Source organism: Myiozetetes cayanensis, unplaced genomic scaffold, assembly GCF_022539395.1.
Source record: "Myiozetetes cayanensis isolate MyiCay16 unplaced genomic scaffold, myiCay2020 scf2-11, whole genome shotgun sequence".
Lineage (NCBI taxonomy): Eukaryota > Metazoa > Chordata > Aves > Passeriformes > Tyrannidae > Myiozetetes > Myiozetetes cayanensis.
The window spans coordinates 61,320,258-61,442,153 of NW_026087411.1; the positions used below are offsets into that span (position 1 = coordinate 61,320,258).

At 40.7% G+C, this 121,896-nt stretch overlaps 3 protein-coding genes and 1 non-coding gene across 12 annotated transcripts; 3 read left to right on the top strand and 1 right to left on the bottom strand.

The window, feature by feature from the left end:
• Positions 1-905: 905 nt before the first annotated feature.
• On the top strand, positions 906-8,725 carry KIAA0408 (KIAA0408 ortholog). The gene is made up of 4 exons (XM_050315979.1): positions 906-1,054; positions 1,255-1,334; positions 2,583-3,954; positions 5,866-8,725. The coding sequence occupies exons 3-4, from the start codon at positions 2,584-2,586 to the stop codon at positions 6,037-6,039; spliced, it is 1,545 nt and encodes a 514-aa protein (XP_050171936.1). The 5' UTR covers positions 906-1,054; positions 1,255-1,334; position 2,583; the 3' UTR covers positions 6,040-8,725.
• Positions 8,726-14,100: 5,375 nt separating this feature from the next.
• Positions 14,101-14,173, top strand: TRNAG-ACC (transfer RNA glycine (anticodon ACC)). Its single transcript has one exon. It is a non-coding gene; the product is annotated as a tRNA-Gly (tRNA).
• A 42,207-nt stretch (positions 14,174-56,380) lies between these two features.
• Positions 56,381-100,819, top strand: ECHDC1 (ethylmalonyl-CoA decarboxylase 1). Of its 4 annotated transcripts, XM_050315987.1 has the most exons (7): positions 56,431-56,462; positions 59,819-59,958; positions 64,406-64,627; positions 70,127-70,269; positions 74,754-74,806; positions 76,755-76,835; positions 95,605-100,819. In XM_050315987.1, the coding sequence occupies exons 2-7, from the start codon at positions 59,940-59,942 to the stop codon at positions 96,008-96,010; spliced, it is 924 nt and encodes a 307-aa protein (XP_050171944.1). In that variant the 5' UTR covers positions 56,431-56,462; positions 59,819-59,939; the 3' UTR covers positions 96,011-100,819. The 4 variants fall into 4 exon arrangements, with proteins under 4 accessions (XP_050171945.1, XP_050171944.1, XP_050171947.1 ...); XM_050315988.1 differs by lacking the exon at positions 59,819-59,958 and having other exon boundaries at positions 56,381-56,462; XM_050315990.1 differs by lacking the exons at positions 56,431-56,462; positions 59,819-59,958 and adding an exon at positions 57,027-57,116.
• Positions 100,820-100,878: 59 nt separating this feature from the next.
• On the bottom strand, positions 100,879-112,012 carry RNF146 (ring finger protein 146). Of its 6 annotated transcripts, none has more exons than XM_050315981.1 (3): positions 111,857-112,012; positions 106,295-106,451; positions 100,879-102,641 (listed from the first exon to the last, which is right to left on the bottom strand). In XM_050315981.1, exon 3 carries the CDS (start codon positions 102,638-102,640, stop codon positions 101,582-101,584), a length of 1,059 nt encoding a protein of 352 aa, XP_050171938.1. In that variant the 5' UTR covers position 102,641; positions 106,295-106,451; positions 111,857-112,012; the 3' UTR covers positions 100,879-101,581. The 6 variants fall into 6 exon arrangements, with proteins under 6 accessions (XP_050171938.1, XP_050171939.1, XP_050171940.1 ...); XM_050315982.1 differs by lacking the exon at positions 111,857-112,012 and adding an exon at positions 110,967-111,340; XM_050315983.1 differs by lacking the exon at positions 111,857-112,012 and adding an exon at positions 110,835-111,340.
• Between the last annotated feature and the right edge of the window lie 9,884 nt (positions 112,013-121,896).

A 121,896-nucleotide genomic window follows, 5' to 3' on the forward strand; every position in this document is an offset into this window, starting at 1 on the left:
AGAAGAGCGTGACAGTGCGTTGCCAAATAACACTACTCTGCAGTACTGATTTATCACTCCAGTCAGAGGGAAGAATTCCATTTGCTTGAAAACCAGAAAAGTCTGCTCTAGTGCAGATGGCATTGTATTTGATGTGAATTCACTTCCCCTCCTTCAACTAATATACTTTAATAGGCTGTAACATAGCCAGAACCCTCTCCTTCCCTTACATTTCCCTACATTCCCTATCTGTCAGATCAGGGCTGTGTCCACCACGTAGTGCACTAAGATTACTTGGAAGACAATCATACAGCTTCCAGCTCAAGGCAGGGCCTTTGATCTCATGAGATCTCTTCCAATTCCAACCACAGTTAAAACCATGGCAAAGACTTTGTGAATGGTAACAGCAACCTTTCCTTATCCTGTGACAATAATGGTGTGAGAGTTGTCACACTAGGGGACTCAGCACTTTTCTACAAACACATATAAAAACTTTCCAATCACTGCTACTGAGTGAACAAAAGAAGATAAATATGTATTTTACCATAAAGTTCATTAGAATACCATGATTTAATAGAAGGTTCTATTGTTTTTTCAGCTCTACCAGGAGGTAAGACTTAGAAGGGAGAGCAATATGAATGTCCGTGATAACAATGCCATTCAGAGCAAGATGCTGCAGCTGTCCATGCATTCCCCTACTTTGCAAGAGAGTGACACAGTGGAGCTGAACTTTCAACACAATATGGAAAATGACAGAATGGAAAAAGGGAGTCTCCTCAGTAAAACAGGACACGAATATAAAGAAACCAGAGCCAAGAGCAGAAACAATACTCTGTTAATGGACAATCTGGCCTTTGAGAACTGTGAGGAACTTGAAGACAGCCACAGCATCAAACCTTCCAAGAAAAATACCAAGAATTATATTGGCGATCTCAATGTAGTGAGTATGAGCATGTTTCAGTTAAAAGGGTGAGGAGAATACTGAGGACTTTGGCCTGCCAGGTTAACCTGAAGAACTGATATCCCTGGTTTTAGCTTTCCAGCAAGTCACTACTTCCTCCTCAATTTGCTGTCAGTGAGTGTGCCCTCACTATTTAAATGTGTTAACAGCATGCTCTTTACCTCTCTTCCTAATGTGGGGGTGTTTTTGTATTTTTTCTTGTGCCACTTTCCTCTGCTGTGAGTCTTAAATGCAAATGACCACAAGTTTCAAAATAATTCTGGAGATACCATTTAAAACACTTATATTAAAGGACTGTTTTTATATTTATAAAGGCTCTTAAAGAACTTGCCAGAGTCAGTGAAGAATTATGCAGCTATCAAGAAGAAATTCGGAAGAGGTCCAACCACAGAAGGTAAAAACATGTTTGGAATTTTTATATTAGAGGAATAAAATTAATAATAAGACTGTACTCCTTTAGCTGTTCACTGTGAAGGAGGGTTTGCTGTTGGATTTATTAGGAGTTGGGCAGGTCCTACCATCCTAGTGTTTCAGTGCTCAGCATAAAACATTCAAATTAAATTTACTGAAATATGACACAAGAGCATGTTTTAATAGCAAAATGGAGTTTTTCTACAGAACCCAAAGTGAACAGATAGTTCTATCTGTCCTGGTCCCATTTTCATGCAGTTCTATACAACCCTGTATGTGTTTGTCAGGCTGGGAAGTTTCTTACTTAAAGCCCAGATGTAGCCATAAGCATGGGGGATATGTCAGCAACTGACAACCCGAGTGCAAAGAAGGCAAGAGAAGGAAGAACCACCATACATTTGTACTAATGGAAAGGTAGCAAGTCAGGCCCTGAAAGGTATGGCAAATGAACATTCCACCATCAGTTAAAAATTCAATATTTGTGGTTTTCTTTAGCAAGCTAAATACCAGTCTTCCCCTCAAGTTGTGCAGAAATTCTCAGGTAAGACTGAACTGCTGGTGTGATGGGGTGCTCATGAAAAAGATTGAGAAAGGCTGTCTCAGCTATAATGAGACCCCATGGAAGTGTGCATCATGGCAAGCTCTTCTTAGATGCTCACAAAGAGAAGAGGGACTTCTTATACTCCCTCATGCCGTCACTTGGCTGTCTGTCACTAATTTATTATTGTAGCTGGGCTAGTGTTTGTATCTTTAAAGCAAATAGATTCATAGCTGATGCACAGTTTCTGAAGGTGATTTTTTAACAGATCTCAAAAGACATTTTTACTGTCATATGTAAGGTTAGGAGACCTACACAGAGGGAGGCACTGTGTCCTGAAGCTTCCTTCAGTCACTTTATAGTCAGGTAGACTCATGGGATTTATTAGAACTCGCAAGATCCCTCTGTCCTTATGGTAGGATAAGTAAGAAAACGAAAAATCACCTAAAAAACTCAGGAAAAGAAGTTTAGTGGCAAAGGGAAGGAATACAAATTACTTTTTTTGATATTTCTTCAAATTCTTCATGTATGTTTCAATTATACTGGGTGTATCAGCTGCAGCAAAACTGCTCCCAAATCTCTTTAGGCAGACAGTGTTAAAATGTCTGCTCACGGGGAGAAGGAATCCATGCTGAGGTCCCCTGGAGGGATCCTTATTGCTCATCTCTAAAACACCTCTCCTGTTATTTCCAGAATGAAGTCACTTCCTTTCCTGGGGGAATTTGAGGAAACCCAAAACACAGTTATTCTGCCTGAGATGAACCACGTGTCCAGCAATGAATCACAGACTTCAGTTGCTTTTGAAACAGAGGAACATAATAATAAGAAGAATCTGATGAGCTCCACCAAGGCTTTGCAGGACATGTCTTATGGTGGTCTTACTGGTGACATAGGAACAGACTTCCGACCCTGGCAAAAGAAAGAAGCTCCACCAGTTCCTCCACGGAGCACTTCTCGGCACCTAACAAACTCACTTTCTACAGTTGTACAGCTTTCTGAAGCACCAGTAAGAGACCCAGGCATCAAAAGCAATTGCAAGGTTCAGGACTGTTGGAGTGGAGGGAAACTGAGGAATTCTTCACCTGTAAAGAATGAATCTGCAGCAGCCTGTGCAAATGAAGGGCAGGCTGTGAAAGTTCCTGTGATGGTAACTGCTGCAATACCTGTAACCAAAAATGAGTGCAATGTTCCAGCAAGTTTCTGCCACAACACGTGGGCATATGATGTGGTCAAACTTGGGAAAGACAGTAGAAGTGAGCCTTTCCAACTGTCAGCCCAAAAGAGTTGTTCAGACGGAAATATGGCCCAAAGCAACAAGATGCATCAGAAACAAAACCCCAAGTCTCACAGCAGCCCTTTCTACAGTAATGACTTTTATGCCCCTGCTACCCTGCACAATGACATTCTGGAAGACACCAGACATACTTTGGGAAAGACCCAAAGAAATGAAACATTAGCAGCAAAGATCGATGAGTTTAATCGGACTGTATTTCACACAGATAAACATAACAATGCTCTGCAACAAAACCAGGTGCCTCAAACAGCATCAGAAGATCACAAACCCTGTGGCCCACTGTGTGACTCTGCTACTAGCAGGACAGAAACTGTAAATACATCTTGTGTTTCAAATCCCAAACTCTCTGCAGCCAAGGAGCAAGAAGCTAGCAACTCCAGCAAAGCTGTTAGGACAGCAGGGCAACAAAAACAAATGAATGGACATCCAAATACTAGTGGTTATAGGCACATGCTTCAGGAGCATGACTGGAGACCAAGTAATTTATCCGGTCGCCCGCGCTCAGCTGACTCAAGGTCGAACTATGGCGTTGTTGAGAAGCTTTTGAAAACCTATGAAAAATCAACAGTGACTTCTCCGTGTAATGCAAAAGGCTGCAAAGATAAGTGGACACAGGCAAATTCTGAATTCACTGATGGGGGTTGTGAGAAACTGAGTCAGTATTTAGAAATGCTCCAGATTGAGCAAGAAAAGCAAGAATTTCCGAGGAATTCAGCCAAGCATATTGGTCAGCAACTCAAGCAAGGAAAAGAGAGACAGAAGTTACCAGAGGTAAGGTTCATAAGAATGGCAAGACCAGAAAAATTCAGTTTCATACCAAACCTCAGATTCTAAAATGAGGCAGATTAACATTATATTGTAAATAATTATGTAAAAATAGACATTTTAAAACCAGGAACTGGATGAATCAGGAGCATTTCCTCTGCAGATTATAGAGCTGTAGGAGGGCAGAAGCATATAAGTAAGAACGAGATTGGAGATGTGTGCCAGATTCTGATCCCTGCTGTTATTCTGTAAAGCTAGATTTTAACTGCAATGCAGTTATGCAAGGATTGAACTAGTGAGAACTGCAATCGGGTTTTAACCCCATCTTTCCTTCCTTTCGGTATTTCATAAGCCTTCTCAAAGGGCTTAAGCATGCTTGGCCACGTCCAAAACTCTAGAGGACTTAGATAGCATTCTTCAGTATCCAGGGTGCTGCTTGGTTCATGATTTCCTTGGAACTGCCTATGATAAGGGGTATTGTAACTCCATAAATTTTCCAGTAATGAAGTGACCTCCTCTTACTCATGTCTCAGTACCAGCTTCTCCTATATATTCAAACATAGGCTCACAGAAACAGAAGAGCATGGCATGACTAATTAATTTGTATTTGGCTGAATTTTATTTGCAGAAGTTTAGAAATACTTCCTTTGCCAACATTCTTTCTTAATGAAGAGAGAAACAGATGGTTTGGAAAATATACTATAAATTGCAGGTTCTGTAAAAGTCCACAAAGAAAGAAAATTTTTTTTTCGTGAAGTGCTCCTTGGCCAACAAACACAAATAGATATGCCCTTTAGAATCTCAAAAAAGAGAAGGCAGGTGTGTTTTGAGCTGAGAAACTTAAATGGGTTCAGACTGTCAGCTGGCATGCTTTAAAACTGTCACAAATTCACAGACTTCAGTGGAGCTATGTGGATTTAAGCAGCTGAGAATCTGACCATGCAGATTTTCTTCTGCATGTCTTTCTGACAGCCTTGCAGTGAAGCAACATCTCTTGCTTAGTAGACACATTTTTGCTACAGCAAAGAAGGAAAAACTCATGAAGCTTACAATTTCTTTTTCATCCAATAAACTTCTGACAGGAAAACAATTTTTCATCAATGGAGGAAAGAAATAATGACTAAATAATGACTGAGTTTATACTGATGTAAGCCCAAAATAACTTTTATTAAGCCGATTAGATTTTAATTCTCCATAGGTTCACACTTTATATTGTCATTTCTATCTGTACAAAGTGTAGAATACTGCTTGTTTAGGAGTTAGCATTTTAGGTCCAGCAGCATTCATGTCACAGAGCTGTAAAGACCTATACATGGCATGAGGCATTTGGTTTATGTTCATTATTTCCATTTCACATCACTGTAGCTATGATCAAAATCAGTTGGGTTTCCTAAGGCTCTGCAGGTAGACATAACACTGTGTTTACATGTAAGCATTCTGTATTAGTTACCAAGTGTAAACAGCTTCACACTGAACAAATGGAAAGAGTTCTTAACAGACTATGTGACTGCTGAAATAGGATCTATCAAAAATACCTGACAAATATGTAGATCATTCTTCAGTAATATAAGATGGTATTCTGAATTCTATATTTAAAATAGTTTGCAGTGTTCATTGACAAAAAAAAACCTTCCAAAAATTAAAAGAAATAAGAGGTGAATGTCAGTTTTGCCTTGAACTAACATTTTATACCTTTCCTTGTGCCTGACACTTGTCTCCATGTATTTTAAACCACAACTGATGTGAGAATGCCCGTACGTAGAAATAGCTGTTCTTTTGCATTCTGTACATGACTGCACTCCTTTTAATAGCTTCCGACCACCTGTTCTGAGGTCACCGCAAATGTCTTCCTGCATTCCCACTGCATTCCGCAAAAGCCGTAACTTGTTAAACCAAGGAATTGCCTTTGTGTTCCAGATCTGTGTGCCAGCTAAATGTTCAAGTGAAAAGGGTTTTTCCCGTCCTGCTCGGCCAGCAAATCGACGCTTACCTTCCAGATGGGCATCTAGATCCCCGTCAGCACCGCCTGCTGTGAGAAGAACAGTGTACAACTACTCTGTCTCCTTTCGGTCAGAGACCTCAGTAGTCTGAACCCAGAGCTGGGTTGGATGGTGTTGTGAAAGCTCTATGCCTCATTATAACTGTGTTTGGTATGTGTCATAGCAACCAGTTCTACACTGTTGTATTTTGTCCAAGAGTGACCCTCGCCACATGGTGGACAAAGCATTCTGAATCTTAGGTCGTCATCACCATGGTCTTCAGTGTTTTTATTGAGATGAAATAACCATACCCCTGGTTTTCTCTGGGTTTTTTTTTTTTGGTAGTAGTTCACAAGTAATTAATTTTGAACGGCATCTTCCTTAATTTGCCAATCAATTTTGAGTTGAAACAATGTATAGTGCTGTATATTCTGACTCTTCTGCAAACAGCAGAACGTAAAGCTGTATGCATGATCATGTGTTTGTAGGTGCATGTGTTGGACTAGGAAGTATACAGGCCTGTATTTAGAAGAGACAAACTGTGCTAGTGTTGACATTGAAATTGCAACCTATATGCCTACATATATATATATACTTCATGTTTATTTTAAAAAGTTTGAAATATACAGTCCTGATGACATTTATATTTTGTATATCTTTTACATAGGTTCACAGGCGTAGTATTTAATGTAAAAAATACTTAAATATTCATTTTTTGTGACTGATTGCAGCGATAATGCCTTGCACAATATGTATCTGAAGCAGACTAGCTCGACTGATTTGTCAGTCATGCTTCATGGCATCCTCGTTCGGTTTCCTAACCCTTATGCTAGGTCAAAATACCCAAACATATTTTTTTCTGAATTAAAATATTATATGATTTGTAATACATTAGCCTTTTTCAGCACCAGAGACATTTCTGAAATGCTCCAATCCTTTTAAAAAGCTTAAATGTGCCATTTTATATATAGCATACTGTAAACACTTCAGTAATTTCAACTACTGTAATATACAATTTATGAAGGGAAGAAAAGGGTTGTATATGCTCAAATCTGTAAAACTTATTTTTCCTTCTAGCATTATACTTTGAGGTTTGGCAAAGTCAAATAACAATGGGCTTGTTTACTTTCACTCAAGGCAGGAGAACAAACGCCACTGTTCCCAGTGCTGCAGCCACACTCCTTTTTTTACTCTCCTCCTAGACTAGAGTGCCTGAGCCACTTGCTCATTTACTGCTCCCCGACTGACTCTGGCAACAAGCTGCATCTAGTATGGAAATATTGCATCGAGGTATGATCACAACTGTGCCCAAAATCATAGACACGTGGCATTGCAAGTATGTTTTTGCCATCACTTGACTTGGTATTATGGGCCATCTGAATGACATATACAGAGCCTGGCTTGTTCCTTCCCACAGCGTGAACGAAACATGGATGCTTCCCAGACTCTGAACTTTCAGAAAGACAGTGTCTGTCATCCTGGAATTTTTGCACCCTTTGTTAGGCTGCTGCTGGATGCATAGTGCAGTAATGATGATAAATGTTACCTTTAAGGAGCATGTCTAGGTTAAAAGGAGTAAAGAGGCACTTCTTCAACATCAGCCTGATCTTGTCTTACAACTTTTCTTCTCCTAGAGAAACACAGGATGTTCAAAGGAATTTAAAAAATCATCCCGGGATCCATTAATGTGCACATCTTCTTCTGTGAATGTAAAAAGGATTTAAGAGAGAGTGTAGGCTTTTGTCCTAGTGAATTGTATATGTGGCAATATAGGGAAAATTAATTGTGCTTAATTTGGTAGTGGTCTGTTGTCCTATTCCAGTCATGTTGAGAATTCATGCCTTTTTCCTTCCTTTTAGGACCTTATTGTTCTTTCCTCTACACAGCTTTGATTTTGAAGAGAGAGAAAAGAGGAGGCCATGTGTTCTGAGCAATATAGCCTTTATGGTAGCATTGTTAACTGTTTGGGCTTGTCAATATCGGAACAAGCAGGCATTAGAACCATAAATCCCACCTTGTCATGCCATTGGGGCTGTCTGCTTGGCACAACTATGCCCAGAGTAGTTTGTCCTATCTAGACTTTTGGTCCTTTCTAAGTCTGTCCCACTACAATATATGAAAACTTCAAGCTAATCAACAATTAATCAAAATTTACTCAGACATTGCAAAGTTATTGTTGGAAAAGATAAAAGGACAGAAAATCTTGAGGAAAAATTATACAGTTTGTATAGAGACAAAAATCTATGGGCTTAAATGAAAAATCAAGAGTTCTATAAATTTGCCTGCTTGCCCTAATTTAGAGATTGCACTGCATTAACTTCCTTAGCACTAGAAAATTAGAGATGATTCACAGTAAATTTGGAACATGGCTTAATATTCTATCTAACTGTGGAAATTAGCAAACCAAAATGCCCTGCAAATGGACCTTTTAATGCCTAAGTAGCTGACCAACTTTAAATGCCTAGGGCCGAGGAAAGAGTAATATGAAAGAATTGTAAAAAAATATGGTTCTTTATTTCAGTCAGAGATGACTGAAATAACACTTTAAATTACCTTTAAGGTAAAGTTAAGTAGTTTTGTTTTGAAAAATGGTGGTGCACTTTTGTTAACTATGAAAGCATTTCCCTTGATTAGTCAGTGAAGGTGTTTCTTTAGTTCTCTTCAGTTTCTTTGGTTGCCTTTGACATAGAACACACTGTTGAATAACAGAGAAAGGATCAAATATCGACAACATTCCCTGATGTATGTAAGTTTAATGAACAGAAGGTTTTTGAAATAAACTAATAGGTCAAGGACAAGTTCATTTTGTCAAGATTTTCTGTGTCCGCCTAATTACAGACATTGATTCTGATGCCCAAAAGTATCAAAACTGGTGATTTTGTTTTGCAGGTGGCTAGTTGGACTTACTAATTTTAGAAAATTGCCACTGTCAATGTTTAAATATTTTCTTCAGCTGCACCCATAACAGGGCCAGAGGACTGTGGGGATTTTTCTAGTTCCCATAACTGTGATTACTGAACCATAGTAATGACTTTATTCACTTATTTACTATAGGGGGAAGAGCTCTGTTGGGTTTCATTCCCCTGTATTGTTTCTGACAAGGAAATCTACACATACACACACACTCAGGCAAGAAACATAAATGATCTAAGTATAACTTGACCTTCCTATTAATCCTAGTGTCACCTATGGAAGTGGTGAGTTTTGTAAGCCTGTTTTTAAAATTGGTTTTTAATATTATTCCTCCATATGCTGTCTGAAGTCTTAATGCAGATACATGTTTTTCTTATTTGCACTCTGAATGAATCTAAAATTCTTTATTGCATGCCTATGGGCGTGCAGACACAGTCAGCTGCCCATTGAAATGGGGATACCAGCTGGCTGGTACTTAGTTGACAGAAAGCATCATTCTCCTTCATACTGGGAGATGGAGCCATAATTGTTCCTTGAGACCCTTTTAGTGAGGAACATGGCAGGGTAGAAGCACACAGAGTAGAATCATTTAGACCTTATTTGCACATGCTACAGAGCAGGCCACCTGGAGGCTTTAAAAGTGGCCTGACTCAGCCTCTGCTAGAGGCAGGAGTAGAGAAAAAGAAATTTCCTGTAAAACCCCTTGGTATCATTACTCAAACTCAGAGTACATTTCCACTAAGTGTTTTGTCTTTACAGAGTTAGTGATAGACTTCTTATGTATCTTTAAAATGTTGCTGAAGGGATGAACTCTGCTTGTTCTCTACCAACAACACAATTATCTTTCACTATTACACACACTGTAAGGGAGTTGGCTGTTACATATAGGGAAGAATTGCCAATCAGTGTAATATAATTTTACAGAACATTCAGAACACTAATCTATTTCTCCAGTTGTCTATTTAAAATTTTTTTTTCTGTAAATAGGGATTTTGTATCCAAATGGCTTCAGCAGCATTTTAGCAAAAATCTACAGCAACACAGAATGCAGGACATTTCCCTTACAGGTTTGTTATTTCTGGACCAACCCTAAATTTTCTAGCATGCAAGAACTTATGCAATTCTCATAGTGCTGCTATGCAAAGAATTTCTTTGGCTTTGAGAATGTAACATACAACTCTAGCCATTATACTGCTGATATTCTCTATTGGACTCATCTGTAATTGTGTCTTTGGTTGTGTACGTGCTCTTTAAACTGGAAGGTGGAATGCACTTGCTCTAAAAGCACTAAATCAAAGCCCATTGTAGCCTCTCTGGTCTTTCCACCCCTTCTCAGTTTCCAGTTGATGTGTATTTTTATGTGGTTTACTGCCATTGGTCTGTATGTATATGTCATACCATAGGACTTTCTATCTGTACTACAGCCAAAATATTTTTTGGACAGCCTGTTCTGAAAGGTTCTGATATTACTACTGCCATTCACAAATATATTAGATCTTGATCTATTGTTTTGCATCACTGAAAACGCACTTTCTTCATCAACTGTTAGTGGCATATATTACACAAAACTTTGTTTTTTGAAGTTATGATTAATCTGCTTTTGAGAATTGATTCTACCCCTCTCCCTTGCATCTTTTCTGTTTGCAAAGTACTTGCATCAATAGAGACATCTTTCTGATGTGTACAGTTGATGCAGTTGCTGTGTGGCTTTGGGAGCTCATGCCTAAGGGAGCCTTGCTAACTCTGTTACTCTAAAAAGTATTGTATGAGAATTTCCATGGGGTAAGACAGACTGAATCTTCAACACAATCAAAGTGGAAGTGTGATTTATGCCTTTTCTCTAGTACCTGCAGTCTGCAATGTTTCCGTGGGTGCAGAGTTCATTTCCTCCTAGTGGTACATGTTTGTGTGTGTATGGTCAAGATGCATTAAAAAATGACACTGTAGGGGAGTCAATACGTCTTACACTTTTAAATCAGATTATTTAATGTGTAAGCCCAAAATATTCCACCCTATTGCATGATATAATGTTACCTTGTATTACAGAGTAGATTTGATCCCAATATGAATTGGGAGAAGAGAGCAGACACAGCACAAATAGGCCTAAGTTATGTAATACAAGTAAGCAAGCTGTGCCGGCTGATGTTAAGGGATGAGCTAAAATCCCTTGACTAGTCACCTCATTAAAGCCAGAGGTTCTTTAAAACTGAGTCTGAGTGGATGCATAGACTTCTACTAACCTGCTAATGTGTCACGGGGATTAGAAGCCTGATTTTGATTGCTCTTCCACCTGGAGGGATGCTACTGCCTGTGGCAGATGTGCCTACATAGTCTTTTGCCAGTGCCCCTCAAAATTCCCTAAGGTAGTTTACTGCAGCTAGAAGAATTTTTAAATCATATTCACAGTAGAAAAGGACTGTCATTAAAGAAAATTGCATTCATATGTGAACTCTGCAAACATGACCACTGCCAGCTGTCATGGTGACACAGAAAATCAGACCGAGTTTTACTGCTATATCAGGAGACATCTGCAGCAGATCAGCTGTTCTGGTACCATATGTGATGTAGAGCTGCTTAAGATATTGTTGTTGGAAGTTCACCACAGACAGATATGTGTGTACATATGGTCTGCTTATTTCTTTGCAGAATCTTTCTAGTTTCCACAAAGATATTCTGATCATTTTGGGATTTTGGAAATTTTTTTTCCCCAAAATTTACCTGAAAGCAATTGAGCTACCCAAGTTATTGCTGATAAGAAGTCTCACAGGTGTTCTTCTGAAACCAAAATACCTACTCCGAGAAGTAGCTGGCTACCAAATGAGGTAAGATGGTAAGATCTAAGTTGAACAGGCCAGTTCACAAACTGGCTCATATGCTGTTACATCTCTGTGTACACACACACACATATCTTAGGAACTTATCCTCCAGGAAATCCCACATGTCCAGTGCAGCTGTTTTTGCCATATGACACTATTTACTGCATATAGGAGTACCACAGTCACACACATAGTACATACAGAAAAATGATGTCTAATATTGTATGTAAACAGACTCCTCCCAAAGAATGGTGCTGAAATGCTTTACATTAAAAACAATATGTGACTTAATGAGATCCACTAGTTTCTAAAATCTCACTTTTATATAAGTAAATGCAATCAAATCTTTTAATGAAAGAAATGTGCTTATGCATGTCACTTTTTCCTTCCAAATATTCTAAGCCTACCTTACAGCTCTGATCCTAATTTTGCCTCATGTACTGCAGGTTAAAAAAAAAAAAAAAAAAAAAGAAGGAAAGTGGAAATAGAGATAGTTAGAAAAATCCTGTGCCTCTAGCTTAGGCACTGCAAAATGACTGGTACTGGTCTCACTGTACATGGATGAGACTTTTACAGCTTACTATTAAATAATATTGACCATGCAAAGAAGATGATCTTCCATTTCTCCTCTCTAGTTTTATTTCTTCCTTCCCTCCTTCCATCAGGGGGTGAGAATTCAGCCACCTAAAGAGAAGTAGGCCTGGTAAAAAAAGCTGTGTGGAAGCTTCTCTTCACTTTCCAGCTTCTCTTCTGCAGGCCTCCAGACCTGCAAAACACATCATGTTTGAGAAGATGTGAGAAGCCAGAGAAAGATGCCTTTTGGGGTCTTTCTGCAACAAGCACTGCATCAGCCCGTGTGGGGCTGAACAGTTTCATGGGGTTTTTTTCCTACTGTAGTGTAGAAAAAGCTGTTTCCTCTTCTATGCAGGAGTCTGTCTTTAAACCAGCTCTTGGATGTGTTTCTGCAATTTTAATTCATTTTACAGCAAAATTTCACAGCAGTTGGGACTGAAAGTGAAGAATTCGTCATTCTCTACTGGAAGTTGGCCAAAAGCTGAACTAGATGTACAAAGGGCCAAGACAAACTTAAAACTCTTTAAAAGTCTTCAGCCAAAGTGATCTGCAGTCAGCCCACCAAGGCTTTTAGAAGTCAACTGTCTCTTTAAGCTTGACTCTGGGAAATAAACCAACTTATTTCTGCTGTAGTGAGTGGAAAGTGGATGATGAAAGTAGTTTGCAACATTCAGAAATGAAGATAACAGTGCTCTGGTGATTTAAGTAGCATTATGCTGTTTGCACAGCCTCCTATGAGTAATTATGTGTTAGATACTCTGTTTTTCCTAGGATGCCATTTAGTGCCAGCCTGCATATGTTTTGGTCTAAACTGTCTCACAGGAGGTATACATTTATATATAAGTATCTGGAAGAACCAGGCTGATATAATGCTGAGGCCACCATCTCTGTGCTCATTTGAGAAACATTTGAGAAAATCAAAGCTCACTGATTCAGAGTGCCTGCTTTCCTTTTATGTCTGTACACACAGAGATATGTACACATCATACGGATATATATACTGATCAATTTTTTCTTATTCTTCCTTCTTGGTTTTGCACTGTATGGAAACTGGAGTGAGACCTGTACACAATTACAATCAGCTAAAATGGAAGAAACAAGGGATCCCTTGCTGGACTTGGGATCCCAATAAAAATCCCAGTGAAAGGAAGTGTTGAGACATTTTAGGGTAGGGAGTTGAACCAAGTCATTTATCACTCATTTCAGCTAAAGCAGTCCTAGTCCTTTCTTATACTATTTTGTTCAAACATTATAGGTTTGACTCTGTCTTTACAGGGCCAGTATGAGTATATTTATATTTTTCCCTACCTACATTTTCCTGTAATTTGGAGACAGACAGGCTGTAGAAAAAGGACTTTGATTAACAGTAAAGATTTCCCCAGTTCAGGAAGACTGGATTCACTTAATTCATTTGGTACACAGGGATCAAATGTAAACTGTGTCTGACAGGAATATATTGAAAGTTGGAGAGGAACTGAATCTTCAAATTCAGACTTCTGGTTTAGTCTAATTGCTGCTTGAACCTCCCTAAGATCCAAACTCAAATCTCATATTAATCTGCCAGTCCTGATACCTCCCACAGAGTTTGAGTTTAGAATGGCTGCAGAGGGAAACTTCAAATTTTACATGCACGTATAAGTATTATCAACGTGCAGACTAATGAATCTCAGAGCACTTCATGCAGCTTAAAATTTCCTGCTAATATTTCACACTGATGATCACCAGCCTGTAAGACCAACTGTGTAAAAGCCATGAAAGCATAGGATAAACAACAACAAAAATACCAAAAAAAAAACCACACAAAAAAAGTCCAAGCTCCAGCCACACCTGGGATATCTCTATTAAAAACAAGGAAGCAGATACCAGCAGGAGCCCCTGGTGGTCTAGTGGTAAAGGCGCCGCGCTACCACCGCGGAGACCCGGGTTCGATTCCCGGTCAGGGCCACTCCCGGGCAGGTGGGGCTCGTTAGCCTTTAAAGGCAACCCACCTACGTCCTAAGGACCTCGCTGCCACCGTCCAAGCTCGCTTGGCCCCGGCAGATGAACCTTAGGATTAAAGGGTGGGCTCAGTTCCGCGCACACTGTGTCTCACCTAAAAAAAAAAATCCAATGCGCAGGCTGGAAGGTGGAAAGACCTTCCCCGGATCTTCGCTCGCGAAGACTGGCCATTATTTTTATAGATACCAGCCTTGCTGCACAGGTTTCAACACTGATGACTTATTGCCATAGATGGATGTGGAAAGGGAATTGTCTCCTCCTCTTGTATAAAGGAGCATTAGATGTAATTCTCTGTGTTTATAGCTGGACTCCCAGGTTTGCACCAACTTCCCTGAAAGAGCAACTGGCAGAGCTGAATTGAAATCAGCTCTTGTGCCACAAGTGGATACTATTGCCATTATTTATCATCTTTGCTCCAGAACTGCTTGCTGTTACTATTGACCAAGAAAGTCACGAGAAAAGAACAGTCTTCTTAACACCCACAGCAAGTTTAGGGTTGTTGAAGGGTGACACAGCGTTTACTTTCTTAAACACAATAAAAACCCTAACATCCACACTTCTCTTTCTGGAACAGTGTGTGTATACACACCTAGTCACTGCTGACTGAACCGGTTTTCATGACAGTGGTTACTCACCACAGACTTTCTGTATTACAAAAAAGGCCAGTTGTAGGAGGTCAGGAGTAAGGAAATGCCACACTTGGCTTTCTTATTTCTTTGGCATAGATACAGGGAATTTGGTTTTCATTACGCACACAGCTATTTAAGTTGAATCAAGAGGAGGGGATATTTACCCCATCATTTCAGACAGGTCTTGATCTGCAAAATTCTTTAATGCTATCATGCAAGAAGAACTTCTGATCACTACACTTTGTTTGGAGGTAGAATAAATGACTGTGATCCAGCTAAGTAATAAACTTGGAGGTTGGGAAGACCAATCTTCTCTCCACAAGCAGCTTACAGTGTGAGAGTGTGCTAGATATGAGATTTTAAAGCACCACACTGATACATGTTTATCTTCTGGCTGTGTTTTTGATAGTCCTGTGGAGCAAGCATTAACAATCCCATTTTTGAAGTGCAGGAAAATGAAGCAGAAAAAGAAATAGCAGGGAATTTCTGACTTCCTGGGAGTAAGTGGGAGGAAGGAAGTGAAGCAGATCAGAGCAGACACAGCTGTAGCAGTGTAAGAAGTGCCATGCTCTTTTTCCCCTTAAAAGAGTGAAATCTGCATCACCTAACAAGCCAAACACTCAGACTGATGTCAACTTACCTAATGCTGGGGAAGGGAAAACCTGGATGATTTGGTATTGGGCAAGGGACTTCTGTGATTCATTCCAGCAGCATTTCCTGCGAATGTGGGTGCCTCCCACAGAGGCAAGGGAGGAAACTGGTGAGAGGGGACATCTGCTACTGTTCCAGAATCATTGTGCTTGCTGTGACAGCTCACTGCAGCCCACAACAGTGCTCCAGTCCAAAGATGTTACGGTACCATTAACATGCTTTTGTTGTGGCGCAGAAGACCTTCTGTCACCACTGTCCAACCAGAGTTGGTCAAATCTGATAATGTATTAGTCTGGCCTGAAACAGCATGTAAGGTGTTCCTGTACACGCACTGCAACAGATCTGGCAACAGGTTGATTTGTTATAGCCAAAGGCAGAACAGCCAAGTGAGGTCAGAAACCAGTCCCTAGTGATCTGTACCAAGGGTCAGTGGCAGGTCTGTGGCTAAGGTGCTGAGAAGACAAGAAGGCAAGCCTCTTCCAAGCTTTGCTTCCTGCTTCTCCATGTGGGACCTCAGGCTCTCTACACCTCTTTCTCCCTCCTCCCCAGGATGAAATACCAATCTATTAAGTAGTTCAGGGCTATATTGTATTAACAATAGATCTCATTGAAGACTGAGGAGGTACCAGTTCTGCCTGGACTGAGTTCACATTGAGTAACTCACTGGTTACTACAGCCTGTAGTAGGTTTCCTAGAATAGCAAGGGAAGAATTTTTTACAGATTTGGTCATTACCTCAAGTAATTTGATGCTTCTGTCAAGATTATTCTACCCATAAAACTGTAGCAATCGGGCAAGTAGTTCTGTTAATCTGTATTCACAATCTTAAGAGTCTTTTTTCAAAATGGATGTGTGATCTCCAGTGGCACATTCTTGTACATACATGTCTGGTCTAACAACTACACGCTTACTATTAGTTTTATGGCTTAATCCAAAGAACACAAAAAGTATCAAGATGGATCATGGGACTCTGATTTTGGGGACTTGTGGTCAGTTTTTTTTAGTTATCAGGACCTGCCTTAGCTGATCTTGCTCAAACCACTAGGTGAGATTCTGAAATAGGGACTTAGTGCTTCCTCATTTATTCAGGAGTGAGTGAGACACTTGCGTAGTTCTGCGAGCCTCAGATTGTGTTCCTCTTGTGCAAAAGAATGGTTATAATGGTTATAATAATGCTTTCTTTCACAGACTGGTCATTTAGATTGTGTTAGTCACTCTGCAGACCTAGAAGAGAGACAACAGGAACTCCTTTTTGGTGAAGAAGGAATAGTAACAGATCCAAAATCCACCAAAATCATTGGAAGCCATTTCCATGCTGGATCATGCCCCGTGTGTTTAAGATCAATTTTTAGATAGCATTTCCTTTTACTAAATTTGTGAGAGATGAGCCATGAAAGAAGAACCTGAACAGATGCAAAGAGAATTCTTTTCTTTGATTAACAAATATCTCCCAATTGCATTTTGGTAAAATTTACTGTTAGTCCTCGTGTTGGGAAAAGGTGAGTTTCGCAAAGGTCAGCTGTGACAGGTCTTGCACTGTCATCAAAAGAATTTACTGTCAAGGTAGTGGATAAAGTTATTAAAATATTGCTGAATTTAACATACAAGGCATATTGGATTCCAAGCCAGACTGTTTTGTGACTGTCAGTATGATTTAGCAGATTCCTTGCAGCAGGTTCCAAATCTGCAATACTTTATTCTCCTGCCCCTGATTAAGGTCTTGGATCCATACAACTCTCACATTTAATTGCACAGTCTCAGTCAAAACCACATCTTTAATCAAGTGCTGGGCAGCTCCAGTTAGCACAATCAGATGTTTTAATGAAAGAAAGGAATTGTAGGTGTTGCCAGCAGAGCTCACACAAAGCGTGCTAAAAAGGCAGGCAAACTGAGGGCTGGAAAAGTTTCTGTCTCTTTTCTTTAATCACCCCTCCTGTCTCCTGCTGACATTTTCTGACTCTGTAAAGCTGCCAAATCGCAGATGGTTGTGGGGCCTGCATGAATCAGAATAAAACAAGGAAGCTAGTATTTGCAAGAGAGATTGGAACAGCAACAAATAAGACTGACCTGATTATTCAAGCATGGTTGGACATAATGCCAAATCGTGTCTTCTGATATTTGCTGTGTGACTTATATATCAGTATATACAGCACTCTAAGTGTTGCATCCTCTTTTTTCTTCTCTGGTTTGAATCTAGCAGCTTTTTGGTGCTCTGAACCTCCTGCCTTCTGAATTTTGCTGTAACCAAATACCGCAAACACACTTTAGAGGGGGCAGCAATAGCAAATCAGATAGTGTCTGCTCACCTAGTCATAAGTGTAGGTATTTTGTTGCCAAGATATTTAACTGCTAGGCAACCAATGTTCCATTTTGATAAAGATGTGCTATTGCACACTGGGACTTGTAGTTTCAGCACTATATCACTGTATGGAAGTAAAGGACCAACACACTGAGAATGGTTGGTTCTTAGATTCACTCTGAGGTCACTTTTGCTACCCTGTCTGATGCTTTGTTATTGAAGGTCCATGTTGGAGGCAAAGCATGGGTTCTGTCACTGAAGTTTAAAGAACACAGGCAGAAGAGAGGAATGCTGATCCGCAGGCAAGATTCATCAAGTATTGCTTCTGCCCTCCTGACACTCTGGCATCTGACTAACCTCCTCCAGGAGTAGGGCTGCAGCTGTAGCACAAGCCCAGCTAAATCTTGGCACAGTCAGAGACATCATGTACTTTGGGGGAGGGAGAGAAAAAAACCAAACAAAACCAGAACAAAACCCAACACAACCAAAAATAACCCCAGAAGTAGCAACATGGGTTAATTTCTTCTGAAGATAATGTTTCTCCGGTTCTTGGTCACAGGAATATATATCTGTGCCCACTGATGGATTGTCTCTTTCATATGTTTTGGTTGGAGTGCAACGCTGTGGCTCCCACTTTGTAGCTGGAGAGCTGAGGCACAGAGAGCCAATGTTTGAAAGGCATTGAACTGTGGAATTCCAGAGAATTCTCATGGGGTTCTGGTCTCCAAACCAAGTTTCGGCATCTGCCTAGTATTGCCTTTCATCCCTCTCTAGCCAAACAGATTACAGGGTAGAGAAGGAAATTGAACCCACACGTCTCACATCCACCATTATAGCTACTTCCCCACCAACTAAGTTTGGGATTTGAGCCCTGCTTACTTGTTCTGTTACAACTCTTGACACTGCTTTAAGCTGTAAATACACATAACTTGCCTTTCTGCCTTAAGAGGAGTCTGCTTTAATGGCAACATAGGTTAGCTGTGCATATGGTGAAAATGTACATTTTTTAAACCTGCTTTTCTTTCATTTAGGAAAGAAAAACAGGTTGAAAACTTCCTTTCAGGAAGTTGCCTTCATTCTCTTCCTGATTAACTTTGCATCATTTTATATGCTTTTAGTCTTGTTTCTTTTTATTCAAACTTTTTTATTTAGATTAAGAAAATGTTCCCAACCTTTTCAAGCATTCTTTAAGGGGAAATTTGCTTTGCCTTTAACTATGCTTTGGAATTGTCTCCAATACCATTCTGTCCTCTTGAAATAGACAGGAGTAAACAATGCATTTTGCATAAGAAACTCACCTTGAATTATCAAATGACACAGAGTATATTTCATGCTGTTCTCCATCACCTTCTTTTTGTATTCTGACATAAATCAGCTCTTTTCACCACTGCTACAGACTGGGCAGAGTTTTTTTGGGGTTTCTTATGCCGACATCTGGGTAATTCCTATCATGAATTACAGGTGCCCTGGGGTACATCCACACAAAAAAGTGGAATTGGGGCACACACTGACCTGAGAGATGATCAGTCACCAAATGTCACTTTGCAGTTGTCTCTGAGTCACATCAACACAGCTTTTTCATGGAATTACCACCTGGATCTCATTTAGTGAGTCCTACAGGTTCACATTCTGCCTCTGAAAGATGATTTTCAAGAAGCTCCAGACATTCACTTGCAGACAGTGAAATCACCATGTCTATTTGTTACTTGTGGTTAGAAAACACACATGCAAAAGAATAAACTTTCCTTTTAGAAACTTGTCATTTTGTTTTGCATAGCAGTGGGCAGTAAATACTAATGTGAGACCAAACCACAGACTAAATGCCATGTCTCTTTCCGCAGACAAATTTAACTTGCATTGAAGTCCATGGGAGTTTTGCCCATGACTAGTGGAAATACTAGCAGTTTCTTAGGGTCAGACAAAAGTAGAGCTATATCAGCTGAAAGCTGCACTTGAAACATATATGTAAAAGTCCTGCTCATAAGAAGTTCCCTGGCTGGACTTGCACAGCTACTCAGGATCAGCCCCCATGCTAACCACGTGCCTTGCCGACAGCACTTGCCAGTGGAAGCTCTTTAGGACAGCTTCACGAAGAGACAGATGATGCTTCCCCATTTTGAGCCCTGTACTGTGGCAGCTTCTCTGGCTCATCTCCCCACCGTGCAAACCATCCCAGAGACCCATTCCCTCAGGTATTGGCAGACCACAGGTAAAAAGAAGTCAATACTGGATCCCACCCAGGAATAATCTCCCTACTTCTTCCTGGAAAAGCTACCTGATGTAGGGTGAGTGATATTTGAAAGGAGAATAAGGTCAAACCAAAAGCAGGGCTGCAAGTTCAGCCTGTACAGGTACAAGATAGGTTATGCTCTGCCTGAAACTCACTGTTATGAAATTAGTGTAATACAGTTTCATTAAAGTTGCTAGCTATCTTGGCTTAATAAAATATAACCCTCTCTCCATTTAAAGATGATAATTAAAGGAGGTAAATACAGTATAGAATCCTATTGCTTAGCCCTTGGTCCTGTTTAGTGTTCCTGATCTGTGGATTCATTAAAGAAGTATTTAAGTCAATAAATTTGTTTCAGGAAGTGAACTGTTCTTTTAGATTACCAGACAGCATTCATTATTCTGCCAAGGTAGGGTTCCAAAAAAGATGCCCTTTAAAATTGGATAAACACAATAAAGTAGGAGGGTAATCATATGCTGGGCAATTGTTTAAAAACATCAAAACACTAAGAGACATGCATTTTAACGTGAGAAATACAAACCTAGTGGAGTACTTTTTGGAGACACGGGGAAGATTTGGACTGCATCATATCAGACACATACAAACACATATTGATAGAATTTGTGGGCATGAAAAGCATTAAATAGATGAGATAGAGACCATCCATGAGAGTGGATGAGAAAATGTGCTGAAAGTTCCTAATGTAAGCAGAATCAGGTAGAAACTATTGACAGAAACTTTATAATCAAAATAAGTGTAACTACTGAATCTACAAATACTCTAGTGTAACTTATCACACCAAGAGGCATCCTACACTTGCATTTCTTGTAGCTGTGCAGAAATATATTAAAAAACTTTTTACTGCAAAATGAGATGAATTATGTGAACTCATGGGCTCACCAAGTTTAAGAGGTCAACAATGACTCATTTTTGCATGACTTGATCACAGCGGAGGTACTGACTAGGGTCTGGTATTGCAAGTATCAGGTCTAACCACCTTCTAAACTTCCATGTTTACATATTTATCCTGGTGATGCTATTCACAAAGCTGTGGTCATTCTGTCTCTATGGGCTTCAGCACTGCCTGTGAAACTGGGTAGTGTTGTCTGCAATGGAGGAGGAGGAGGATGTGACCAATTGACCATGATAGTTAAGTACATCTCATGTTATGTAGTATGTTAGATCCCCAAAGCATTCGGCAAGCAATGATTTGGTAAGGTGAATTCACATTTTGTGTTAGAATAACCACTGGGCAATCCTTGTACAAGTGTAACTTGGTACCTAGTGCTTGTTTGGCTATTCAAGCAATGCATACTTTACAGAGGGGAAAACCCCCAACTTTTGGCAAAACATACAACCCAATAATGCACAATTTCTCTGGAAATCAGGCTCCAGACATTAGCAACTCCCCAGGACATAGTCAGTCCATAATCTCAACAGTCAAGAGGCACAGACTAGAGCAAGCCAACCTCACCTTTCTCAAAGGCAAAGCTATTTTGGAATCCAGCCTACCAATAATGTCATCATCATCATCATCATCATGGCTAGGCTTTGCGAATGAAGATTCGAGAAGGGCTCTACCCACGCTTGCTACAAGCGCGCTGATGGCTAAAAAGGCCAATGCGAGATAGACAAGTCCGGTTGCAGAAGGCACAGCAGAAAGACTCCCCAGGTGATACAGACGAGACGCGATTCTTTCTGCGTTGTCTTTTCTCCTCGAGAGTGATCCTGCGTGTGTTCTCAAAAGCAGCAGCAGTGTTATAGATGGTGTGTCTCCAGGCCTCCCGATTGGAGGCCAGGGTAGACCAATGGTGATGATCAATATGGCCAAGGCTGAGGGATTGTTTCAGGCAGTCCTTGTATCTCCTCTTGGGGCTCCTCTCTTGCGGCAGCCAGTGGCAAGTTCCCCATAGAGCACGATCTTAGGGAGGCGGTAGTCCTGCATCCTGGAGACGTGCCCTGCCCAACGCAGCTGTGTTCTCAGCAGCAGCAATAATGTACTAATGGGTAATTCCACGTCCTGGCTTCTGCTGTCTGTAACTTACTGACAGCAGTGAGTTTCCTCTCACCAAAGGGTAACTGTGTCCAAGACATACGTAACTCTGATTTACCTCTGACCCTACCTTGTATTTCGGTCTTGACTGCTACCTGTTTCTCTCTCTGACTCTCAATCTCTTTCTTCATGTTTCTCTCCTTGCCCGGCAGTTTAAAAAAAGCAAGAAAACACAAGTGTCTTAAAATTTGTCATTTTAGGGAGACGAAAGGAAGCTTATACCATTAGTTGCTGTAGACAACCTCCACATAAATCTGAATGCTCTCCTGGAACACCAAAGTTGTTCTGCCTCCCTGCTTTCCACCTCTTGAAAAGTCATCCTCACTGGCTGTTTGAAAGCATTAAGTGCTCTGGAGAAATCAGGGATGTAAATTCTCCTGTGGAAAACAGATGTATGAAATGATAATAATTACAATTGTACTTACCATATTGCAGTATATAACTGAAGGGGATTTTTTTGTAAAGCATTATTAGCCAAACTTTTAAGTCTGTTAGGAAAGAGAGACAAAACATCTTTTCTCAGTGTTTCTCACTTCTAAAGAGGGAAAATGGCTGAAAGCTGAAACGATGTGTTTCTCCCAGGACCAGTTCTCATTAAATACACAGTATTTGGATTTTATTTACTCATGTTCAGAGTATCTGCAGGTTGATCTGTGAAGGTTTTTCTCAAGCTCATATGGACAAATGAGGTCTCTGCCACATGACTAAACTACTGGTTAATTGCCATGTACCACCCAAGACCTGGGTATCTCTAGTAATCTTCTGTGTACCAGTCTGCCATAGATACAGGTTAATGCAACACAGCTCAGACCATTGAGAAAACAAAACATGGTACCCAAGGTCTACAGTCAAACCTAACAATGCAAGGCTTAGGGAACTTGGGTTGTTTTCCTCTCTCTGCCACTCATCTGCTATGCAATTTTGGGCAAATCACTTTGACCTGTCATCTTTCTCTTTACTTAAAAGAATTTGAAGGATCATATGCACTTGGGATCTCTACACTTTCCCCATATAAGGAATTCATAAGCTTGCTGAGGTCTGCATCTAGCTAGGATATGAATCTGTTGCTTCTTATGGCCTTGGAGTGCTCTCTTGTGAAGAGCGCTTGCATGTAAGTGGTGCAAGTTCTGTAAAGGGATTAAATATTAACTGTAGCAAGAGCAGTCAATGGTGCAGTGCCTGAGTGCAGAATACAATAGCCATTAGCCTCAAATATTCCTAAGTGAATCTGACTCCTAACCAAAACCACTGCTGTGACTCACAGCTGTTACACCATGTAAATACTTTTCTGAGACAATAAAATATGATTGGAGCCAGCTTGTTGTTATTGATTAGAACATAATGCATTAGGGAGCATCCTTTTTCCATGCCCTCTATTTATAGACCCTGCATCATGGAACAGTCGTTACAGCTTTTCCATCCTCATTGCACAATCATGAACAAAGCATTAAACACGCATTCCTGTTAGCGTACTAACTGGGGCCTGTTAAAACTGACAGGGGCTAAAGTCAGTCAGAGAATACAATATTTAGCATTTCTGTAAGTATCTATGCAAGTGGAGTGAAATCCAGGGGGAAAATGGGTGTAATTTAGCAAGGGATGTTAGCTTTTTCTTTATGTGTATGTGGAAGACATGATGCATATGTTTACATTGCCAAAAAGTTTTACAGGGCAGATGGTACTGTGTGAGTCTTTTCTCCCTGCAAAAGTGGCTCTATGCCCAGCTCTGGGTATAGATCTTCACTCCCTCCAGGAACCTGCAGTCCCAGGACAGCCTTTCTTGAAGAAACGTGCAGTGGAAAGCAAGGCTTGTGCTCTGCCAAACACACTTTGCTTTAAACTGTAGTCAGCTGAACGAGGTACCTGCTAACAGGCACATAAGCACGAAAGTACCTTTAGGCTAATGCAGTGCAGCTGCACACAAAGCTAGAGAGAAACTAATGTGCTAGCAAAAAACTCTTCCTACCTCTTGCTTTGAATGTTATGGAGGGTTTGACTTTGTGACTGCTGTCTTCAGAGCTGTTGCTGCAGGATGTGAATAGTGCAGAAACACACAAAGCCTCTGATTTAAAGTCTGCTTTCTGCAGAGGACACAGAAAGTGACCAACTCAAGAATGAGGTGTATACTGGCCAAGACTGATACTCTGACAGCATGATGAGTTCCCAGGGAAAATAGCAACTGTAAAGCTCTTTAATAAGTCTGTTTAGTCTAAGGTTTGGAGGAACGTCCCAGAGTTCCAAGTGGTAAGGTTGGCAGGTACTTACTATCATACAGAGCCCTCCTTCCTGATATGAAGTAGGTATTTAATAACCAGAGTCCCAACCGAGCAAAGCACATGAGCACATGATTAACTGCTTGAAGTTAAATATGTACCCCAGTAGTTCTGAACTGGAGCCAAAGGATGGAAAAGGATCGCAAAGGAATATCCAACTAAAAAGCAAAAAGAAAAAGAACCATGTTACTGGAAACATGACAGTTCTTTCAAGTTCCTATGCTCCAATATAGTCTTTCTTTTGTCCCTGCTTGCACCCTAGCACAGCTATGTAGTGCTCAAGTGATTCACTCTGGAAGGGTCTCTATTTCAGCAGAAATTATTTCAGGAGTGCAATTTATTCTGATTGCTAGTAGTAATTGTGTAGTTTTCTGGCAGAGAAAGTAAGTAGTATTTAAAAGTGAGTAGCAAACAGCGGAGGAAGATAGCCTACAATAAATGCTGTTGTTTACTAGCTATAAGCAAATACAGTTTGCTCCAGATTGTGCATCCTCCTGCTACAGTAGACCCCGGATCTCAGAGCATCACAAAGCAATGTGCACCTGCTATAAATAGCAACCAAGGGCTGTTTCAGAGTCTTCTGAAGGTACTAAATGTTTTTTGCAAGACTAGATCATTCATTTGTCCTTCATGGTATGACAAAATAGGAAATTCTATTGCTATGATATGTTAACTTGGATATTTTAGGCCTATCTGTCATTTAGAACAAAATGGGCAATAAAAGTACCAATCAAGTCGAAACAGAATTTATGTCTACTTCAAGGTGTTTCACACTTCCTGCATTGGGTAAAATGTGCCAAAGGCAGACACATTTCTCACTGACGTGCTTGTCTGCCTCTCTGTTTGCTGCAGCCTCAGTAGCACCTCTAAGCAGGACCGTGGAGCAATGCAGCAGTGCTCCTGTCTCTTCTCTGCAAAATTTTCATCCCATGCCTTCAGTGACAGTGGTCCCTCATGAGCTGCTTGTTGTTAAGGTGTCTCCTAAGTGTAAGTAAGCAAATCATATATCCAGAGGAAATAATGTATGCTGTTTACAGGGTAAAGTGCAGGAGGGGGTGCAGGAGTGGGTGGAGTGTGCTGGTTCCTCTCACATCAGGCTCCTGTGGGTCCCAGGAGAACATGTGGGTCCCATTCCTCACTACCTGTGATTCAAGAAGTTATTTTGAGCAGTCAGAGGACCCATGTGAAAGTATCTGCTGTGTCTGCAGGGAATGGTTTGATCCTAGCAGTATCTTGTGGTTTGTGAAAAGGTAGGTACAGTCTTTTGGACCATGTGGTGTGGGATATGAATTTGATCTTAGACACTATATGGTGTCAAGGGGTGGCCTATAGCAGCATGAGATTGTGTTAGAGAGCACACCCAAATCACTGAACAGCAAGGGCAGGATCTGTACAAACCCACAGACTTTCACAGGGCCACTAGCCAATATCATCTCCAAGGGACGACAAGAGATCTCGTCGTTTTTTTGTGGGCTGGGTTGTCTGCATGACTGTTACCTCAGACAAATCAAAGCTGTCAAGCCCAGAAGCTCCTGCTGGCCCACTGCTTTACACAGAGAACACTGTCCAGCAAGGGCTGAATTGTTCACAAGGTGCTCCTCATGAACCTTCTTGTGCCTGTGTTCATGTGGAAAAGGAAAATAAAAATCCTTGAAGGATTTCTCTCTTGCTGCTGCTTCCCTGGCACATGACAGACTGACAGGCATCAGAGCATGCAGCAGTTGAACAAAAGAGGAGGTCATCACAAAAAGAAGTCAAAAGATCAGGCAAAACTGCTCCAGGCACAGCTGCTGATGTATAAAAGACAATCCAACTGGCATGCAAACAATTGCAGCTGCCAAACATATCCCATGAAAAGCTCAGGGTGGTCTTGAGGGCTGGACAACAGAAAGGAAAAAATGCACTAATAACAGCAATGTGCGGAAGCTTAGCCATGTCAGGACAAAAATCACATGTCTACCAATTTCCATTCTTGCAAGGACTGCTCTGCTATGTCTATGACTAGGGTCCTACCCATGGACCTTGTCACACATACACGTGCAGATGCTCAGCTCAGGCACACACATGCCAAGATGGCTCAGAGTCATGTTGCCCTGTGATGCCACCAGTATCAGATGGTGCCGCTGACTCAGACTGCAGCCTGTGCTGGGATCTGCTGCCAAAGGGGAGTTTACTTCTGGCTGCATGCTCCCAGGGCTAATGCCTGTGCCCCTGTCTGGCAGGCAGGATCTGGAGAGAGGTGCAGCTGAAAACCGACCCAGAGGAAAAATAATGACTCATGTTCAGGCTGAGCCATTCCCTGCCCTAGGTCCGTACTTCTGGTGACAGTGCAAGGGAAGCTTTGGACATGTGCAGCAGAGCCAGTCTTATTCCTTTTGATGACAGTGTGAAATCAGATCTGTGCACATGAAAACCTCAGACTGGTTCATGCAGGTCAGACTTAGAGTAGCATTCAAGGGTTTGTTTCAAGGAGGCTTGTTTTTCTGGACTGTTCTTTTAGACTAAAATAGAAATAAGCATTAGCCATGTGGCCTGCCATGCCAGCAAACTCTTTGCCTGATTTCTGTGCCTTCTGGGAAGACCCTTGATGCTTTCTCTTTGGTTTTTGCTGTCAACACACATTTGTCTTTAGCTCATATGCTCATCCAAGGCCCATGACTCAGCAAATTTCAGCACCACAACATGCTGTGTAGCATTCACAGGTTGCTCCTTTGTTTTCATGAGATTTTGCTAATGGCAGCTGGTGGCTGCTCCCGTCGAGTCAGGAGAAATGCACTCCACATCTCTGTTTTGCAGTCACTTCTCTCACATACCTCTTACCGTACAGAGGCAAAACTGTCAGGACTTGTGCGCTCTCAAAGGTAGATTTTTCAACAGGTTGATTTCCTGATGTCTAATCCCTGCATAGGCACCCTGTGGTGGGAGAGGCAGCAGCCTTGCACAGCCCTTTCTCCCTCTCATATAAAAGGCAGCAATTCATTCTAACGCAACAAACATGTTTGTGATCTACATGAGGCTCAGTCCTGCAAGTATCTCATGTCTGTTCTGGGCATCCCTTAGTACTTTTATTTGTACTTGTGTATTTTTTTCTGCTCTTGAAGCTTTTATGTTCTGGTTTTCTCTTCTATTTGTATATGCCTGGTCCAATAATTTTCTCTTTACACTACACTTTGTTCCTTTCCTTTGTAGTTTTGTCAACTAGAAAAGTGTAATTTCCCGTTACTCCTTTCACTGTTTCCATGTGCAGCCCTGCACACCCCTCTCCCCTCGTGCTCGTTCATTTGCTACTCCCTTGGCCCCTGACTGGTCACCTGACAGTTTCTAGGAGCTGTTTTGAACCGCAGTGAAACACTGACTACACACTTGGAATGTCAGTACTTGCACAGACTTGAGATTGACAATAATGGGCAGTCAGAGGCCAGAGAACTTCCTGGAAACTCAAACCAGCTTGAGCCAATAGTTTTTGATAATAAATTATGTCAATAAAGAAAATAATATTGAAAATCTAAATGTATATACATTTACTTTTCCAATATTTTCCATTTATTTTGAGGTTTTCCTACTTTCTTCTGGAAAGACATAGATCTATGAATTAATGATCAGTTCTGGTCCTGTAAAAACTAGGAATTAATTTCATGGGGTGCACTGGTTACATTATCTAGGAGGAGTACTCTGACTGTATGCACGTGTCTATTCATGAGATAGGTATGTGACAGGGTGGTTTCACCAAAGGTGGCAGATGCAAGCCTTGTATACCAGAGCAGATTTCCCCTAAAATGGTTCCGTTTTTGAACATGGAAATATCCTAAATACACACATTTGCATTTTCAGATTCTCTCAGTGTTCATGCTTCTAAAAATAATTTTTTAAAATAAGGAATCCCCAAATCTCTGAACCAAAAATACTATAAAAAAATGCATTTTAATTTTCTGAGTGCTCTGGTACCTGCCCATTATTCCACTTTCCTGGATTATCAAGCCTTATGCCAACCTGCTAGACTATCTTTCTTGTATCAAAATGGTGTGAGAATGAAGGTGGTGAGTGAGTAGCACTGGAAATACATAGTATGCCTGATCGGAATCCTTGTGTGTGAGAGAATAATGAAAATATATATCTGCACTCCGTGTTCTGGTAACTCATTAATTATTTGCATTGCACTCCAAAATTCTCTGACAGGAGGAAGGGCTCTGTGGTTACCCTTAGCAGCAGCAGGAGTGGCTGTAGCCATGCAAGTGGGACTGGTTTGGTAGCTGGATGAAACACCGTGCCTGCTGCCATTGTGCCAAAAACTCCAAAGTTCAAAGGTATTTCGTGGTTCATGTTACTTTGGCCACTTCTCCCCATTTAATATTGAAATCTCATGTGTTTTTTGGAAGAGGCAGCTTCCCTTAATCCATCAGGGTTGTTTCCATTACAAACAAGCCTCTCACACTAGATCTGGAGCCCATGCTGCCTTGTGCCTGTTGGCTCTAACAGTGATTCCCCGGGGCAGCATGGAGGTGGAAAGTGAGTGCCAACACTCCAGCTCAGCAGCAGCTCCCCAGCAAGCCATTCAGATCTCATGGCCCCAAGGGTCTGTGCCACCTTGGTGCCAGATCCACTGAAGCATGAGCTGATGTAGGGGGAGAGTGATGGAACCCTGCTGGATGGTAACCCCAGCACTGACAGCAGGCAAAGAAGACACGAGGGAGGGCTGAAGGTGGTGGATGGAGGCAACAGGGACTGAGAGGGGGAGCCCTACAAGAAAAGCCCTCAGGAAGACAAATGGTGATAGAGAAGGGTGATGGAGGTCAGCTGAGCAGAGAGATGGAGAGCTGGGGGACAGGGTAGGGAAGGGGTAAAAGATGGTGACATGCGAAACCATGGAAAGGAGGACAGAAGAAGGAAAATAAGGAGAGAGGACGATTTCAGACATCCATAAGGGAAATCAGGTTCTGGGAAAGGGAATGGACTGTCTGGGGTGACAGAAGGACAATGAGAAGCAGACCAGCACTGGAGACAGCATGAGGACTGATTGGAAAGCTGTGTGCAGAAGAGAAAAGATAATGGGAAGAAGGTGAAGGGAGGCTGGACTTGGCGTAAGAAGAATCAGAAGCAAAAAAAAGGAAAGAAAACATGCAGAAGATTAACGTAATAGAGATAAATAAAGAATGACAGTGAAGAAGCAAGGAAGTGCTTAGGACTTTTAGAAACTTCAGTTCGTTCAAACTTGTTCCACCCCAGCTTTTGAGAGTGACTCTCAGGATAGGCTCAGGAATCTGTGTTAAACAAACTCTACTTTTTGGAAACTTCCTTCCAATAGTAATAAGGCAGAATGCTTGAAAACTGGCACATTTCCTATAACACAGGGGAGATGGAAGGAAAGAAAAATAATAGATTTGTCCATAAAGACAGTAATTACAACCACATGCTCTTACAGCAGACCTATTTTTAAAGGGTCATTCTAGTATTTTTGTTCACTAACTGTCACTGGGGAGGAAAAGTGTAACGAGGAATTAACCAAGCTGTGTTTGCAGTACTGCCTGCAGATGGATGGAATAGTGCTTGGGTGCTGTAGATACATGCCTGTGCTGTACATCACGTGGGTAGCAGGTAGGGCTGCAGCAGGTAGCAACTGGGCTGCAGTTTCATCAGAGGGTATAGCCAGCCTGGTATTGCAGTGCTGATGCATGGGCTGCCCTCCCAGAGTGGGAGCTGAGGGGAGGAGGAGAGTCTCTCTTGCCAAGGGAGTGATGCCTCCCCACTCTGCCTGGGTGACCCCAGGTCCATGCCAGGCACTGGCCAGCTGGGAATGGGATGATTTCCAATCACTTCCTGCTGGCTTGGCTTCTCCCTCTTCAAAGGCTGAACAAAGGCAAAGGAATTCAGCCCCAAAAGCAGCCAACTCTCTGCGTCCTCTGATACTGCCAAATTCATGGAGCAGAGACTGTATTGCATGCAAGCAATGCCGTGAGAGCAAGTCTGCGACTAGGAGGAAGGTTTTCCATCAGGTGTGTTTCTGTCATAAGCTTCACTTCACCTGATAGGGTAATGCTGCTTTTAATCTCTCATGTGCTCCTTAACCCTGAGCGTCTGAATTTCAACTACACGGTTCACAGTTTGTTTGATTCCCTGCTCCCCGGGGAAGGAAAGGCTGCACACAAAAAAGAGATGCACGTGGCATTGCTGGATTTTTTTGGCTCATTCCTGCAGCTGCTGTCCCTGGAGGCTCTTGGCTGAAGCCCAGAGGGTAGAGGACACAGTCATGGTTGTGGTGCAGAGACAGGTCAGCCTGACAGGCTATAGGAGCTCTACCACTGGCACCAGCCAGTGCCACGTGTGCTCCCACCCCACACCCTACAACCTACCCCACCACTGGGAGCACGTCTACCCTGATACGTGTGCCAAGGACACAGGTCTAGTATGGCTGACCACAGGGTGGACAAACCCTTCCCTGGCTGGTACCACTGCCTGTATGGAAAGGAACCCTCCAGCTGTGACAGTGCCTTTCTGCTAGTGCCCATGGAGAGGCACATCCCTGACAAAAGCTGCTGTGTTTTAGCACCCCAGAGCAGAGGCTGCTGATGAACTCATTCAGCAGATGGCACAGGCTGACACCACACTCTGGAGCTCTCCTCCTAAGGAATTTCTCTGTGCTAAAGTGTGTTGAAAGCTTTAAAAAGCATTAGCAAATGTACTGGTTAAGTACTTCCCTGCATTTTAAAATATCTTGTTTACTGCATGTGACATTAAAGAACCATGTTTTATTGTCATGTTTAAGAAGGTATATGTGTCGGTGTGCACTGAGGGTGTGATAGCCCTGCAAACATACTGGAGGGGTGGTGAGAAGCCTGCCTGTGGTGCTGCATGGGGAGGCATTTGCCCATCACAGCACCTCCTTTAAAGACAGCAGGAAACTAAAATTCTGTAAAAATCGAATGGCCCAAGCAGCAAGCTCCTTTGGATATCCAGCAGGAAGGAGTGGCATTTGTTCTGTGAAAATGTAATGAAAATCACTTAACAACATAAAAACAGAGCATGCATTTGATGAGATCTACTGAATAAAAAAAACAACTAACCAGTATGAATACCTGGACTAAGAGTAAAAATTCTCAGCATATTTAGCTCTGCAAAATCTCTCCTTTCACATGTGAAAACAGATTTGATTACTTTATAACTGTCACGGTTATAATGACTTAAACCAAGCTTCTGAGATATTAATCTGGTTTTATAGTTCTTTCCCTACTGATGTAAGTGTTCTTGGGAAATCATCTGGGCTCTGGCATCTCATTAGAAATAGAGCAGTACTGACTGAAACAGACTGTAAATAACCCTGTGTATGAGCAGGCTGTATCTTGCCATGGCCCATGTCCTGATGCTTTGTTCACATATACACTTGTTAGGACCTTGTTTCTCAGAGATGCTGACACATGTAATTCCTGTTCATGTCAGGAATGTTTCTGAATGCAGAAAAAAAATCAGGTCAAATGTAGTTTTCTGTTTTGATGGTTCCACTTCAGCATCTCAAGAACATCATGTTGGTATGGTGTGGACAGCACGAACCTGCTCCCTGCTTTGCTGCTCTGTGTTAGCAGATTTCTACTTGTTACTATAGTTATATTGATTATTTTTAATACACTAGGGAATTGCCATGGAAACTAACAGTCCATTTCTTCTCCTTCTGCATCCTTGTATTTCCAGTTAGCTCAGAAATGTAGAACTGGCTGTCTCCCATGGCAGCATCTGTGGTCAACTGTGTGCATCATTCTTGAGGAGTTCATAGAAAGAAAAGCAAGCAAAGGAAAGTAAGAAAAAACGTCTCCTTCTCCTCTGGGAAATGCATGATGGTCTGAAACAAAATAAGTTGGAAAGCACTGGGTTAGTTCAGCTTCTCTTCAGCAAGGGCTGCCTGAGAGTTTACATGCTTGTGGTTTGCCAGAGTGTGCTAAAAAGTTGCCATTGTTTGTCTTATTAGCTTACTAGCTTATATCAGCTATATGGCCATATATAGGTGACATGGACCTTAGCTATATTTTCTGTGGACTTCTCAGCTTCTTGGTGGATGCATGACTACCTGCTAAGGCAGAAATTCCCAGGGAACTACAGGCATTTCTGCACATAAGCAAATTACACTAAAACTATTTGCACATGCAAAAGCCTGGGAAACTCCCAGATGATCTGAGGTTAACAAAAGAAAAGTTGTATTTGTATGACACAAGGCCTGAAACAGAGGACAGCCTCACTGGTCAGGTTAGTTTAGTTCCAGGAAAAGGTATTTGCATTTTGGAATAGCTCATAAAATGATAGGAAATAAAGATGGAAGAAGTCTGAAATATCCAGACAAGATCAGCCAGATTTGAACTGCTTCAGACAGCTCCTTTCCCATGTCTTGTTATCCCTAATCTTGGGAGAGTTTTCTCCAAAGGCTAAACAGGACATCTGACACTGGACTTGGTTTAAAACTCTTTCTTCTTGTTTTACCTGTTATTGACATGGAGAATTGGTTTTCCCTTTCTTCTCACAACATTTGCTTTTGTGTCTACCAGGCCTTTGCACTGAAGATCCTACTCCAGGGTGATCCCGTCCACGTTGCTTTGCCCTCTGCAGAAAATGGTTACCAGAAGGGTCCCTGCTGTAGAAAGCCTGAACATGGTCCTGCCTGAGCTTTAGACAAGACTTTTATTTAGACTTGTTTACTGCCGTAACACCACTGGTGGTGTGAGAGTAAGAACAGAGCCAGAGGGACATGAAAAACTGCCTGCTCAGGAGATTCTCTGTGCAAGCACACACACTCACACACTGCAAATCCTTTACCAAGGCAACCCACATTTTTGCTGGCTTTTGGCTTCTTTGCGTAAAAATTGCGAAGTGACTTTCAAGGTCAGAGAAATAGGGAGAGAGCACATAGACACAGGTAAAGTGGTGGTTTATCCTCTCAGGTTGCCACAAAAGGGTGCTTTTCAGTATTTTTACTGTGATAAATGCATCAGAACATCTGAAACAGATGGGAATAGCTAAAAAATTAACTCGGTTCCAGCCAGACCAGCTTGCAACATACATATTGTTTCCTGTAGTCAAAATGTGATTGGATGCTTTATTTTTTTTGTGGGAAAGGGCTGAATGGGCATCTTGAATGGATTAATTTCCCTTCTTACATAAACTTACAGAATTGCCCACAGGGCTAATCTATATGAAAATTTTCTCTTGGTAACAACTCTTTCCCCGAAATTCTATCAGTTTTTAATACTGAAAATCCATCTTTACAAAAAAATCACAGCTGTGTAGTTGTATAAATTTTGGTTTTCCTTTTAATTACAAATTGGTTTTCAGGATTTATAAAATGGCAGTGTGTATGCTCTCTCCTTCTGCTATGCTTGATTGACATATCAGTCCCATAGCTATCCTGCTGTCAGAGAAAACAAAATACTTCTTATGCACGGGAATAATAGGATTCCCAATTCCAGACTTTCCAAAGGGGAAAGGTGGGGGTGTTGAGAGTTTGACCTTTCCTCACACAGCTCTCCAGGTGAATGTAAGGACCGCACATAGCAGTCAAGGCAGTACTGCAGCTTGGCAGAGCATCATCAGCTCCAGGACACCTACCTGGCCAGCCTCACCCTGGGACAGTCACACACAGCCCAGCTGCAAGCCTGGAGCATATGAGGAGTCCTTGCAGTCATGCAGTGACCTGGGAGCTGACTAGCAAAAGCAGTGCCCCAGGGTTGGCAAAGACTTTTACACATATGCTCACTTCCATGAAGCAGTACAGCACTTGCTTTGACCCCTGTCATTGGATTCAAGGTCCTGATCTTTTTTATTTATTTCATAGTTATAAAGGGAGAAACTGCTAAATAAAAGTTCAGATGTTACACTGTCAATGAAAGCCTTTCCTCTCTCTCTGCCCTGCATTGTTTTCTTCACCACTGATTCTTGTCCCCACACCAGCCAGGTAGGGACGTGGGAAAGGGTGCAGCTCACCGCTGCTGAGGGACAAGGAGAGGAGCTGGAGGAGCTGGTACATTTACATGCATACGGCTGCAGTCTGGTAATACAAGAACTTGAAGACTAGGAAAGTTTGGGGTTCTAGTATTAGATCAAAACTTCTCCAGTCCCCTGAAACCAATCTGACAGCAATAAATACTCCATTTTACATTTCTTCAAAGAACATTGAAAGGTTCAGCTTTTATCAGCTGACTTTATGTCACTATTTTAACTTAATACCACATCAGGTACTGCCTGTTCTCCCAGAGCTCTTGTGAAAAAGGTTGCCAGAAACCGCTGCTATGGGCTTGGGTTTATTTGGCAGAAACATGATTGTTTGACCTCATTTGTCCTCTCTGGACAGGTAATACTCAGATCTGGTACTAATTATCATAAAACCATAGCCTTGAGAGAGGACACATGCAATGATTGGATAGTAAGAGCACAAGATAATTAAAAGAGAGAATGAGGTAATAAAAAAAGGGAAAGGGGAGGAATGATATACATCTTAAGGGAATAAGTAACGCAGAAGAACCACAAACTCCTGATAAAATTCTTTGGAGACAAGTAGCCAAAAAAGGAATGGTGAGTAGAAAGGATAAGGCCTGATGTTTGGATAAACCCTTAATCTAAAGCACTTCCTATTCATGGATGACTTAAAAAGAGGCATGAGGTGAGAAAACACTTCTCTGATTTTAGAGGTGAGGAGGTCAAGATTAGCATATGTGGGTTTGTCCAGCATCTTGCAAGAAACCTTGGCGAACTCAGGCAGCTCTCTTGAGCCCTAGCATCAGACTGTGCTCCCTCTCCAGCTGGGAGATGAGGAGCCATGTTAACCAGTGTCTGCTTACTGCAGGAGGGTGTTCAATTTGCTGGGGTGGCCAGAGGTGGCACAGATAAAGGTGAAGAGTCAGAGGAACCAAAGAATCTGTGTTTCTGTTTCCCTCGTGAACACAGCTTCTGACAAGTCTTTCCAGCTTTCAACTTCTGCTAGCAAAAAAACCCAAAACTCTGCCAGAGGGAAAACAGCCCCATGGGTAAAAGAACCGTGTATTTTCCAAGACGTGATAACCTCATCCAAAATGTGATCTGGCAGTGGGCTTTTGTCTTTCTTCACTTGTGTCTGCTCTTGAGGACCTCCTAAGGCAGAACCAGAAACAGGAGTGAAAACAACCTCTTCAATCTCAGATTTAAGTACATTGTTCCTTAAAGGACTTGGCCCCACAGCAACACTAGGCTTAAATGTACATGAAACTATTTTTCACTTTAGTGCTTCTCTATCTCAGTGCCTATGAATTTTGTAGGCAGGGCTCAGAAGCTGAGATCCCAGCATGGCATGGGTCAAGGGGGAAAAGGAACAGCTGAGCACACCAATAAATTAAAAATAGACATGGTAGCCATGCTGAAAGGGGCAAGGCTCTGTAAGCACACAGTCTGGGTCATCATTCCCCTCAGATCAGAAAACTGGGAGCAGAATGGAGGGACTCATTCTTTCTGTATGGCTTCACTCACATCCTGCTGGGGACATATCTCATTTCTTTAGTAACACAGATCTGGCTAATGAGGAACCAGAAGAGTAAATATTGATGTGGGCAGAGATCATAAAGTCCTGCTCACTTTTTTTTCTTGAAGTGTTATGCAACAACAATACTAAGTGAGTCTCTTGTCTCTTTTAGATGTCTTCAGGGAAATTTGAGGGTTTCATGAATTTTTTTTTTAATTGAGTGAAGGAAAAAAAATTGGAAGATGGAATTATTAGTCTGGACCTCAATATGCTTGAAACAGAGCATTTCTGGGCTAGGATGTTCTTGAGAGAGTACCTCTGGATAACTAGATGTTATTCATTGAATTCATCTGGAATTTGCCTTTCCTCCTTTAATCTTATCCCTTTGGGGAGATTTTCACAGAACTGCATCAGCAATTCTTATAGGAGAGCTAAAGGAATTTCTTTCTGCTTCTTTCACATAACTGGCAAGACATTTAGCCATTTGATTGCTATTGATTTCCTTGGGAATCAGGCACCTAAGTGTTTTTGGGATTTGAGCCAAACCTCTGTGAAGACATCTCCTTTCTGCACTTATGAAACTTCTTGTCAGTCTATCCACATCTAAGTACCATAATCCGCCTTGAATCTTAGTGTTGTCAACCATACACCCTATATTCCTTTGCCAAGTTTGCAAAAACAAAATCTACCCTCACTGCTAAAGCTGTAGGTTGTACGTCTTGGTCTTCCTCTGCTCCCATCCAGGTCATGGGGTGGAAAGCCACTCTGTGTACTGGTAGCTCAGGAGGATGAAATGGGGATATGTGGGGATGTTCATCAGAGGGTGAAATTTGTAAGTTAGGTCAAACAGAAGGCTAAAAAACGTAATCCCCAAAGTAAACAAAATGCAGCTGGATGCAATTACTAGAGCAAGTTCTGTCCATTCTCTGGCTGCCTTGGGTTCCTACACCACTAGTAGTCACTAATGGAACCTCTTGACAAAGAAAAAAACAGTCACTTCAGCCCTACCTTGGCTGGCTTTAAAGCGTGTGCTTTTTTTGCACTGTTTCTACCAAATGTATTTTGAAAGATGGTTCGGCTTTGACAGCCCTTTTTGAAAGGCTCAGTTGACCTTTCCTGAGAGCTAAGACAGAAGTGAGCTGCCTGTATCATTTCCCCCTCACTCCTTGACAGCTCCATATAAATAATAATACTTACAACTGGCAGCTGACATTTACATTGCCCGAATAAAATGACCTCAAAGGTGAGAGGCCCTCTGACATGTGAAGTTTGTAAAACGATAGTGAACTTGTGTGTTCTGCAAAATAAAATGTAAAAATAGGTGGGACCCAGCGAAGGTGGAAAAGCTCAAGTGAAGTTTGACAGTTTCACTATGTATCTGTGCTGCATCACAACCCAAATTGCTCTTTTCTGTCTTGAATGTCTGGATTAGCTTCCTCACTAGCATTTCTATTACAGCCAGCAATGAGGAAAACAGGGGTGTGCAGAAACAGGCTCTGAACTTGCTCCATCTCCTGGCTGTTAGGTTTTATTGTCTGCCTGTGAAATCCAGCTCCAGCCCTGTGCTTTCCCTGTTCATTCATTTCCTACCCTGTGAAAGTCTTCTTTCAAACACTCATGTCATATGCTGGGTACTCTCATCAAGCCAGACCCCTCCTGCAGTGGTAAATTTAAAACAGTGCTGAGGCAGTATTTGAAGACACAAGCAGGTATCAGAGTGCATGATGGCCTGTGTTTCTAGATGATGCCAGCTGCTGCACTTGCAATCATTGCCTACATGAAGAAAGATTCTGGTCTCTTTCTGCACCTGGAATTTTCTTAGTGCTTACATTTCAGCCTTCTTGGGTCCATCATCTCTGTCAACCCTTTATATTCTTAAGGATTACGATTGTTATTGCAAGACAGAAAGGTGATAGGCAGGAAAGGGGCCTGACAGCATTGTTTAGTAACATACTGAGGATGATGTAGTTTATAGTCTACCTCCTTTGATTTTTATCTTTTGTCTTTTTCCACATCTCTGCTCCTCGACCATCTAAATGGAAAACCTGTTTAGATTCCACAAATTGTATTTGGGATTTTCACATGTAACTTTCTTTTATTGAATCAATATGTGCAAATAAAATCTATAAGAAACCAACTGTTATTAAAAGTCATGTGCAGCCTTCTGCCATGCAGCAGGCAGTCCACGGCCCACTCAGTCCACACTGCCTATCCAAGCCATTTCATCAGCCACATGAAAAAGACACACAGTCAAAAAAAGGACAGGAGGTTAATGAGTTAATCTCTTGCTGGGCACAGGGACTTTAAACACGTGACCACAATCTCTAATATCGTGGTGTTTCCAGAGAATAATTTTGGGGCATTAATGCAATAATCACTTAGGCTGACTGAATATTTAGTTTGGGACTGGCTTTTTGGATAATGGTTGCTAATACTCCTGTTTACGGTGCTAATTTGTTGCTTCAGTGATTTAAAGGAACAATTAGATCTTCAAATCTGGTTTCCAGTAAAACAACAGGTCATCACACTTCATCCAGTGCTTCCTGTACTGAGTGCAATAATTCGTTTCTGATGCAAAAGTAATGTGTTTAGATCAGGCTTCTGGGAAGAAACTGAAGACCACAGAGATGGAGAATCTGTCATACCATTCAGTTTGTTCTGAGTTGCTGGGCTTATATAAGTATACACACATATACACACACACACACACATATACACACATGCACAAACACCAAGGAAGATTATATTTGATTTCTCACATCAATTAGTTTTGCTTCATTTTCCATCCACAGTTATTGTAACTCCATGTCTACACAACTAGAGATATTTCAAACTTGTGCATCCCTTACAAGTCAAAATAATCTGTGAAATTTCTGTGAAACCCTATATATTTCCTCATCAAGTCTCACCATGCAGCCATGGCATCTTTTTTGTCATGATTGAACTTTTCAGGTCATTTTGTTTGTTTGCTTGTTTCTTCCCCAGCATAGTGCTTTTCAGTCTGTCAGATGAGCTTGTATCTCTTCTTGATGAGAAGTGATAGGACAAGAGGGAATGGCTTCAAACTGAAAGAGAGTAGCGTTAGAACAGATACTAGGAAGAAATTCTTTACTGTGAGTGTGGTGAGGCACTGGAACAGGTTGCCCAGAGAAGCTGTGGATGCCTCAACCCTGGAGGTTCAAGACCAGGCTAGATGGGGCTTTGAGCCATCCTGGTCTAGTGAAGATGTCCGTGCCCATAGCCAAGGGGGTTGGAACTAGATAATCTTTAAGGTCCCTTCCAACCCAAATCATTCCATCATTCTGTGTTGCACTTACTGACAGAAGGCCATTGATCTTTTGTAGCTTATTTTTCCTATGACTCCTGGAGGAAAGCCATCAAGACTCAGGGCTGTATTGCATATCCAGATTTTCTAAAATCCCAGTTAAACCTTTTTAAGAAAAATACATTATTTTCTGGAACATTTTGAGCATATGTTGATGGTAAAAGAATGGTGCTTTTTTACAGAGGACTGGTTGTAGTTTAAAAATTGTCTTTTTAATCAGTTAAGATAAATTGAATTCTCTCATAGTAATATATTCCAAAGCAAGTTCACTGAATCCAAGTCCATGACATCAGCAAAATGTATTTGTGGGCAAGTACTGCTTATTACTGCAGCTTGTGACAAGGATTAACTTTACAAGAAAGGTGCAGCCTGAGGAAACTGAAGGGGAAAAGCCTCTCCATTTTTAATAGCTGTAGCATGAAAATCAATGCACTGAACTTACATTTAATGCAGATAATGTAGTACCTAAATTCAGCACTGTAGGTGAGACCACATAATCCTTTGGTTGCACCACCATTAAAAGATGATAAAAATTGTAAAACATTGCATTTTAATTAGTTGGAGCCTTTCACTCCTGGGAAGTCACGGCTCAAATTTGCCATCAAATTCCCACTTTGCTTAAGAAATTATTCTCGTTTTACATTTCCTAAAAGAAGAATGTGGAATTAAGATTTAACTGTAACTTGCCTTGTCTTCTTTCCTGTTGACATAGTTATTTACTCACCATGTGTCAATAACTGCTAGCAACCAAATTGCTCTTTGAATTTGATTTTTATTTGCTGCAGTACAGGTGTGTTTTCTCTACTGTACTTCTAGGCTAAATTCACACATATGCTGGAGGTTTTAGAGCTAGACTCGGGAGCCATTCCCTCTCACACCTCTTCTTGCTGTGCTTGCTCTCAAGAGTGACATGATTGCTTCTGATGGCTGACTGCCTGGCTCCAACTCTGGCTTAAAAATACCATTAGAATTTTTTTTTTTTTTTCCTGGGAGACACTGACATGAACAGGAATCAAGAACTCCAGAAACTATGAAATCATTTCTTTTCTACCCAAACAGGCTGTATGTGGGAAATTTTTCCAACAGTAAATAGAATACTGTCAGATCGATTGCCCGGGTGCACAGTTTGCATTTAATTTCCCATCTTCACCATCACACAGGCTTATTGCAATGCTCATATCGAATAAAAAGGAGAACTGGAGATCTAAATCCCTGATGTGTTTTCTACAATGAGGCAACTCCTCCTGCTCAAAGGGGACTTAAAGCATCTAGAATCCCTGTGTGGAGGCAAGGCACTTAACCAGAAGACTTTCTTGGATGATAAAGAGGAAGTAGATCCAGAATGGAAGATGAAGAAGCCAAAATCCTGCATGATCCATCTGTTCTGGTTAGTGAGATGCCTTCTTGGTTAGATAAGTAAATGTTTTACTAGATAGACACCCTAAGGACAGTCTGGTTCATGCCAGAAGTTGGTTTGTCTTCTGCATACTTCAGCATAATGCATTGGTAGGAGAAAGTGCTCCTTGGCAAGCAAGTAGACAGCTTTTGAAATAGAGGCTGAATCTCTGTTCAAAAAAAGAGGAAAGTCTCATTCTGCTGATTTTCTAATTGCAAAAATTGGGCTAATATTCTCATTTACAAAATTTTTTTTTTATTTTAGGGGCTCATCAGGGAGCCTATCTACTAGCTTGGAAAGCTATGTTCCATCCAATTTGACTTTTCACACTGTCACTGAGGGTGAAGTCTATTTTTTAGAATAGTCCTGCAAGAAAAAATATTACTTTATTAAAAATTAATCTCGCAGGATCACAGGAACAGCTGGAGTTCATTGATTTTTAACTTATGACAAACACCCTACATTATGTTTTGCAGCATGAAGTCAGCTTTCCTTAATTCCTGAGAAGAGAAAACATTATATTTGCCTTCCTGATTGGGCTGCAATAGTTTATTCATTTCCCAGGAATGCTAATTCAGTGCTCCTCTTTTTTCTTTTCATACAGTAAAATAACTCAGGCAGAAGTTTGGGAATATCCAAGGTTGTTTTAGAGTTATTTGCACTCTATATTTCATTATGCTGTCTCATTGAACTGCTCAGATATCTAAGGGTATCCAAATGACACCATCATGAAAACATGTCTTCATTATGTCAATCCATAAGTATAACAATGTTCTCATATGCATACATACATTTCCAGCAATTATGGCTTTACAGTTGTAAAGCTGATGTGCTAATCTGAATCAGAAGGTTGTTTTGGCCTCTGCTTCTTTTCTGTAAAAAGCCAGCACCTTACCATACAAATCTGCTCTCTAGCACAGTATTAGCAAGGCACAGCTTTGCTGGCGAAGCAAGAACTGCTACCTTGAAATGAACCTGAAATGGGTGGCTGGGATCTTCATTTTACAGTAAGGTTCTTAGATGCAATTAGAGTGATGAGGAAAACAATTTTTTAAAAAAGAATTGTACCCAGTGAACCTGCCGGCACTTTGACTAGCTGTGCTGCCATGGCAGGCCTCTGTCAAACCCACTGTGTCTGGTTTCAGTGATTTATCAAAGCCAGAGCTGGGCAATCTGTTAAACCTTTTGCAGAAAATTTTTTAATGGAAAGCCTAATCAAACCCAGTTTGCTTAAGAGCCCTTTTGAAAGGGATTGATTTGTCATGATCCAGATGTAGGTTCTTTTGAACCAATACAATGCAAAACTTCAGTATGTCCTGTGTAGATACAGGACAAGGCTTGCTTGAGTTTTCCTTGGATCTTAGAGATTAGTTTTACCCTATCCTTTCTCCTCTTTCCTTCCTGCTTCTCACAGAAAGGGGTTTGTAGAGCAATCTCAGTCTTAATTCGACTAAACAAACCAAATGTTTTAAGCAAATGCTGCCCTGTAAATAACCCAATTCTTCCCCCTTGTGGCATTTCTAGCAAAATTCACAATTTGTGACGTTTATGGTAAATATTTTGCAAAGCTGACAGGCACAAACCCTTGTGTTATATTTGTAGCTACAGGCAGGGAGAGGGAGGAGGAGAGCAGAGGTCTGAAGCAGCATGTGATGACTTGTGTCACTTTTGACATGAGTTCAGTGCACAGCAGTGCTGCACCTCCAGGTACAGTGGTGGCTGGCTGACACTGGCTGTCCTGCTGAGCATGGCCTGACAGGACAGCGTCTGGCTCTGCTGAGAGGCTATTCTGTTTTCACAGGACTCGTGTTCTGCCAGTGACACCACTTAACTCCATGTTAACCCAGTGATCTCTGGAGTCAGCCAAGGTAGCATGTCCCTGCAGAGGAGAGTCACTCTTCAGCAGTATCTGATATGTGATCTGTTCTTTCCTTCTGCTCTTGTCGTTCATTTAAACAGAACTCACCGAGGACTTCTGGCGTTTGAAAAGCTGTCAATGCCGTGAAGATACAGATCCTCACAGGAGATCATTCATTCCTCTGACTCGAAGCAGCCATGCCAGAGGATGAATTTTTCATATGCCTCTGCAGAGCACAGAGGAAGTTTCAGAGAAACTGAAAGTGAATTTCAGGATGTAATACCATTCATTAATTTTATGAGGTTATCAAAATATAATTTAGGGAACGGTTTTGCTTGCAACTGCTTTTCCTGTAGTGACTTGGAGCAATAAATCTGTAAAGCTAGTAACTCTGCTTCTTCACATTTACCCTCGCTGTATAATGCCAGACCCCTGCACCAATATACATTTGAGCTTTTTTAGGTTCATAATGAAAAAGAAAACAGACTTCCTGGAGAGAGGGGAGGGAATAGTCTTGTCACAGAAATTCCTGTTTGAAGCTCTGGTTCTTACTTCATCACCAGCACATCTTTGAGCCTTGTGAGCAGCCTTCCGCCTCTCTTGGAGTCTTCACTGTATCAGTGTGTAGCAGTCAGAGTAACTACCAGGTGTTTCTGAGGCATAGAGATGATTTAACAGCTGAAAAGTACTCCTACCATTAAAGTCTCTGCAACACCTTTAACTAAGAGCTGGACTTTGCTGAATAGCATCTGCACATTTTTCTTACACTGCATACTGCAGGCAAGGTAAGGGGCACACATTTCCACTACAGTTTTTCCTCCATGGAAAATCAGGGCCTAAGTCTGCTTTTGAAATGAAAAATAAAAACTCACACTTTTCAGTCCATTCCAACAGCCTGGTGTGGAGGGTCCTTGCAAATTCACTGTGCTGCAGCAAGCCAGCACATTTGTTTTTCATTCTGAGTCTTGAAATAGTAACAACCTCCTATTTAATTTCCCTGGTAACTGCATGGAAGAGAATAGAGTATTCCCTGGCATAGACTGGCAGAGCAATAACTGAATACCATGATGAGCAATTTCAAAATATCATCTGTCTTTGGCACTGCAGGATCTTTTTTCCTCAATTCTCCAGAGAAACCTTGCTATAGTCAACTGTTTTTACACTATCCCACTTGGTCCCACACAGTTTCCCATGTATTTGATTACCACATCGATCAGATCCATTGGTCTGCTGTTTTGCAGCACCACAGGTACAGTGCCCCAAACCCTGAAATGTGTTTTGTAGCTGCTGTGTAGTGATGGAAGTCTCAGGCCATTAACTGAATACAGCTGAGCGCACAGAGGGACTGGGAACTGGCACCAAAGTGGCAACTTGGAAAATCTCAGCTTAAAATGACAGATACATTTGTTCTACACAAAATGTTACAAAATTGGCTTTTTGGTCACCTTCTCTGGACAAATCACCTGGGCATCATGAGGAGCCGGATCACTAAGGAAAAAGGCTGGGCTGAGGCAGTTCAGTTCAGGGTGGTGGAACCAGCTGCACAAACCATGGTCGTTTTGCAGATCCCTCATAAAAGTCAACTTTGTCAGCATTATACAGCACCAGTTTCCCCGTGTTATTGATCAAAGCTGGTCACCTCTTCTATACATTACCTTGGGAAAGCAGTTCATGGTCAGCAGACAGCTGATTCCTTCCCAAAACTGGACTGGGAAACAGACTTCTGCAAGACAGCTGAAAACACATTTCATGGAGCATATGTTGGAATATCATATCTCCAGTAAGATGGATATGCATCTGCTTCTATCTGATGACTGTGTCCAGGCCATCTCATAATTATGGTGATGTAACTTCTGCTGCCTGCCTGTGATGGTGTGAGTGGAGGCAGGCCAGCTGTGGGTGTGACACTGGATTATTTGATTACAAACAAAGAGCTGGCACGTCCTATTTTGGCAGCTACAGCTGTACTTAGGCTTTCTAAGATAGTCACAGTTTGTAGTTTAGGACACCACTGACTGAAGTTTAGGATGTATCATCATACGTTCCTTGCCCACAGTGATATTATTCAAAATGCTTGGTTTTATACTTCTGTAACAGAATATACTGGATACTGTTTTATAAACTCTGAGCCCAGGACAGACTGGGAACCACCTCATTTGACTATCTGACAAAACAGAGCATTGCATTTCACCCATTTATTCCTACACTATTTGAGACAAAATGACAAAACTGAGTCAAGGCACAGGTGATGCACAAGCCTCAGTGCAGCTTCTGTGAGACTCCCCTGGTGCAAGTAAGTGCTGCTGGCATGGGCTACCTGGCTCGCCTGCTCACCAACACTGGTCCCTGTCAGGGTAACTGCTCTGGTATCTCCGCTGTGGGAAGGGTGGCCATCTCTCACAGAGGTGAAGGCAGTAGTGAATGAGAAGATGAAGTGTTTTCCTATCAAGAAGCTGCAGCTCCCAAAGTCTCCACTCTGAGGTAAGCCTTGGGTGCAAGGCTTCATGCTATTTACTTCAAGTCAAGCCTGCCCTGGGAATACCAGGCTAAGCTAAAATGTATACTGATTGCTGTGTTGCCTTCTCTGGAGTTGTATCATTAATGTCAACAAAGTGCCAGCTATGTTGTCCTATGCTCCTCTGTTCTGCTTCAAAAATTGGGTTACCTCATTTGTCTGACCCTGCAGTGAATTTGAATTGGCTTATTATTGTAAAAATACTGTATTTACATTTTGTTTTGCAAAAGTATTTCTCAGTTACTTCAGGACTGAGTATAACTACTACTGATGATCAACAACATTGTTTAATCTGGAAGAAATTCATTCATTATTTGTCTGAAAGCAAACTCCATGATTGTCCCCAACCCCAGCTCCAGGTTACCCCAGACAGCAGCAGGAGCACCAAAGCTTGAAGCCTCTGTGAGCGGTATGCAGCCATGCTGCAAGCTCACACACAGTCTGCTGTGGCTGCAGTGGCTCTTTCTGGGAAAGAAATGGGCAATTCTGTCTCTGTGCTGGGGCAAACATCGGCTCAGTCACACGGTACATGTTCCTGTAAATCACACTGTTGCTATGACTTTCAAGTGCCTGGGAGTAAGTGAAGCCCCTCATTGCATTTTCCTCTAGAAAATCAGTGCACCTGATTTTCTGATCCTGAAGATCACACCTGATCCTGAGCCTAAAGGATGTGCTTGGACAATAATACTGTGCCTGCTCTCAGGATCCACCCTTAACTCAAACAGAGGTCTTAGGCTAGAGCAGTCCTGCTGCTAAAACTATCATCTTGTTTTATGCTGAAGCAAGGCTATGAAGAGTAGGTACCTAAAGATTATCAGAATATGCCAGTATTTCAAAGATCATGGTGAGGTCAAACTGGACAGATATCATTTGTAGGCACACAGATCAACCTATCTATCTATCTATCTATCTACCTAATACATCTATCTATTCAGGCTATCCATCATCTCTCTATCTATCTAGGTTTCTTCTTCAGCTGGGTCACTATGAAGGGTCACCATATGCTAGAGAAATTAATCTTGGTTTGCTCACCCAAGCCTCAGCAAATGGATTATAGCCTCTATCACACAGACAGGATGACACCTGGGCATTTATATATGACACAGTGTTTACCTATCAGCACAAGTCCTGCAGATCCTTCTACTTCATTACAAAAGTGTTGATTAGGCAATGTCATCTTTGCAAATATATTTGACTGTTTCTGATCTTGGTGAAACCGAGTAAGTAATCAGTGCATAACACCTCACCTGTCCTCTTCCCCTTCACTTAGTTTTTTTCCCTCCTGACACGTCTCTTCTGCCTTCACTGTATAAACCTGCCATTGTTATTAATGCCTTGCTCCTTGTTTCTTCCTGTCTTGACTTTATAAGGTAAGAAGAGAGGAGCAGCCCCTTTGGAAAGAAATAAATATTATTACTACAAGAGGATTAAAACTACACGCCTTCTGGGTTGTAAGCTCCCACATTGCCATTGTGTTTCTGGGAAAACCAGAAAAGGCAGCTGAAGTCCTTAAACTACCCATATTACATGAGCTAAAATATCTGTGAAAGTGTGCCAGGGAGTCCTGAGCATCTTGGGCAGATGAGCCCATTACAACGATAAATTTCTTCTCTGAGCTCATTCTCCTTGCAGGTGATAGGCATGCATGCAGTCCTATGATGCAGTGCAGGCCTTATGTGTGTAAGTCTGGTGGCAGAGGACAGCTATATTTACCACAAATGGTGCTAATATCTGGCACATCTGATTGCCTGTGCAGGAGGTTTCCCTGATGTGAACTGCTGTGAGCTATTTGAGCCACCATGCATCAGACTGACTGCGTCTGGGAAGGAATCTCAGAGTACAGGACAATGCAGGCAAAATGCCAAAAAGACCTTAAATTTTGAGGAGCAGTGAAAGCAGGAAATTTTATATTTATTCTACTGAAAAAGCTGCTATGGATCAGATGTGTGCCTTGACTATGTTGTGTCATTTTAACAGACATATTACATTATTGTTGAAAATTTATTTTTAAAAGGACAGGAAAACTGCCAAGAAGGAGTAATGTTTCTGTATCTTATTGAAGCAGGAGATAATGCTTGGTGTAGAAATTATCAGAATTACTAGTTTCTGCTAGAGCAGCCTGGGTTACAGCTCCTTGGATCTTTATACTGCACTAATGCTTGCTGAAGTGACCCCTTCCTCTTCACCATGGCATCTTGTTCTTACACGATATTTCCCCCCTTTACTGTACCTTGCACAACTGTTTGTATAGTCATGCAATGAACAAGATCAGAGAACTTATCTGTCTTGGCTGTGCCATTTGTCATCCAAACCAAAACACGGATTCAGATCTGAACACACAAACCCTTGTGACGACACGATGGAAGAGGCTTGGGTTAGGAATGAGATCCTAGAGGAAGGCAGCAGCACTGAAACTGCAGCAGCACAGCTATCAAATGTGGGGAAATGCTATTAATGCAAAATCTCTGGTCCTTCTGCCACAGTTAGTGGTCACTTCAGGCCAGCACAAAGAACACAAGTCTGCAGTCCAATCCAGGGCATACTAAGAGGTGTTAATGGACCCCATTCCTTGCCCTTGCTTCTCTTGCTGCATCATTACTATTAGCTCTGAAGTTATAATGCTGTAATCAAGTAATGTATTCAAATCCATATATGTTCAGAGGGTGATGTGTTCACTTGCTGAACCACTAAGACTAGCAGGAGCCATCTGGCCAGGTGGAATCTTAGGAAAGCATCTTTATGCTTTGAAATGCAAGGAAAGATAGACAAACCTTCTTTAGTGAAGGAGCTGGGAGAAAAACTAATGCCATAATTAAATCAGTTATCAAGAAGAGAAGGAGTAGAAGTGGAACAAAAGTATATAAATGAAATTTCTACTCCAGGTGATCTAGCTCACTCCAAGGCTTCCCCTTCTTTACAGGTTGCCTGGTCCATCCTTGCTGTTGACCTACTGTCATAGCAACAAACACTGTAAGTCAGAAGTCTAGGAGGTTGTGGGCATCTGTCCCCCTACCAGGCTGCATTCCAGCAGCTGCTGGGGTTTCCAGTGAGGATGTCAGCCTGGAGGAAACCTCTCCCAGTGAAAATCTCTACCTGTCAAACGGGAAAGAATTTGCTTTGCCACCAGCACTTTCCTGAGTCTACAGTATCTGTCAGATGTAGGTAAACTCTAATGTGCACTTACCCCTACCTACTCAATGACTTTATTTCCAAGGAATTTTGTCAGTTTCAATTTCCTAACGTAAGTCAAATGATTGTGTAAAAATATCCATCTTTAATCTTTTAAGTTCAATTTACTCCTTCTTTAGCACTCTCAAAGATGTGATCCAAATTCTCATGATTCTGAAGAATCCAGATAAGAAAACACTGTATATATGAATATTACATTTTTAACTATGATTTTTATCCTGAAAATTAGTTTTATGGAACTGTGCTATCTGCATATCAGTTCTGAACCCTTTACTTTATGTCAGCCAAGTCTGACAAAGATCTCTGGGTCTCACAGGTATTCAGATTCATGAAAGTTTCAGGTAAGTCAGACTCAAATGAATTCCCCTTCCAGGTAAAGTTAAGCAACAATTAGTACTCCCTCTTTCCAGCAGTGGCCACCCACTGCACTGGGAGCCAGCCAGTATATATGCTGGGGTGTGCTGCCTCTGCCTTGGGGTGCCCTGTGGAGAACACTGGGTTGGTGCAAAGGAGTTAGATGAGTCATCAGGCATGCACAAATCCATAGGAAATTACCCCTTCTTGGTTTTCTTGCTCACAGAAAAAATTGTCCAGTCAGTCCCAACACTGAGTCTCCCGGGTTTGGAGTACAGAGGGTAATGAATGCTGGTCTTGCTGTAGTCAGTCATCTTCTCTCTCCCTATAGCCCTAAATATTCAATATGATTTAGGAAATTAATGGAATATACAATATGATTTAGGAAATTAATGGAATTTCAGTGCTGTCTGAACAGCACTGAATATTGATGGAATATTGATTGAAGTGGAGTATTGATTCCACTTCAAAAGCAATGTGGCAGAGAAGAGGCACAGTAGTACATCAGGGACCTGAAAAGTCACAGGTTCTTATGTGTTGTCAAAGCACAGTAACAAGAGGAATGAGCTCACATGGCAGCTAACACAGAGAAACACTTCTAGTGTTTTTTACTTCTTACTTGTCATTGTTTGACAAAAAAGATGTCTGAAAAAAGGTCTCTTGAAATAAATGTTCCTAGGCCAATAAAGCCTCTTTCTATCTTGAGTATGGGAGAGCTTATTTGCATTAGCATCTTGTGTTGGCAAAGGCTTTACAAGTTACAACAGGACCTACTTTAATTACAGAATGGAAAAAGTCTTTATCTCTTCTGAGAAATCTTTGAGAGAAGCAGTGGCTCAGTTCCTGGTTCTGACTGGGTCAGGGCAGTAGCTGGAGCCAGGCACCACTGTGAGGACCCACCAGCCAGCTTCAGTGGAGCCCACCAAGAGATGGGATCAGACAACCACCACTACATTTTTGGTGGAACATTTTTTCCATCTTCCTCTCAAAGACCTGTATCACATGCATTTCAGGTGGTTCTTCAGTCTCTCTTGTACTTAGAAAAGATTTTTTTGTTGCAGCTGAGATGCACCAGAGAGTAATACAGGAAGTGACTGAAGTGCTGTGGAGCACATGGAGTACATGTGAGTGCTAATGCTACTCAGGGGGACTTTGCCCTTGCTGTGTGACCTGGTACACGACAGACAGAGCCTGTCTCATGGACTGTATTCAGACGAATTCCTTCGTTCACTTTTTCTCTAGTTGCCTAATCCTTCTTCAATGACACTTCGAGCACAGCAGCTGCTCTGAGGCTCCCAAACAATTGGAGACAGGTTGGGTGCCAGGTTCCAAACAGGATTTTAACCACCTAGGACTTGAGATGAGACTAGTACCCCATGAAGTATCTTTGTACTGAATCTAGAGAAAGATTAATTTCTGCTATTTTTGTTTGCTGTGCTTTTGTGTTGTTTTTTTGTTTTTTTTTTTTTAAATATGTGATTTTGCTTCCTACTCATCTTTTCCTGCTTGGATGAGGAAACAGCAAATGGAATACTGCACAGCACACCATAAGGTCACAAATGTCTGATCACATTTGATGAACAATAATACCAATGCCTACTGTTAGAAAACACACTATATAGGATGCCTGTCTAGCCATCGATCCATCATTCTGCTAAGGGAAGGGGGAGTTAAAGGGGAAGGCTGGTCATAGGCTGGTCATATTTTCAGATGTAGTCTGCAGCAGCATCCTGAATAAAGCTGTCTGAATGTACAGCCAGATTATGCACAACCAATGCAAGCAGGAGCAGCCCTACTTCAGGGACACAGATCGTATAAATTTGCACTTATGCTAACTCCAGCCTGGTTACCTTTGATAGTCCAGAGATTTTGCACCTGTTTCTTCAGGTCAGCTGGCAACATGCACCTATCTAGACCAAGTTAAATGAAATAAGATTTGACTGCACTGCTAATGAAAACATAGCATGAATGATAAGGTAACTCACAGATATTAATATTCCAGTGTTATATATGTCAGGTGTTACTTTAGCCTGTATTTATTTATTTAAAAACCCCCAAACATTTAATTGAGGTTTTTTCCATGCTGTTTGTCCAGTTATCTTCTGTTGCAGGAGGAAATGGGGCAGGACAGGAAGCATCAGTGACACAACAAGAATCTCTAGAGGTTTATTTTGCTCCCAGATCTCTCTGCACTTGCTTTTATCTTCAAATTAAATCACAAAAGCAGTAAATTTTGAAACTATAAAAGGAATGATGGGTTAGAATATTAGATATATACAGGATTATGCTTTCAGTGGATGAAAAGTGCAGAGCCTGGTTAATGTTTAAAGGCTTTAAAAACAGTAGATGTTCAATATTTTTTTCTGCAAAACCAAAGAAATATACACAAACCCAGCATTTTATAATAGTTAAAAATACAAACATAGAGATATAAAAGAATTTAGTCTAAACTATGTCAGAGACATGATTGCAGCCTTAATATTATTAAAATATGCAGATTTAATACCATGAAATCTCTGGTGACAGTCAGAAGTTTCTTTTTTTAAATACCTCTTTTACCATTACAATACTTTCACATGCTTTGTGTTTCTATTTAATGTTGGCTACTACAAGATAAGCTCTAAGTTGGTCAGCTCTCCCATGTAAAGTCCAGTAGCCCTGACGAACGTGAAGTCATGGGATTCAGCAGGCAGCTCTGCCTTGACCCAGCTGACAACCTCATTATCCATTTTTTGAAATATTTCAGCTGTGGAACTGATACGGTTATATAACGTACTTCAGAAAAATAAAACCATCTCTGCTTTTAAGGAGGAAAGCTCTGCATCTCCTGCCACCACTTAATTCTCACAATTTCTTCTTTCCCTGTAAAGCGTGAAAACTAGAAAAATAATATGAGTAACAAATAGTGATGACCAGAAAAGATCAAAGAGAAACGAAATGGCAGATGAGAGAAGGGGATAATGCTACTTTTAAAAAGGAGGTACCTAAAAATATTCCAGTTCTTCTCATTTAGCAGCAATCCTCGCATCACAGCATTTTCCATTTCACCCAGAACCACTCTCTCTTCGTGGGAAAAGGGGAACTATAACCATGTGTTAAGCAAAACCAACTTCAATTTAGTGTTTCTGTGACCAGCAACCATAGGATCTGGAGCTGGGGAGCTGGCGGTCAGTGTGCCACCTGGCCCTTTCCCAGTGTCCATCCTGGCTACAGGACTCATGCCCCCACCACCCCCCGGTCTCCATGCATGATAGTTGCTTCTCTGGCACAGTGGATGCGGGGATTCTTTCCAATGTCCAGATTTCAGAGGTCAGTCCTGAATCAAGGGCTCATCTCTGCTTTAGCTGCAGAGATTTGGCTGCTCCAAGGATGGAGGCCTTGCCATGGATGCAATGGGTGGTGTCTGCTTTGGTGTGTTCAACCACGCACTTTGTGGAAATGCGGCAACACTGCTGTGAAAGACTGAAATCTTCAGCCCGATCTCTGCATAGTTTCTCATAGATGGACCTCCTGCAGAGTTATCTAGGCATAGAAGTGCAACATATACCATGATTTCATGTTACAGCTACTGATAATAACTGGAACTGCTCTTACATAATCTCTAATACACTGGGAGGCAGGAAGAAATGCAGTTTGGAAGGCAGAGTGGACCTGATTAAACCAACTGCTTATGTGTCACTGAAATCAATCGGACTATATAGGGACTTAATTGCTTTGCTGAATCCAGGCCAAAGAGACAAAAAGGAAGATGGTTAAGCTGCAAGGCTTGGAGATAGATATATATATATTTATATATTTATAGGCTGGAACACTTTGATATATTTTAGTCTGCAACACAGATTAATATTTTATTAATATTTTATTTATCAATATTATGATTCTCCCTAATAGTTCATGGTGGTTTAGAAAAGTTTCAAAGGAAATCCATGCCTTACTTTCTAGCCCTGATTTAGCAAACATGATGGTGCCAGTGCAACATTATTCATGCAGATAGTGCCATTTTCTTAAGAACAGAAAGCCACGAGTGAAGCACCACAACAGGCTGTTTTTGCAGGTCAGAGCTGTATTTTAATATCTACAGCATTTCAGCATTCCTAACAAGGTTATACAACTGCTAGAGACATCTGGACCTAATACTGAAATGTTCCCTATTGCAATCTGTGTGTGCGTGAATATTCTTGTGCCAGAATATTTATTTAAAACTGTCTTTAAAAGAAAGAACAATAAGTTCAAGAAGTTATAATTTCTTTCAGTTGTTTTTCTTTCAATAGCAAACACACCTCAGACAAATAAAAATTAACAATTCCAATACCAAAGTTGACATAGTGCTTTTATTCACCGGTTAGTCAGAATCCATAAAGAATGGCTGCATTTGCCCTAATTAATGGCCCATTTTCAGGAGAGGTTTTAATTAACAGCTGACATTTAAGCAGCACTACAATGTGCTGTGCAATTATCACCTGGCCTACTTTGGTGTGATTCAAATGCTCTTGGAGAAAAAGGCATGATTTTTTTTTTTCCCTGAAAGTTTTACAGAACATGGGCAACAGAGACCTAAGGAAGAAGAAGGAAACAAAGCCAGATCTTCAAAGAGATTTAGGGACGAGTTTTCCAGTACAATCAGCCTCTCTCAGTGGCTGCCTGCCCCTTCAAAAGAGGGGCACCCACTCATGCACCTCTCAGCTTTGCCCTGGGCCACTTATTTCTAACCCATTCCCTCTCCTCAAATGGGCAGTGACCTCAGTGCCACTGCGAGGTGGGCCTATTTGACAACTCAGTGCTGCTGGAACAGGATGGCCTTCCTCCTCCAGTTTTCCCCATCTTCTTTCCCCTTTTTTTTATTCCTCAGTCTCCCCAGGTAGCAAGCCAAGCTGGTTCAGTTCCTTAGCCCTGTAATCAAAACAAAAACTAGTTGCTGTGCTAAAAGAGTTTCTTGCCAGTTCAGTGAGTTCAGCTGGCTCTTGGTTCTGATTCCCAGGAAGGAGGAGGAAGAAGTGTAGGACCACTACCCCTCAGTGGAGGTGGGCTGATATTTTCTCACTTGAAACCAGATCTTATCTTGTGTAGGAAGGTAAACAAAGCACAAGCATATTTTTGTGCTGTATATATTTTTTGTGAGAAAATTAAAGTCTTCTCAAATGATGGTGTTGATAAAGTGAAAGGTGAGAGCACATGGCAGGGTCTTGACAGCCCTTTTGGCTGGATTGAGGCCACTATTCTAGTGGTGAGCTCTAACCAGACAGATGACTTTGCAGAGCAAGAACATGCTTTACCCTACTTGTTCAAACTGCTTGATAGGGCATAGAACCTTGGAATAGTTTAGGTTGGAAAATACCTTTGAGGTCAGGGAGTCATGCAATAACTTCAGACCTATTAATTTTTAAATACATCAATATTTGATGGGTCACTGAGAGTGTGAGTAAACACCAAGCTGTGGCCATGCTGAACCTCTCTCCTGCTCTCAGGCCTAATGAATATTTCATTATTCTATACCAAGTGAAACAGCTTTTGGCATGGGGGCCTAGGCTCCTTTCCTTCCACTTCCCAAGAACACACACTGCAGCCTGCTGATCAGAGCACTTTTCCCAGAGAAAAGAAGCTGGTTTGCTTGGGCAGTGTCAGCCCTCAGTGACACTTCCCATGACACTTCTCTGCTACAGAGGTGGATGTTTCTTTAACTCTTCTTTAAGTCTTCTTCCAGATACGCCTTGGTGGAGCTCGGAATCAGCTCTGCAGGAGGAGACCCTTAAACAACATGGACAGAGAACATATAATCAACACATTGTGGTAGGATGGGTACGGAGCTACCTGGGAAGCCATTTGCAGACATGTCTGAATATTGTGTGACCAAATATTGTGTAGGAAATAACCCTAGTCTTGCACACTGGCAGCTTTGATGCATGAAGCGAATAGGCTGATATACAAGTACCTAATGGTATGCACAGTGACTTCCCTGTCCCTAGCCAGCCCCTGACTAACAAAATCAAACCAAATTTAACTTGGCATGCAGAGCTGAGTTTAGAAAGCTGTGGCAGCTCAGGGGTATTTAAGATATCTGCAGTGAGGACAGGATAGACAGCTGGGGTGGTAGTCTTGTTAGCCAGGATGATATAAATTGTCCCTTCCCATGAATCACAGCTGTCAGGCACCAATGGGATTTGGGAGCCTCCAGGGTTAGGCTGTAAGGAGAAACTGAATATCATGACTTTGGACCCAGAAATCTAAATTTTAGAAAGATTTCAGAAATTTAGAAATAGAATGCAAGTATCCACATCTTTGTTTTGTGAGTCTAGTCTTTGGAGTATGCATTAGGCCATCGTTTAGCCTGTTGCACTTCCACACAGAGCTGATGATGTTTGCCTCCTAAAAATTACAATCAAGGGACCCTTTATGAACTGGTTGTGGGGTTACGCGTCTGTTAGTATCCAATAATTCCTGAGATCTAAATGCAGATCTGTTATCTATTTGTTCCATGGCTCTGAAAGGAGTTGGTAAAAATAGCATCTGGGAGCTCTGTATCTACTGGAATTCAATATTTCAGTCTGGCTGCCTTCGATTTGAAAGCGAAGCATTGGTCTTTTAGCCAGTAAACCATCACAAGCTTGTGGGTCAGCGATAGCAGATGGGCACATACTACGTAATTCAGGTGGTGACCTGACTCTCCTAGGTCAGTACTGACTTAGCAAGGCAAGGAGAAAGTGTTATTGAAATCAGTGGGATTATTTGCACGAATAAGCAACTTTACAGGATTTGGCGCTTTTTTTAACTTCTTATTGTACAGTCAAACATGCAGGGACTAGTGTCACCATCCTGCTGAAAGTTACAGCCTGTAAGGGATCTTTAGTGTCTGTTTTCGAAGAGGATCCTGTTCTCCCGCTCATTTTGCTACAGACCACATTCTGCACTCTGAGGATACCCTAGTCTAATCATCATGTCCTATATGACACATGGCCATAAAACTAAAAGGAGGCAAACTTGTTTATGGATGTGCAGATCAGTTTTGTGCCACTTCCACCAACTGCTGCTAGGTGGCAATATGTAACCTGTAAAATCACGAGCTACCAGCCACCATCGCCCTCCTCTGCTTCGCACCGAGCTGGGACGTGTCTGGGCATCGCTCCGCTCCGAAAGAGGACAAGGCCTTGGAGCAGGACCTGGAGAGAGCTGCTTCCCTCACACAGATCTTTAACTCGGAACTGACATTCTCCAGAAACAAACGCAAGGCTGAATCCTATTGGAAAAATTCTTTGCGAACCCAAAAAGAAAAATAAGAGGCAAGCCTGCGTGTTGCATTATTTCTGTTTACACTGGGAGTGTTGTAATGAGGGAATGAATCCTTCTTTCAGTACAAAGATAGCACCATCTGGGACTAGACTATTTCACATTCTTAATTCTCTTAACAATACAAAATGGAAAGTATCTGTTTGATGTGTAAAGCTTTTGTTTTTCCAAATATATTATTAATTGAAATCCTCTACATATTCAATCACAATATTTAATCAACTAGACCACCTCTGGGAAATGTGTATTGACAGCTGGGTTGAAAAAGGGCTTTAATAAAGGTAGGGAAGATATATTTCCAGACACATCTTTCAGCCACACTATAAATACCTAAAACTGAGTCATCTTATGTATGTATTACATATTAACAAGGACAGTGTAAGAAAGACTGGCTCATATTTGCATATTGCTTTGAATACACAAAGTGATCTGCATTGAAACAATTTATTTCCCTTGATCTGGCTGCTGGTGTGGCAGCATTTGTTCTTCCAAGGAGGGAAAACAAAGGCCGGAGAGGACAGGGCTGTGTGTGACAGTGCTATTTTATGCCAGCTGCAAGTTTACACAAAATTACAGCTTGATGCAAGGGTAGGTTGCAGCTGGCTCCGCACTTTGGCCCAGCTGCCGGAGCGTGGGTGCAGGTGAGTGGCACCTGAAGCTGGGGAGGCACGGCGGCCGGGAACACGACAGCTGGAAGGGGCTCACACTTGGGCTGGCAGGTAAAATGGATATACGTGAACACGGGGAGCCTGAGTGTCGCTTTACTGCGACATGGATAGGGAACTGACACCTCTCCTGCCTGCGGCAAGCACCTGGCACGGCGAGTGGGGCGGGAGGCCAGCGAGCAGCCCCATCGGTCCAGGCTGGATCCTGCCGGCAGAGATCCATGTCCCAGCTCCGGCGACTTGCGGCGAGACGCTGTTCAGAGACAGGGGAGAAACAAAGATCTTTAATTACACTGACTTGGATAGGATAGAAACACAGAACTTGGTTTTTAGAGATGGAGGCTCCCAGTGCAGGAGGCAGACAACACTAACGACCTGCTCACGCAGCGTTTAGCAGCTTGGGAGCTAACAAGCTCCTTATGCGGCGAAACCGCTTAAATTTAGGCAGAGTGCTCGGCGACACCCTTCCACAGACCTGGCACGGAAGAACGCAGACCCCGCCAACCCCAAGCCTGCCTCCAACTCCCTGGGGCTCCGTAGGGTGTTTAACCCCCTTTGCTGGCCCCGGGGGGAGCCCCGGCAGGGGCGGGCGGCGGCGGGCCCGGCCCAGAGGCCGCGGCGGCGGCGGTTCCCGGCCGGGCCGCTTTCCCGGCAGCACGGCCCGCCCTGCGCTGCTCGGGTGGCGCCGGGAGGGAGCGGCGGGGCCAGGTCAGTGCCTGGCCGAGCCAGGTCAGTGCCCGCCCGCGGGCTCCGCTCCCCAGGCGGAAACAGGGGCCCCTGCGGTTCGCCGGGGCAGCTCAGGGCCTCGGGCAGGGTCCGGCGGCGGGACGGACGGGGTCTGCCCCCGTCCCCGCGGTGCCGCTGGGTGCCCGTGCTGGAGAGGGAGGCCGGTGGTGCTTCTGCCTGGGAATGTGCTGTGCTGCGAACCCCCACGGCCTCCGCCCAGACACCCTGGGTCGCACTTTGATCACCGGCCCCTTTGGCCCTGCTCGGCACTGAGGCTTCCCTTGACGGTTGATTTAAAATAACTAAATTTGTTTAAACAAACAAACAAACAAACCAAAATAGGCCGCGTCAAGAAAGCTTTCCTCTGTCAGGACAAGTGCTGGTCAGGATTTTGGCATTGCTCAAGGTTAGCAGCAAGAAACCTCTGCTGGGGAAGGAATTTCCACCTCTCGGCCCCTCAAGCCTTCACATTTTTCCCAGGGTGATACCATGCAGGGAAGGTGCCTTTGCTTCCCGAAATTTAGCGCTTTGAGTTAAGAAAGCAAGTGACAGGCAGTCCTGGTGTGCTTCTGGTTCCCGATGCTGCTACAGTAGGAGCATGAGAATCACTCTGCGTGGCCGGTTCAGATGTCAGGATGTGGTTTTGGTGTTGCTGTTGGCAGGAGCATTTATGGATGGTGGTGGTGGTGGTAAAGAGAGCAAGAGTAAAGAACAGTGTACTAAGTGGAATTCTGAGCACTTCTTGGCTGCAAAATTTCTTTCTTGGCTGCAAAATTTCTTTACAGTTTTCAGAGCAAATTAATCATTGGGAAAGCATCACTATTTGTGATTACCGCTAGAATTGAATTCATGCTTTTATAGGTTAGGACTTGGTGACTGAAAGGCAAATGGTGAGTTGGTTGTGGTTGTTTCCACTCCTGTGAAGTTGTGCATCTACTTGTCTTAAAGGACTCTAAAACACACCTAGCGGGCAGTGAACTTTAAAGTGCTTTCTGTCACTGTTACAGAGGGCCCTTTCTTGACAGGATTAAAGAGAGCCTCTTCAGAGATTCAAAACATTAAGAAATAACATTTTTTAATTAAAAACATTAACAAAATATTAAAAAATAAAGGGCCTGAGTATCTTTTTCAGAACATACCAGATTCTTGCTCTCACCTTCTGCTGTGAAACTCAGAATCTTGTACTCATCATGTGACAAAAATAAAACGTTTTTAGGTACTGTTGTGTATTCATGGAAAGGCTCCTTTTTTCAACTGTTTTGCATCCTTGAATGCCATTATTTTTCTGTGGGCTTTGGTATGTTTCTGTGTGATTTCTCAGCTACTCTTAAAATAATTAAAATGCGAATAAAAGAGAATGTAATTGTTTAGGGACAGAGAGACAATTCACATCTAAACCCCACCCTGCAGAGATCATTAAAAAATACAAAACTAAACAAAGAACAAATAATTTGGAAAACCAAATAGCTTGCTATCCCCAGAATTGAGCTGTTCAGAAATCATGAAAATAACAAGGGAAAAAAGAGATAAAAGCAGAAAAGACGTGTAAAGAGTAAGCCAGCTTAGAACTGAAACCACAGACAAAGAGGAGTTTTTATTTACAGTGTTGAAAGATTTTTGTTCCCACAGTTTATTTCACATGTGCATTATTTGGTGCCATTTCAGTTAGTTAATATGGACATCTCACTTCTTGTTCTTTCAGCTTCTGGATGGATAAACTTTGATTCTAATGCTGTTGTCTAGAACTTAGGAGGCCCAAACCTTTTGTTCTCTCAACAGTAATATAGAGGATAAAAAGTCGTCCTTTATAATACCAGCTATTTCTAAAGAGAGCCTTTTTTAAGTAACTTCTCACTGAACTGTAGGGACTGTTGATCCCATCCAATTTGTCTAGAGTGTGGGTACCAGAGACAATGTACTAAAAATTTGAACAGGGTTCAACAAGTTTGAGAGCCATGACCTTTCCAAAAAGGCATGAGGGATCAGTCCCCTTCCTGGGGAGGAAGAATTCCTCAGTTCCCCAGCTTTGTTTAATTTCTGTACTTGTAAGTTATGTTTTGTCAGAAGGCTTTCTGCTGCTGATCCCTTGGCATACTTAAGATCTGCTCACTGCTTGGTTTCAGCAGTAAGAAAGCCAGCTGGAGAGGTGACTGCCCTCATCTTGCTTCATCTGGTAATTATGAGAGTGGGAGAACCTGTAGGGTGAGGTGTTTAAGTTAACCTAATGTGGGCATCATGGAAGGAAAGCAGAGAGATGCAGAAGTGGATGAGATAGATGAAGAACTCTGTGACCTTCAGGTGAGGGATGGTGACAAGCAACTGGCAACAGAGGAACCCTGCGAGTGAGATCTCCTTCCTACACACCTTTTTTGTGTCTGAAGACAGGGTACAGAGATTCCTCTTCACTATGAGACCTATGCTCTTGTCTTAATTTGCATCCAAACTGGTCCTCTTTGATCTTGCTGGTTTTGAATCCCATCTCTTTGTCCAACATTAGAATTTATTTTCTTCCCAACCCCCCTTCCCCCATCATCCACCAGCCCATCGTCCCAGGTTCCAGTCAGTTATTGTTAATGACTGTCACTCATTTTCAACCTTTTTTTTTTTTTTTTTCCCCACAAATACACTTTTTTCGTGCTTTGGTTCTCCATCACTCTGCTTTTTCATCTGCTTTCACATTATAGGGTCAGTTGTGCCGATCCTCAGCACTGGGTCGCCACTTGCTTTCCATTTGTTCGTCAGTCACTGCAGGGATGTGGTGAAGCACCTGACAGTGGTGGAGTCACTGCTCTCTAGTACAGATAAATGCCTTCTAAAGTGACTGGTAAGACACGCGCACTGGGTTGAATTGTAAATCATCATCATCTTCAGTTCACATCTTCTGACCTTTCTTTCCTGTCTTCGCACTTCTGTGCTTGTCAGTGAAATTGCAGCTGCCTGAGGACTTCATCAAGTCAAGTTGTCCTGTTCTTGATCTGTCAGCTGCCCTTGACACCTTTGGCAGTGTCACAAAAGTGCCTTTCCAGTTGTTTTTGTTATGCCTTTTGAATATTTTCTCCTCCCTGAGATTTCTTTTGTAGATTTTGTCTGTTGAATCCCTTTATTTCTGTTACACTTCATCCAAACCCAGAAATTCTGTTGATGTCTTTTTTTTTTTTTTTTTGCAGTAACTATATCTGCACATCACACCTGTCACATCCTGCCTCACATAGAAGGGCACACTTATTTCTTTGATGTATTGAAAAAGCATCCCTGCATCTTTTCTCCCCCTTTTCTTTTTTCCTGACTTGTGTCAGTAATTAAGGCACCATTTTTGAGCTGGGATTTTCCCTGCTCATGTATCTTAACTTTCTGATTTAATTTGCTCTGTAGTGTAGTGTTTCTTGTTTGAGCAGGCAGTTCGAATGCTCTTTTGGTCTCCTGACATTCAGGTCTCTAGTTTTGTCTTAGTTCTTCTACCAATCCAGCAAGTTGCTACTTCCACCCCTTACCCATTGCTCTGGCCAGCTGTCTTTATGCTCAGTGGCAGTTGTAACTGGCAACATTGCTGGAGGTTACTGCTTGATACAGCATGTTTTAAGACAATAATTGGGGTTGCAACAGAGTATTGGTAAATAGCAAGGGCAAATATGCTTGCTCAAGAGTTGGGGCTTACTAATTTCCCAAAGAGTCTACTCAGGTAATATTGATGTTGGCGTTATCCCTGTTATTACTCTTTTCTTATTAACATTGTGAGGTCTGAATTTTAAGTAGGCAGTTATAAGAGGCTTTCAGAAGGCCTCTGATACATATGCTTACACAAAAGTACATAGATTGTACCTAGGTACATGTATCGCTCTTGCATGTGTGTCGTTCCTTTGTATTGAAGTGCTGATATTCCATAAGTGCTCATATTAACCCACAGTCTGCTAAGCCCACAGGCAAGGGTTTGTAAAATCATTTGAGTGTCAACTGGGATTTAAACTGTTGTTTTATGTAAGAGGTACAATAACTGTGGAATGAACAACTATTGATGTCCACACTATTGGCTTAACGCTTAGTTGTCGCCAGCGATACATAAAGCTGTAGCACTCAAAACATTTGAAAGGTGCTAACTGACCACTGTTATTGTCAGATCTTTTATTTTCACTGTGGAAACTCTGCATAACATCTGTCTGTGGTAGAGATATTAATGGGTATAGCATGTCTGACTTTTTGAAATGAGACTAAGACTCCATTTCTAGAAGTATATCTAAATAGATGGGATTATGTTAAACTGAAAATCTGAAAATTTTAGTGTTAATAAATGTCTCTTGACTAGTCCTACAAATGTTACTGTAACATCTGTCTCTCTCACTTGCTTTCACTTACAATACAAAAAAATCAATCTCAGTCATGCTGTGGATTGCGGGTGCTCTGTACTGATTGAAATTTTGGATGTTGTTTGTCAGAGATCAGCAGAAATCCTTTTAATCTGAGAGAGCTCTAGCTTAAATATCATGCTTTTCCTGAGTGGTTAGCTCTCTCAGACTGAGCTGTTAAAATAATCTAATTTTTATTTTAAAAAGTTTTGGGTACTGACCAGTGCTGTAAGAGATGGTTTTAGAGAAAATAGTTCAACAATAATACCTTGCATGAGTCATTAATCATGAGTCATGATCAGCTGGCAGTGGTGTCCAATTTGTTTTCTAATCCCGCACTTGCTGATGCTCTTTATTACCATAGTGATAATATTAAAGAGCTGTTAATGCATATAACCACGGAGCTGAAAATGACAGACTCTTTTTTCGTTGGAATAAAATTTCCATATCTTAAGTCTGTTTTGCTCAGTATATTTCTTGTCATGAGAAATCTAATAATGTATAAAAGTCATCGAAAAAGTTTGTCGGCAAGGAATTAGGTTAACAGAACGGCCTGGCCTTTTTTTCCCCCCCTTCCTTGCTTTCAAGCCAGTCATTGGGGCTTCCTAGAGAATTCCAGTAATTCTGTTTTCTTATGAGGATTGGGGACACTTTGTAATCATTAAAAGTTGAGAGCAGATTGTTCAATCTATGCTTTGCATGGAAAGCCTGCACTATCCATGTATTTAATGTTTATTCTCTCCTGAGCTAAAACCAGTAGCTGGATGGAAAGTTTTACTGCATCAGTGTATGCTGAGGGACGACTACTGAGGTTTTAGAGAAAAGGGAAGGCTGTCTCCCTTCCAAGAGCCTGAAAATAAAAAGAATCAATTAGTTGAGAAATAAGCTTTGGAAACCTGTTTTCAATCTTTAAATAAAATTTTAATAAGAGAAGTGTTTTTAAAAGCTCTGAAAGGTAGTGGCTGAAGAGTTGCAAACTGTATTAGAATGTGCGTAGATGGAGAGGGTTTGGGTGCAGCAGTAGTTGGGGAATGTTATTTATGAAGTAATGAATCTTGTATTCAATTAGATTTTAACTTGATTAAATTTTTGTTAGTTTTATTAGTTTTCACTTTAGAAAAGTTGATTGGGACAGATTAAAACCTTGTGTCTCAACAGATGTTAAAAAATCATCCCTTAAGCTATTCCAGTGTAGATGACCTTATAATGCGCAGATTTGTGTAGGCCTTTCTTGTTTCTCTGTGGTGAGCTTGTGACATAGTGTTCTGTTGGTGGGTGCAATGTAGCAGGACAGGTATGAATCTACTGGCAGAGAGGCCTCTTCAAAATTTCCTGATATTCCTGCATATTCCTTCATATCCCACAGTTTAGTTGCTCTGCAAACTCCTCCTCCATTTTGATGAGCACCTGCACCAACAAAAGCACTTTCCAGTTTAGTGTAGAATGGTATAACCAGTGATAAGTGTTCACCTGACAGGACCATTCACTTTTTTCATTAAAAAACACATGCAGTTAGCTTATAATGTGCATCTGCTTGATCATGATTATATAATAAATGCTTTCAAAAATTTGAGTCTGCAAGCTGTAAGATGCCCTGAACAGAGCATAAAATATAGCTGGCACCAAATTCTGTCTCAGTGAATGTGTTTGTGTTGTGGGTTCACCTTAGAAAAACTTTCCAAGAGCTGCATGCCAATTTTGAAAGAATCTTGTTTCTGCCAAAAACGATTAAGAAACAAAGAAGGTCTCTTCCCAGTTATGAAAATAGTGAGCATCTACCATGTCTTCTGAATGGCTGTATATATTAAAAAGGGGAAAAGGTAGGACTACTCTAGCAAATTGCAAGATTCAAATATAAGAAACCTTTTTCAATGTCCTATGTTTGATTCCCACTCTGTGTGGCTTCTAAGGTGACTATTTTCAGATCAGCTATTTCCAAGTCAAGCTTTACCCTGTTTCTTTCAAATCACTTGTAAACCCCTTTGTCCAGTAGACCCTTTTCCAAAGTAAATAAAATAAGGCAGAGATGCAGATCAAGAATAATATAACTCCTTTCTTGTTGTTGCCTGATAGATAGTCATGCACTGTGGAGTGGAGACAGCAGAGGAATAAGCCATGAGTGTACTGGTACATAGAAATAGTTTACCAGTATTATGTACCTGTATAAAAGGCAAGTGTAATGCTCCATACATAATACAGTTGTACACCTCTCATCCTTTGGAGTACAGCACAGGATCTGGTGCTCCAGTGAGATCAATTCAAACTGCTGCTGGAATGACTGGGAAAAGCACATAGCTATTAGAGACTAGTAGTTTTAAGATGAAGTGTGATAACTGTTAATGGAATTAGGTGACAGGAAACAGACTTCAATATAGGAATGGTCTTCAGCTCTTAATTTTTATGTTCCTCAAGTATTTCTCTTGTGAAGGTCTTGCTGTAATAGTTACTCACAGAAAAGCAGGAGATCCAGATCCTGAAAACTAGGGGTTTGATAGGATTTTTTCTTCATCATAGGTGTAGTATTTGGGGATTTTGGTATTTTTTGAGGGGGGAGGGTGAGGGAGGGTTTGGAAGATAAATACAGAGTAAATTGGTCTAGCGGAATACATAAAAGTCTTACTATAGTTCTTGAGCCTCTTTCCTGTTCTGTACACAAATACTTTTTCAGTAATTTTTACATGAAAGCTTTTTAAAAGATGCTAATTTCTGGCTTAACTACTCAAGTGCATAAAACTGCTTCTGTTAACTTTGTGGGAGTAGATTCAAACTAACAATTTTGCAAGTACAGTCTACAGTGATTTCTGTAGACTTTTAGAATTTCATCACCTTTATATCAGTTTCTGCTGTCCTACTTCCCTCTTTGTCAGTGAACTGAAGTGGGTTTCAAAGGAAATTTCCTGATTTTTTTCCCCCCACCCCATGTATTTCCAGAAATGGCCCTTCCTGTGTGGAAGAACTTACTTCATACTACAAAGGGAAGAATTCTACAGCAGAGAAGGTTGTCAGTGTATAGTGGTGCTCATGGCTATAAGGAAGAACTGATAAAGAAGAAACTTCAGCAGTTTGCTGGTGGATCCATCAACCTTTCCAAAGAAGACAATGGCATTGGAATACTTACCTTGAACAACCCAAAGTTAATGAATGCTTTTACAGGTATTAATCAGCTGGTGGGATTGCTGGTTGGTTTTGGCTTTTTCCCTTGTTCAGTTACCCATTTTAGCATTTGGCCTAAAGAAAGTGAAACACTGTGTCTTACCATTCCTTAATTAAAAGAATAAATGCTTAAGTTTTATTCAACTGTGCAGCAAATGTCCACTTTCTCCGTAGTAACTTTACTATAAATGTCATAAGAATCTTAAGAAATTCTTAATGACATGGGGACTGTTTCACAGAATATGCCTTTCCCTTTTTTTTTATATGTTAACCCAGTTCTGCCACTGTGCTCTTTCTTGTATCTCCTCTCATTTTGTCATCCCTGCTCTGGAAACATTGAGGGCATATTTATAGATGTGAGAAGACACTATCTTTATATATATATGTATATATATATGTGTGTATATATATATGCTTTGTTTCTCTGTAACTTAAACTTCTGTGGTTTGGTCTTTTCCACTCACCCAAACTGGCTTCCATTTCTTCTTCATTTGCCTTATGTCTTAAATATTGATGACTGGTTAAAGATCAGATGAGCTGGGTGTTCTCAGCTGCTGTGGGTCAGTGATCTATTTAATATGCTTGTACACTGGACAATACTTATCTATTAAAACCAATTCCCTTATTTTATTAATTTTGTAAGAGAGGTTTTTGTTCTCCAAGATGAATATATTTGCTGTCTCTCCTTAACTGTCTAGAATATTCCAATTTATGTTATTCGCTTCAGACACGAGTGGCACAGGTTCAGGGTCTGAATCTGCTTTAGCTGGAGCTGTGCAGAAACCTTTAAGAATGTCTTTATCTCTTAATATTTTGAAATGGATAAATTTGTGTCATCTTGTTAATTCCTTTTTTGCTACTCTGTTTTCCCGCCCTGTTCTCACCACTCCTTTGCTGTAAGCAAGTACATTTGGAACACTAACAAAGTGTAGAGCCGCTTACCTTTCCACTAATGATTGTTAGCTGAAAGGAACCTAACAGAGCAACAGAATTGGTGGTAATGCCCCTAGATGTGTCTGCATTCTTTTTTGTTTCCCTTTGAAAGCTCATGTATAAAATCACTACCTAACTTGAGAAGTTGTAGCTTAAAGATGTTAGCGTAGGGATTGTCCTTCTGAATGCCTCCCTGTCAGCATTCATGCTGTTACACAATCATAATGACATTGTAGTTTCCTCTTTTACTACAGATTGGTTTCTATTTTTGACTCAAAACAGAACTGTGCAATGTGCACCTTGTAGACTGTGTGCTCTTAGCTTATTTGTTGTGGAAGTTGAAAGGGGCATGACCAATGAGATGTAATAGCAAAAGGAGAAAGAACAGATAAAGCCCAGTCTGCTATGGAGATCAGGTGTAATAAAAGCCTAACTGCTTAAACTAAAATTTAATAGAAACTTGCAACTGTTTTCTATGTGCTTGACAGAAGGGGCTCAGAATTGATAGGTTGAAGTGCTGAGCAGGTGCAGGTGCAGCTGCCGTTTAGGCAACTGGTAGCTGTTCTTTGCCTACACAATGTTCTATATAATGTTAATGCACTGAAATCATATCACACATCTCGAGCACCCAAATTAGCAGATATTTTCTCTCTGGCTCAGTTAGCGGTCTGTAATATAATCTCTTCTCTCCTTATAGAACTGCAGTGAAAGTAACTTGTTAGTGTATTTGAATTAGATGCTCTAGTAGCAAAGAGGACCTACAAAAACTGCTGAGGAAATAAATGGTTTTGTCTTTGTGACAGACCCTAATTAGCACATGACAAATGAGCCCTGGGATCAGGCAGTTCTGTTTTACAGCAGTGTGTAGAGCCCTGCAGAGAGCAGTACTCCACTTTGCTAGGTAGTAGCCACAAAAATTTGCTGTGGAAAATCTTACTATGGCAGTTCAACAAATACTGCTTCTTTCTGCTGTACACTTCTGCTAGAGGCTTTTGTTGTAACAGGAGGGAGAGTAGATACAAAATCAGGCTGGTCCCTTGGCCTTTGCAGTTAATGGTATGGCATCTTAATTTATCTTGCTCTTCATTTCACTTTAACATTACTGTCTGTAAACTGTAGTTGCTGAGGAGCAGTCAAGAACCTGATCATTTTCCTTCTTTTGCCTATCATCAAAACCCTTCAAGGAGCAGAATGGGATGTTCAGCCCCTAAATTGCCCCAGCAGGACGTGGCTGATTTCATCAACCAGAGCCTGTAGATACACTGACCCATCCTGCTCCACCCTGCGAATAAATTCTGTTGATTCTGTGACTCCGAGCTTCTGAATAGTGGCAGATGTGAATTTATGTATACATGTACTCTTCCTTTAGAAAGCTGCAAAATTAAACTGTTGAGGGAGATTCTATTTTCCAGGCATTTACTTTGCACAGCAGTTTTTTATCTCAAAGGAATTGTGTTTATTCTAAGCTTGAGCAACTCATGAAATCAGAAACAGAACAAAATTGTTGGCAAATTGCTAATGGGCAATATGGAGGTTGTTATGTCTTTTTTCTCTTCTTAATTGGAATCTGATAGCCACGTCTTTGTAATGGTCTCTTTGGAAACAAATGGTAATAATGTCAGTTTAAGTCTGGTGGAACCAATTTCGGCAGCCCAATCAATCACTGAACTAAACTTGAATGTAATTTAGAAGAGAAGAAAGCCAGCCTGTAGGAATTAGATAATAATGATGATAATTTTGTTTTCTAGAATTTACTTTAAAGCACTTATTCTCAGATTATAGTTAAGATGCAAACAAATTATTATTCCAAGTAGATTTTTCTAAATAGAGTATGAGCTTAGTAGTATCAAATACTACAAGACAAGACTGGCTGAATGAGGATTTGCTTTAGTGTTGTGTCCTCATCATTATATCAAACATCATGGACTATATCTGTTGGTAAAATAATAGTTCAGTGTTGACAGGAATGGAAGGGATTCTGTGCCAGGAGAATGGGACAGGCTCTGGCCAGTGTCTCTTGTTCTGAGCTAACGCATGTAAAGGGCTCATATAGTTCCTTCATTTTTTCAGTTAACTAAATTTTTGGCTTGGAATACTGTGTGGAAAGACTCTTCAATACCTCACTGCTTTGCCTGTTAAGAGAACCACAAACAGTGTTTATGCTGTATTTGATGCTAGCAAAGCTTGGATGCCAGCCCAAATACCTTTCTAGGAAGAAGACTTGTCAAATAAGCAATAAGTGAAATCCGCAGGGTTGATGCACACCTATTTGAACAGCATTTGCAGAAAAGTTGCTGAGTGCACCATCAGTCTGGAAAAACATTTCAAATGAAGACCCACAAAAATCTTATCTAGGCCTAATTCTGCTCAGTATTTTTGTTCATGGTTTAGATGATGAAATAGAAGGTGAAGTGCTGAAATTTTCAGATCACCCCAAACTGGGAGAGCTTGCTGTTAAGATCTGTTATTAAAATTATTAGAGAGAGGCCTCTGCCCGAATTCAAGTGCAGATGACACCATATACCAAAGTCAATAGTACAGGTTTTATTTAACAGTAAATATGAGGTAGAGAGAAAGAGATAAAAAGAAATAGAAAAAAGAAAGGCGTGGGGAGAGAGAAAGAGACTGACAGAAAGACAGATTAAGTAGAAAATACCCCCTCTGTGTGGGAGGTTTACAACTGAGCCAGTTTGTGCAAGGGAGGATGGGTGTTTACTCCCTCTCTCATAAGGAGGAGAGGTGTCGCCATCACAGACCCAAAAATTCTCCTCCTCCCCCCAAGAGCTGATTTTCAACACAGCTGCTGAGTTTACTTCTTCTCAGACCTGGGAAGATTTGGACCACCTTTCTCTTACCTCAGGTTCCTATCAGATGGGTTAATTCACAGTCCAATTCCCTGAAATCCCTGGGAAGTGGGTTTAGATGGTCATCTTTGCAGTTTGCTACAGTGGGCAAAAGCCCTTCTTAACAATGTTTAAATCATGAACATTTTAGTCTCTCACACTTGCAAGATTATTCTTTGCAGCAGAGGTATGAGCATTTAAAGTGATCTTGCTACAAAGAGCTCAAGATAAACAAGGTGAAATTCAATGAAAGCAAATGTAATGTGCTGCACACGAAAAGCATGGCCAAATTATAAATACAGAAGGGAAAGGAACTGGCAAAACTGCAGGGATTTGTTAGAGCATCACAGTCTGGATTTGGTAGTGGGTAAAAAAAACAATCCAGTGTCATTCTGATATATAATATGTGATGTCCACTTAATTATTGGCCTCCTCAGAAACATTGTCAAAATGTGCTATTTCAGTGGCTGAGACCAAGCCTAAGGGAGAAGTGCTTGACTAAGTGTTCATTCTTGATATGGTGCTGGGAAGCTTACTTCATAAGGAAGTGCAAGAAAAACAAACAGGAAGGAAAAATAAATCTCCCATGGATTGGCTGCTAACAGGCAATTTCAGAACAGGATGAGTCCTGTGCATGCAGGTGTAGAGTTAAAAAAACAACATTCTTGGCAGAGGAGAGCTCTTGATAGTATTAATCTAAAGCACATTTTTATCTGAAGAAGGTAGGCCTGTCCATCTAAATTCTTGTCAAAGGAGGGTAAAGCTGAGTGTCATCAGCCTGTATGTAGCTTGCTTTCTGAAATTAGTTTCTGTAAATGTTTTCTCTTAAGAATATAACTGGACAGAGTCATAGGCCTTTAGAGAGGAAGAGCTTTAAGTTAATGTAGGGTAAGCTCCATTGATGTGGAAGATGCTGCAGTCTAGGATGAGCTTTAGGAACAGGAGTTTGTAGAGTTCCGTGTCAGGAAGGGTACTTAAGTGAATAAGTATGTAAGAATATGGTGTTGAAGCTAGAAATAAAAAGCTAGTACAATGACATACTTTGTAAAGGGAGCCTTTCTATAAAGGTTCCGGGAAGGGAGTGAAAGATGTTATAAAAAAAATTTATTTATTTTTTTTTTAATCTAAGAGACACTTTGCTCCTATTTTCAAATATATCTTTATTTTCTTTTGGGTGGATACTTCTAAATGTCTTTGGCCTCCAACACAGTTTGGTCTTTGGCCTTTTTTTAGGAATCTTTGTTAATGTTAACTGGTTATGCCTTGAACCCACCTTGCACATGGTTCTTTTCTTTTTGCTGCCAATTCTTTGAGCAGGGGGAAATGGCAGAAACTTCAAAATGACTAGCTGGACAGATTTGGATGGAAAGTAATAAATTCATGTGTCTGGAACGTATGCAATTGCAAACAGGAATAAATAAAATAGGGGTATTTTTGTTTGCTTGTTTGTTTTGATTTTGCTTTTTTTTTTTAAGGTTTTTTTTGAGTGGAACAGAAATACCCTTCATGCAGAATATCCTTCAGAATTTCAGGGAGTGCATCCTAGAAGAAAAAAATGTATGTCAGTGCTTGTGTGCGGGACTTAGAACGATACTTCCCCATGTGATTTTAAACCTATCACTTATTAACTCTGATTTGGTTTTGTTGGTGGAAAATGTAACACAAAACATGATGGTGATAATAATTGTCTGTTAAAAATTTTGCTTCTCCCCACTTGTGTCAGGTACTATGATGGTAGAACTCCAGGAGAGGATAACTGAACTGGAAAACTGGAAGGATGGCAAAGGCCTTATCGTCTATGGCGCAGGAAACACCTTTTGCTCAGGATCAGATTTGAATGCTGTCAAAGAAATATCCAACTCCCAGGCAAGTATTAATGCACATTATGATTCTGGAGAAAAATGAGCTTTCTGAGAGTCTTTTTAGACAGAGGAGTTGCACTACACTTCTGCTGCAATTTTACATGTCACAGAATGGAGCTTTTAATGGTTAAAAAAATGCTAGCAGCCCCTTTAAGCTGTGACGTAAGTATTATTGTAATTGATTCGTAACTGTAAATTCCTGCATATTCTTTTTAATCTTTTCTTTTAAAAATGTCATTTCAGTTTCTCAGAGCAGTATATAGTGAATTTACACGTCAGATAAGCAGTACTTCTATAGTTTGATGTTTCATGTAATAAATTTTTATATACTCTAAAGTAAAAAAGGAAATTTAAGTGGAATGGCTGCTATTACAGAAAGGTTTCTGTTTTGTCAAATTATGTTTGGAACTGCATAAAATGGAAGGACAGGTGCAATTCTTGTGCTATACTTGAGTCAGGAAAGTCTTGTTTGTAACTCTGGGGTTGAAGAGGTTAGGGGTTTGATGGCAATTTTTTGCTCATGTCACCCATTTGGCAACTTTCACATGTGCTGCAGTTCTTTTTATGGATTAATATGTGGTACCTGGCACTGTGTGAAATAGGACTTTGTCAGCTGCTGGAGGAGGGGCTCTTCCTGTGCTGCTCTTAAGTCCTGGTTTGCAGTTGTGGTGACTGACATCCTGGTGCTTTTCTGTGGCCGCTTCCAGTTTCAGGATTTATCCATATAAATCAAACTTTTAATTCCAGTATGAGCACCAACACAAAAACTGGTTAAACTGGTATTTATCTTTAACGATGATTTTTTTCTGTTGATGAAACTAAATGTTATAGACCCCACAAATTCTGAGCCTGGTAAAATAAATAGAACAGTCCAGTTTTCAAAGGGTATAGGACACTTTGTTGTCTTTGGGGAACACCATGAGAGATAATCTTTTCTTAATATGGAGATGTCATGTTTTATAGATATAAATTGCTTTGAGGGAGTTTTCATCTGGGTTTTATAAGCACTGGTAATTTTAAAAATATAGATGTATCTGTGATTTTTTTTAATTGACTTTTTTTTTTAAATCTGCAATTTTCAGCTTATTTAAGCATTATAGCAACAGAAAAGGAGCTGAAACCGAGCAAGGCCAGTTCTTTTCTTATCTTCAGTCTAGGCTTTCCTTCAGAGTTCTGCATTCAGTAAATCTCAGTGATTCTGCTTCCTTACATTTAGTATTTTCTCCATATGCTTATATAAATTACTTGGAGCCACTGCAGTGGCAGAGAGGGCTCTTGTAAAGATTAGAGTCCATAACAGATATAATGGCCAAAGTGAAGTGTATGGGTATTAACTTCAGTGAAAATTCTCTGCACAGAATCTGGATCTCATGACTAGTATTGAAATAAAGTCTAAAAGTCACTAGAAATGCTCCAAGAATAGTTAAACATAGTTGCTTTCTATTTCCTTTGGAGAGTTCAAGCTATTTATCTTTTACTGAGAGTTTCTTTATGATAACAAGTTCCTAAACCATCTGTTTGGTGGGATTTAATAGTCTATATTGAATAAAGCTTTAATAAAATATGGAATAGCATTTGCTGTTCTTTAGTCTTAGTCTTCTCTCTAGATTTCTGCAGATGAGAGACTTTTTGTGGTTTCAGGTAAAGTTTTCTGTCCACAGGCATCCTTAAGTTAAAAAAAAGTGAATAGCTTCATGCTGGTATATTTTTTATTTTTATTTTTTTGCAAGGCTGCTTTAGCCCATAGCTTTTACTAATTGCAGAAAACGCTTTTGTTCAACTAGTTGGTTGAGGGAAGATTGTATTTTTCATGATTTTAAATACAGTTTGCTTTTCCTTGTGGTGCAGGATAGGCAGAATAATGGCGCAGAATGCTGAAGCATTTTCATGCCCCCTAGTGGCTCTTCATCCTCCTCTTCCTCTTTATTCTTCTCTTCCTCTCTTTGTCCACCTTCTCCCATGTTCAGTTGTTTCTAACTCTGAAACAATACCCCAGGCCCCCTGCCTGTTCTTCTTTGCAGACTGCTAACATTACGTAACCAAATCACAAATGGCAAATGAGTAGTGGAATTTAAAGAAAAAAAATATTTTTCTTTCTATTTTTGTAAGCCTTGTTCCCAAGAGTGAGAACCTCATTCTGGACTGAGACTTGAAAAGCTGGCTAGCCGAAAAGCAGGAGTGGCTCTTGAAAGGACAGATGAGAGGAAGAAGGCACAAAGGAGAATTTCATGTTCCTTGGTCCCAGTCTAGAGCCCTAGGACAGAGGTTCCCAAGCAGTAAGCTGTGGAGGGAGGACTTTGGAGCAGTTGGAGATGATCTGAATATACTGTTCTATCTGTCCTGAAAGTGGACTCTAAGCTCCTGCAGCAGTAAGAGCCAGTGTTACAGTTTTCTACTTTATGAAGGTGACTTTCTCCTTCCCTGTCTTCCCTAGCCTCACTGCAAGCTATTAATCCTTTTCTTCCATATGTAGTGCATACTGTGTTTTACCTCCCTTTCTGCGTATTAGATTTCTTCTTACTTCAAGGACAGTATCAGAACTGAAAATATAATTATTCCACTAGACTACAGCAAATACCTCCTAGAGTATTTTATCTGAATAGTAGCCTTATTTTTCTTATCAGGAAGGCTTGAAAGGTTTATTGGCCAGGACTCAAACAATTGTGATTTATTTTTTTTCAGAGTGTTTTCTGTGCAGGCATTTTTGCCATGGGTTACACAGAAATCTCTCTACCACCTGAGAGTACGAAGACCTTTTGTCTGCTCAGTCATAACTGCATTTATCAAGCTGGTCTGTTCTGGAATTAATCTTTAATCACCATTTTGGATTTTGGCATGAGTTGAGAGGGCCAGTTTCAATGCAGGGGGTCTACTGTGATGAAGTGAAAAATTATGTTCTCTGAAAAGCTTTTATGCAGCGTCATCTTGACAGTTATCATATGGGAATTATGCAAGTCTATATCTGAGAACTGGTACCTTGTATGATTGTGTGGGTTTTGAAATTATCTATTAAAGTAACTATCATGAAGGATTTGAATGTTCTTTAATTCAGAATGGAGATATTGCTACTGTTCGTAATGGGTGTAGAAGATGGCTATGGTGATAACTAAAAGCCTCTTTGTAAATCAACACATGCTGAAATTTTCAAGCAGGCCTTTAGAGTAATAAAACTGAATTCACTGGTTCTTGTATAGTGATTGTTGTGGCAGCTTATATCTGCCAGAGATCTATGCCCAAACACCATAATGCTGGTTGGCGTTGGGCAAAGTAGCACCTTAAATTGACCTACTGTTATTTCAAGGTCCTATTCCAAAGATGTACTGGAGACTTACTGGGTATCCCAGGAGCATGAGTCAGAAGCTTTTAATTCAGATGGATTCTTTAACTTGCCAACCCCTGGAAAACATTGTTTTAGAAATTAATAAAGTTCCAATAAAGAAATGTTTATTGGTTTTGGTTTGTTTGGATTTTTTTATTTTTAATTATGATTTTAAAGACATGCTGAAATTGTTACCTGCTGGGTTTTTTATTTTTATAGTATCCAAATGTAATTTTAATTTTTTTTTAATCTGGGGTAAATGGTATGTGTAGTTCAATTAAGTATGTATATGAACATGGTGATGGGAGTCATTTAACCCAGTTATTTGTCAAGTTCATGGTTAATACTAGATGTCTGAGAAAATGTAATAACAGGGAAGGCAGATAGATAATGATTTAGCTTCAAAATGTTCTCTTAGTCCCCAGCAACTTGTGACTAAGACTTCTAGAACTAGAGGTGTTAACTTCTATGTAATAACCTTTTTCCACTTTTTCCATCATGAGTTTATCTAGATGTTCTTGAATTCATGTAGAGGATGTAATGTCCTGCTACCAAGTTCTCCATATTTTAGTTACACGTTGTAGGAAGAAATATTTGGTTTGAACATAGCAGCAGCTTACTCTATTTGGAGCCCTTTAGTTTTTTGTTTGTTTTGGTTTGGGATTTTCTGTTTGTTGGTGGCTTTTTTTTGTTTGTTTGGGTTTTTTAGCTGAGATGCTTTTGGCCCAAACAATAAAAGATTCAGTTGGTAAATTGTATCTTCTAAAGCTTTATGTATTTGGAACAGAAAAAAGTATGCAGTGCACTATGATCCTATACAGATTTCAAAATCTCGGATTTATGGGTGTTTAACTTGAAATGAGAAGAGGAAAGTCAGAGGAAAGAATGTAAAATTTCACATCCTAGAAATCCAGTATTGCAATTACTTTAATGGTGGGTTAATTATAACTGAAATTTATATAGGTTGATTGAGGTCTGATTTTATTTTTTTTACATGATTTATACTCAGTCATAGTGGGGTTGGACTGGAATTTGAGTAAGATGAACCAAAGAGAAAAAAAACAGCTGAAGTAAATATAAAGAATACTTACTCCTGTCTTCTCCATCTGTGTGTTTAATTGCTTCATATTAAGATCACTTAATGTTTCTTAATTTCCTATTCTTTGTAGGACGGGATGAATATGTGCATGTTTATGCAAAACACTTTAACCAGACTTATGAGGTAATATATTTTATTTACCCTTCTTTATGAAGTAATTATAAGTATTGGAATGTATTTTAGCTAACCCTTTAATGAGATGTGTAAAGTTTAATACATAGTTGTTAAGTATGTAATTTTGAATCCCAGACCTTGCATTCACACATATTAGTTGGGTAGGTATTTATGGATTAATCTTAGACCTTGACATTTTGCAACTATTAGACTTTCCAGAGATCAGAACAGGAAAAACCCACCCAGGCTTTTATGCGTAGAGCTAGGAGATACCTAGAGTTAAGGAAATCTAGGCATTCAAATTTTCTGAAATTGACTTCTATAACTCTATGGAAATCGGTAGCTTATAAATAACAAGCAGGGACAGCTTATGCAGCCTACACAGGTAACATTTGTTTGATGTATCTGTTTATTCTTCCCACTTCATAAGAGGAATGTATTCAGTTCTACCATCTGGCACTTCTGAAAAACACTTTTTCCTTTCCTTCAAATTTAGCTTCCCTTAATCTATTAAATCCATTACTGGAAAAGTCTGTGTTTTTTCTGCTGAGAGCTCTTTGAAGATAAATACTCTCTGTTTTCAGATATTCTTTGTTTTCAAATAATCTATATGAGAAAGTGTTATGAATTAACATTTTTTTTCTGTAAAATTGCCCAGGAGACTTATAGTAGTAGTACTGTAAGGAATCCTCAGGATTGGAATCCATTTGAGTCTCCATATAATCAAAATGGATGGGGCAAAGCAGAGGAGGAAGATGTGTGAAGATTAAACCCCCCCCAACTCAGGTGTGTAGACTTAGCAGACGTTAAAGCAGTGCTTCAGGGGGAGCAGTGAGCTGCTGTCTGGGGACATCTGTTGTAGATGGGATTAGTCTCCCTCAGAGAGAGCTGATGCTGACTGTGATCCTGAAAGAGGTGCCTTGAACGGATCAAAGTGTGGATGTAGGGATCTTGGACCCATATCTTCTGGTTTCTCGTAAACCACAGGAAAAATGAGGTTGCCCTCTTCCAGTGCGTTCATGTGCCATGTATTGTCTGAAGAGTGCTGCAGCTTCTAAGTGAACTTGGGCCAAAAGAAAGTTTTGTGCTTCTGTTAAAGTAGAACTAAAACCAAACATGTGGTCACTATCGGGAAGCTGACTTTTGAATGTGGTTTGAAAACTATTCAGTAAGTTAAACGTTTCTTTGTAGTAAAAGATGAAACAGCCGTATCAGTGTTCAAATTCTGTGACTAACCAATTGGCTTAATTTCTTAGGGAACTTAGCTCATCCTAAGTCACTGTTCATTAGTATTCATTTCACAATGGCAGTGGGAAAACATACTTTCCTTCCCTCTGTCCTTTGAATTACCTTGAACATGATTAAATACCTTGAGCATGATTAAATACACCGACAACAAAGGTAACAGATTGCTGCTTTCCTCAAGTGGTTTTGTCCTCAAAAAAAAAAAAAAAAAGAAAAAAGTTTTGTTGATGACTGAGATAGTAGCACTCTGAAGAAGCTGCTGAGGCTGTCATGGTAAATTTCATTATTTTTAGATAACCCAGCCCTTCAGTTCTTTGTATCCCTTTCTACTGTTTTCTGTAGTGAACTGGTATAGAGTAGAATCTCGTGTTGCTGTCCTGTCACTCCTTCTTGCAGATAGTCTTTTTAGGTATAGTCTGTAGCAGATATGCTTCATAACATGTATTTTTTCAGTACATGATCTTTTTTTTTATTCCATTTGATGTCTCTGTTTTGCTGTTTCATTTTGGGATTCCATATCAATTATGCAATAGTAATTTTGACAAAAGTGGAATTGGTATTGTGCTGCTTGCCCACAAAGATGTTGTTATTTGAATGAATTTGAGCAATATATTTTTCTAAAGTTTTACTATAGAGATGGTTTTGTTGAATTGCCTTCTAATTTGTAAAAGACTAAAAGCTTGAATTTTGCTTGCAAAACTCTCTTGTGTAGGTTGCCTTTGATCAGTGTTGCACTAGTTCAAGGAAAAGCTTTTGGAGGAGGCGCAGAACTTACCACAGCATGTGATTTCAGGTAAGACTGACAGTTTAAGACTAACAATATGAGTAGCTGTTATGTTGGGTCAGTGATTTAATGACTGTCCATGTGAAATGTGGGAAGCTTGAGGTACCTCTTTTACCAGGAGATTGTGTCCTTGGGTTCCAAGGTGTTGGAACTAGACTTTGTCAGCAGACTTCACGAGAAAGTACGTGTCCTGATAGTACAGAGGAAAGATTATTTACTGCCAGGTTATACAGTTTGAATCACTGTGTAAAACAAGAGCAGTAAGGAATTTTAGTAACCAGCTGTGTTATATACCAAGTAGGTCCAACTCACCCCAGAGTGATAGGTAGGAGGGCTGCAAAATTATGTATCTCACTGTGTCTCTTTATGTGAATGTCATGAGTAATAAATAAATAAATAAATCTCTTAATTAATCTGGTGTTTTGTGTTCTGGGTTTATTATTTGTAATGTAACTTTGTGCTGCACAGTTCTTGAAACAAGAGTTTGAGATACAGGGAAAAGCAGAAACAGGTCCTTGTTTTTTGCCATGCAGGTGCAGAGATTTGCCAGCATGAAACAACTAGCAAAAAACAAAGGGCTTTAGTTAAAGAGGCAGAACGGGAACGGGAGAAACTAAAATAATAAAATGTCACTTTATATAAACCATTGCTAATGTGCAAATAGCCTACACATGTAACAGGATAAGCACTGTGGGCAGCCTCTCTGAAAATGAGGAGCTTTTAGTGAAGTTTTTATATAAGAAAAGGAAATGTACTCTTTAAGAGGGCCTTAGTGCCTCAAGTGGGAATTATCCAGCACAAGCTGAAAGTGGGTACATTCAAAAGCAAAGTAAACTAGAATATTACAGTGCTGTCCCAGGTATCAGGAACAGTCTTTGAATAGAGGAGATGGTATCTGCACTGTCTGAGCCACTTGGAAGCAATCTTCCTTTGCTTTGAAAGTAGATGTGGCTGGATCTTTCTTCTTATCTACTCAGCACACTGTGAGCTGAAACCCCAGCTCGTCTGACTGTGAGTACAGGCTGTATTACAAATGCCTGGGAAACATGCAGAGAGGCTCTGTGTTTGACAGCTGCAGCGCTGACAGGAGAATGCACCTGGGAGACTCAGTAGACCTTTCTGTATTTGTGAGCCCATTGACAGAATGTGTATCTTGTTATCCCTAAGTAGGAGTTTAGGGAATGTGAACATAATGAAATGGAAATCTTTTGGCTTTCTAAAATATGTAGTCTCTACTTATACTCCAGCTATGCTGTTTTGACATACTATGTAATTATAGGCATTGTCAAGTAGCTCTTATTTGCATGAATTGAGCAGCTGCAATCCTCTCATGTACTGCCATAATTTTCATAATAACTACAGCTGTTGATCTGTCTTCCATTACTTTGTAACACACCCATCTAGTGCAACTAAATAACAGCAATTCAGGAACAGTAAATGGGACTTAATTAATAACAGCAACAAAATAGAGAAACATACTCTATGCTGTTATTGCTCCTGAATTTGAGAGTTTTAATACTGGGGGAAAAATTCCTAGGCTTTTTTTGAGAACTATAAGTAGATATTAGTGGAACAGGTATTTTATCCTGAGTCTCTAGATGCCAAAAGATAAACTTGAGACAGAGAGGTCTCAGACAAGTCAGAGAGGTTCATTTTCTTCCTTGAATGAACTGTTTGGACGTTTTATTTTTTAAGAACAGAATGAGTTTGTTGTGGCTGCTTTTAATTCTAAATTTTCAAACCCAGTTCTGTTTTTCACAGTTACTGTGTAAGCTGCCAAACTGCTTGGTTTTGGCCTGAAATATTTTCAGATTTTTATCTCTGCCCCTTTTACTACATGAGCTATACTGATACTGTTGAAGCAACTCAAACCAAAATGACTTCTGTATCTCCTCTGAAAAGTGCCCTGGCACCATGATGCACATCTCTACTAAAGCAGAGGTGTGGACAAACCCAATTTTAAAACAGCTGAGGTAGTTTAAGATATTACTTTTCATTCTTTCTGTAGCAGTTCCTGTGGCTAATTGTCTCACTGTGATTTAAGCCCTCTCATTTTAAATTGGATTAGGGAGGGCTTGTGTGAACTTTGGCACATTTATTGCTGACATAAAGACAATGATGGAAAGTGAAAGCGGCTTAGGTCAGCCCACCTTGGATCTGGAGGAAGAGGTCTTTTCAAAACAACTTCTTCATTCTTAGCTGCTTTATGGATTTGTTGCATCATGACTCTTCAGAAGAGCAGCATTCTCATAAAGGTCATAAACATTATTATTAGGGAAAAAAATAATTAGACAAGTCCAGACAAGAGCAAGATAATTAAAATCCTTTCAGAATTTTTTTGAAAGATAAAGCTTCTGACACTATAGTTATTTATCTCAATTATTACTGTAAAACTGAATAATGTAGAACTTGTTCGAACAGCTGAGCTTTTTAGTACTGTTTCAAGAAATACTGACTTTTTCCAGTGTGCCACAGTTGAGCCTGTGGAGGTGGCTTGTGAGTTCTGCCACCAAATTTTAATGTATCTTGTGGTTCTGCATGGCATTGCAGCCAATTCAAGTGCACAGATGAATGTGATATTGGATTCAGTGATGCGATTTTACAAGTAATTGAAGCACCTGTACAGTTTCCCTGTATGCAGAAACTTGAAGTGTATCTTGTACTTACACAGGGTGTGAAGGTAAGCACTGATTTGGCAGGGTTGGTTGAGAAATTTGGACAGGAAAACAGGAATGGTAGTGGACTGTTGGGCAAGAAGCTGCAGATATGGGGAAGAGACAGTTGGTAAAGAATTCATTTGTGCAATTAGTAGATCACAATAATCTCTGAGTGCAATAGCTGCAGTGCACTATTAACCAATAGCCAAAACTGACTTGGAATTCTGAGTTATCTTGTCTTTATTTCACGTTGGTGCCTTTGAGAAATCTTGCTCGGGCAATGTCTGTGTATGTCTTTCAGACACATCTACAACTTTGAAAAATTTGTCCTATGTCATTTGGCAAATGGATTTCCATTGTACCTGAGCGCTTCTGAAACATAAAGTCTCTTTTCCCCTACCCCCTTTTCTCTCCCTGATGCTGCTGCAAAGTAGAGGTTTGTTACTGCCATGTCAATCAAATTTAAAAGGTGGTGTCTCAAGGCAGAGGATGAGAGTGCAAAGATAGAAAGCTGCCCATTTCTCTCACTACTGACCTCATAATGGGCTTGTAGGTAGAGACAGCAGTATTCTCTTTTTCTTCTTTAGAAAATAAATTAATGAACTGTAATTTCTTCAGCTGTAGTTGATGTTGCACTGTTAAATTGCAAAGGGTCAGTTTTATTACTCTTGGAACTGCTGAGCTAATTATTAGCTTATACTAATAAGACTGTTTATATCAAATTGGCCTCCCTGTATTTTAGTTGTGGGTTTTTTATATTCTTGGGAAACATGTAGGCATGATTATTATTACATTTTAAGATGTTAGGCATGTTCTGTGAAACACCTAGAAGAGATACATGAAACAATAGCTTTGGTGTGTGTCTTCCTGTGATAACTTATATTTATTTACTTTTACAAGTATGTGTTTAGTGCATTAAATGCCATTTTGAGGAAACGAAAGGAGCAGAAGTTAATACAACTGCTACATAGATGTAGGCTCACTATGACCAACTTTTCAGTAGTTTCACCTTTGAAGAAGAAGGAATGGGGGAAGCTGTAAACATTTTAGTATCCTATATTTCGCACTGTGCAAGGATTCAGGCTTTAAGTTTTATCAGGAGGAGCATTTGGGTGTACAGTATGCTGCTGCTTGAAATAAGAGCACCCCACTACACAGTAGCATTTTTCACAGAGTGAAATATGAGTGTAATGGGATGGAATTCACATATTTATGAGTTCTTGCAAAGTCCAGGCTCACAAAGCACTTTTCATTCATGTGGCTCTGTAATGTTGCTATACATCATCAGGAGAAGAATCAGTAGCTAAATCTGAGAGTGGGTTCTCTGTAGAAGCCTAAAAGATAAGGGGGCTAATGTATGTATCTCGAACACGGATAGCTGGATAGCCGTGGAGCCAACCAAGGGTTGTTGGTAACAACAGCAAAGGATTGTTGGTAATAATACATTGCGAGAAGGAACAGAATGTGCCTGGAGAAGGGAGCCATATGAAGGTAAGGGAGACAAATGTCCTTCCTTGTTCAAGCTTCTGGAGATAAGCGTCACACAGTACAGTGCAAGCGCAGGAATGAGGTTGAGCAGCGGGCATGCACTGTAGGGGATGGGTCAAGACCACCAAAGACCCCCAAAGCCCTCCAACCCATTTCCAGAAAGGTCTAGAAGAGTGGGCTGAGCATGATAACTGATTTGCATAAAAAGCAAGATGCTTATCTCCAGGATGGTGAAAACTTATCTATATAAAGGTCCAGCCACAAAGCCTGGGTGCATATGCGCCCCAGGACCCTGGACACCCCCCCCGCTGGATCAGCACTGGAACCAGGACCAGTGATCTTTCTTTTTCTCTCTTTCTTTGTTTATTTCTCTCTATCCCTCTTTAATTCAGCTCTCTCTCTCTTCCCTTTCACCCTACCCTTTTATCCAAAATCCACTGCTGTGTGCTTATACTAGAATATTAGGGACAAACATACCAATTTCCATGCCAAGTGTGTAATTTACTGATAAAACTCTGTAAACTTTTGCGGACCCTTTGAATTTTGCCGTTCCTTTTGACCATGAGCATCTATGAATGAATCTTGGAATGACTCCTTAAGGGATGTTCTCACAGCTTCAGGTGCTTGCTATATGGCATAGATCACTTTTTTAAGCTATATAAAATTTTTGTGTGTGTATGTATATGTATATATATATATATCTAAAGTGTGTGTATGTGTATGTAAAATCTCCTGCACATCAGTTGACAATTTTAGAATTCCAATGCAGTCATACATCACTTTGCATTTTTCAAGCCCTGGGAGGTTTGTTAGTACAAGTTTCTGATGAATTTTCAGAGAGATGGATTATGGTTTTAAAAGTCTCACGTTGCCTGCCTTTAAGAAGGCTGTTCTTGTTTTTTACCTGGTACGTTTGACATCTGGTTAAGTAATCACAGCACTGCTAGAAATGGACTCGAGAGCTTATGTTATTTGGCTTGTATTTATGGACTGGTATTGGTTTTTATTTTCCAGTTTTCATTTGAATTTGAATTTTATGTGTTTACAGTCTTACAGGCAGAGGATTTTTAGATGTAATCTACAATTCAAATTTACCACTGTTTGATTTTAGTGGAAATGTAAATAACAGCAACAAAGCATGAATTTGAGTTGATTTTTTTTTCCAAACTTGTCTTTTTATAGGAATTTACTTCGTTCCAAGTTGGCTTTTTATTTCTTTGGGAGGCTAGACCATCTCATCCTGAGTAAATGAGATTTTTCTTATCAGCCTGCGTCTACATTTTAGACCACTTGTACTATGCAATCTTACATCCTTTCTGTTGAACAATCCTATCTGCAGCTGATAAAATGTGCTGCATGATAATAATAAACAGAGATAGTCCAGATAATGGAAAACTTAGATAAGATGGATTTTAGAGAATGCAGATCTGGACACATGCTGATACTTGCTGATACAGTGGGCTGTTGGTCCACTGTAGGGACACATTCAAGATTCAGAAAGAATTAGTCTAGGGAGAGTACACTGAAATTGTCCATTAAGCTTGCATCTGTGAAGTGACTAATTCCCAGTTTAGTTAAACTGCCTGCAGGTATTTGAGTTTGATGTACCATCGCTCATCTGCACTATTTATTTATTTTTTAATATATATATAATCAGCTCCGTAAGTTGGGTAATATGAAGTCCAAGAAGCACTTATGTTTTCCGGTCTGCTGATTTTGAAGTGGGGTTATAATGAGCTGTGGCCTCACAAGGACTGAGTGCCTGAATAGTTTAGCTGGATGTGGGAGCAGGGTATCCCTGCTGAATATTCCCAGCTCACTGTTTACCTCTGCTTTGCCAAGCCCTGGTGAAGATGCCTGTATGAGCCAATTATCTCACTAAAAAGCAACAAAAAGGCTGGGTTCTTCCTGTTCTTACAGTGAGTTGAAGTGGCTTGTAAAGGGATACAGTATTAGCTGGAGCCAGTGTAAAGGAGGAACAAAGTCTCTAGGAGGGGGTAAGAATACAATCTTCTTTTGGGTCAAGGGAGCTGTTAGATAGCTCAGTTTCCCTAAAGCCACAGCTTTCAGCTGTCTAACTTTGCACTGGATCAGCTTCCAGAGGATTCCTTCCTGAGTCCCTGTTAGCTATCTCATTTTTCAGTCCTGTCATGTGTGAAGGACTATGAAAAGAAAGACTCTTCCTCCCTTTGTCACTCCAAGTAGCAATATAGTTAACGTTGCAGATCTCTGAAGGATAATCAACCTCATCAGAGTTACTTTTAATTGAAATGACCAGATGTTCCCCAGATGACTCAATTTCCCTGGGTTTTTGCAAGTGTAAGCAGGTGTTGTGTGAATCTCAAACCTACTGTAATTGTAAATATTACTTTTAAAATTTTAACATACAGTCTTCTTCTTCACCCCTATTTCTTTTTTGATTCAGAGCAACCCAATGTCTTAATGAAGATTTGGAGCCCGAGAGGCTGGACCTCTGTGTTCCTCTTATTCCAGATTTATTGAAAATTGTGTGAAAAAAGACTGCAAACTGTTTGAACTTGTTAACCTTGGTGGCTTCAGCTTCCTACTTTCTGGATTCTATAGTTAATAAGAAATTAATTACTACTACTGTAACTCAGCAGTCACAATAAGAATAAATCAAGTGTAAATTCTTAAGCAGATTCCTACTGTACTTAAACTGTTGTATCTGTAAGAACTTCTACTGTATCCATGGTCTGTTACTAGGTGTTATTCTCCAGTCTGCTTTTGTGTGCTGATGATTCATATTCATAAACAAAAAGCAAATACATAGACTGAGGAAAACCCAATAATTTAAAATTAGCATGGATTTCTCTGTGTGTGAAAGAGACAAAGATTGTAAATAAAAAGATAGTAGGAGAAATTATACTTTTGGTCATAACTGGTCACACTCTTAGGCATATTTACAGATGATCTGTTGCAGTTTGCTGAAAATAGGCCTGCTTCTTGTCCAGGCCATTGTGTGATCTGAAGCTTGCTTGAGATGCCCATCAGTATAACTAGTACGCAATATTAAAAAGTCAAGAGGAGAAGCAGCAGGTTACTGCTTTAATGTAGAATTTTAATGTTAAATGATCTATCCCATTTATGCCTTTTTGAGTCATGTTATTGTGCTCTTCCTCTGCCCCCTGCCCTCCCCCCCCAAAAATCTCTGAAATCATGTATCATATTTGGAAAACTTAAAACTTAGGTTACAACCACTGTTATAATTTTAAAAAAACCCACAACCCTCAGCATTTTTTGTTTGAAATTAACATGGTATCCTGACAAAATGACAACATTTCATTATAATTTACTCACCAGTGATTTCAGCTAAGTGTATGACCTCTCTTTGCTTTAGTCAGAAATTGTTGTGTGGGATGTGCAAATGCAGCATCAGTAGCACCACATGCAGAGACAGCTGAATTTCTAAGTGTGTCTTGTTACCCTATGCCTTGTGAAGGGTGTTTAGTGTGATGTTAAGTTGTATTTTAAATCCCTTAATGCTATGAGTTGCAGAAATCTAATATATCAAATCCATCATAAAGCATTAGGGCAGCTCGAACCTTGCATCTCTTAGGGCTGATGCTAAGAAATGCTGTTCCTTTGCAGTCAGCTGAGTTCAGGTGCATGAGGTGATTTTTGCCTTTTTGACACTTTAGATGCTGAACTGAGACAGTGTTGGGAAGCTCCTACTCCCCTTTCTGTATCAGCAGTAGAGATGAGCAGAGAATGTGTCTGAAATGTTCCTGATTTAAGAGACCCTTGAATTTGGTTTGGTAGAATTTTGTTGTTTCCTTTGGTCTTGATAAACATATATGGTAGAAATAAAGATATGGGATATATTGTTTCTAACCAAAGTTATAAACATAGTTGCATGTACTGCATGAAAGTGGGCACGTAATTAAAAATATGTAGTATTTTCTCTGTGAAAACAAGCTCCATTGTACTTTTTTATCTCTAGATGAATACTGGCACTCAGATTTGACTAAAAATTGAAATCGTCAAGCACCTTTACATCCAGATGGTCTTTTTCCATCAAATAATCTGGTAAAATATCACTGGATCTTTTCAGATGGAAATTTTTGCTTTAGTCTAAAAGGCATATCTGTTGTTGAAAGTGTTTGCTTGAGTGGAATCCAAATAGCTCTAGTTCCTTTTTGGGAAGGAAAGACTCATGTAACATTTCAGATTTCCAGCATGAGTAATTTTTCTGTGAGCATTATTTTGGCGTTCACTCACTTGTATATTGAGGCTTTGGCAGCCTGCAAAGAATAGCTAAAACCTGCTTCATGGGTGAGACCCAAGTGCTATGTCAAGGTGAGAACTACTCTGAAGATAATTGTATGGTAACCAAGGTGCCTGGGACCCACTGACACCAGGGTAACACAAACGAAGTCATAGGGGAATTAGAAGTGGAGAGTGCCAGTAGGACATGGGTCATTAGCAGAGGAGGAGAATTGGGGTGGTAGACCTTGGATTGTTGTTGTATGACCATGGGGAGTAAGGATGATCCAGGCACTGCCTCTTGAACGGTGGGACTTCAGTCCTGTTTTATGGCTCTGGGTGATTTGTACCATTTTCAGAGTTTATACTACACCCTTCAGGGGCATTAGAGCTCCCAGTGTAACTATCTGCTTTATTCTCTTAGTTCTGTGTGTTTTTAAATTGTGGTCCAAGCCTTGTGTGTCTTCACTAAGCCTTCGTAAAGCCATGCTGCTCCTCCCCAGTGTGGGGTGGCACACGAGGGTGTTGTCAAACAGGTCTAAGGCAGCACCCGTGGGACGGGGAGCTCTTTATTGCTACCTGTATAACTGTTAAAAGTTTGTCTCTCTTATTTGGGAAAGGCCTTTTAATTTAATTTTTCTATGTTTTCTGGAACTATTCAGCTCACTTGAATGCTTGGGCACAAGTTGGGATGAGGGACTGTTATGTGGCTCACACAGCCTTTACATCTACATTGCCAAGTGGCCACCCGAGGTGTGTGTGCAGCACACACCAACTTGTGAGGCAGTGGTGGAAGATGGAGGGTTGCACGAGCACCCTGGCCAACCCTCTCCCCATCTCCAAAGCCCACCCACCAGCACACACAGCCCATTGCGGCAGGGAAAGTACCTTGGGCTGCAGGAACCCCCTGAGAGTATTGCATGCAAGACCTGAAGAGGTATCATCCTGGGAAATGGGCAGATTCACTGCTTATGGACAGCTTATGGAAAAATGACTATGGAGAGGAAAAAAAAAAATAAAAAGGTTCATTTTACTTCTTTTAATACTGCTCATGGAGTTTTAATCAGTCATGCTTTTCTGGGTCCCTCTTTCTTGCCCTGTGATCTGCCGTCTAATTCAATTTTTCATTCCTGCTGCAAAAAAAGTCTTTCTGCAATTGCTAATATTCAGCTTCATTTATCCCTTTTAGAAGAAATGTAGCTTTTTATAGCATGCTTTTTTCTCTCTGGCTTCTGCAAAGCCACGGGTGAGAAAGTGTCAAGCCTGAAGTAAAAAACTACCTTTAAAACCCCTAATCCAGGTTTGCTGGTGAGCCTCCATCTGTGCCTGACTCCTGGGAGATTCTGGTCAAGAAGGAGATTGGAAGTCTGTGTGGATGGCAGCCAGTATGACAGTAGACATCACCTGCAGGAGACTTTTGGGAGGCCTTATCTACCTTGTCTTTTATTTGAGGCTGCCCTACTTCCCTTGCATGGTATTAGCACCAACTTCTTTCCCCGTGTCTCTTTCCTTCTGTAATTCCTCTCTCTAACAATCTTTCTGGTCCTCTTTCTGGCCTTCTCATTTGATCAGGTAAATGCTTAAGAAATAAAACGTTTTTCACTTCTCTCATTGTTCTTAACATAGCCATGTCTAGACCAGTTTTAGTCTGGGTCTTGCCAAGTCCCAGAGAGCATGCTCTGCTGCTTTTTTACTGAACTGCTTTGTGATAGACCTTTTCTTAATTTTTCTCAGTGCAGACTTTTCTAATGATGAGAAGCTCTCATTTTTTGGGGTTTTTTTAGGACATGAAATTTTCTGTATCTGCCTATTATAATTTAACTCCTGTTATCCAAGGGATCTTTTTCTAGTAACAATATTACTTTTGTGGGTTTTCCCTAGAATGGCTTCCTTTGGGATCAGTAATCTTGCACCCTCTTTGACTTGAGTCTGTTGCTTTTGGAGGCTCATCTTCCATTGAATATCCCAGTATTTGGCAGTAGATGTTGGAGTTATCCATACCTTAAGTTCCTGTTTAATCTCGGAGACCATATTCTTCCTAAAATGGCTTATGTCTGTTTAGCAATTTCTGCTCTGATATCCCTGTGTTCCAGCTCTGCCTTTAACTCTTCTTGTTACTCCATCTTCCATTTTTTAGATCCAGGACTCCATTTTGCAGAATTTTAGCATCAACCAAATGTTTTGTGTCTTTGGATGAAAGTATGACTTTGTAATTTTTTCTTCTGCATTTCATTTGACTCTGGGTGATGTGAGAAAGCATGATAGAGTCACATTATAAATAGCTATTTTAAGGTCTCCTCTGAAGAATGCATCTTTCATTGTTTAGGTCCCTCTGTTCCCCTCTGGGAAGTGCCCTGGGGTTTCCCAACAAACTCAGAAGAATGTTAACTCTTGTTCAAAAAAACTACATCTGTAATTAGGAGTCTATTTATTTGATCTGCTTTTGACCCTGATCTTTAGGGTTCCATAAAATGCATTGCAAAATCTGCCTAGAGGTCAGCAAAGGTAGAGGCTAAAGGCAACATGTGCTAGGGAGACAGGAGATATTTTTCTAGGCTGCTTTATGTAAAGTTTGATTCTTAGCTTTTTTGGGAAGTGGGGGGAAAATTGATGCACTAAGAGTGTTACAAAATAATTCAGTAACTATAAATAAATGTCCATATAATCTGTAAGACAAATTGAAAAGAGCTGTGAGAAAAGCAGGCTCTTGTTTTGGTGAAATTTCTTAGGCTGGCATCAAGCCTACTTCTTTGACTACTGAGTTTTAGAGCATGCCTAGAACACTCAGTACTTTGGAGACTTGGTAGGATTTATTTAATTTTGGTTCTTGGGTTTCATTTTAATTTATTTAAACTTCAAGTAAAAAAGGCATATTGTTTTGTGATTTGAATTGTTGGTTTGGTTTTTTTTAATCACTGCAAGGATTTGAGAGGGGTGACTTTCTGATGGGCTTATTAAAATAGTATCTGGACCTACTTATTTCCATTGCATTCCTGTAGAAAAGGTTACAGAGTAAAGCAGATAAACAGAAAAGATCATGAATGTGCACAGTCTTCTCTTAGCCTATAGAAATTTGGGATTGCAGAGCAGCTTTAAGCAAGTGTATCCAAGATAAGCACAAGACACGCAGTTTCCCCAAACTAAACCATTTTGTCTTCATTTTTATATTCTTTATGTTCTTTTGTAGTTACCGTTTTGTCATCTGTCAAGTGAATATCTGTGACTAAAGGATTTTCAGAAGGCGTGAAGATTAGGGTTTTCGGGGGGTTGCTTTTATCATGCCAGTCTGCAGGCTATCACCACGAGCATATAGCACAAATCCCTAGTTTTATCAGTTTTACAGTATTTTCACTTTGGATGTCTCACTTTGTGTTCTCACAGCTCTGAAACAGCACTTGCCGCAATATCCAATTGCCTTATTATTTCTCTGCATAGGGGAGAAACATGAGAAGCTCCCAATGAGAGAGAAGATATGGGAGAGGTGCACAGGGAATTAATACTAGCAAGCTGTGCTGAGAAAGCATGGAAAGATTGTGGCTTGCCAATATTCACTGCAGTACTCCAGTTCAAAAGTCTGCTAAATAGAATTAACAAGGAATTATTGATTAAATGTTTAATCGGGGCTTTTTGGTCCTTTAAAGCCTATCCAATTAATCAAGTGAGGTTGAAAGAAAAGTGAAATTAAGACTAACTCTTCTCAGGATGAATCCACTTGTCAATAGTTTCAGAGAACTAGGGTGTGTTTTGTGGTGATAGAGTATGTAGTAAGCTAAATTTCAGAAAAATCTTTAGCTATTTTGTCTAGATAATCCCTTTACAGAGTATCTAGGTAATTATTTGATAGTGCAGTGATAAAGAGACTGCTGAGACACTGTACTGGATAGGCAGAGATGGATTAATTAGTCCCAGATTGCCTTTTGGAGGAGACTGTCTTATTCTTGAGGGTCTAATTCTAGAAGCATCTGTCATGAAAATTGAAGTAAGGACTGGAAGCTGCTAATCAGCAACTTTGCTGACTGGCTAAATTATTTTAGTGTAGTACTGCATATTTCTTCTGCAGAATATTCTTCCCACAGTACCTTGCTGTTCAAACTTCATTTTTATTGCAGAAATGACTAGTTCATGCAGTTGTTTTAAGGTGAGTTTCTGTAATAACTATGAAAGGCTTGTGTATTGGAATACTGAACAAGGCTTACACAGGACAAGTTATCAGTACTTGAACACAATGTTGTCATGTAATTAACTGTCAGTATTTAGGTTTCCAGGTTAGGTCTCTGCAGGCACAAACTGCATTATTAACTTTACTCCGTATTCTTCATTTCAGGCTCTCTGTGGCTTTGTGAAAATGTCAGGGTGGTGGTTCATATTCGGGTTGTGTTCTCAAGACTATACTCAGGAATTACTTCTGTTGTTAAAAGATTCTGGAGAAGACAGAGATGAGTTTTTCAGTAACTTGCCAAGGCCTCAAGAATTTGTATGTTAATGCTGAGGAAGTTCTGTAGTTTCTTACACGTGCTTTAACACCTGTCCATCCATTGTGGGGAGAATAGGGTTTAGATGTATTAAATGGGAAGGTACATGATATCTGGTGTATCTTTCTGACTCTAAGATTTGGAACTCAGATATCAGAGGTGTGTTGAGCACTAGGTACAGGTTAAACATTGTTAAGTCCACATGCCATGCTAAAGAAAATGAGGAGAAGGCAGCGAGCCAGGAGCATTCCAAACCCCTCAGTATGTGCAACATGAACCATACAAGAGATATTTTGAAGTTGCAGCAGTGCTTGACTGCTTATGTCATGGTCCTTGGCCAAGCTTCAGGCTAACAGCATTTGCAGTCCCAGTTAATGGCTCCTTGTGGTCCAGCTTTCCGGACTGCCGCTTGCCTATGGCATGATCCCTAAGCATCCCTGCCTGAGCCAAGGAACTGAAGCTACAGAATTCTCTGGCTGCATTTGCAGAAAAGGTGACATCTCTCTCTTAAGGAATTGCTTTCACATCCAGCTACCCACTTCTACCTTCTCTGAACGATTACTGCATTTTAGCCATCTGCTGTACAGCTTGCCTTTTTTTCCCCTTTGTTCTTTATACAAAGCTTAGTATACTGCCTAGAAAATATTACTCAGTTTATGTGGTACACTGAGCCAACCTAAAATAAAGGGCTTCTGTTTAATCAGAAATCAGTGCTTTTGTTGTACAGATAAAGGAACAGGTAGCTTGTTTTTTGTTCTGATGCTACAAATTCAACAATCACATTTCTCCCTTGCTTTAACTTATTGTAACTGTTTAGTTGACTAAAACATCCTATCTACTTCATGTGTTCCGCAGCACTTTGTAAGAGAAACACTTTATTTTTGGTGGATTTTGCCTGCATTAGAAAGAGAAGAGAGATCAGATTATATTTATTACCTGTGTAACTCTGCCTGCTCCCTGAGTCACAGTCACTTGCTTCAAGAAGTCTCCAATTCTGGGATCTCCTGTGTCCCCTGGGATGCTGAGGAAGTGTAAGGAAGATGGAGTGAGACTACGAGATGCAATTTGCTTGTGAAGTGATGGGACAGGGATTGTAGTTTTAGTGTTGAGAAGGTGCACTTGTAAGACAGGGAAGAAGTGGACAATGGACTGGCTTTCTTGCTCACTGGAGACCCAGAATGCATTCAGAGTTGCTGTGAATTGTCCTGGTAGCACTCACCAAGCAAAGTTACAAAATCCTAAACTAGTTACACGTGAGCTTTTGTCCACTTTGCCAGCAAGATCAGCAAATTGTCATGTCCACCTGGCAAAGTAAGTTCCATTTGCATGATAAACACCAGCCACAGATAATGTCATACCTGGCCTCTTAACAAATTCTTGAACTTGTGCTCCCCAGCAGTGTGTATTTTAAAAAGCTGTTTTGGCCACGTGTCAGCATAACACTGCTGTTACTTAATTTAACAAGAGTTAATTGAGCTGATGCCATATTGATGAGTGTATTAGAAATACATACATGTTGGGCAAAGTGTATGGTGGCATTGCACATCAGCTCTGTCGTTCTGTTCTTTCCTGTTTAAAGCAAGCATTTGACTTTTGGTAACCTTCTTTCTAGGGTTTTTTTGGTGGTTTTCTTCTTCAATATCTCCCTTTTCCTGTGCCTAAAATAGTTCCATGTATGGTTTGGATTCTTGGTTGAAAGCCTTTGATATCAATACTGTATTCTTGCTGTCTTCACTGAGTAATAAGAGCCAAAATAAGAGTGTGATTTACCATAGACATTGGTGTTCATGTGTTCTGCATGTTTTGAATCTATGTTTTATAAAATATCTAGTTCTACTTGAAGATTTCTTATTATTTCTATAACTCTTGCTCTACAGCATGCTAAAATTATGGATGTCTTTTAATTGTATCTCAAGGTCTTTAACTCTTGTTTTTGGAGAATTTTCCACTTTGTGTTGGTTCAATCATATTGTAGGTAGGTGTTACTGTAATTTATAGAAGAAGGTAGCAGATTTGGTGAGGGAACTTACTGTGACCGGAAGACGTGCACTCTGTTTATTATTTGTATTGATTGGTGGTTTGAGACCAGGATGCCAAAGCATTTGAGGGGAAGATAAAAGTCATCTCCTGTAGTTCTGGCTGCCCTCTCCCAGTATAACCATAGCTGAGAACCAGGTGCTGCAGCACTGCATGATGCCAGCTGCCTCCCTCAGTGGTGTGCCTGTCTCATGGCCAGCTAAAAGGAGATCGGAAGTCAGGAGCTGTGTCCTTATGTGACACTGGAAGTCAAACAGGGAATGGGAACAAAATCAGGTTGCTGACAACACATTTAGTGATTTAGGCATCTTTTTTTTCTATCATGGGTTTCAACAGCATAGTTGTAGGAGCTTTTAAAATGCCTAAAATATAGAGGTTGGTATTTGTCCTTCCCTAGTAAACTAGATTAGTGCCTTTGCCTTCTCAGAATGATGAATATAACTCAAACCTCAAAGTCCAGGAAATGATAAGGTAAGGGCCAGCACAGGTCTTAATATAATCTTAATTCTGCCCAAGGAACTGATTATACCCATTTGAATAGCTCACTAACATGAGTGTTTATAAAAGGCAAAGGAAGGCATAGCTGTTAGCTCACAGCAAGCACTGCCTTTGGAGAAGCAAGTGTACCTTTATAAGGATGGGATTTCTTAGGTTGCCTTGTTAATGGCAAGGTTTTCTTCTCATGTGCATTGCCAGTGATGTGATGAGATGTGGCATGACAGTTGGTAGTTTGTGGGTACAATGAGATGTCACAGAATGAAGGAATCTCAGATCAAAGGGGGAGGATTTGTAACATTTAGTGCAGCTGAGAACATTTTAAAATGTACAGGAGGAACATTTGCTGTAGCTCATTTGCTTTAGATGACTAACACAAAATTGGATGTGGCCCATGGTGGCTGTGCTTTCTTCCTAGGGGGGTTGTAGTGCTTGTAACATGGAATAAAATGTTCTTAAAGAAGGTTTCAGCTGCACTTTGGTGCTTATGTTACCTTAAACTCTTATTTCCAAATTAAGTTGTGAGGATTTTGCTACCTTTCACATTTCTGAAGGATGTGCTTGTAAGGCCTTCACTCACTTTGACATTAATTACATTGAATAAATATTTTTTTCAGTACTGTCATGCAACAGATTTTCTTTATTCGGGCAGGGAAGACATGTGTCTAGGAGTCTAGCAATATGACCTTCCCCTGCAATACAGGAGACACAGATTTTAATTCCTTTGACGTGGAAGACAAGAACAGACATACTGAGTCAATTCAGGGTTAATTTTGTTTTCATCTACTGTTCTGTCTCAGGCAGGGCCAATAATAGGTGAATAAGGTATAAACAGCTCAGGAATAGCACTTCGGTCTTTCCAGCTTTTAGATGTCTGTCTCTTTATGTTTAATAATGCTTGATGTGCTTTTGTTACATAAATTCTTTTAATGGGAGATCAGATCTGTCATGTCCCAGAAGGTAGATTCAATTCCTCTCATACAGTAAAAAGGGAAATATTTATGCAAGGCTGCAGATGGTGATGTACAGAGGCTGATCCCAGGATGACTTGGCAGCTGCATACCCCTCTTCAGACATGAGCTCAGGTCTCTGTTGCTTCCCTGGGCATGGGGACTGCGAGTGAGAGGTATATTAAGTATACTAACAGAGAGTGTGATGGGTGGTTTCGGTAGGAAATGGTGTGACTTTAGGAGAGAATTCATAGTTGAAGAGTCTGAAAAACCACAAATACCTTTCTTAAAGCCTGAAGGCAGTCCAAGACTACAGTTACACCTTCCACTGACCACCACTTATCTCAGTATTTTCTGTGGATCATGTTCAAAGGAGCATTGTGGGGAGAGGTGAATCCCAATGAGATCCTGGAAGCTGCAGCCTCACAGTCTCTGTATGGATTAAGCTGTCAATCATTTATTTTCCTTTCATTGTGTTTGGTTCCATTTTCTCAGACGGACATAAAGACTCTGCAGGGCAACAGAGCCTTTCCCACATACTAAATGTTTTCAGCTCTTTTCTTGTTGGTGATGATGGATTGGCTGTGCTTCTAATGTAAAATTTGACTTTCCATGCCAACTTCAGAGGACATTGACCTGACTCTCCAGATGAGTCCTTACACTGCCTTCAGGATGCTCACAGGATTGCCTGTCCTTAAGTCCTGAACCCAGGTGCCTGGGACAGTCTCAGATTCAACATAGGAGTGCAACATTGCCTCACTGACCTGCAGTGGCTGTCCCATGAGACTGCTTACAGGTTGTCTAGCATCAGATGCCCAGCTGGGTATGACCACTTCTTTTTTAATGCCTCCAATCACTTCGCACAGCTAGAATTAAACCCCTTACTAATGCTTTCACTATTGCTTTCCCAGTGGGACACTGGGTGTCCAGCAAATTGAAGAGTAAGCAGAGCCAGTGAAGGAGTTTTGGAATACTTGCAGAATTTTCTTTTTGGAGAGGACAGACCCGAGCTCTCTGAGATTTGCGGGGTTTGGGAAGTACTTGATAATGTTAGCTAAAATCCTTTCCCCCCCCCTCGCAATACTCTGCTCTCTTCCTTTTGTCACACAACCTTCCTGTGCTATCTCTACAAAAAGGCTTTCATGCAATCTGGCCGGTCAGCTGTTGCCTTTGTGCATTGTGCTGGATCTGGGATAAAGCGTAAGCTCTTCAGTTCTGATGCTGTAGAGTGTGGCATGAATGCTGATGGTGCTCTGGTTAAGAAAAAAAGCAACCAAGCAAACTTACAATCAACAATAACTTAAGCAGATTTGAGAACAACGAGTTCCTAGAAGTAGTTGCATATTTAAAGGTTTTCCTTTCTTTTCCCCTTTCAAAGCTATTTACATTGGTATTTTCACTATGGAAAACTGCATTGTTAGGAAACAGACTTGTGTGTAGATCTCAATATTACAAGATTTGTCTTCAGAAAGCCACTTAGTGCTTGAAGCAGAAGCTAATCGACTTCACAAGTGTGATTTCCATCCTTTGTCTTACAAACAGCAGCAAGCAATCACACTTCAGAACATCACCTTGAGAAAGAGCAAGTACTAGTCTGTTGCTGTACATCTTTTCTGTATGTTTCTATTTCTAGAGGTTTTCTCCACTAATCTAAGGTGTGTCAGTGTGACCACTATGTGAAGACAGAACAATCTGCTGCAGCAGAGCTGCTCCAGGGATATAGCTTAATCAGCCCTAGGGTGAGTTCTTAAGTAAAGGACGTGAGAAGGTGTAGAAAAGAAGCAAAGATGTGAAATCTTTGAAAAGAAGAATGTGACTTACTTTGTAGAGGGGAGCAATTTTATTACACATTGCAAGCATAAATAGAAAGCAATTCTCTTATAAGCTGTGACCTATGAGTTGAGCATCCATCCTGATTTCCCTTGCTGTAGTGAGCAGTTAGAAATGAAACTCACATGGATCCTCAAAAATATGGAACAGAAAAGTCCCTCCTGTGCTGTAATCAAGCAGACAGAACCCTCCCAGTGCACATCAGTACTAAGACCACAATTCATCCTCTTGAGAAATGTTTTGTACATTAGTTTGATTAGTTTTTACCCAATACCCTGTTGCTTTAGGTATGAATTAGCAAGGCAGTGTTGGCACTGTGCATAAATGTCTGCAGCTCTGTTTTCAACACTTTTTAGAACTGACTTCAGGTATCAGTGTGGGCACTAAGCACCTTTACTTGTAGTAGCCTATGTATCTAATTTTGAGAAGGACCAAATGCTGCACTGTAAGGCACTTTGTGATGTAAAAATGAAGATACTCCAGCTCTGGCTGTAATCAGCAGGCTGTCAAGTTGTATCAGCCTTTGGAAGCAGAGCAGAGGAGAAAATAGAAAGTTAAGTGCTGTGGAGCTGCAAATGAATGTTATGCATGGACTGACCTCTGTGTGTTTGTTCTTCATTGGCAGGTTGATGACGCCTGGAAGTGAAATTCGGTTTGTCCACAAGCACATGGGTCTGGTGCCAGGCTGGGGAGGAGCAGCCCGGCTGGTGCGGATCGTGGGCAGTGGGGCAGCCCTGCAGCTGCTGAGCGGGGCCACCCGGGTGGACCCTGAGAAAGCTTTGCGCCTGGGATTCTCAGAACACACCCTGTCATCTTCAGACGAAACCACAGCCTTAGAAGAAGCCCGAGCCTGGCTGAGCCAGTACACAGAGGGTCCAGTCAGTGTGATTCAGGCTGTGAAAAAGGTGGTGACAGCAGGAAGAGAGCTCCCATTGGAAGATGCCCTAAGGACAGAGAAGGACATTTTCGGAACTGTATGGGGTGGGCCTGCCAATTTGCAGGCATTGGTTAGAAGACCAAAACATAAATGATGGTCAATGCATAAGAAATGTTCTTGGCCTTTTTGCAAACAAAGCTTTCACTAAAGCAGGCATTAAACTTGAATCATTTAAGGACTTGCCCATTTAAAACTGGCATTAACATTCCTGCCATTCACTTCAGGCAGACATATTTGGTGTGCAACCACAGAGAAATCCCTGGCAGATTCTTTACTGTCCTAATCACCCACTGAATAGAGATTAGTGAAATTAGTATGTAAAGGTAAATATTGTGCTGAGAATAGAACTATAATTCTTTTGGAATGAAGCTGAAGATTATTTTCTTTGGAGTTAATTTTTTCTAACTGGTATGGAAATTAATTACTTGAAAGTTATAAGGTTTATTTATTTGCGGAACAGGTGCATCTAAAGCTGCAAAATATGAGTTCTCCAACATGAGATCAATGTCTTTAAACAGCTTGGAAAGGGTGATAACTAGTGATAGTTTTTATTTTTTCATCTCCAGTCAGTTCTTCACTATTCAAGGATACTTCAATTTTAATGGTGTTTTTACAGAAGAAGCTTTAACGTACTGAGACCTCCTAGCCCTCGTTCACTGACACTGATTCAGGTTTTTAAATGCATTTAGGTGTGTTCTTACTGCTCAAGGAATCAACTACCTACACATGCCCATATGCTGGACCTGTGCAAAGCTGGTGACCTGGTTCTTTACATAGAATCTAGTTGAAATCCTGGAAGGACATGACGTATCATGCTCCCAAATGGGATGTCCTTAACTGACTGAGTGTCAGAGTACTTCAGCATCCTGGTAAGACTTGTGTGTGGATTTGTCTATATCTTTCTTCAGAGCATTTTTTCTGGTAGGGCATATTTGGGCTGATCAGATTTGGAACTGAGTCTCCACTTCATGGCAGTGACTATTCAAGTAATTAGAGAAATCATTGGGGAGGGTTTCCCCTTTAGAAAGTAGAAACTGACAGAGTCCCTACTTTGGCACATGCTTCTTAAAATTAAACATCTATGAGAGCAAAACCATACAGACATATCTGTGACTGAGAGTTTCATGTACTGTTGGTTAGGATACACTTGTCTCTAAATCCAGCAGGGACTGAGATCTGAGCCCAGGACCCAAGTACTCCATGGGAGCATGTTAAGGAGGAAAGTTTGGGCTGGGTGCTTGGCCTGACCAGGCATAACTAGCTCCAGATGATAGAAAAAGGTCCCCTAGGAAAAGAAGGCAATTTCTTGGATGGAAATCCATGTTACAATTTCTACAGTGTGGCAGGATTCTTGAGTTTTAGACAATAAGGTAACTACATGTTTGAGGATTTGGGGACAAATCGATGATGGGAATTTGGCTTGGATTGCCTGTTAAGATTCTGCAGGTTTTGAGCGGATGCTGTGATCTGCTGGGGATGTTTTACTATATGGTTTTAACAGCAAGGAGCGTGAAGCAATCAAGAGAAATGCTGAAGAAGAGGATGTGTTTTGACTTGGCACCTCAGAGAAGATAAGGAACTTGCCTCCACCCTGTAGATCCTGCATCTTTGCCTTAATATCTGAAACATTGATGGAGAACGATTTCAAATCTCTCTTCCCCAAACATAAAGTTCAATTTTTATTTTCAGGTTAGAGAAGAGATAGGAATGAGAACATGAGGAGATAGTGTTCTGGTATGTGCCTCTTTCTCCCCCTGCCCCTTTTTATTCAATAGCTCAGTTGTTAGTCCCCTGTGTAGCTGTATTCTTTCCTGTGCCCTAAAATACTTCAAACCTGTTTCTTCACAGGTATGAATGTTTTAATATAGTCGGGCAGCACTTGACTGTTTAGTAATGAAACTATTCTGCTTTTTATGAAGTTCCTCAAGACTCATGAGGGACTCCAGACTGCCAGCATCACTGAACCTTCAAAGCACGCTCCAGTCCGTACTCATCCAACTTTTTGCAGCAATAGCACATCACATTGATGTGAGTCAAAAAAAAACTGCTTTAAAGGGCAACTGGTTATGTCTTTGCTAGTAGCAAGAATAGATTTGCCATTACTAATACAGTAATTACATTTTTTAAACGGGTGTGAAAATTGCTTAGAACCTGAGTAAGACTCTTGAATCTTTTTTTTTCTTTAGTGTATTAGACTCATAAATGTACTGTGTACTGGGTGATATGAACTTGAAAAGGAGGAAATTGTAGCAAAAAAGCAGATTTTGGTTTCCTTCACATTTTGAACCAGATGTGTGCTGCCAGTAAGTGAAACTCAGTATGTGCACCTATTGGGGATCTCTTACCATTTTGATTTGTAAACAATGAGTTTATTTCTCATTTCAGCAAATGCATTTCCCCAGCCACCCTCTCTCACTTGTATCAAAGGTCAACGTTTGCTTCTAAGAAAACAGGACAAATATTTAAGTAATACAGAACAAGACATGTTCAGACAGAAAGGATTACGGAAACTCATTTTGTTGATATCATAAATATGCCAAACATAGGTACAGGACATTCTGAAGATCATCACAGGTTTTGATCAAGAATTTTGTGAGTAGTCTAATACCATATTCTCTGGTCTATTTTCTATTTTAAAAGCTATTTTAGAGCCCTTCATAGGAAAACCAGCCCAAGTAAACGACCATGAGTGCTAGGATGAGATCTCCAAACTGAGATGAAATGGAATCCTGTTTTCCCCTTTGAAAGCTAAATGCTTTATTTCATAGAATACTTATCATCTTAAATTGACAAATACCTGTAACCAGCAGCTGATAAGCATTTGTATTTTCTTTACAATTATTAAAGACTACAAGCTTCCTTTCAGATTTTCCTCCCCTTCTGAAATTGCTTAAAACCAAACAAGCTCTAAATGCACAAAATAAATTAGAAACATCAAAATTAATAGTCCCAGTCTCCTAATTAAATAGCATGCTAGCTTTTTTACTTCCTAGGGGCTAGTTTGCCAGCTCCCTTCTCAGCAAACTAAGTTTCCTATTACATTGTGAAATGCCCATCTTGTTCTTTCCTCTGTGTAGTGGATCATGCTGAGGGCTTAATGGGGTTTGGATTCTGCACCAAGCATTTAAGGGTTGGGTACTGGAGATCACTTTTAGCAATATGAATACTTCTATCTTATTTGCTGTTGATAGAAATATACTAAGCAAATAGTCAATCTAGATAAGCAAGATGTTCTTGCAGAATGCTTGGATCAGTATCTGATTTTTTTTTTTCCATGACATAGGATTCCTGTAGATTACGTAGTATTTAAATTTCCTTTTCCCTTTTGCTCCACTGTGCATTTCTCTGGCTGTGCTGTACAAGTTGAAAATCACTTAATGCATGGGATTACAGAAAACCACAAAATGCAGTGTGGCTGTGGCTTTGCTAAAATATACAGAGAACATGTCTCCTGCTGAAAGTAATGGTTTAAATATAAGATGGGAATTACCAGTTACTACTTTTTCCTATCTTGATCTGGGGAGTGCATTTACCACTCTGATGATTGGCTATTAATCTCTCACTAGCCTTTCTTTAACTAATTTTAGTACTTCATAGCTGCAGTCAGCCAGCAGGAGCCAAAAGCAGCATCATGGGTGGGGGGGCTGAACAGAGGTCTGCCTCTACTTTGGTTAAAAAACCCAAGGATAATCACTGATGAAACTATTCGTAGATTGTTTGGGCTGAAAATCCTGAAATTAGGTATATAGTGAGTCAAGTTCTTGTATATAACTTCTTGATTTCTTCAACACATACCCCTCACATAAAGTAAAATGTGTGTACATAACAGAAGTGTTCTTACTGAAGGTCTTTGCAGCACAAAGTCAGACTTTGATTAGAACCACTGTGTGCTAACTCAAAACAGAGAAATAAAATAGCTAGCAACAGAGAAAAAACCATTCCATCCTGTTTCCTTCCCAAGTCCATGTTACTGGCTTATTTTCTTATGGAACTGAAAGATGATAGTAAAAATCTGTGATCAAGAGCATCTATTCGTAGCTAAGAAAGAAGGAAATCTTATTTCATCCTAGTCTCCTCTGCACTTTCCTGACCCCCTGATCTTACCTGTAGGCAGAGGAAACAAACAAGAGTGCTGGCACAGCTTTGTCCAAGATTAGACGTGTCAGCCATCACTACAGTAAGAAGAACATTTTAGAAGTTTAAATCTAGCATCTTTAAAAATTGGCCCTTTTAATTCCATTCAAATGGTGGTTTGTCTAAAGCAACTATTGTTTCAAGATCTGTAGTAGCTGTAGATCAGCTACTGTCCCTTTCCATTCAGGGATACATACTCTAAGAATTGGAGTTTAATTAGCTTGATTATAAAGGTTGAATCCAGAATCAACTAATGCTGTTTCTCACTTTGAAAAAAAAATGTAAAACAACTGCCACAGACAGAAAAGACAAGCTCTGCTTTTCAAGATCTGGCTTCTACCATTCTGTGATACACCGAAGTCCATTTGTAGAAATGCAGCTCCTAGATTGCTAGTACATGCACAAACTACTCCTGTGCTGCCACTAGTTTTGCTATGAACAGATAAACAGCAATACCATCCTTAATATCCATGTCCTTTGTTGCAGGGTCAACTTTGGTAACTTCTGCTCTTTTATTTCAGTATTTCTGCTGCTAAGGTTGTGTGTGATACTTCTGCCCACCATCAATAGTGAAGTGAGTTAATCAGCTCTTCAGATGAGAAATGTGTGTTGTCTGTGAGCATTAAGCCTGCAACTCATGACTTTTCAGTAGAAAAGACGATACTCCTACAGCGCTGTGTTTGAGAGACAGCCAGTCAGGGATGCAAGAACTTCAGGATGCCACTCAGAGCCAGTCCTCTCTTTTGGCAAAAATAGGAAGCTGTTTTATGATAATTTTCTTTGAAATTCCTCCAGTAAAGTTCAATTAAACTGGAAACATATCAGAGATTGTTACTGATAAAATGTAGTTTTATTAAATTATAAATCCTGTAACAAAAATGAGACAGATCAAGAAAGACTTCAAAAACAAAACTACAAGGACTAGATGGCAAAGCCAGTGAAAAAGCCATGGAGAGCGTATAGGATTTGCAACACAAGTTAACAGCATTTTTACATTTCCATTGAAAGAAAGTAAATGATTGCTCTTGTCTAGCAAAAACACATTTTAACTTCAAACTCACATCTATTTTCTCACATTAAATTAAGCATCCTGCTTCACACTCAACACCTTGCCTGATTCCACATTGCTTTAGTGTTCTTTTCATACATCAATCCATGCAGAAAGTAGTAAGACACTTAATGCAACAGTCAGGTAATGAAGACAATTCAAGTTGTACAGTAGATATACATTGGCTAAAGAGGGATAGAGTATCTCCAGGGGAAAATGCTACAAAATAAACACAAGACATTCTCAAGAAAACTGAGCATTGCTAAGCAGCTTTCAAACCATTAACAGGACAACCCAGTTTCCTATAGTTAAGAATCTTCCAGCTGAGACATGTTAAGAAACTTAAGTTAAAACAGGCCAAATCTGTTTCTCCCCTTCACCCCACCCTCCCACCAAACACACTGCTAGGTTGAGTGTGATGCCAATGTGGACAGGAAATTTACAGAAAATTACAAGTGAGTTTTTTTTTGCATGGCTCTAGATTTAAACTTCAGTGACTGTGCACTGTCCATCTGGCCTTCTAGATCTTACACTTGTGTTTACCACCCCACCCCCTGCCACTGGTCTATCTGCTCCTGACTGGTTTGCACTGGCATTCAAGTGTCTCTGCTGGACAGAGGACGAGTGGTGCTGAATGTGGGCAGACACATCCTCGCTATCGCTGCTGGCATCCGATTCGGTCTCCTCAACAGAGGTGTCGGGGGCTGGCATCCTACCAGAAGACGATGATTCGTGGTCTTCTTCTCCCTCTCCCCTATGACTCCTCTCAGCCATACTGTCTCCATTTATTTGCAAGTGGGCAAAAGAGTTCTCTAGAGAATTACTTGCATCAGGTGATGGCGTTGAAGGACTCAACAGCTGACCATCCAGTGATGGCAGGGGCCTCACAGAAATGGGTGCTAGAGGCTGCACAGCTGCAGCCCCTGGAGTCAGTGTGCTGTCTGCACCGTCGGCGGAGCTCTCTCTTGCCAGGTTGACAGTGTTAGTGTCACAGTCCAGCCTCAGCCCAGCCACTCCCTTCTTTGGTATATCTATTATGTCCCGTTTTATTTTTCTGCGACGTCCATGCTCATTTCTCCTATACTGTACCATATTTTCAAGATCCGCTACATATAAAAACCCAGCAATTAGCATTTCAGTGCTCTTTTTACCCTTGGCAAAGGCATCTTCCAGCTCTCTGCTGGTACGTTCATCATACTGCCACCAACCATTTCTACCCTCATAGTACCAAGCATATTCTCCATTGCCTCTGCTTGCTGCTTTGAGTTCTTCAGGTGACAATAAGGTTGGCTTGTCAAGAAAATCCTCAGGAATCTCCTGCCGGCAGAGTGCACATCGTTTCCCAAGCCAAGAAGCTCCCTTCACACACAGATAGCAGAAAACATGTTTACAAGGCAGACTTACAGGATGGACACATGTTTGCAGACAGATAGCACATTCGGGGACTGGCAGGGAAGGTGCTGCATTAGTACATGACTCGTTTGTCTTCCTGTTTGTGGGAAGCATGTTGATTGAATGATCTATTTCACCACAGCCAGCCATCCTGCAGAGGATCAAAGAGATTTAAATCAGTTTATTGAGTCAACTTAAACTGGCAGCTTGCATCACATTTGACCTCAATATCCACAAAATGAGATGCTTACCTTAATTTAAGGTAAGTTACCATTTATGAAGCTTAACTCAAAGAAATTGATAGGTTTACAGTCTGTTTCCTGAAGTGACAGACTAAATCAAGTACTGGGAGAATTTCTTTTGCTGATTACCAATCTTTTATCTGTTTAATTTTCACCATGTTAACACACCAAGTTAGAAAACAAATTGTGGCGTTTCGTCTATTTGTTTGCTGAAGCAGTGTTGACTAATGAACCTTCAGCCAACCAGTTACTTTGGTGCCTCCTCAGGAAATTTAAAGAAACTCTGGTTCTCTCCTCAAGAGGTGACCTAACTGCAAACATTGAACTTAAAACAACCTCTCTTCAGACTACTGGTGATCCTCCATTTGATTAAGGGATTGCCTGAACAGTACCTCAGACTAGGTTTACACAGTAGAAAGTATGCCTGGCAACAGCACCCAGCTGAAGTATTCCCCAACTCTGTTTCTTAGTTCCCATGCACCATGGTCCACTGTCTCTCAAACTGGGCTCAGAACCACCACAGGGCTGCAGAAAGAACCAGACTGAAAAACTCAGGCAGCCTTTTCAAAAATACCTTGGATTCCTTCTTTCTAAACATCAAGTGAACTCCCTGATATATCTGAGTGCCTCTTGAAAGGTATCACTGCAGATCAGCAGAAGCAGCAGTATATTCCAGCAGACACACAATTCTGACTTGATTGGCTTGTCAAGTCATTGACTTTACTTTCTCTGGCCATATCTTATTTCTGTCATTAAAGATGATTTTGTAACTGTAAGAGAACGGGGAATGCAAAACTGTGTCACTTTGGCACTGTGTAGGATTTAAGTAGTTGAAAAATTTTAGCCTAAATATGCAAATGCCTTCTCAACTACACTTTTGCCATGGCAATCTTTCACAGTCTGTTTCATGGTAATTTTCCTTTTACTTATTAGCAGTCAAAACCAAACACCAGATATCAAATGAGGGAGAAGAATGGGCTTTGGGGAACAGGGCCTAAAAAGGTGCCTTTTTTCATTTAAATCCCCAAGGAACTTTGAGACTGATACTCAACAAAACAGCCTTTCAGTGAAAGTAGTCTTTGTTGTACAGGCAGCTAGGAATAGTTCATGGAAAACTACCACAGGCACGTGGGTCAGAAGGGACCTTCAGAGATCATGTAGTCCAGTCTCCTGCCCAACATGGCACCAACACCAGTACTATATTAGATCAGCCGTGACTTTGTCTAGCTGAGTTTTTTTGAAAAGGTCAAGGATGGAGATACCACAGCCTCCCTGGACAGTCTGTTCTAATGTTACACACATTTCTAGCAGAATGTGTTACCTCAAGAGAAAATGCCTAGTATTACTGCAAAAGCCTCCACTGCTTTAAAAATCTTATAAATACACGCAAAGATTAAAAAAAAAAAAAGCTTCAGTATCTGCATTTATCTTTACAATAATGTATTATATGCTGTTTACTTAAAAATATATTTCTGTATGCTGTCTGTTCCCTTCTATCACTATAATTTCCTCTTGAAAGACCGATGCCTCTTTAATCCTTTTTTATCAAATAATTCTTTTAAAAGCTCTACGGCTCAAATATTTTTCCCGAAGTAGCACATAATTGCATCCACCTATGTTTCAGTTTTGTATCTGAATTTCTTTCTCTGAGATTAATGACAAATCTGCCTAGTAGTTCTTAAATCAGCAAGCCAGATGCAGACACAGCATTACCTACCAGCTGGTAACTATGTTTTCACTCCACAGTACACATCTCTATGTGAGATCCATGCTAACAATGTTGCGAACAAGTTGCTTTTTGGAAGCCTCACACTTTTGAGGTTATATTTTTATAATAAATAGATTTTTACTAGCAAAACTAGGGGCTTATAATGAGAAACTTATTAGAAAAAGGGGAGAAGAAAATCTACTGAGATTTCAAAATACCCATGAACACAACCCAACCAGTATTTCACAACAGAGGAGCTGACAGAAATCCATGTATTGATTAATTTGCACTAATCGTGGCTGAGGTAAAGGATCTGTATTTTCAAGTGCCCCCATAGGGAGATACTACTGTGCAAAAAGCCACAGCAGCAGAGATTTTTACTTTCATGCTACAGTTTTACAAAAGGCTGCTTTCTCCCTGAATATCCTTTATAAGGTTATCCTTTTCAGACTCAAAGAAAAGATCAGAACAACCTATAGGTAACTAACTTCTATAAAAGTCACGTATCATAATTAAGATTTTGGAGGTGATTTAAATGCAATGCAGGGGTTACAAAGGCAATGCACTTTGATAAACAAAATTCTGATGCCATGAGCTAAACTAAAGATAGTTTACTAACTAACCAAGGTAATCTAAAAGAAGAGTTAAAAGTTTTCACCTACTCACTGAAAGCACAAAATTATAACATTTGAACTGTGCTCAGTCACCCATTAATTTGAGGGATCTTTGATTCCTTACTAGATGAAGACAATAATGCAGGATATGAAAATGAATAAATGTCTTATCTTGAAATTCCTATGTGATTTCTTAATGACTCTAAGGAAAATGTTATGCATACAATGAATAGAGCTGGAGGAGCAAACCCTTATCTCTAAAAAAGTGCTACTCAGGAACATAAAACTCTTAAAAGATAAGCACAACTGCAGTCACATGTGCTCAGAATGCAATACAATTATGCACTTAAAGATTCCTATCAACTAAACTGATGTTGTCTCACTTCTTGTTTTTAAAGGAAGATCTTAATTAATCCTTTTTGGTTTACCTTTCTAAGAATCCAATCTAGGTTACAGAGTTTGTTTATAAGCTAGTATGAGAATGTACATGTACATAGATTTTTACTGAAGAGTAATCCTTCAGAACAGAAAAAAAAACATCTAGGACTGCTATTCTGTACATTATGGCTGTGGAATCACTTTCATTGCATTAAAACCTAAACAAAACTGACTACACAATATTTTTCCTGAAATTAAGAGTAGTATTTTATAACGTGGTTTAATCAAAATAGGTTTCACATCAGAACTGTTATCAAACAGGAAAGCTTTGTTTTTTGGAGGACTGGGTTCCCTTAAGACATTCCTGACAACACAGAAAATCACACTATTGATCAGTGAGGCTAAACATTAATTAAACACAAGGGAAAATTCTAAAAACAATTTTATTTGAAGGATCCTTAATTCAGGTATAAATAAGGGAACAATAAGCATCTGAACTCTGCATTTTAACATAAATACAGCCTAAAGCCAACTGAGAAGGAATTAGTCCAAAACCTTGCCAGATCCAACCTATCTCTCTATTATTCTTTTATGAGTTTTTATTTTTAGTATTAAAACATACATTTAATTTCTAAACTATGGGACCTTCATCAACACACAAATTATGGAAGAGGTGATGTATAACAACTACATGAAAACACCCCAGGCCTTCTTGGACTCTATTGGAAGGAAAAGTAAGTTCACAGAAAACCACCTCAAAACTGAGTATTTTTGCATTTCAATCCAGGCAAATTCTAACTGCAGCTAAACAGTCCATCAAGGAGCTGACATGTATAAGTCCATTAACAAAACAACAGCTTACTTTTTCTGAATAATTTCTACTGAAGCATGCCACAAGACTAAAATGTCCTCTCTTCAGACGTCTCCAGCTAGGATGGCAGGTCCTCCTTCCCAAGGCTGGCTCATTCCTGACTTGTCCTGCCCAGTGGTACACTACAGTGTTTCAGCTTCTCTGCAAACTAACAGAAAGCAAATAATACCACCATTACAATGTTGTCCAGAGGTACAAGCAAGCAAAATACAATGCCATGGTTCTGTTACAGAAAAGAAGTTATTACGCTTGTATTTACTTGATGCAGGCTATTTTCAATAAGAATATTATCAGAATTCTGTTTTATTTTTTGCAATAATCAATTTGGCTCACAGTTTTTGTTTTAATGTCTGGGTTAAGCAAATTATCCTTTTTTTAAGTACTATAAAAGGCAATTATTTTTGATTATAGTAAGTTAATTGCTCATTTCCATGCAGTGACCATGTACACAAAAGGAGAAACAAGACCAAAGTTAGGACTATGTTATGTTTATGCAAATTTAACCTCTGATAAATGACCCCTTATATTTACGCAATTTAAAAAGTCACAATGGCTTCCTAAAGCTGTTTATAAAAGTATCCATATCATATCATTCCAAAGGACCATGTAGACTTGTGTGTTGTCTCTTAACAGGGACTACAGTGAGATGCTTGAGTTAAAAACAGCGTATGTGAATAGCTGATTTCCCCTGGGTCCTCTCCATATTTCAAGGCTCAGATCCTTCCATCCTTGTCCTCTTTTACAGAGATCACACACATTCATTTAATGAATGAACCTCAGAACCGTTCAGCACTTTTTTCTTTATAAATCTACATATGTATGTTCTCAGACCAGCCCATGAACAAACTCTATGACCTAGATTTGATACTTAACCAGGTAAACAAACAACAGCAAAAATTGATTAGAACCTTCCTTTATTTCTTTAAAACGTGCTGAAAGGCTCTGAGGTTCATCAATGGAAAAGCATGTGATCTCTGAAAAAGAGGACAACAATGCAACTCGGTCTCCACACCTCTGAGGTGATAGATACAGCCCTCTTCGGGGTAGCAGATAAAGTCAGTCACATAAGTTTGGCGTATGTCACCAACCAGAACCTGAGCCAAGTCAGTTCACAAATACATAATAATCACTGGAAACCAGTAGGAAGGGAGACCATCAAGATTTCACTCTTGCATTCTCACACCCCTAAACAGGAAGGTCTTGATCTAAAAGAACCACTTTCAGGGAATCCTTTGTAAAAAAACCTGATGAGCCACAGAGTAGCATCCTCCTTCTGGACTGTAGCTTTCTGGATGATTCATAAATTTTGAACTACAATTTCCAGTTGCTGCAAAGCATTATGTACAGGAATGATTTGAAGCAGACCTCAGAATGACACCTCTTCGATTCCAATCTGCTCAAGTAAAAATCATTTCAGCATTTATACAGTGCAGATTAGACATGTAAGAGTTAAGTCAAGGAGTGATAAGTCCCTGAAAGAACATGGGGCATTATAGTGTTCTGTGCTACAGTCCTTCAGCAAATGATTGAACATTTATCCTTAACAACATCTGACTTAAGTGGTCAGATGCCTTCAGTGTAAGAAACATTACTCAAATATGTTATTTACTTTATAGCTGAGCTCCATGTAATGTTCTGTCCAGATATTTTTAGAAAGAGCTCCTAAGGAAAAAATGCAAAAATTAACAAGCCTATCCACACCTTTTCTCCCCTCATCGTTCTAGCAGCTTTCCTTTCTTCACAAGTCAATCTGAAACCAAGAGCTGCATTCGCGTTAAAATGATGGCTCCACTAATCCGTTGAGACAAGATACTATGTTTTCTAAGATCAAAGAGACAGCTGCAACAAGCTTGATGCTGTGGGTGTGGTGTTCATCAGTCCTTCATCTTGGGAACCGGCTTTCTGTTACTTTGGTACATATCACCTGAAGCCTTTTATCTGTTATCTCTCACAATCCACTACTAAAGGTAGCACATCATATAACCAAATGTTATGTGGAGACGGCAGAAAAAGGTTGAGTCAGTTCTGAGAGATTTCTTAGGAAATAAAAATGCATGCAAGGTATGTAATTATACCTAGAAGAATCCAATTAAAGCATAATTACAGGATTGTGGCAGAGCAACTTTCCAATTGCTGCACAGCTCTTGAAAAGAATTAATTCACACACTAACATCAGGTAACCTCTACGTTTCATGACGTGGTTATTTATTTAATAAGCCAGTCTTGAAAATTCTACTAAACGGACTGACAAACACCTGTGGTTATACACACGTGCCCCTTCCTGCATGATGACTCCTCCTTTGAAGTCAAGTGGGCAAGAGCTGTGCTCTATACTTAGCGATTAATTTTCTCTTTTTCCTGTTAACGCTCTCTGCAGAAACCTGCACGTATCCCTTCCTAAGTCCCTGCATCCTATCACCTGTTCTGAAGTATCACCTGTTTTGAAACTTTAAAGATGCAACAGATGAAGGACAGCCATCAGGACCAAAAATTCAAATTGGGCAACATCCCTTCCCAAACAGGCTCAGCCAGCACGTAATTGCTCTCTTTGTCCCCTTGAATGCAATTTTAAGATCCTGAAGCGCTGGACTTCCCGCCAGACCGACCTATCTCCCAAAACTGACTTCAGGTTCTCCTTAAGAACAATGTCAAGTTTTTACTCGGCCAAGATGGAATTAAACCATTTCTCATCAGTTCGGTCAACTGTGCCTATCAAATTATCATGCCCAGTAAGTTATCAGGCCCAGCTTCTTCCACCTTTTATTTAAAAACTTTTTAAAAAAAGAACAAAACCAGGAACATAAATATTTTTTAACAAGCTGGCTCCTAAATGTTGATGATAAGTTACCTACAGTCTTAAGCCTCCTCTGTAAGTAAAGTCTTAGCTTTTTAAAAACAAACAAGCACAAACCATTGGTAAATTCAGCTAACACCAGCTTTTAACCAAACCAGACAAAACTATCATTTGAGTCCTACTTCGAATGACAGATAATCTCACAAATTCAGCAACTCCATACAGATTACGCTAAAACATCTATCACAAATTCACCATTTCCTCACTTGAAAACTCAGCAGCTACAGTATTACTTTGTAAGAGTAAATTCTCTTCTGTAATAAAATACTTGGATTTTTTTTCCATCAAGCTCCCTAATTTGTAACTCAATTACAGGGGGGTAGGACGGGAAAAAGATCCCTAGAACTCTGCCCTTTCCCCCAAGTCACCGTGAACCAAACAGAGGGGAGAAAGAAGGTGGCTGGTTTATTTAACAGGAAAAATTACTCTCCTGTCTGAAGGTCTGCTACTGTCAATACAGTACCAGCTGAAGGTACTGAGTCTTATCAGATATTTTTAAAACTGTCCCTGGCACTGGATAACACAACAGATAAATAACCTGTTTCCTGTTCTTGCCTACCTTTCTGTATCCATTTCTCAAACTTAGAAAATCCTCAGGAATTGTTGATCGTGATAAGGCTTCAAGTTGCCTGTCATTCCTTATCCCTTATTACACATTAATAACCCAACATTTATATGTGCAACTGGAAATGAATCACAAAAGAAGTCAAGTGCAGAAGAGTCAACCATTTTGGTATTAAAATGCTACGTATGTATTGAAAATAAAGTTGCTACAATCAAAACACTAATTGTAAATTTTGAGCGTATATAATATTTTAATCTATTTAACAAAGAAAATGTTCATTTCTCAAATAAAATCAGTGTGCAAGAAGTGAAGCAGAGACTGGTTCATCCTAAGTTATCAATGCTTCAGAAGTAAGTACATATCTTCCTATATATAGACTTGATTAACATGCACAGAAGAGAGGGAAAAAAATCAATTTCAATATAAAGACTTTTCCAGGAGACCACTATTCAATAGGCTATAAAAATACTGCAGTTCCAGCTCTCTAAATAAACGACAATTCAATTACATCTAAATTGATGCAATATATTTTGAAGGAAACAAGAACACAACTTTTTCTTTCACTCAATACAGATTTTGCATTATAGCGATTTAAACAACCAGCACTCTGATATACTTGGAAAGAAACCACAGTTCTAACCACATAAAACCATAAAGAAAGTTCTTGCAAAAACATTCAATCTTTAAGATTTACTCAAGACAACCAAATGAAGATTAAGATTTCACTGTGCCTTCAATACTATTACAAGCTGTAATTTTTAGTAGTGTGTTTTTAGAGATGCTTCACAATCTATTTTTAAGTAGCCCACTGTTCAGAGGCAGCAGTTAACAAAGCAAGCAAGACGGGATTTTTAGTATTACAAACCTGAGAAAACCAAAACGTTTAAAGCTCTTCTCCCTGCTCCTCCGTGTAATCTTTCAATACATACCACATACCAGTAACAAAACCTACAGTATTTCTCAGTCGTAACGCAGAAAAGTTGTACTAAGACTACCCCCCCCTCAGTTTTAGTTGTTTTTAACTATTTCACCATTCCGATTGTCTTGTTCCTACGAAAAACTCCCATCTACTTCATATTTTGCAACGATTTTTCAGCGGCCGCAACACGTACCGCACCAAAAGCGGGACCCATTTTCACGTCCCATTTTAACATTCCAAAGGGATGCAAATCCAAACACTTGAGCAGTGGCACAAGCTCAAGCACAAAGAAACAAAAGCACTCCCATTAAGGACACTTAGTTACTTGTCTCTGGGTGCTCCGCGCTGCGCTCCCGTGACTGTCCGTGTGTCCAAGCGGCTCCGCTCAGCAGCCGCAGGCAGGGATCGAAGCCGGCCGGGCACAGCGGTGGCACCCGGCGGGACTGAGCCACACTAAAGCCCTGCACATCGCCCTGGGAATTAGAGCCGCGCCGGCTCGGCCAGGGATTCCGCCACGCGTGACGCCGCCACTACTAATGCTCGTGACCTATTTTACTGCCCAACACAACGGAACCCCCAAGTCACGGAGTCGCAGAATCCATCAGGTTGGAAAACACCTCCAACACCACGGCGCCCAGCCCAAGTCGGGGCGCGCACCTCGCCCCGCTCCGGCGCCGGGGCGCCGCCTCCCGCAGGCACACGGCTCTGCGGGAGGGATTCAGCGCGGCACGAAGGACCGGGAGGCTTCTGCCCGTGGCCCCGGCTCTCCCTGCCGGTCCCTCCGGGCGAGGGCCGGGGAAGGCGGCCAGGGAAAAGCTCCCAAGGAAGGCTCCGCCGCCGCGGCTCCCACCGCCGGCACGTGACCCCGCGGGCGGGGCGGGGCGGCGCGGGGTGACACCCTCCCCCCCCCTCCCCGCCGCCACAACAATGCCGGGCAGGGCTCTGCCCGCCGGGCGGCCGCCCCGCGCCCCGCTCAGCGCAGCGCAGCTCCGCCGCCCCTTTGTTCGGGGCACCCACCCGCGCGGGGAGGCCGCGCCGCCCGCTCCGGCTCGGCCGCTCCCCGCTGGTGGCGGGGGGGGGTGGCGGGGAGGCAGCGCCGGCCCGGCCCGGCCCGGCCCAGCCCCGGGCGGCCGCGCAGGGGGCGCTGTCGCGGCGGCCGTTGGTGGCCGCAGCCGCCGCCTCCCCCCGCCCGCTCCGCCGAGCGCGGGGACTTACCCGCCGGGCCGCCGGACGGCCGCGCCGCTGGGCTGTGCTGGGCTCGGCTGTGCTGGGCTCGGCTCTGCTGGGCTCTGCTCTGCTCGGCTCCGCCGCCACCTGCCGCTCCCTGCGGCCCCTGCCGGGACAGCGGGACGCGCCGACGTCACGCGCGGGACAGGGCGGCCGAACGCGCCACTGTGACGCGCCGGGGGCGGGGCCGTGGAGGGGTCGCCCGGCCCGGCCCTGCGGGTCAGAGCTGAGACCCGCGGCTGGCGGGGTCGGGCGGGGCCTCCCCGGCTCCCTGCCCACATCGTGCCGCCTTTGTTGAGGGCTGGCTCTGGCTGGACGCCAGCTGCTCTCCAAAGCCGCCCTGTCACTGCCCTCCTTAGCTGGGCAGGCAAGACGGCACGTAGTGAAAGGCTACTGGGTCGAGATCAGGACAGGGACAGATCAGTCAAGAGTTGCCGTCATGGGCAAAACTGACTCGACGTGGGGAAATTGAGTTACTGCAGTCAAATTAGAGCAGGACGATGGCAAATAAACACAAACCTTAAAACACCATCCTTCCCTCCCCTTTTTCCCAGGATGATTTCTGGCTTCCCACTCCTGATTTTCAGGGTGCAGGTGTTCAGGAACAACCTGCTCTGCTGTGGGTTCCTCCAGGGTCTGCAGGTGGGTCTCTGCTCTGCCATGGACCTCCATGGGCTCCAGGGGCACAGCTGCCTCACCATGGCCTGCACCAGGAGCTGCACAGGAACCTCTGCTCTGGCACCTGGAGCGCCTCCTCCCCCTCCCTCTTCACTGACCTTGGTATCTGCAGAGTTGTTGCTCTCTCTTATTTTCAGTCCTCTCTCCAGCTGAAGCTGTCATTGTGCAGACCTTTTTGCCTTCTTAAACGTGTCCCAGAGGTGCTACCACTATCAGACTGGCTCAGCCTTGGCCAGCAGCGGATCCATCTTGGAGCTGTCTGGCATTGGCTCCATCAGACAGAGGAAAAGCAGCTGCCAGCTTCTCACAGAAGCCACCCCTGTAGCCTCCCAGCTACCAAAACCTTGCTACACAAAATCAAATACACCCTCCAGGGATGAAAGGTCTGGAAGCGGTGGGAACCTCAGTGTGTGTATTCTCTGGAGCTTTCTGTACAGAAAGTGGACAGACGTGCTTCCTAGGGGTTCATCATTCAAGTGTCTGGTGGCAGCACTGGGGGAGATGAACTAGCACAGCTCTGCCATGCTTCACTGACATGAAGGCAGATTGCAGTTGTGCCTGTTCCCGCTGATGAGGCCAGAGAGTGGATACAGCAGGAAGCATGAAGAGTTGCTGCCCTTTCCAGGAGCACATTCTGCTGCTCATTTGCCTGGAAATTTCGACGGCACAACAGTCATGTGAAGTTACTCCTCCAGCTTAACCAGGCCAGTGACTTGTGCTGCTGTGCGTTGCTGGGCCATGTTTGGGTGGCTGTAGAGGTTTGGCTGCTTTGGAGGCCTCCTACAGTGAGGGTGACCCAGATGTGACTTCAAGGGGTCAAACTGTCTCAAAGCTGAGCTGCTACCTTAGATGGAGTGCAAGGAGGAGACTTGTGCTGCTTGCTGTTGTCAGGAATATTTGAGAAGTCTGCTGTATTAACTTTTGAATAAACCAGGATGGGAAACAGTAATCCACACATCATTTAGGCTGGAATGATATTCATTTAGATGGGGGGAGAGGGGCTTTGTGTCCAGGTATTCATTGTACATAAATGGAAAATTAAATGTTTCAACATGACTAAGTGTGCAAACTGTCTAGCAAAGGGCTTGTTAGACCTAAAGTTACTGTTGGCTGCAATTTTTGATTTTAACATGCAGAAGCATCAGAACATCAGAGAACATAAAAGATGAAAATTCCAAGAATATGAAATTCTAAATGTAGTCAGGAATACTAAAAGAAATGCATTTGATTATACTACTTACTGTTTTCTAATGGTCTACCCATAATTACCTCTGGGTTTAATAAATATGACATGTTTGCATCCAAGGACAAACATTTACACAGTAACCTATGCTGCTATTTAAAGAGATCTGTGTGAGGCTGAGTCGAAGAGTAGTGGTTAGAGAGAAGAAAAGGTTGCTTACTGGCAGTGTGTGCTCAGCAACAATAGCCTTAATCCTTTACTGAACCAGACCTTGATCCTGTGGAAGCTATTGAGGCCAAATTCCTGTCAGTTTCTGTTAGAATCTGACCTAAAAAAGGAAAGCAGGCTTGTGCTCTTAAGGGATCTAAAGAGTTCAACCAAAGCTACTCTCACTGCATGCAGCTCTTTAAGAGAAGCAGCACACTTGTACTTAGTATGAAAGAAGTCTATGGCTGTGTTTGGATAGGTTTGTGACTTTCACTGCAACTGCAGATCGACCAAGAAAATGTACTAGTGAACGAAAGATTTTATTTTACACTCCATGAGTTATGGAACAAGCATGGCAGTTAAAGGAATATCAGATAGTGCCAAAGCTAGTAACCAAAGAATTAAATGCATTGTACCTTAATAGGCTAAAGAAAGAAGGAGCATGTAGGTATCTACTTGAATAAATTGGAATAAGGGCATCGGAAATTCTGCTTAAGTTCTAGTAAGATTATACCTCTAAAATGTTACCTACACTATTATCAATCCTTAGTAACATCTCTTATTTCAGTCAGAATGGGTATTATTTAAATATCCTTTTTAGTGTTTCTTTGTACTTGTCTGTTACAATTGAAGCCACCTCAATTAAATCTTTTATACCCCTGCTTGCTTCACAGTTCTATTGTCTCCTATGTTTCTCCTGGTTTATTTTTATTGTTGTCTGTAACGTCATCACTGTGGAATTTATGTCTTTTGCTTGCCACTAAATTATTAATTGAAGCAGTGGATTGAAAAGTAAAGATTCACCAGATTAATTCTTAAAAGACACCACTTCCTTTGTTAAGTGTCTGCAGTCTCACCATTATTATTTTGCTGATGCTTTGATGATGGAGAACTATTAATCCATATGTCAGTTTTTCTATTTATAAAGCATTTTTTTCTGCTTCTTCAAATGTATTTGATACTGTATAAACCTTTGCAGATGTGCCAATGTCTTATATTCATCAAGAACTCAATAGTTGCTGCACTGGTACAGTTAAGATGAGAGGGGAGAAAACAGTTTCCTTCTGCTGTGGTTTTGAGTCAGTTTATATCAAAGCAGTTTGGGGAGTTAGTGTGGAGGTTCTCAGAACTGCTGCAAGTTGCACTAGAAGCAAGAGTGAATGACGTGTGATATCACACCCATTCCACGCTCCTGCACCTTCAATAAACCCTCTGTACTGAACAGAGAAGGTGTAAAGGTGACAGTACTCTGCTCAAGTGCAAGTGTACCCTTGGCTCTTCCATGCAGGGAGCCAGAGAGGGGCTGAGATTTGAGTTCCAACATGTAAATATACTAAACACAAATCCTGATTTTGGTTCAGTGGCACATTCCTTTCATGGACGCCTGTTGCTTATCACTCACTGCGTTCCCTTCCTCTAAGCTGTCCTAGAGCATGAGATTCCCCGTACTGTAGTGCCATTTTTATTGAAATGATAAATTCCTTACAGTCATCAAAGACTAAAATACACAACCTTCCCAGGATTATTTCTTTTTACAAATGATACTTGTAGTTTTCTACAGGCCAAGACACAAGCTTGTCCCCTGTGCTACAAATGTTTTAAATATGCTTGCAGTGCAGAGTGGCCTGGCAGCAAGTTGGACTAGCCAGGGACTCCTCAGGCAGCATGCAGCCAGCATCAGGCTGCCTCCCTCATTCTCTATCCCTGGCACCTGGCAGTCCTGGCTCTCTTCAGCCAGGCAAAGAGTGCAAGGGCAGTGTCCAAGGTGGTGTCAGTGAGACAAAATGGCATTCACTTCAACTTCCTTGAAATGCTATTGCAGTTGTGCTAGTGATGTACAGCATCGATCAGTCGATCGATGGGAGTCCAAAGCCTCCTTGGGTTTGTAAGTGGTTTTCGTTTTAACAAGCTGGAAATTGTTGAGGTTCACATCTGTCTCAGCAATCTACACTTACATCCTGCTGCACTACAGCTAAACTGATTTTCAGTCACTATTTGTAGATTCAAAACAGTGTTAGTTATGGCGTATGAAAATGCAACTACTGTACCTCATGTAATATCTGTATTTTGCTTACATAATCTAGATATGCAGTAACTTCTGCCAAAAATGCTGTTATTTAACAGCTTTGGAAGGACTGTGCTGGTTAGTTGTGAAAACAACCCCATTTTGCTTTAAAAACAGGAAGCTGAACGACGCTGAGAAGGAGAAGTGGGAGAAGAGGAGCTGAGGGTAAATTCTTTTTCTCAGTTCTCTCAATCTGTTACTTTTGGTGGATCTGTACCCATTCTGTCTGTGAACTCCCAAGCAGAGATTATGATTGTTTTGCTTTCATTTAGTAGCAGTAAAAAAGTCCACACAGCATACAAAACAAATTTATTTTATTGCCCCAGTTGGCAGACAAGGTAAAATTTTCTTCTGCCAATAAGTAAACATTGACTTTTTCCATTATCCCAGCTGTGAGAATCATATCACAATATATGTTGCTGTTGAATTGAAGTCATCCATATGGTGATGCAGACAAGCAGAAAAATCCCACCCCAAAACAATTACTGCATTACAATACAGTGTGTTTAAATCTTTTAGTTTTCCAGGCAGAGAGTTTCCAGGATTAAGGCCTTTTCCCGACAGCAACCCTAATGCCTTAGTCTCAACGTCACTAGAATCTCTTTCTCCCCATCAACAAGGAATACTAACTTTGTATTAGAAGAAAAAATTATTTGGGATCTTCAAAATAATGACATTTACAAAAATTGCACAATTAGTTTTTGTGTTTCTTTTAAGTTTGCCCCTGATTTTCACACCTGTAGGACTTAACTTATAATGACATATAAAATTTAGGTCTGTATTTATAAGGCAGACTTTATTTCAACTTTATTGAAGATGAAATTTTTGTATGATTATACATCTTCAGAAATGAAATCTTGAAAACTAGCTGGAATCACAAGATCCTTGATAGGTGGAAAAACTGTTAATCACAAGGAAGAGGTAGTACACTCATAGTATAATTTATTTTAGTGAAAGAAAAGCAAACTATAAAAATATATTGTTGGCCTCTTCACTTTTCATTTAAAGAATAGTGAATTAGAAATTGCAATTTCCTTTTGAAGCACTAGATGGTATATGGTAACTATAGAGAAGCTGAACTCTTAAAAAAACTTTTGATAGAGTGTAGGTACTGCTGTCTCTCCTGATCCAGCTATTGCACTGACCAGACTCCTGGCTTACAGAGGAAATGCCTGCAACACTGTTCCTGACAACTAAAACTGCTGCTTGTTGTACCAGACCCCCCTTTTGCAAGCAGTGGCAAAACTTGCTGAGTGCTTCTGTGCTTATGTTTTCTGGGAAACTGCACGTAGCTAGGCCTCTAACTCAGTATTACATTTTTAAAAAGGGGAGCTCTGTGTTGAAATGTTTGAAAACACCCCTACTTTATTGGAAAGTTAGCAAAGTCTTCAAACTCTGTGCATCAGACCCTCTGAGCTACCTGCTGGTGAGTCCTCCATAGGTGTAAATGCCTTACGGAGACAGAACCAGTGCAAGTTTAGGTTTGTAATTTTAGTTATGCCTATCTGAACTACCGTATACTTGTCATGCAAGCATCGACTTTTACACTAGAGGGCATATTTTTATTTTTTCAAGTAATATTTTTGAATGCCTCAATATCACAATCGAAACAGATCTCCTTTAACAATTATAAATGTATTTTAAAATATGTAGACTAGGAAACAAGTAAGAAAATAATAAAACAAGGAGAAAAGGACCTCCAAAAAAATCTCTGTAAGTATTTCTTCTCAGAAATTATAAAAATATAAATGTGAATATTAGCAACTGAGAAAAATTTTGTTGTTGAATCCATTAAAAGGCTGACATGACTCAAGAAATCTTCCTTGCCTGAGCTCTTGGTAGGACCTGGTAAGACTACAATTTTAGAATATAAAAGTCCTCTAACAGATAAGATACAAGCTAACAAGCACTCCAGTATTTTGTTTAACAAGTGAGACAGTTTTGTTATTTTATAAAAGAACCAGGAGCATTTTATGCTGTTCCATTTGGATAAACAGTTCAGCAACTTAAATGGACATATTTTCACATAGTTATGTAGTAGTTCATGACACTGTAAGTTTGAAAATTTTCAATTCAAAATTAAAACTTCTCTGGATGACTCTGTCCTCTAGGCTTTACTTGTGTGAAAAGGGTCTCATGATCAAAATTTATAGATAAAATTACATAATTAAATCTTATTTCTCCTGTTCCACATAGAGGCCAAAATTTTCTTTGTGCTTTATAGAAAAAAAAGTGTCCAGTTTTGAGAAACTACTTTGCTGTTTGGTGGTTTGTGCTTTCTGCATTGTCTTGGTCTCTCACATGCTTAGATTCTGTGGCCTTCTGGGTGAGAGACCCATTATGGTGGACAGTATCATCTGAAGCTGCCTTAACAATTTCTCACAGTGTCACAAGTTTCCACAGTAGCAGGAAATTTTGTGGAGAAGGACTCAGAGTGCAGGGCTCTGTTCTGCACAGCCTAATCCTGCTGAGTCCTTGCTCCCCTTGGAGCAAATGCTTCTCCCCAGAGTTTGACATGCTGTGTCCTTTCTACCCCATTAGTGGAAATAAAGTGTGGGACGAAGCAGATCTCAGGAGGGAAGAGTGTGAGGAGCATAACCATAATGTGTGGTGTGTAATTCCCCAGCATGGCACTAAAGCAGTAAACAGGAAAAGAAGTGCAGCACCATCCTCCATTACAATCTCCACAGCAGAATGGGAGCCCCCCAAAAACAGGTCTCAGTTTTGAGGCTCTGGGAACAGACCAATTTCTGTAATACTTAAGACCAACAAGAGAAGATATTTTCTGAAGATGTATAGAGCTATGGCACAGAAAAGTGAGAATAAGTAGCTATGGCACCCAAAAGAGGCATTCATCTTGGCTACAAGTAGCCATGTAGTGTGGCAGCATCTCTTTTTTTTTCTTGACTGAGGAGTAACAGCATGATGTAAATTAAAGATCTGGGGTAAATGTTCCCCTTTGAAGTCTAGTGTCTCTCTGTACACTCCCAGTGTGATGCCTATGATGACTGATACTACAGAAAGTGCAAGATTAGGTCAGACTTGTAATATACTTTTCAGCTATGCAGTTGAAATAGTTCTACCATGAGGTACTGCTTAGAGTACATTTCAAGCAGAAATGCTTCTTAATATAATTTGAATTTTTAAATGCCAATAATGTAGACTAAGTGAACATCCATAAGAAGTTGTTTCTTTCTATGGCTTCCACCGTTTTTTCTCCATAAAGAAGGAAAAGAAGATGGAGTTGTTATGGTAAAATCTTAAAAGCAAATCAATTTTAATCAATGCTTAAATAATTATTATAATTGCAGTTTTGATGACTGTCACATCTAAGAGCCACACAGAGTGAGACAGTTAATGCAAAGATGATGTTGCATATGGAAACAACACTATCTACTTGCTTTTGCATCTGTCTTATGAAGTGTTCGCAGACAATATGACAGCAATAGCACAGAAAAGTGCATTTCTTAATGGCATGAAGTTTGAGCTGATGGGATTTATTTAGGATCTGAGGCATGCATTAATCAGTAATGCTGTAGTGCCTGTCATATCTTAGAGTTTAATTAACAAATTCAGTAAGGGGAAATAACATCCATAAGCACTGATAAAGGGATGTCCTGCACAGCTTGCAAAATAAATAATACAGTCAAAATTTAATAATTGTGATTACCCACATAGCCCCCCCAGGCCAGTACTTACACACAATCTTAAATTTTGCAAGTAGTTTCATTAGATCCATCAACATAGACTGCCCAAGTGAGTACCTGTGTGTGTTTGACTGCCTGCTGCCTGCAATCTGCTTGGGTTGGCCCAAGGGCACATGTGAACTTTTATGCCTTCTCCCGAAGAAGGGCATGGAGGAGGGTTTGAAAACATGAGAGTGCAGTTTACTTCTGTGTAGATCTTCACTGGGGGGGAAGATAGAGACAAATCTACATCCTGGTTGAGTCTGCTGCCAGACTGGTTTAGAAATGGCATGAGCAGGCTGCCCTGCTTTATAAATACCACTTATCAGGAAGAAGTGCTCCAGTAGAAGAGAAATGACTTGAAACCTCTAGAGAGAAGGGGTGCTTTTTCTGCAGCCTAGAGTGCAATGCCCTTTCCTTCTGTATGTTTAATCCCTCGACTTTGGTCATTTCCTGCTCATTCTGTTAGCTGCAGTAGTCCTAATTGTTCTGATTGAGTGCAGTCAGTTCTGTGGGTTTCACAGGATGACAAAAATTAGCTGCAGCAATTCTATATTCCCTCTCTGGACTCAAAGGAAGAGAGCAGGCAAAGGAAAATGGAAGGCAGAAAAGCAAAGTTCACAAAAGGATTACAGTACCTTTTAAATCCCAAATATGCCAAATGAGTGGTCAGTTTAACTACCTGTGAGGTGGACTATAATACTGACCTGTTTCACAGGGACCTTGTGAGTATTCTTTGGTTACAATCCTTTGAAGATGGAAAATACAGAGTGGTAGTATTCTGCTAACACCATAATCATCTCAAGGTTCCTAAGTGTCATCAGGGGACTCTCTGAGGAAAACAGTTGTTTTCAAACCCTGGTTACTTACCATTTATTGTGTATACAATAAATTATCACATTTATTATGTATGCATGAGCTTATATCTGTTTGTATTTTCTTTATTGCATTTTTAATTTTATTTAGCTTGGTTGATAGGATCTCAAGATAAAATTAATTTCTTCGGTTTGTGGTGGTGCTACCCTGGCTGGGAATGACTCAACCTCAGCCTTTGTGTGCACCATTCATAATTACTGGTCTCACTGGAATTTAAGAGTGCTGTTCTAGGGCTTCTTGTTAAGTGAAATGGGTTTCTTGGTACATCTGTAATGTTAGCTTGGAGTTTCTTTGTGGTTTAGATCCATTTTATAATCCTGAAAAACTTCTGATGTATTAATGCATCATTACTTTTCAAGAGTCTTTTAAAGGGCTAAGGTAAATAGATCAAGCATTTTGTTATTTCAGTTTAAGTCCTCACATGAGCTGCATTTCTAGAAGTGTTCTAATTATGTAGAGATTTGAAAGCTAGGGGAAAAAGCAGTGGAGTATAGTTTTCTTGCTTCTTGACTTCCAGCAGCGCTAATAAAAGCCCATGAGGTGTTCATATTAGAAAGAGATGCGGAGTTTCAGTTCACCACCTTTTCTATTTTTGAGTAGGATGTTACTTTGGGCTCAGTTCTGGCCCTTTTTCTTGCTGGGTAGCACTTTACTCTAGAATTAGTTTCACTGATTTAATTAATTCAGTTGTACAATGATCACTTCCTTCACTGTTGTCCTCTCTCCAAGGAATTTCTGTTAGACTTCTTTAAATTCAGGTGAAGGAAATGGCTATACAATTTCCATTAACCTTGAAACAAGCTCTGAACAATGTCACTTTGCATGTCTCCATTTTGTGTCACCATTGAGCACCACTGACTTTAGCAGTGTGTTGCCCAGTGTCATGGGGACACACTCACAGCCAGCAGAGCTCAGTGCCATTCCATGGAGTTTAGCAGACTTTCACTTACATCAGCAATGAATAATGTATAGCCTTTAAACTACACAAGTATGTGAAAGGCAAGATGAGTAGACTGAATTCATCAATAGCATAAATTCCTGAATTTATATGAGGGCTGAATTTGTGGCATCTATTTACCTGGGAGCTCAAAGCTGCCCCCATTATTCTTTTTGAGCTGGATGCTGGTACTATGTTATTCCATTGATCCCAGATTAAATTCACTGCTGTTGTAAGAGCATATAACTCCTAGAGTTCTAGTGAAGTGACACTGGATTACACCAGCCATAGATTTATTTTTATGATTTCATCCAAGGCTCCAACACAACTGGACAGTGAAACAAAGCTGAAGCAGACTGTAATGGCTTAAAGAGTGAGCAGTAAGGCTAGAAAAGG

What these genes read in the sequence shown, in the direction of transcription:
- KIAA0408 (XM_050315979.1), top strand. Translation starts at nt 2,584, where the DNA reads ATGAAGTCACTTCCTTTCCTGGGGGAATTTGAGGAAACCCAAAACACA. An exon ending in AGAGACAGAAGTTACCAGAG is followed by an intron (nt 3,955 to 5,865) that starts GTAAGGTTCATA and finishes TTTGTGTTCCAG; the next exon opens with ATCTGTGTGCCAGCTAAATG.
- ECHDC1 (XM_050315987.1), top strand. An exon ending in AAGAAATATCCAACTCCCAG is followed by an intron (nt 70,270 to 74,753) that starts GCAAGTATTAAT and finishes TATTCTTTGTAG; the next exon opens with GACGGGATGAATATGTGCAT. An exon ending in ACCACAGCATGTGATTTCAG is followed by an intron (nt 76,836 to 95,604) that starts GTAAGACTGACA and finishes CTTCATTGGCAG; the next exon opens with GTTGATGACGCCTGGAAGTG.
- RNF146 (XM_050315981.1), bottom strand. Translation starts at nt 102,640, where the DNA reads ATGGCTGGCTGTGGTGAAATAGATCATTCAATCAACATGCTTCCCACA.